Raw genomic sequence first — 121896 nt, 5'->3', positions numbered from 1 at the left:
TTTGTTGGGATTGAAGGTAGCATATGCTGTACAAGGACAGAAAAGGAAGACCAATCCCTGAAGGTCACTCTTGTAAAGTGAATTCCAAGTGCAGCAGATTCTTTGGGAAGATCTGGATGATGATGTAACAGACGTGGGGGCGGTTGTGTCGAACCGAAGGAGGAATCAGCTTGAAAACAGAGGGCAGGCATCTGAGAGCCGGCTTTTCCACTTGGGCAAGTCTCTCCATCTTTCTGGTTCTGTTTCTTCATCTGTAAACTGGGGTAATAATGTCACACTCTGTGAGCTGGGGTTTCCAAATAACAAACAAACACAACCATGCACACAGAAAAACAACCTCATAATAGTTCTACAAACATACATCACCATCAACAATTCATTATTCATTCACTCATTTATTATTCAGCAAATGCTTGTACAACCGAGGCACTGTGCCTTGTGCTGAGCACTGCAAAAAGGGTAAAACTGAATTAAGGATTTGAACTAGATGCAAAAATTCTAGTTCAAATCCTTAATAAACCATAGATGAAGTTGAACTGAAGCATGGAAATAAAGTAACTCTCTGGTGGTTCACAGAACCAACAGGCTGGGTTTTCACAGTGGATTTAGGAGACACTGTGTTATCAAGCATTTACAGTCTTAAGAGAGTGGGGAGGGGGAAGGAATGCGAAGACAAACTCACACAAGGACATGAAGCCTCAGACCCATCCAGCCCTTTGGCTGGGGTAGTGCTTTCTGCACTGTTGCTGCAATCTGAGGAAGACTTCTCATCTCTGGTGGCTGCTCTGGTCAGTAAAGTCAGTGGAGACCCTTTGCTCAATCACCATTGCTAGATTAAATTGCTAGATTGTCACCTAGCAGTGGAACCCTGGTACAGTGCATGGCCTACCAGCTGACCCTCAGATCAATGCACAGCAGTTCGCAGAAGCCTCCAGCCTGGGCCGGGCCCTCAGAGGAAAGACCTGATTAGAACTCTCTGTACCTAGTTACTCTCTATTTCTTTGTCTTTTTATCTCTTTCCTTCTTGTTCCCATCTTTATTATCTTTTGTCTCTCTTCCAGCTCTCTTTATTTTCCTTTTCCCTCTAATCCTTTAAAAATTTACTTGAATTGAACACACTATGGAATTACTTTCTCTTTTTGATATTTCACTGTTAGTGTAAAGAAAGACAGCACATTTCTATACACTTATCTTGCATCCCGCCATCTTGCTGAATTCATTTAGACACTATGGAATTAAATTATAAACATTAGATTGCTAAATAAAATGCTACACACACACACATACCCACAAAGTATTTTCTGTTTATTAAAACAGAATTTAAACAGCTCTATGGAATGTAAAAGTCTGGGGCAGATTATTTGTTTGGATTTGTGATTCTCAGTCTAGACTTTCCTCATGTCTAGGTTATTGTCTTTGGTCGACAGCAGAAGATAATATATATGGGAAACCCAGTGGATCTTTGAGTCTGTGAAGAGAACAGAGAATTGAATGGAAGTAGGTAGGAGATCCTCCTTTTATTCAGGTCCAGGGAACAGATTTCAGCTTCTGTTTAGTTACTGAGGATTTTAAAGGGCTCAAGATGAGGCTTTGTAGGTTGTGTTTCAGCCCCCCTCCAAAGACAGGGACTGCTGTGTCCTCCTCTTCACTGTGCATCTTCCCTCATCTACCTCTCAGCCCCCAGAGCACATGCTCCTCCATGTATGTAGAATGAAAGAATCCAGGAGCAGGTGTTGGGGCAGAAGTTGTAAGAGAATGGGTTGAATATATGCTGATTCCCCAAGTCATTTCTCTGTTTATAGTCTTATTCTCCTCTATCTGTGATGTTAGTTTTTTTCCTTGTTATGTGTCTCTTTCTAACAGGGATGGCCAAAAATCCATGTTCCAGTTGTTAGAGTTGTCAGAGAACTTCAGTAAAGGAACCATCGCTTCTCTGCCCATCAACAAAGTGGGTGGGCAGCCAGGTCTCAGCTGGAAGGTAGTCCAAGAAGAGTTCGTGATGTCTTAGACTTGAGAGCTTCCTTTTCCACAAGGATGTAAGCACACTCTCAGCTCACCAACCTTCTGGCTAGGAAGACAGCTGAACGGTTGCACCACTTGAAACCACGCACTCTTGACTGGAGAGCCCATTTCTTTCTTTTTTTCCCCAGCATGAAATATTGGTGTTTTGGGAAATGCACCTTCCACCTTAATCCCTCAACATTTTTATGTTCCATTATGGTGTCAGGCACTATGAATTGAGGGAAAATATGGCAAACTGAACTTGGTCCTCAGACCTGTGGGTGAGATACTGTAGTCAGAAATAGTTCCTTCACTTTGTGCCTAGTTCTCCATCTTTCAGATTGAGAGATTTGTCCTGCCTTTACATGTCAAATAAGTAAAGAAGACCAGAGGGACTGTGATATATTTCTGCAATTTGGGAGAAATTAAGGTTTCAGACTAAACTTAAAAAAGCTTCCCAGTAGAATCACTGCAGGGAGATTGTCCACTGAGCTCAGCCTTGGAATCCAAGGTTATTATTACCTATTACAACATAATATATTGGTAATTATTGTTATAATTATCAGCGTATTATAATTTATAATTATGAATTATCATAATTATTAAACCATTACTGTAAAATAATATTAATTATTACCTGCTACTAATTAAGGAGAAGAAGAGATCATAGGTGGATCACATACTCTGTGACTTGCCCTGTACTAAGTGGATTCTATATAAATTTCACTTGATACTGGGACAGAGGTTTTATTTCTATATTCCATTATAGACAAAGCACTTAGAACCTAGAGTGGGTAAATGAGTTTGGAAGTGATGAGTTCCCGTGTCATAGCTTATTAACCTCTGGCTTCCCAGTCACAGGGCTGGAGCAATGGAGAGATTTATGAGGACACCCTTGGAGTCAGGCAAATCCCAGGTTGGCTAATGTTTGGGCAGTGGGGTGAAGGTCTGTCTCTCCCCAGAGCTCCAACATATGTGCTGTTGCCCCTTCTGTGTGGTTTTATGGAGCTCTCTAGACACCCCACCCTCTGTCCCACTGCTCTGTGTGGAATTTCTGCTAACTCGTTTCTACACTAGGCTGGGAGCTCTTTGAGACTGAGAGCTCTGTCTTGTTCACTCTGTTATCTATGGAACGCAGTACGAGGCCAGGTATCGAAGATGCTCATCACAGTGTGTGGAAAGAATGAAGGTGGGTATCCACGTATCCCATCATACAAGCAGACATTTCCTATAGCAGTTAGGGTTGCTTGGTATAGAAGGGCAAACAACTAACCCTCTGAGTTGGGTAAGGGCTAATGCATGGCTGAATGGATGAGTGGATGGCTAGAGGCATGGATGGAAAGGGGAGATAGTAGCAGAGAAGGATTCTGACCTGAGTGCTAGGAAATGTACTGAAATATGTTCTAAAATGTTGCTATGACTCCTCTCTATCCCTCCCAGCCATCTATCTCTGAGATGCCCAAACTATTTCACATGAATTGTATCTTGCTGCTCTCAAATACTTCCTGGACCTCCATGGGCCTTATGAGGAACCTGATTGCTCGCAACTTCTTTCTCATGTGCAGTGTCTTTGGGTTCTCTTATCACATCAGACCACTTGGAGGGTGCTTGACCATCAAGGTCATTGAGTTTTTCAAGTGGGAGAATTCTAAGACTGGAGATGGGGCAGTGAATTTAGATAGAACAGTATTAAACAAGGCCAGGGTCCATGTTACTTCCATCTCTGGGCTGGACACTGACCTGGCCAGGTGCTGTGAGGTCCAGGTGCAGGGGGCCATGGAAACTACTGCAAGGGTGTGGAGAGCACCACCCAGCCTGCCAAAAGGGGATGGGGGTGAAACTAGCAGATGTGCTCAAGGTTCTGTTTTCAGTTCCCCAAAAGGTCTGCTTCTTGACCAAAGCAGTGTGACCGTTGCTATGACAGTTGCTATCTTGGTCCTCGGGGTAGTCCCCTGTAAGATGTCATTGCTTTTTTGATCTTCTCAGGCCAGTCATCATGAAACTTGGTAATAACCAGTCTGGGGCTGGGGTGATTGGGGCATGGTTGAGGCCTGAGCACTGTGATGGTGGAAGACATTGGGGTGCTAAGAGGGGCATTTGGTTAGTGAGTTATTTTTCCAAATTAAACCAACACTCTTAGTTGTCTTAGATTTGTCTTTGGTTTTTGCTGAGGGTTGTGAATTCCTTCCCTGAGAGGTCTGTAATTAGCTCATTGCTACATCTTGTAGAAACAAAACAGGTAGAAAGAACACTAGCCTTGAATCTCAATTCTGTCTTTAAGTGACCAGGCCATGCCCCGCTATTTAGTCTCCTCATCTATTACTGAGAGATTTGATATCTAAACTCATTCTATTGTAGGATTCAATGAGTCTTTGCCCCTGAAAGTGCAACTGTGAATAGTAGTTATTAAGGGACTGTGTTTTTAGAGTTTAGGCTCTTGATCAGGCTGCCTGAGTCTGAAAACTGATTTTGGCATTAACTCTGGGATCTTGGACAAAGTATTTATTCTAAGTCTTAGTTTCCTTATAATTCAAACTACCCATGAATTTTTGGAGGATTCAGTGACATGATCTCTGTCAGGGTTGAGACATTACTATCCATTCCTCTATCAAAGAATAAAAAGCTTTTACAACCTGGCCTGTGTTGGGCCACCCACAATATTATGGAGGGTCTTTACTGTGTATGTTTTGTTTCTTGCCTTCACTGATCATAAACATTTTGTTACGGTGTCATAGGTTGGAGGCTGTTTCTCATTTGCTCTTCAAGCCTATGATAAAATAAAAAGTTATGTATCTTCTTGAGAAAGATTCATAGAGAAAGAAGACCATTTTTCACTGACCAGTCTCACACTTTTGTTAGTATTAGAGGAGGTGATGGAGGCCTAATAGGTACTGTTACAAACCAATAATATTGAAAACCTACACAGTACCTGCCACGTGCCAGACTAGGAGAAAACATGGTGGTTTGGGGTTGGTTACTGTGATTTTAGTCATGGATCTACCTCTCTGCAATCCTTACCTTTCTTTTGCAGTCTTTCTTAGCCTCGGTTTCCTCATCCATGAGGCAAGATGTCCACGGACACCCGCTTCTCTTCTGTGAACTGTCTGTCTTCCTAGCTGAGGGCAACACCTCCACCTGTGTCCCCCCTTTCCCATCTCACCTACTCAGTGACATCTCTCCAGCGATTTTCTCTTCTATCTCCCGCAGCACCAGATCATTTTCCTCTACTGGGTGATTCTCATTTAGCATTTGTCAGGGTGGAAGAAATTTTCCTTCACTCTTCTAGGTTCTTTGGGCTGGTCTAAGAATGAAATGGGTATGAATGAGAGAGATAAACAGGAGAAAATCAAACACAGTCGAATAATGTGGATCAGGAGGAAAGACCCAGAACAACTGAGGAACTCGCCAAAGTGGCTGAAACTATCACCTTCAATACCATCTTCAGCTAAAGACAGAAGAAGATTTTGGGGGTGGTGGTTTGGGGCTTCAGAGGGGAAGAAGGCCATTCGCATGGAGATGGAAACGTCAATGCTTGGTACATAAACGTCCCTCTGATCTCTGAGGGTTTCCCCACCACACCTAGCCCTTAGCCTCTGTAGACAAGTCTGGCAATAGCTCTATTCTGGGAACAGGCCCTCAATCTAAATTTTTTAGGCTGTTGGGGGAAGGTCCACATTTCTTCTTGTGTTTTTTGGGCCTTAATTGTTTTCAGCTCAAAATAATCCACATGCCTGAGAGACATTTCGGGGTGGCAAGTTTTGCTTCCTGGCACATTAAAAAATGCTGTCATTACTCAGGATTTCCCATTTTGGCTCAGTGGTAATGAACCTGACTAGTATCCATAAGGATATGGGTTTGATCTCTGGCCTCACTCAGTGGGTTAAGGATCCGGCGTTGCTGTGAGCTGTGGTGTAGGTCATGTAGATCTGGCATTGCTATGGCTGTGGTGTAGGCTGGCAGCTATAGCTCTGATTAGACCCCTAACCTGGGAACCTCCTTATGTTGCAGGGGAAGCCCTAAAAAGCAAAAATAAATAAATAAAATAAAATAAAAAATTTTTAAAAATGCTGTCATTTCTCTCATGTTGTCGTGGCCTCATTTTCCTCCTTCCCTTTTCCACCTCTCTCCTTGAAAGGACTGGTCATGCACACTGTCTCAATTTTTTCTTCCCGTTTTCTTTAGAACCCATGCCGATCAGATGAGAATTTTGCCCCTGCCATTCTATAGAAGCTGCTCTTATCTATTCACCCATGACCCACTACATTCCCTCTGTCCAATGGTCCATTTTCATCCCAATTGACGCAGTTGACAACTGATCAGTTTCTCCTCTTTGGAACATCTCTTCCCTTGGATTTCAGGACAGCACCATTTTCCTGATTTTCCTTCTTCTCTGATCAATCTTCTCAGTCCTTCATCTCACTAATCTCTTAATGTAGGAGCACCTCCCAGCTCAGTGCTTGGGTTTCTCTATCCATGCTCTCTAGCTTGGTACCCTCTCACAGTCTGTTGCAGTCTGATGGCTTTTAACACCATCCGCATGGTGATGGCACTACATGTATGTCTCTAGGACTGACCTTTCTCGTCTGAATTCCAGGCTCTCATATCTAGCTCTCTAAGGGCCGTGTTTGCTTGGTTGGCTAATAGGCATCTCAGATTTACCATGTCCAAAACAGACATGGTAACAGAGGCTTTAATCATCAAGGCAGTGTCTACTGGTGTAAAGATGAACAAATAGGTCATGGAATGGAATCAAGAGCTTAGAAATAGACCCAATTTTATGCTCAGTTGATCTTCAGTGAAGGTGCCAAAACAATCCAATAGGGGAAAGGAAAGTCTTTTAAAATAAATGATGCTGGGACAGTTGGATAGCTACATGGAAAAAAAAAAAACAAATAATGTTAACCCACATACCTCATACTTTATGCCAAAATTAATTCCAGATGGATCAAAACTGAGCTGCTGGTCTTTCTCCCCAGAGCGCTGCATCTTCTATAAGCTTTAACTTTATCTTTCTAATTCCTCAGGCAGAAAACCCTAGATGCACCTTCGTCTCCTCTATCTTTTTCTACATCCACACTGTCAGCAGGTCTTGTTAGTCCTGCTTTCAATGCAGCACCACCTCTCACTTGGATTATTGTCGTGGGCTCCTAGCCAAGGCTCCTATTGCCATATCTCTCCCTATCCCACCCCTGACAGATTATTCTCATCAGAGCACCCAGGGAAATCCTGTTATATATAAACCAGGCAGAATTATTCTTCTGCTCAAAATCCACCAACCTTCATCTCAGTGGGAGTAAAACAATTCTTCCTGTGACCATAAGAGCCTGCAAGACCTACCCCTCCCCACACAACTCTGTGCAGTGAACAACTCTGTGCAGTGAACACCCACCTCAGTGCTTTCATCGCTGTTCCTGCTGCCTAGAATGGTCTTACCCACTTAGGCACACGGTCCATTTCCTTACTACTTCGGTCTTTACCTAAATGTTATCTTCTCAGCAACAGTGTTCCTGATGAACTATCTGAACTTATAATCCTACCCTAGCAATTCCTGTCCTCTTTCTCCCCTGTAATTTTCTCCTTAGTATATATTATTACCTAAGATGATGTATTTGTATGTGTTTATCTTGCCTATGATATCTCCCCAGCTAGACTATAAGCTTCATGAGGGCAGGGAATTTTATCTGTGCTGTTTCTCTGGCCTCTAAAGTGGTGCCAGGGGAGTTCCTGTTGTGTCTCAGCAGGTTAAGAACCCAACATATTGTCCATGAGGATGCGTGTTTGATCCTCGATTAGTGGGTTAAGGATCCAGCATTTCCTCAAGCTGTGTTGCTGTGGCTTGGTGTAGGCTGGCAACTGCAGCTCCAATTTGACGCCTGGCCTGGGAAATTCTGTATGCAAAAGGTACAGCTGTAAAAAGAAAAAATAAAGCAGTGAATTTACTCAATCCACACTGGATGCAAGGATGATAAAAGGAGGTCTGTTAAGGAAAACTTAGCAGGTCCTCCACCTGCAGTGGGGTGGGTACCTTTCTCCCAGGCAGAGATAGCATCTCAGCACACTTAGAGGCTTGCCTAGCCATCACTCCTGAGTGAAAAGAACTGAGCATCCACTATTTGGAACAAAAATACCTGACTTCTTAGAAGCAGCATATGGATTATATGTATAGACACAGTAAGAAAGTGAAAAGTTCCTCGTGGTTGGGAATGGGTTTAGATTAATAATAATCTTGTTAGTGTCACAAGATTGGGGCAGTCACACTGCTAACCCACAACCTCCACCACCCGCCACTCCTATGGTCACCCACCCCATCCCAAGCACCCTTGGGCATATCAGTTCCCTTCTGCGTCCTCTCTGTCTGATCTTAGGACAAAGGGCCAGATTGGAAACTTGGAGTCCTTTTCCAGATCTAATGTATGTCATAGAGGCTTCAAAAATGGACTGCAACTTTCTATCAATTTTTTTTAAAAAGAAGAATTTCTCACAATTAACCATGTATCTTAGATTTGATGCTAACACATTCCCGCAGATCCCTAAGCAAGCTGACATGTAAACATATCCTTTTGGATAAAAAGGGGAAGGGAGAAGAGAGGACAGACCAATGAATAATTGGAAAAAAAATCAGGAAAGGAAGATGAAGAGAAAGAAATTGGCAAAGGGAAAGAAGATAGAGGAGGTGGGGAAGCAGCAGCAAAGGCTTGTTGATAGAGGCTAAGAAATGAAAGAGAAAGAGGAAGTGGAGACAGAGGTTTGTTTATTTGTTTGTTACACTGTGCCTGGTGCAGCCACTGACACGTCCAAGACTGAACTCTTCCATTGTGTCCCCGGCGTAAAAAGTCCCATTGTTCTTTCTTGAGACCCTAGACTCTAGTGAACTGAAGTGTGTGCCAGGCCCTTTCGTCTTCCCACAGAAGGTGCCACAGGCCCACATACTATTTGTCTTTTCCCATTTCCCTAAACCATCCTCTTCTCTGAGGCTGTTGTTTCATGGGGGTGGTTCACTTTCCTTATGCATCACTTGACTGTCCTGCTTTTTATTTTATTTTATTTCATTTTATTTTATTATTGTTAGGGCTGCACCTGCAGCATATGGAAGTTCCCAAGCTAGGGGTCAAACCTGAGCTCTAACTGCCAGCCTATGCCACAGTCACAGCAATGCAGGATTTGAACCGCATCTGTGACCCACACCACAGCTCACAGAAACGCTGGATCCTTAACCCACTGAGTGAGGCCAGGGATCCAGCCTGTATCCTCATGGACACTAGTCAGGTTCATTAACCACTGAGCCACGATGGGAACTCCCGACTGTCCTGTTAGATTGTAGGAATATTCATAGTTTACTAAGGCTGACTTGTCAGTACAGATAGAATTTGTTGAGGACTGAACTCTTATCCTTGTCATCCCCATTATATTAAGTAGCTTGGGCTGGTAACAGAGTATCACAAGCTGGGGTGGGGGCTTAAAACAACAGGAAGTTAGTCTCTCTCAGTTCTGGAGGCCAGAAGCCTGAAATCAAGGTGGTTCCTCCTGAGGCTCTGAGGCAGAAGCCACGCCGAGCCTCTTTCCTGGCTCTGATGGCTCCCCAGCCATCCTTGATGTGCGTTAGATCATTGCAGGTGCATTACTCCAGGCTCTGCCTCCATTACCGCATGGCCTTCTCCCTGTGCATCCCTGCGTCCCTAATCTTCCTCTCCATGGCAGGACACCAGGCACTGGATTAGGGCCCGCCCTCGCCTAAAATGACCTCCTCTTTTTTTAAAAATTTGTTTTATTTTTATTTTTTGTAATTATTATTATTTTAATAATTATTTCCCTAATACATTTTTTTCTACTATACAGCGTGGTGACCCAGTTACACATAAATGTACACATTATATCTTCACACATTATCATGCTCCATCATAAGTGATTGGACATAGTTCCCAGTGCTACACAGCAGGATCTCACTGCTAATCCATTCCAAAGGCAATAATTTGTATCTGTTAACCCCAAGCTCCCCAACCACCCCACTCTCTCCCCCTCCCCCCCTTGGCATTTTGAGATAAATTATAGATTAATAGGAAGTTGCAAAGATAGAACAGAGAAGTCTGGTGTACCCTTCACCCCACCCCCCCATGGTTACTTCTTACATATGTACAGCACAATATCAAACCCAGCAATAGGACATTGGTACAATGTGTGTGGGTGTGTTATTTATGCCATTTTATCACATGCCTAGATGTATGTAACCACCACTTTAACCAAGAAACAGGGTTATTCTGGAGTTCCCTTTGTGGACCAGCAGGACCCAACCTTGTCTGTGTGAGGATACGGGTACGATCCCTGGCCTTGCTCAGTGGGTTAAGGATCTGGTGTTGTTGCAAGCCATGGAGTGGGTCATGGATGCCTGTGGCTGGGTCATGGGCCAGAGCTACAGCTCATAGTCAACCTCTGGCCTGGGAACTTACATAAGCCACAGGTGTGGCTGTAAAAAGAAAGAAAAGAAAATAAACAGGGCTATTCCATCACCACCAAGATCTCCCTTTTTAGTCACATCCACTCTTCTTTCTGGCCCCCCACCCCACACTTCTGCCTGGCGATCAGTAATATGTTCTCCACCTCTATAATTTTGTCATTTCAAGAATGTTATGTAAAAAGAATCATATACCACGTGACTTGCTAAAACTGTTTTTTTTTTCCACTAAGTATAGTGAACTTCAGAATCATCCAAATTGCTGCATTTATTGGCACCTTGTTTCTTTTTCTTGCTGCATTGTGTCCATCATTGAACTTGTTGAAAGACATGTTGAGGCATCTAGTGAGTTACCTGTTGAATCACCTGTTGAGGGACCTGTTGGCTGTTTCCAGTTTTTGGAAAGCTTTTCGTACAAGGCTGTTATGAATGATTATGTACACGTTTTTGTGCGGACATAATTTTTAATTTCTGGGGGATAAATAACCCAGAATGCAACTAAACTATTTTGTTTAGCTTTTCAAAAAACTGGCAAATTATTTTCTAGAGTGCCTGCAGCATTTTACATTTCCACCAGCAATGTATGAAAGATCCCGTTTCACTGCATCCTCACTAGCCTTTCTGTATAATCTCTTTTTAACGTGGCTACATCTGCAAGGACTCTCTTCCCAAAGGGGGTTGTATTTACGGGGACTGGGAGTTGGAAATTGAGCATATTGAATTGAAGGATACAGTTCAACCAGTAACACCTGTCTTTACTTCCTTGGGTCATGATGGATCTGGCTTCAGAGTTTTGCTTCATGAGAAGAGCCTTGCTTGGCACTAGAGATGCCATTGATTGTTGAGTTTTGCCCCCAGAGATGGGCAACAAAATTTATGTCATTTGAAGGGAGGAGTCCCTGGGAGGGTAGCATGTTTGACCCTCTGTTCTATGCAGTGTTGGAAACCCTAGAAGAGAGAATTGTACAGGTGTCAAGATAGGCAGGTAGGGCTTTGATCCTGGGCCTGCCACCTTAGCTTCTCTCTTATCTATAAATTGGGTGTAAGATATTTCTTTTCTTTTTTTTTCTTTTTAGGGCCTCACATGTGGCATATGGCAGTTCCCAGGCTAGGGGTCAAATTAGAGCTGCATGCAGCTACCAGCCTACACCATAGCCATAGAACACGGGATCTGAGCCCGTGATCTTGCAGCAACACTGGATCCTTAATCCACTGAGCGAGGCTGGGGACCAAACCCGCATCCTCCTGGATACCAGTCACGGTCTTAACCTGCTGAGCCACAACGGGAACTCCTTGATCAACATTGTAATGAATGCTTTTAACCTTGTAGTGAGTGTGGAAGGCATTCAGGATGGTCTTTGGCAGATAGGAAGCTCTCCATGTGTATTGTATTTAAAATGTAATGAAGGCATCCTATTCCCTTAAATTGAAGTGCCAGAATGGACTTCAACATTCCCTGTTGCCTGTTGACCTATGCTGTTATCATTATTTTGTTATTTTACATATATGTATATATATATTTTTTATACATATATATTTCTATGACTTGGTTTCTAGCCGTTCCCTTCTTTTGAGAGACTGGCTTTCGGTAAACTAGAGTCAATTAGATCACAGGATATGTGACTGTAAGAACTGTCACCCTCAAAATGGTTCTGAGGCCTTGCTGAAGAGGGGACATCAAAAGTCTCATACCACCGCCCAGGAGAGGGTGTAAAGAGAAGTGCTTATGGGTTTCACGGAGGCCTGTCTTACGGAGGACAGGAGGGGAGGGGAGAACTGAGAAGGGTGAATTTTATAAGTGATGGTGTAGTTTTTAGCAACTCAGTATGTAGTTCCTTAAAAGATTAACTATAATGGGGAAAACAACATTTAACAACCTTAAAATCAGACAGGAGAGAGAAATCACAGGTGCAAAGGTTCACTTTATTTATTCATTCCCTCCCCCCCCCCAGTATTAACACGGTTAAAGCCAAAGAGGGGGAGGGGCTGAGGAGGGAAGAGGGGCTGGGGGATTGCCAAGGATCTTCTGGGGTAAGGGCCTGAGGCCTGAGGTGGGGAGGGGGGCTGGGGCTGGGGGCAGGCCAGGGGCCTGTGGGCCTCTAAGCCTCACACTCGTTCCTGCTGAAGCTTTTGACCAGAGGGGAGGCCAGGGTCTTGTGGGTGACCTCACAGGAATATAAATTATGACTTAGGTACTGTGACGTGGGCAGCGAGAGGGTGCTGCTGAGGCTGTAGGTGCTGTCCTTGCTGTCCTGCTCTGTGACACTATCCAGGATGCCACTGCTTTGGACCACCCCATCCACTTTCCACTTGACATTGACTTCTCTGGGGAAGAAGCTATTGAGCAAGCACACCACAGAGACAGTTTGGGTCTCTAACTGCTCCTTCGATGGCGGGAAGATGAAGACGGATGGCTTGGCATCAGCCCCTGAGGAAGCAAGCACAGAGAATGGTGTTTAAGTAACAGGGAAGTTCTCCACTGGGTGCGTTGTTTGTGGGCGATCGACGAGCCGGTAAGGAACCAATGCAGAAGAACTAACTTCCCGCAGCCATCCTAAGGCCTTTTTTGCCTTGCATGCTTTGTTCAGTTCATCTTTTCTCTCCTTCCTCTGTGTTCCCCGCTTCTTGCAGGGAACACGATGCTTCAGGCCAAGAAACAAAACCACTTCATCTGACCCCCTCGGAGTTTAGAAGCAAGAACGGGTCTTGCACAGATCATTTTCCCGGTGCCTCTCCTAGCTCTGGGCAGTGATACCAAGCTGCCTTTCCTTCCTGGGCGTCCTTTGGGTGTGTTGGGCCCAGACCCACCTTGCAGAGTCTGCACCCCGGTTGAGGAGTCAGCCCCTTCCGCATCTGTGATCGGGCCAGCCACTCTCCCTCTCCTCCCAAAGGCTTCAGAGGGAGACCTGGGCCCTGGCCAGATGGCTGTCACCATATGGGGCAAGGTTCAGCCAGACCAGGAGGGGTCAACTGTAATTTTGGCCACCTGCCCAGGAGGAACTGGCTGGCTTCACTTCTGACGGTGAGCAGCTGCCAGATGGCCTCCTGGAAGTCCCCTTTGTGGGCATTCAGGCCCTTGGGTGGGAGAGTAAGAGTTAAAAAACAAATCAAGAATCTTTTGCTTGGAGAAATCAGCAGAAAAGGGAACAGATTTTTATAAAGATAGAAACCTTAATAAAATAAAAACCTTCACGTTAACCAAGCAGTTAGTAAAATACCGAATTCTTAATGTTCTGATATTTTCTTCTCTTTTAACCTTCATTACTATTTTTTTTCCAGAGACTTATATAAAATAGCCTTGGCAGCAAAATCATATGAATTCTAGAAAAAAAGGAGGGGAAATATGCTATGAAGATACTCCTGTTTGGGTCAAGCCTTGATCACTTTAATTTTATATCCTGCATTAATAGATTAAACTATTAGCATATTTGATAAGGAAGTTCTTGCCAGACACCTTAATAACTTTTAACGGAGTTTGAAATTCATGAAAAGATTTTTAAAAGGCCCTAAATGGTTTAGAACAGTTTAAAATACTTAGTTTGAAAAGAGTTTTAAAATGGCCCTAAAATAGTCCTGCCAGGTGGTTGCAAACCAAAAATAATCTTTCTCAAGTATCACTTTTGAAATTAGCTGGAGTAAACAGCGATGGCAAATAGCAAATTACCAAACTCTTTCAAAGGGTAGGTGATTAAAAGACCCAGATTAGAAAATTTCTGGTCACAGAATGAAGGAATTTAAAAATATATTTCTATTAAGTTTCCATTAATGGCATTTTTATCTGCTTAGATACTTTGTATACATGAAATATAATCCTACTGAAGCCATTAAATTTTTGAAACTTAAAAACGTGTCACACCTGTATCTTATTTTTTTATCAGCAATTATACCTTCATGATATTTACTTCAAACTCAGTAAAACTGATCAAAATCTGAGTGGCCAGATGGCTGGCTGCTGTGTTCAATTTTTGCTCTTGTAGCTTTTGCCTTGAAAGGGTTATGCGTCTATTTCTCTCATTTGGATTAAGCCTCTATTACTTAAATCCATTTGACAAGAGACTACTGAAAGAATTATACCCCACTTAAAAAAATAGCTTTAAATTCTTTATAATCTCCTAATAGAAATTTTTATTAAAAGGATATAATACTGTGAATTTTATCTCTAGAATCTCTAATAAAAATCAGGCTTCTCCCTCTTTTCCCCATATTAGCGTGTGCCCGTCATATTTCTATTCTCCTCTGTTAGCGACATTATCTGTATCACTGTGTCAGCACAGTTGAATGGGCGGTCGCGGGGTTGCCGTGGCCTTTAGCGGCAGCTTTTAGCGGCTTTTAGCGGCTGGTGCGCTGCCACCAGAGCCCTGGGGACCCACCGCCAAGATCATTCAATCGCGAAAAAAGGCCGCCATGGGGTCTACAGATCACACTGACGGGTGCCACGGCCTCCTTGGCGGTATAAAAACACCATCAAGTAATAACAGGAAAATAAAAGAATACACTTATTAAAATATTTCCTATTTTTCTACAAATTCATGGGCCTTTAAAAAATGCAGTTCTTTTATTTTCTTTCACTTAAACAGATTTCTTTAAATCTGAGCTTTTGGGGTCAGTCCATCTTTTCCCTCCATTATGAGGAAGATCATTTCAAATTTAGTCTACCATAGAAATTGGATTTTTGAAAAAGGAGATATCTGTCAAGATATAGAATCTCTGCAGAATTTAAGTATTGACAGTTTATCTCTCATTTTAGACTTTAAAAATAACATTGCTTCTGATTCTCAATTAAGTGGCAACTTTAACATAAACATATATTTTTCTAACTTCTTACTGATTTTTTAGCACATCCTATTAATTTTCATTTTTATCTCATATAATAATTTATCAGACAGAAGAGAGAAAACAGACTAAGAAATACATTTCTCTAACCTTTTTAAATTGTAAAGAACAAAAATCATTTACAAGATTTGGCAAAGTTCAAAGAAAATTAATTCGCTTTTGCTCTTTGGAGCTGTAAGAATTCCTTTTTCATCTACACTAATTTTTTTTTCCTTTGAATCATTCAATTTGGCTTAAATTAATCTTTTTGTCTACAAATTCATTTTTGGAGCTGAGTTTAACTTTTGAAACTGATAATAAATATGAAATGCTCTTGTTTACCCATTATTCACAAAACTGACACTTAAGCCTCTAAAAGTCAACACTGGCATTTAGACAAATTTCAGAAGGTAGTAGAGAAAAAATACTTACGTTCAATCTCCACGGATGTCCCTTCACCAAAGGTGATCCACAATATTAACAATTTTACTTTCCCCTCAATGGAAATCTCTTTTTGCTGCTACATCTCATTAGATTGTTGGTTACAGACAAAGTCTGGCCATTTGGATCCCAAGTCAACTGACTCATTTAGCTGCCTCATCAACTAACTAGGTCTTTGTTCTTCCATGAGACAAACTCTGTTCTGACCCTTACTCCTCAGATTTTTGGATGAGTCCCACTCTCTTCAGAACTGACCTCAACTCATACTCCAAACATGAAAAGTCCCCAATTTCACAACCGTATAAGAAAGAAAAAGGAGTAGAAAAGTGCACTTACGTTTGATTTCCAGCTTGGTCCCGCTACCGAACACAACCCACAGTTAAGGCTCTAGAACATTTCCCTCATCAAAAACCCCCTCTGAAGCCAGTCCCATGAGAAAGGCTAATTCAGAGAAAAAGCCAGCGATCTGTTCCCCTTTCTCCCTACAAACCCTACTCTCCTCACAAACTCAACAATTCGGTCTGTCTGCTCAGCTTAAAAGTTGGCTCTTTTCTACTTTTCGGTCTCATCCTTTTGGGTCCCTGGGAATGGCTCATTCAACCAAAATGTCAAAAACTTGCACAAATGACACAACAGGACAAAAATCTCACAAATAATTGAGGGAAAATGTACTCACTTTTGGGCTCCACTTTGGTCCCCGAGCCAAAAGTGAACCATAGCGATTTCCCCTTAACTTCCACTTCTATAAAAACCTACCCTCACAGGACAGCAAGCCCCCTTCCCCAGTTATTTTGGCTTGGAAACCTTAAAAATTAGCCACCCTCTGGTCTCCCATGCAGCAATGTCCCCTCCCTGGTACCTAATCTGGGAAGGCAATTTGTTTGGTCCCTGACAACTAATTCATGAAAACACTGAAAAATGGACAAAAAGCCAACCAATCAATTAGAAACAGCAAAGAATCAGTCGGAAAAAGCCACTTACGTTTGAGCTCCAGCTTGGTCCCCGCGCCGAAACCATACACACAGGGGTTCGTCTCAACTTCCCTCCTGTACAAAAACTGGTTCCCCTCCTGACCCTTGAGCAGAGCTCTGTTCAGAACATGGGCTTTGCTTCCCAGTAAGTTTCTGAAACTATCATTCTAACAAGTTTTTCCTCACCCAGTGCCTGACTCTTAGTTCTGCCCAGAAAATGTGCCCTCAGTTTTCCAGTTTGATGACAGGCTTTAGTTTTGCCCTGGAGAATGTCAGTCTGGTTTCAGAGAGTCAGGACATGAATCATTTCAGAGCCACAGAGACCGTAAGACACAGACAGCCAAGGAAGGAACGTTTGGATTGACTTACGTTTGAGTTCCAGCTTGGTTCCTTGGTCGAACGTCCACCACAGTGACAGCTGTCTGCTGTCTCAGTGAACAAAAACCCTTTTCCCTGAAGAGGAACAGAGCCTTGGGTCAGCTACTGAAGCCTAATTCCCTTTGCAAGCAGCTGTGGAGGCCCTGGGCTTCTCTGGCAGAGCATGTTTGTCTTCTTTGGTGTGTTTTAAAATACTAGAAGATGACATATTTCTGTCTAAGGCCTGATGGTCCCTTTCTTTAGAAATCAACCATGTCCATGATTTATTTGTTTATTTATTTATTCATTGGGAAGTAGGTTGAATATGAATTACAAAGAAAGACAAGCACATTTAAAAACTGCACTTTAGGAGTTTCCGTTGTGGCTCAGTAGTTAACGAATCTGACTAGGAACCATTAGGTTGTGGGTTCAATCCCTGGCCTTGCTCAGTGAGTTGAGGATCTGGGGTTGCCGTGAGCTGTGGTGTAGGTTGCAGACGGGGCTCAGATCCCGCGTTGCTGTGGCTCTGGCGTAGGCCCGCATCTACAGCTCCGATTCGACCCCTAGCCTGGGAACCTCCATATGCCATGGGAGCGGCCCTAGAAAAGGCAAAAAGACAAAACAAAAAACAAAAAACAAAAACCCTGCATTTAAAAAAAATTGTAGTTGATTTACAATGGTATGTTTATTATTTATTTATGTATTTATTTATTTATTGGGAAGTAGGATGAATATGAATTACAAAGAAAGACAAGCACATTACAAAAAACTGCACTTGGAGTTCCCATTGTAGCGCAGCAGAAATGAATCTGACTAGGAACCATGAGGTTGCGGGTACGATCCCTGGCCTTGCTCAGTGGGTTAAGGATCTGGTATTGCCATGAGCTGTGGTGTAGGTCGCAGGTGCGGCTCGGATCTGATGTTGCTGTGGCTGTGGTGCAGGCCGGCAGCTGTAGCTCTAATTAGACCCCTAGCCTGGGAACCCCCATATGTCTGGGTGTGGCCCTAAAAAGCAAAAAACAAAAACAAAAACAAAAATGAAAAAAAAAAAAAAAACACCAAAACCCTGCACTTAAAAAAAAAAACCTGTAGTTGATTTACAATGTTATGTTAGATTCAGGTTACAGCAAAGTGATTCAGTTACACACACACGCATACATATATTCTTTTTCACATTCTTTTCCATTATAGGTTATTGTAAGCTACTGCATATAGTTCCCTGTGCTATATAGTAGGTCCCTGTTGTTTATTTTGTGTACACTGGGGTGTATCTGCTAACCCCAGACTCCTTATTTATCCCTCCTACTCCCTTTCACCCTTGGTAACCATCTGTTCGTTTCCTATGTCTGTGAGTCTATTTCTGTTTTGTAAATAAGTTCATTTAAAAAATTGCACTTTTTTATAGTCTCCTGGGGGGGGGGGAGGCTTTTGCAAATGATGAACTTCATTCAGTGTCATTATGGGACTCTTTAGCTTTTCTCAGTTAATCATAATTAGAGAGTATTTTCCTGTTTGAACCTCTTCCTTGCCACCATATTGTCTCAAAAAAGATAGACTACATGTATATCAAACCAAGGCCCGCGTCTTACCTTGAACTCTATTTTGGCATGAAGCTATAGATGACGTGTGAAACAAAAGCAAGGATCAGCAGAGTAGAAAATCCAGACTTAACTTCGTTGGTTGTCAGTTGTCACAGAACAGGTAGAGCTAGAGGGGTACCCACCATGTCACATTGGGCTGAATCAGGTGCCTGCTGTTTTGGAAATCAAGGTGTGCCTTGGTGTTTCCATAGTAACCCCATCAAGGATGCTGAAGTCCTCACTTTGCTGTGAGTCCAGCTTCACTTACTATAGTTGTTTCCCTCTTAACCTTCCAGCCCCATCTCAGCGTATGTTGCTCCCACCATCCTAAACTCTTTAGAGTCTTTCTGTGACTTCCAGCTTTTTACCAAACTCTCCCTCTGCTTGGAAACACCTTCACTCACTGGCATTAGTTTGTGAACAACTAATGTCTTTCAGGACTCAACTCAAGAGAGACCTTCTCCCTCAGCAAGTGGCTCGACTGTGTAGAGCACAGAGGCAAGGTCACTGGACCTAGAACAATTAATCGCTCTTATCTGTTGCCAGATTCTTTCTACCCTACTGGATTGTTAGCTGTTTGATGTTTCATTGTCTTTTCCTTTCTTTCTTTTTTTTTGCTTTTTAAGGGCTGCACTCGGGGCGCATGGAGGTTCCCAGGCTAGCGGTGGAATCAGAGCTAGAGCTGCCAGCCTATGCCACAGCCACAGCAACGCAGGATCTGAGCCACTTCTGCAACCTACACCATAGCTCACGGTAATGCTGGATCCTTAACCCACTGAGCAAGGGCAGGGATCGAACCTGCAACCTCACATTTCCTAGTTGGATTCGTTTCTGCTGCACCATGATGGGAACTCCAAATGTTTCATTGTCTTATATTTGGAAGGCCCAGTACAGTATCTTCACTTGACAAATGCTCAGCAAACATTTGCAGAATGAACAGGGAAAAAAGGAAAAAACTCCAACAATAAATAGTTGAAAATCAGCAATAGATCAGAGCTGATAAGTTGTAAGGGACCAAGGAATAATACTAACCACTGAAATAGTAAGTTTTACAAGAGAACTTAAGATTGTAATTCTGAAGATTAGGGTAACTTTCTTTGATTTTGTCACTGAGCACTTTTCTAGTTGCCTTAAAGAGCAAAGTCAGCAGTGGATCTCACCAGAAGAGAGGAAAGAGAGTTGTCAAGTTGGAGATAGAAGAGGGTGGAAATTAAGTGTCCAAAATAGTTCACTGAGCACACAGTCAACTAAGATATTAAAGCGTATAGAAAGTGACTTTCTTTGCAGTAATGCAAGCAGTACCAATCATAATAGTTAACATTTCTTTATTTTTAATTTTATTTTATTTTTTGTCTTTTTAGGCATATGGAGGTTCCCAGGCTAGGGGCTGAATGAGAGCTGTAGTTGCTGGCCTACACCACAGCCACAGCAATGCCAGATCCGAGCTTCATCTGTAACCCATGCCACAGCTCACAGCAATGCCCACTGAGCAAGGTCAGGATCAGACCTGTGTCCTCATGGATGCTAATCAGATTCCCTTCCACTGAGCCATGATGGGAACTCCTTAATAGTTGAAATTTGTTGAGCATTTACAAAATGCCATACATTGTACATGGATCACTTTATTTAATTATCCCCCAAATCTAGAAACTAATGCTATCACCCCCTTTTTCTCTTTTTTGGTTGCCCTGAGGCATATGCAGTCCTTGGGCCAAGGATCAGATCTGAGGCACAATTGAAATCTATGTCTCAGCTGCAGCAATGCCAGATTCTTAACCCACTGTGCTGGGCCAGGGATGGAACCTGCGTCCTGGCACTGCAGAGATGCCACTGATCCCATTGGGCCACATTGGAAACTCCTATCCCTTTGAGTGGCAGAGTTGGGATTCAAATTCAGAGCTCATACACTTAGCTGCAGCATCCTGCAGATGAGATCCTGGAAGTGAAGTCACCCAGTGGAAGCAAACACACAGCAGAAAACATTGGGGTGGGGGGAGAAAAGTGAAACTTTAAAAAAGTGTCCTAGGGTTGGAAATGATTAGAAAAGTAGGCTCAGGAATTCCCATCATGGCTCAGTGGTTAACAAATCCAACTAGGAGCCATGAAGTTATGGGTTTGATCCCTGGCCTTGCTCAGTGGTTTAAGGATCCACCGTTGCTGTGAGCTGTGGTGTAAGTTGCAGACATGGCTCAGATCTTGCATTGCTGTGGATGTGGTGTAGGCCAGCAGCTATAGCTCTGATTAGACAGCTAGCCTGGGAACCTCCATATGCAGCCTTAGAAAAGACAAAAAGACCAAAAAAAAAAAAAAAAAAAAGAAAACCAAAAAAAGAAAGAAAAAGAAAAGTAGGCTCAAATGTGTATATAAGACTGTGCATTGAAATGTTGCTTGAAAGGTAGAAAATGGAAATCCTCATCATAACCTAATTATGATAGAGCTTTTTAATGGAGCACAAAGCAGCCAATAGGAGGATGAAGTAGGGTTTTTTTTTTTTTAGGTAGGTTTTTATGTAGTCACGTGGAAGATGATTGTAAAAATCCCTATAGGCTGTATGGTATGTATTGCGTGATATCATGATCTCATTTTAATTGAATATGTATGGCTATGAATACAGGCTAATTGCTGAAAGAAATACACTAAACCATGCTCAGTAGTTATTTCTTCAAATCAATTAAGGAGGCGTGTTGTCGTGGAAGAAAGAGGCAATGACGTTTTCTCTTTCTATTGTCCTGTATATCATAAATTATTTAACCTTTTAAAATTATGTGAATACATTCATTTTGTGGTTTTCAGAAACAATAAGGCTGTACCAATTTTGATAAAAAGCAAACTCGGGAGTTCCTGTTATGGCTCAGCGGATAATGAGCCTGACTAGTATCCATGAGGACATGGGTTCGATCCCTGGCCTCACTCATTGGGTTAAGGATCTGGCATTGCCATGAGCTGTAGTGTAGGTCACCGACATGGCTTGGATCCTGAGTTGCTGTGGCTGTGGCGTAGGCCAGCAGGTGTAGTTCTGATTTGACCCCTAGCCTGGGAAATTTCATATGCTGCACCTGCGGCACTAAAAAGCAAAAAAAGAAAAAAAAAAAGAAAAGAAAAGAAAGTGAAGCATGCAATTATTATAAAGCAGAACAACTATTATAAAACAATTTGCTGTTAATGAAAGATTTTTATCATAAGAACCATTGTGGCAAAAACTAATTTGTGGATCACTGAGATCCTTAGTATGTGTGCTGTTTATTCTTTGAAGGCAAAGGATGTCTCAGAAGCATCTGTGAGTCTCTGCCAGGACCTGTCATTCTACAAAGTGTCCATGATGGACGGAGATGAGATGGATTTATGGAGGAAAAGCAGTGTCAATAAACTAGTCTGAGAGGTTCTTGGATTTATGCTGGAAATAGAAAATTTAGTGAATCATTCCAACAAACTCTTCACTGAAGCTGATTCCCATGTAGCCCCCAGCAAACCTAGATTCTTAGAATAAATTCTAAACTGCTTGTCAGGTGCGGGGTGGAGAGACACTGACTAAGTGCACATCTATAAATCATTCTGAAAATTATTGGTAAGTTATCAATATTCCTTCCTCAGGTCTAACATTTCAAGAAACACCACTTTTGCTTTTTATTTGACATACTTACCCAGGCTATTTGAGCGCTTTGCCTCCCACAGTAACATATAGTAAATCACTCAGCAGGTTAAGAACCCAATGGCATGATTTTGCTCTTTGCAAGGCTTGAGGGTTTCCCTACCTGGCTCTGGAACTTTTGTCTCTGATGATCACCCTGAAGCTGTTGTTCAGGATATTTTCCAGGTCATCATTCACAGTAGAATCCAAGGCAGTGATCCTTTGACTTCAGCTTGATTCCTCTCTTCTTAGGATTATGTTGTTTGTCACTTGTACTTGACTTAAGCTGATATGCCACAAGGTGAGGAGAAAATTCCAGAGTCCACATTCAGGGGTGCTCAGAACCTGATCAAATTGCTTGTCTTCGGGCTGGGTGCCACAATGGACACCTGCCCTTAATCACCCAGGGGCAACATGGCTTCATTAGCCTGGGAGGAGGGAGTCAGAGGAGATCACTTGAGAACTTGCTGCTTCTTTGCTGCTTTGGAGTTGAGTCTTGTTTCCATGGATCTCTGCAGAAAGATGTGCTGGGAGAAGCAAAGTCCTTTGCCTACCATGTGCAAATGCACATGCCTTAGACATGACCCAAGATTCTGGTCCCACTTTGGAAAATGTAGACATTCCTTGTTTCTATGAATACATGAAGGCTGCAGATATTTTTGACTTTCTAGAGTGAAAGAGAAAACAGCAGCAATGTGCCAGAATTTATGAACCCTTGGAGAAGCTCGGCCAATGAGATTTGCATATTGAGTGTTGTGGTTTCTAGCTAGTTTTGGCTTGTTTTACACTAGTGATGAGCCCTTTGAGCTCTGCCCTGGGGTTTCCTGGCCCCCTGTCTCCTTGGCATCCAGCCCTGGGTCCTTGTTCATCCTGCGGTAGAGAAACCCATCATGAACAACTACTGTGAATGGGCCAGCTCTGCGTGCTTCTGTGGAGTCCATGAATTCGGGCTTTGTTCTTCATACTTTTTGTCTTTATTGCCCAAATCCGCAAGTCCTCATGGACATTCTTCTCTGCTCCCTGTTGGCTCAGAACCCATCACTGAGTGCTTCCCATGCCTCTGACCACTGGACTTCCCTACCTCCAGTCTTGTTCATCTTGGGCAAGGATCTGGGTGCTGGATCTTTCCTGCCCATCACTTGACATTGTCTCAGTCCCTTGATATGCATCCTGAACCCATCTCCAAAGGATTCCAGTCTCTCTCTTTTCTAGTTCCACCAGCTCTTCTGATTACCTCTGTGGGTCAGTTAAGCTGGTTGCCCCTCAACCTAATATTTTGTTGCATGTCAGGGACTTAATGGTACAATTTTGCTCTTTGCAAGTTTTGAAGGATGGGGGTACTTCTCTAACTGGTTCGGGAACATTTGTGTCTGATAATCCACCCTGAAATTTGTGCATCAGGATTTTTTTCCAGCTCATTATTCATAGTTGAGTCCAAGGCAGGTGATTCTTTGACTTTAGCTTGATTCCTCCCTCCTTAGGATCATATTGTCTGTCACTTGTATTTGACTTAAGCTGATATCCCACAAGGTGGGGAGAAAATTCTGGAGTCCACATTCAGGGGTGCTCAGAACCTGATTAATTGCCTGTCTTCCAGTACTTGACTCTACTCTGTTCTTCCTGTCCTTATGGGTTTTCTTTTCCTTCTTTCCTTCCTTCCTCCCTTCCTTCCTTCCTTCCTTCCTTCCTTCCTTCCTTCCTTCCTTCCTTCCTTCCTTCCTTCCTCTGTCTCTCTGTCTTTCTTTCTCTCTTTCTTTGCCATGGCATGCAGAGGTTCCCAGGCATAAACCCCCTGCCACAGCAGTGACAGCACTGGATCCTTAACACACTGAGCTGCCAGGGGACTCCACCTTGTGGGTTTATTTCTTTAAAATAATATTCTTAAAAAATCTTTTTTGCATTTTTGAGTTTGTTTTTGTTTAACAGGGAGGTGTTGTGAGTAAATGTGTGTTTAACCCATCAGCTTCACCTGTACCTTTATTAAATTGGCTCCTTTAGGTTCTATGTGGGGTTAAACAAGGCTGGTGCCTGACTCTTCCTCCCGTACTACTCATCATACACATTTAAGCTATTCTTTTGGCGCTGGGGAAAGAGGAACAGATCACTGTCTTCCCCTTAACCCCTCTGCCCCCTGAGCACTGTCCGCAAAGTACCCTGATCATCGTGGCTGAGGCTAGCCTCTCAAACCTAGGAGGGCAGGATAGGAAGAGGGCAGGCTTGCAGGAAAACGAACAGACAACAAAGTAAAATGAAAACCCAACAGATTGAAGCAAGAAATAATTTGGACTTCTTAAAATTTTATTTTGCTTTTTAGGGCCGCACTTGTGGCATACGGAGGTCCCCAGGCTAGGGGTCGAATCAGAGCTACAGCTGCCGGCCTACACCACAGCCACAGCAATGCAGGATCTGAGCCTAGTCTGCAACCTACACCGTAGCTCCAGGCAATGCTGGATCCTTAATCCATTGATCTAGGTCAAGGATTGAATGCATATCCTCATGGTTACTAGTCAGGTTTGTTACTGCTGAGCCACAATGGGAACTTCCTGGACTTTTAAACTGAATGTAAAGGACCGGTCCACCACTCTTTCAAAATCCTCTTTGCAATGACAGAAGAAATAGAAAAGTGAGAATAAATGTATTTCATGCTTGGAGACCCTTAAAGGGTCATATTAGGAGGAAAAAAATGTGGAAAACTGCAAAGATTTAAATTATGTGATTCAATTGATGGGGAAACTAGAATCTAGAATCTTTCATTACATTACAAAAACAGGAGGGGCCCTTGAAGCAGCCAATACTGGTTTTCCCCACAAAGTCCTAGATGCAGCACCTGCACCTCAGGGTTGTAGGGAGCAGGCATTGGGACTGGGATGAGGGGCACTGGAAGATGGGGTCATGGTTGAGATGCCTGGCACTCACCCTTCAGGCCGTGTGAAGGGTGATGGAAATAAAAAGGGACAGGCATTCCATAGCAGTGGGATAAAAATCCTTAAGACACCAGAAGAAAAAAAAAGTGTAAAAAACCCTCCTAAACTCATAGCAAAATTCAGAAAAGGAAATTTACAAATCAAGAGGAAAATATGATCAATAGAAATATAAAATAAGATGGGAGGACCAAGCCCCAACAGAACCAACATAATAAATGCTAAATTATCGAAAACTTGAAAATAGGCAAAAAGATGACTATTGAGAAAAATTCTTTCCTTGAACAAATTCTGCTCAGGCTCTTCTGAACTCTCTTCTCAAGTGGGTCCTGAATTTTAGCCTTCTGTGTGTATCCCCACATTTCCTAGTTTTAGCAAGAATCTGGCTAAGTCAGTTTAACCAGAGTTCCCCATCTTTTTTTTTTTTTTAAACTAATTATATTTTAAATTAATGTATAGTTCATTTACAATGTTGTACCCATTTTTGCTGTACAGCAAAGTGACTTAGTTATACATATATGTACATTCTCTTTTTTAAAATATTCTTTTCCATCATGCTCTATTCCAAGAGCTTGGTTATAATTTCCTGTGTTATAGAGTAGGACCTCATGGCTTATGCATCTAAATGTAATAGGTTGCATCTACCAACCTCAAACTCCCAGTCCATCCCCCTCCCTCACCCCTCCCCACTGGCAATAACATCTGTTCTCTATGTCTATGAGTCTGTCTCCGTTTTGTAGATGGGCTCATTTGTGCCATATTTTAAATTCCACACATGAATGATATTTGGTATTTGTCTTTCTCTTTCTGACTTCATTTCGTATGATAATCTCTAGTTGCATCCATATTTCTGCAAGTGCCATTATTTCATTCTTTTTCATGGCTGAGTAGTATTCCTCTGCATGTGGGTACCATGTCTTCTTAATCCATTTCTCTGTTGATGGACATTTAGGTTGTTTCCATGTCTTGGCTATTCTGAATAGTGCTGCTGTGAACAGGTCATGCATATATCTTTCTGAATTATAATTTTGTCTGGATATATGCCTGGGAGTGGGATTGCTGGATCATATGGTACAGAATTCCCCATCCTTGATTCTCCTTGATATCTAATTAAATTCCTTATACTCTGTCATCTTCCTGGGAATGTCTAAGGACCTTGGCCTGCCTTCAGCAAGACTTCACCAGGTCATTTTCAACAGAATCCCCCTTACCCTTGGTGTTTCCTCTTAGTGATTTCCTAGCTGCCCACTCCATCCTGTTCATTGGCTCTAAATTCCCTGTATTTGGAGTTGAGCTCAACCTCTCTCCTCTTCTGTATGATCCCTTTGCTGCATAGTGGTCCCTGCCCCAATAGTGATGGTCCTGAATAAAGTCTTCCTTACCATCTTTAACAACTGTCAAAGTAATTTTTTCTTCAACACTAGGTCCTTTCAGGGTCATTTGACCTTTATTTCAGAGAAATAAAGGTTGCTTGACTTCTATTTATTGCTGATTAAAAACTAGATTCCCCAAAGTTAGATGTTAACCTAGAAAAACTAATATTATGAAAATGATGCATGGTTTCTGTCTGAGAAGAAAACCCCTATGTTTACGGTTTTAGCTTTGTAGAACATTAATCAGTTTTGCATCTTGTTTAGCAATCTTATTCCAGGAATGATAGTTGTGTGTGCCTATGTGTGTGTTGTTATATAACCTCTTTGTAACCAGTTTTATCATCTAGTTCTGCCATTAATAAGTTAAATGAATCTTTGGCACTTGTTCACAATATTTATGCAAGATAACTTATTTTATTTTATTTAAAAAAATAACTCAGAGTTGAATCGGAGCTTCAGCTGCCAGTCTACACCAAAGCCACAGCAACATGGGATCTGAGCCACATTTGCGACCTACACCACAGCTCACAGCAATGCTGGATCCTTAACCCACTGAGCGAGGCAAGGGATTGAACCTGCATCCTCATGGATCCTAGTTAGTTTCATTTTTCACTGAGCTACAATGGTAACCACAAGATAACTTATTTTAATTTTGGGGAAAACATTTACCTTGACAATATTCAAGCGGAAAATTTCACAATTGAAAGACCAAGAATAGTGAATACGACACTCAAATCCAGCCGTGTGTTGTTTATAAGAGATGCATTAAAGGAGTTCCTGTCATGGCTCAGTGGTTAACGAATCTGACGAGGAACCATGAGATTTCTGGTTCGATCCCTGGCCTTGCTCAGTGGGTGAAGGATCTGGCGTTGCCGTGAGCTGTGGTGTAGGTTGCAGATGCGGCTCGGATCCCGCGTTGCTGTGGCTCTGGCATAGGCCAATGGCTTACAGCTCCTATTAGACCCCTAACCTGGGAACCTCCATATGCTGTAGGAGCAGCCCTAGAAAAGGCAAAAAGACCAAAAAAAAAATAGATGCATTAAAAACAAGTCTTTAAAATGATTTGGCCAACTAATGCAATGGATAGGGCTTGGTCAGGCAGCTGCTAATTGAAGGATGGACAATGTGTAATACTGGAAAAATAGAATTAGAGGGAAGAGAAACTTACAGGGATAAAATCAAATATAATAGATGTTATATAACAAGATGATTAATCATAAGACTGAAGAGCCCCGACTGGGAAATAAATTTATATCAGAGTGGTTTGTTTTTTGTGATTATCTTTTGGGAAATACGGGAGCAAGGCTGTTGGTATTGAGGCCACCAATCTTCCTGAGGTCGGGAGATGGGTGGGCCTTTGGGGCTCAGGAACCATTAGAGGCTGGGAGAGAGGCTGCTGGTGGTAGGGAAGAAGGTGGGGAAGGTCACACCTCACTTGTCATGGAAGGTCAGTGCCGGTCAGTGCCTCCAAGTCTCACATTTATGTTCACCCTCGCCTTCAACTGTTCTTATAACGGGAACAGTTTGGTCATATTGAGTGACTGGATGGAAGGCTGGGATTGAACCTGCAGCCTCATGGATACCAGTCAAATTGGTTTCTGCTGAGCCACAACAGGAACTCCCATTTTGGTAATATTTTCTTAACCACAATGCAATAAAACTAGAATGTAGCCATAAAGTAGTCAATTAACAAACCACTGACTTGAAAAAGAATATATATATGAGACTGGGTTGCTTTGCTGTACAGTAGAAAATGGACAGAACACTATAAACCAACCATAATGGAAAAAATAAAAATCATTAAAATAAAAAAAACAAATCATTGATTTGGAAATTTAAAAATTACCATTCTAAAAGTCTTAAAAAGGAAATCTATCAAATTACAGAGCATGGAATTATTGAAACATAAACAACAGTGAGAAAACTACATATCCAAATCCATGGAATAAAAGTGGCTTTCAAACAAAAATGTATTTCCTTTCCTGATTAAAGTGCCAAGAGGCCAAACATAATAAATTCAGCATTAAACTCAAGAAGAGAACAAGACACAGAACAAGATACACCAAAAGAAGGTAGAAGGAAGCAAATAGTAAAAATGAAAACAAGAACGTAAAAAATAAAAAAGTTATTTTGGTGACTAAAACCAAGAAATGTTTATTTGAAAAGAGACACATTTCTGGAGAGTTTGGCAAAGGAAAAAGAGAGAAACACACATGGACATTAGGAATGAGGAAGAGATTATAATGACATACAAAAAACCTTTTAAGAATTAAAGCACCTGCTGCTAGGATTTATCCCATTCGACCACCCTTTGGGGGCCACTTTCTTTATTATTATTTTTTCTTTTTCTTTTTCTGGTAGTGATCAGGGGTGAAAGTGCTATTGAGATATAATTTTCATGACATACAATCCACCTATTTTTCTTTTATTTTTCTTTTCTTTTTTTTTGTCTTTTCAGGGCCGCACCTGAGGCATAGGGATGTTCCCAGGCTAGAGGTCCAGTCAGAGCTGTAGCCACTGGCCTACACCGCAGCCACAGCAACTCGGGATCTGAGCAGAATCTGTGACCTACACCAGAGCTCACGGAAACACCGCATCCTTAACCCACTGAGCGAGGCCAGGGATCGAACCCAAAACCTCATGGTTCCTAGTGGGATTTGTTAACCACTGAGCCACAACAGGAACTCCCCAATCCACCTATTTGAAGAACATAGTTCAGGCATTCCTGCCACAGCACAGTGGGTTAAGAATCTGACTGCATTGACTTGGGTTGCTGCAGAAGCACAGGTTCAATCCCAAGCTTGGGGCAGTGGGTTAAAGGATCTGGCATTGCCACAACTGTGGTATAGGTCACAGCTGCAGCTTGGATTCAGTTCCTGGCCTGGGAACCTCCATATGCCATGGGTGTGGCCATTAAAAAAAATTTTATTCTTTTAAAAACTTTCATATATAATGCACAGCAGTGTTAATTACATTTATCACGTTGTACCCAACCTCCCTGGCACTTATTTATCTTATACTAGAAATTTACAACTTTTGACTACATTCATCCACATCCTTCTCTCCTCAAGGAGGTTGTTGCTTTTTTTAAAAAAAAATTTTGTTTTATTTATTTATTTTATTTTATTTTTTATTACTCGATGAATTTATTACATTTATAGTTGCACAATGATCACCACAATCTAATTTTATAGGATTTCCATCCCATACCCCCAACACATCCCCCAACTCCCTCAAACTGTCTCCTTTGGAAACCATAAGATTTTCAAAGTCTGTGAGTCAGTATCTGTTCTGCAAAGAAGTTCATTTTGTCCTTTATTCAGATTCCACTTGTCAGTGATGGCATTTAATGTTGGTGTCTCATTGTCTGACTGACTTCACTTAGCATGACAATTTCTAGGTCCATCCATGTTGCTGCAACTGCCGTTATTTCTTTCCTTTTAATGGCTGAGTAATATTCCATTGTGTATATGTACCCCATCTTCTTGATCCACTTCTCTGTCGATGGACATTAGGTTGTTTCCATGTCTTGTCTATTGAAAAGAGTGCTGCAATGAACATTGGAGTACATGTGTCTTTGCAAGTCATTGTTTTCTCTGGAGAGATGCCCAGGAGTGGGATTGCTGGATCAAGTGATAGTTCTATTTTTAGTTTTCTGAGGGATCTCCATATTGTTTTCCACAGTGAAGGAGGCTGTTGCTTTTTGAACATTTAAATGAAGTGTACAATTCCTTATCTCCCCAAATAAATGGAATAATTGGCTCCCAAAGAGATAGAAACTAATTTTAGAAGAAATTTAGGAGTTTGTCAAAGACTTACTTCCTCCAAAAGAACCTAATACAAGAAGATTTTCAAGCAGTTTCTTTATAATTTTTTGTAACTAGAAGTTCCTATGCCAAGAAGATGCACAGATACGGAATACTTTTGTATTTATTCTTTGCATTGGCATGACTGTGATACTGCAAGTGGACTACTAGTGGTCCCTGGAAGGAACCTAGGACCCCTTCAGATTAGAAGTGCTCACCTCTATTCCTTGAACTCTAACAAAGTCTTTTAAAGTGAGGTGAAGAGAAAGGGTAAATATTTAGTCAGTCTTGTAATTGCCTGGCTGGGAGTTCAGAGAAGATGAAGGGTAGCTGCCAAAGTTAATCACAGAAACCAGGAAGAGTCCACCCAAATGTAAGACATATACATGAGGACGCATCAACCTAGGGGAACTTCAGGATCGCACAAATAACCACACATAGCACATCGTTGATGCTAGTCTTTACCCAGGATATCGTATCTTCTAATTCCATGAAAAAGAATATGGTTCACATTCCTCATTATTTCTTGCATTTCACAGGGCATCTCACTCACCACTGCGCTCTCAGTGACTAACAAGTGTCTGGCATACAACTGATGTTCAATGTACCTTTACTGAATGAATGAGTGAATGAAATGAACAAGGATGGTTCAACAGTCACATGGTACTTGGCCGTCTTCTTGGTCTTCTCTTCTCTTGCTCTGGCGCCCTCTGGTGATCACTTTGGGTAGTTTCTGAAGCCCTGAAAACTGCTTCTGCTGGTGCTGCCTTAACCAAGATATATGGGCTGCAGCTGAGTGTGGGACCATGTCTGACAGAATAGAAAACAGGCTGAATGTGTCCTTAGAGGGTCTTTGTAGATTTATGGGCCGTTTGACTTGGAAGAACCAGATGTCTTGCCTCCTAGCGAAAGCACTTCCATCACCTTTCCTGAGACACTTGGCAAAATCTTCACTAACCAGGAAAATTCTTGGCACAGGTGCCATCTGTTCCCCCTAAGTCAGAGGGGATATTTTAATGCATTTTCCAAAATCCAGTGAAAGAATGAAATAATAAGCCTGTTCAGTGTGAAAATATATTTCTTCTGCGTGCCAGTTGCTCTGGAACTCAGAATAGGATACATCAAGTTTAATGTTGAAAAGGCCTTAACTATTTGACTTTACAACTAAGAAAATCAGGTCCCCTTAATGACACTGAGGATGTAGGCACATAATCAGGGTCTAAAAATTTGCCTTCCAAGAACCAACTCAGTGATTTCCAACTAAATGCTGCCATTTGGTACAGGAATAATGTTTATCCTGGTAAGTGTATAAATGAAGGACAATGAAAGTTACTCTAATAGATATGATCCAAAGCTTGAATGAGTTAATGCATTAGAAATTTATTTTTTGCTGTGTGAATTTCGGGTTGGCAGTGGAGCGTGGGGTCTCTGAGGTCCCATGCTATCTTTGATGGACACAGGTTGACAAGGGCCATCTTTAGCATAAAGCTCCTCTAATGAGTTTCAAGACTACTGAATATGAGAGAAAAATGGGTCAGAGTTACTACCATGCAGTGGGGCTGGGCTTCCAGATTAGAATGGAGGCTTCGGGGATGAGGAGCTTTATACATAATGAAGTTCTCCATTGATGCCTAAGAGATTTTGGCTATTTAAGGAGAAGGTGAACACTGAGTGACACAAACCTTCCAGGTAGGCCATGCCATCCCTTTGGTAATGTGGTATTTATCCTACTTCCCACATTCTGCCTTGCATCATGGAATTTTATAATCAGTTTGGAACAGCTTGGGGTGAGTGACCTCATCAGGGTACGTCTATATTCCCCATTGTGCCTTGATACTGAGTACTCAGTGATTGCTCTTCAGAATGAATTTGGTAGATATGTGTACTTGGGAATTATATCACATGGAAGCTACATGGATATATAAGTTCATTAGAAAAAATTAGAATTTTAATGACTCAATCAACAAATTCCCTTCCTTCCTCCCTCCTCCCTTCTTTCCTTCTTTCCTTTCTTCCTCTCTCTCTCCCTCCCTGGCTCCCTCCCTTTCTTCTCCACACTGGTATTTCTGGGGGCTCACTGCTGTGCAGACAGCAGAAACACAGTATCATGAGCACATGAGATATGACAAAAGATGTAAAGATCTCCGAGGAACATGGAGAACCGCATATCTTAGGAAATATTCTTTAGACTAATGCAGGGTCTCTCTGGCCTAGTGCCACCTGGGTTTCACCCCAAGGGGAGCAACATCCTGTTTATACCTCCCCGAGCAGTAAGCCAGTGCCTGAGGTGAGGAGACAGACTGAGATTTACATGGAATAATGTAAACAGGAAATGACAAGTACATAAAATTCCTATTTCTGGACCAGTCTTTCCTATTCCAGCCTTAGAAAAATTATGTGGATTATCTTGTCTCTTTACAGCACTTGACTCCTTCTCATAGTCTTGGCAACAGAATGGAAGATTGGAGTACAAGGTGGTGGGCTAACTGGTTTGGAGGTGCTGCTCTAAGCAAGCCAGGAGCTCCAGTTAGGTGATTTCTGCTCAAGCAGAGGGAGTAAAAGGTTGGAGGTTAAATATAAAGGACTGTCTCTAGGAACATAGCATCAGGCACTGGATAGCATAGAACAAAAATGAAAGTGCATATACTTCTTGTGTCAGCAATCATAGGGACTCAACAGAGAAAGGTTCAGAACCAGATGGCTCTGCTGGTAAATTCTACAAAACAATTAAAGAGTCAATATCTATTCTCAAATTGTTCCAAAAAGTAGATGAGTATAGAATACTTCCAAACTCAGTTTATGAAGACAGCATTACCTTGATACCAAAACCAGACAAAAATACTACAATAAAAGAAAAAAAATCACAGGTTAATATCCCCAATAAACATAGATGCAAATATCCCCAACTAAATATTAGTAAAATAAATCCAGTCATACATTAGAATCACCATATACCATGTCCAAGTGAGGTTTATTCCAGGGATAATTCAACATCTGCAAATCAATTAGTGGGATACACCAAATGGAGATGAAATCGTACAGTCATCTCAATAGGTGCAGAGAAAGCATATGACTAAATCCAACATCTTCTCATGATAAAAACTCTCCACAAACTGGGTATGAAAGGAACATACCTCAATATGATAAAAGCCAAAGACGACAAGCCCACAACTGACATCATATGCAATGGTGAAAAGCTGAAAGCTTTTATTCTGAGATCAGGAACAAGATAGGGACGCCCACTCTCACCACTTTTATTCAGTATAGTACTGGGAGTTCTAGCCAGAGCAATTAGGCAAGAAAAAAAAGTATTCTAATTGGGAACAAAGAAGTAAAATTATTTCCAAAATTATTTCCTCTATTTGCAGATGACACATGGAAAACTCTAAAGACTCCACGAAAAAAACTGTTAGAAAAATTCAGTAAAGCTTCAGGATACAAAATCAATATACAAAAATCAGTTGCTTTTTTATACTGATCTATCTGAAAGTGATATAAAGAAAGCAATCTCGCTTACAATTGCATCAAAAAGAATGAAATACTTAGGCATAAATTTAAGGAGGTGAAAGTTCTGTACACTGAAAAGCATAAGACCCTGATGAAAGAAATTGAAGAAGACACAAATAAATGGAAAGATATTCCTATTCCGTGTTTGTATGTTTGAAGAATTAATATTGTTAAAATGCCCCTAAAAATGATCTACAGATGCGATACAATTCCTACCAAAATCCCAGTGGTATTTTTCATTATAAATATAAAAAACAATCCTAAAATTTATATGGAAACACAAAAACTCCAAATAGACAACATCATCTTGAGGAAGAGAAGAAAACTGAAGGCATCACACTTACTGATTTCAAATTATATTGCAAATTTATTAGTCAAACAGTAGGGTACTGGCATAAAAGACACGCATGCATATTGTGCTGTGCGCACATACACACACACAGAAAAGAAACTACATAAAATGAGAAATAGATTGTTTTATAGTTTCTGTATTTTAACTCATTCAATTCTTCAATTTTAAACTTAGGACATTTAAGTTACTGGACACCTTCGTTTTTCTTTTCTTTTCTTTTTTTTTTTTTCTTTTGGCTTTTTGCTTTTTAGGACCACACCCGCGGCATATGGAGATTCCCAGGCTAGGGGTCAAATCAGAGCTGTATCCGCTGGCCTTCGCCACAGCCACAGCAATGCAGGATCTGAGCCATGTCTGTGACCTACACCACAGCTCACAGCAAGGATCTGGTGGCTGGATCCTTAACCCACTGAGCAAGGACAGGGGTCGAACTGGCAACCTCATGGTTACTAGTTGGATGTGATTCCACTGTGCCACAACAGGAACTCCTGGACACCTTGTTATTTTTTAATGTAGTCAGAAATGCTATTTAATTATGAAAACATTTTTTATTTTAGCAAACAATATTCAATTGTTAAGGAATTGATGATTCAGCTCCTAGAGCAGGAATCCTGTCCTGGGTGGATGGGCAAAGCTGCCCTCTCTACTTTGCCCTCCAATGACCTAGAAGCTCCAGTTCAGCTGCCAGGTCACCTATGACAGGGAATGAGGTTTTGCTTTCTCATCAAGAACAAAATAGGTGCTTAGTAAATATGGCTTTGATTTTTACTATGTGAGTAATTATGCATATAAAATTTTTAAAAGCCCTGAATGTTCAGTTGTTTTCACTATTTAACCAAACTTTGGATGTATACTTAGACCACCGACTTTTTCACCTAAAGCTACTCCTCGTTTCTCTTGTTATTGTTGCTGCTATGTTTGCGTTTTATTTTTGAAAGTTTAAAAAATATATACAAGGTGACTTCCACTTCCCCGTATCCCTCCCATTAAGGACACGTAGAAAATTGAGGTATCATGTTAAAAAAAAAAGAGAATAACTCTAAAAGGTGATGTTATGGGTTGGATTGTGTTCCCCCCAAAAGGATGTCGAAGTTTTAATCCTCGGTACCTCAGAATGTAACTTAATTTGGAAACAAGGTTGTTACAGATAGAATTAATTAAATTAAGATCCAGCCACATTTCAGTAGGGTCCCTAATCCAATATAACTGATGTCCTTATAAACAGAGGGAAATATAAGAAACCAAAATAGGAGAATGCCACCAGATGACAGAGGAAGAAAGCGAAGTGATGCACCTGCAAACACCAGGAGGCTGAAGATTGACAGCTACCACCAGAAGCCAGGAAGACACAAGGGAAGATGGTCTCTGACAGGTTTCAGAGGGCCCATGGCCCTACCTACACCCTATTTGGAGCTTTTAGCCTCCAGAATTGTGAGAGAATAAATTTATCTTAGAAAGTCCACCCAGGGAGTTCCCATTGTGGCTCAACAGGTGAAGAACCTGACATAGTGTCTGTGAGGATGTGGGTTCTATCCCTGGCCTCGCTCAGTGGGTTAAGGATCCGGCCACAAGCTGTGGTGTAGGTCACAGATGTGCCTCACATCCAGTATTGCTGAGGCTGGTGTGTAGGCCTGTGGCTGCAGCTCTGCTTTAACCCCTAGTCCATGAATTTCCATATGCTGCAGGTGTGGCTGTTAAAAAAAAAAAAAGCCACCCAGTTTTTGGCACTTTGTTTTGGCAACCCTGGGAAAATAACACAGGTAGAGAGAATAAGGTAGACCATATAGGGATCTTGGTACCTGAAAAATGACAGGAAAATGCCTGGACTTTCTTTTTGTGTCATATATCACAGACCAGGTCCTGGAGAAGTTAACACCCTGGGAGTATGAATGGGCTGTGATAATAAAGAGCCCTAACAAATGCCAGCTCTTTCTTGCCAAAGGACTAGGAAAGGGGCAATCTAGAAAGATAAAAACTTTGAGACAATAACCACAGAGACAGCCAAGTGGCACAGAGAAGACCGTGGCACCTCCCCCTACACCAGTAAAGTCCAAGTTGTTCTGTCTGGAACAGCAAAGAGCCTTCTTGCAATAATTAAAATGAAAGTCACACACCAGGGTGATGTTCCATCCTCAACCCTCCTGCTCCAGGCTCTGTGAGAAAAAAACCCTCCCTCCTGTCCTCAGGCTTCCCTGCTGAGATTCCAGCTATATGTGGCCAAGTGACATTCGGATAGGACTTTCAAATATTTCTTCTTAGAGTTTTCACTGAGGATTACATGTGATTTTGGGCTCTTTCTTCATGTCCAATCTTTGACTTTTGTTTCAAGATTATCCCAGCCCCATGACATGTTTCATATATATATATATATATTTTTTTTTTTGGTCTTTTTTTGTCTTTTTAGGGCCACACCTGAGGCATATGGAGGTTCCCAGGCTACGGGTCTAATCAGACCTGTAGGTGCCGGCCTGTGCCAGAGCCAAAGCAATGCGTGTCAATTTCGGTTGTACAGCAAAGTGACCCAGTTATACATATATAAAATTTTCTTTTCTCATACTATCATCCTCCATCGTGTTCTATCCCAAGAGATTGGATATAGTTCCCTCTGCTGTACAGTAGGACCTCATTGCTTATCCATTCTAAATGGAATAGTCTGCATCTACTAATGACAAATTCCCAGTCCATTCCACTCCCTCCCCACCCCCTGGGCAACCAAAGGGGGGTTCTCTGTGAGTCTGTTTCTGTTCTGTAGATAGGTTCATTTGCACCATATTTTAGATTCCACATGTTAATGATATCATATGGTATTTTGTCTTTCTCATTCTGACTTCCTTCACTTGGTCTGGTAATCTCTAGTTGCATCCATGTTGCTGCAAATGCCATGATTTCATTCTTTTTTATGGCTGAATAGTATTCCATCGTATATATGTACCACAGCTTAATCCATTCATCTGTTAATGGGGACATTTAGGTTGTTTCCATGTCTTGGTTATTATGAATAGTTGTAGCAACATATTTATTTAGGGACAATCAAGGAGGTGAATAGATAATGTGAGAAAATATAATGTATACATGTATGTGTAAGTGAGTCACCATGCTATACAGTAGAAAAAAAATTGTATTGGGAAAATAACAAAAAAATTTTTTTAATTAAAAAAATAAATAGAAACTGAATATTGGCTGTATTAGAGAATTACTCTTAATTCTGTATTATAGTAGCATGGTGGTTTTTTAGAAAAAAGTCCTCATCTGTTAACAGTGTACTGAAATTCCTTTTTTTTCTTCTTCTCTTTTCTTTTTAGGGCTGCACCCACAGCATATGGAGGTTCCCAGGATAGGAGTCCATTCGGAGCTGTAGCTGCCGGCCTATACCACAGCCACAGCAACACCAGATCCTCAACCCACTGAGCGAGGCCAGGGGTTGAACCCGCAACCTCATGGTTCCTAGTCAGATTTGTTTCACTGAGCCACCACGGGAACTCCTGTACTGAAATCTTAATGGATTGGCTTCAAAATACTCCAGTGTATGTGTTTTACATATCTTTGTATACGGTTAACCATTTCCATAAACATTACAAATGAAAATAATTAAAAAGAAACAGTGTCAGAGTTCCCCTCATGGCTCAGTGGTAATGGATCTGACAAATATCTATGTGGGTTCAATCCCTGGTCTTGCTCAGTGGGTTAAGGATACAGTGTTGCCAGGAGCTATGGCGTAGGTCTCAGCCGGGGTCCAATCTGGTGTGGCTGTGGCTGTGGCTGTGGCTGTGGCTGTGGCCGACAGGACCCCTAGCCAGGGAACTTCCATATGCCCATATGCCATGAGCGAGTGCGGCCCTAAAAAGATGGGGTGGGGGATGGGGTGTGGGGGTGTGTGTGTGGGGGGGTGTGAGGCAAGGGCATAACTGAGGTCAGGGTGCAGTTATGAACTTCTGTCAGTCGATGGCAATGCTATACAAGCCAACAAGACCATGAATTCCTATTTGGGTCTCTCAGAGATATGACTAGCTAACAAAAGCAATGACGGCAAGCCACATCTGACTTTATGGTTTTTAGTCAGAAAGTCATGGTAAGATTTGCAGAGCAAGAAAACAGACAGAGAGCAACTTAAATTATTTTAAAAAACCATAAAAGTTTTATAAAAGATTTATGGAGAATTTAGGTAGAAATGTAAAATAAAACAAAACCTCTTGTAAACATATTACCCCATGTAAACATTTGAATTTCTCTATGTGTGTCACTTTCTCTTCCTTTCTACTTCTACCTCTCTCTATCTTATCTCCCTATCTGTAGTTTAACATATGTATGTATATTTTAATTTAACATATAGGTATTGTATACATATTTGTGTACTTTTCACAATGATTTTGAACTTTGATTTAAAAGTTTGTATAATAATGACCAACACTTTTAGTTCAGACAGAGCTGCATATTTTAAGAGATTTTTCTGACTGTGATATAGGCTATATATCAAAGATGATTAAATATATTGTCAACTAATACAATTGTATTTCAACCTAGGTTACCTAAAATAGTTTTAAGGAGTGGCTGTGGAATATGACATATAGAAATAATATAGACCCCGTCACTAGGCAATGCTTTCTTGTGTAATTATGAACAAATGACTTACTGTTTTTGAGCCCCAAATTTATTATTAGAAAAATAATCCTGTAATATGAGAATCCTTATGAGGTAATGAAGTCTAAAATTAGATGAGTAATGTAAAAGAGCTAGATTCCATTCTTAGGATTTTTTTTTGATTTCATCACTAGCCTATTTTTTTTTAATAGCATGTTGTTTAGTCTTCATGTGATTTTTTCCCCCATTTTTCTTTCTGTGGGTAATTTCTAGTTTCATACCCTTGTGGTCAGAGAAGATGCTTGAAATAATTTCTATCCTCTTTAATTTGCTGAGGCATGTTTCGTGACATAGTACATGTGACCTTGTATTTTGTGATGGAGAGAATGTTCCATGCATGCTTGAAAATAAAGTGTGTTCTGTTTTTTTGTTTGTTTGTTTGTTTTTTGGATGTAATGTCCTGAAGCTATCAATTAAATCCACGTGGTCTGTTGGGTCATTTAGGACCTATGTTGCCTTGTTGATATTCTATCTAGAAGATCTGTCCTTATTGATATTCTATCTAGAAGATCTGATGTCAGTGGCATGTTAGTTTCCTACTGTTATTGTATTCCCAATTTCTCCCTTTATACCTGTTAGTATTTGTTTTATAGATTTAAGTGCTCCTATATTGGATGCATGTATGTTAACAAGTGTATGTATATCTTCTCCTTATATTTATCCCTTTAACTTTGTTTTATTTATTTATTTATTTATTTATTTTTGTCTTTTGTCTTTTTGTCTTTTCTTGTTGTTGTTGTTGTTGCTGCTATTTCTGGGCCGCTCCCGTGGCATATGGAGGTTCCCAGGCTAGGGGTTGAATCGGAGCTGTAGCCCCCAGCCTACGCCAGAGGCACAGCAACGCAGGATCCGAGCTGAGTCTGCAACCTACACCACAGTTCACGGCAATGCTGGATCGTCAACCCACTGAGCAAGGGCAGGGACCGAACCCGCAACCTCATGGTTCCTAGTCGGATTCGTTAACCACTGCGCCACGACGGGAACTCCTAACTTTGTTTTAAAGTCTATTTTGACTGGACTGAGCATTGCTACTTCTGCTTTCTTGTTATTTCCATCTGGATGAAATATCTTTTTCCATCCCCTCACTTTCAATCTGTGTGTGTCTTTTGTCCTGAAATGAGTCTCTTGTAGGCAGAATATTGTAGGTTCTTGTTTTTTGTAATTTATGTATTTATTTTATCCAATCTGCCACTCTGTGTCTTTTGATTAGAGCATTTAGTTCATTGACATTTATTTTATTTGATTCTATTTTTCAGTTGCACTGATATCATAAGGAATTCCTGGGCCAGGGAATGGATCCCATGCCACAGCCATAACCAGAGCCACTGCAGTGACAATACCAGATCCTTAACCCACTGAGCCACCAGGGAACTCCACTCCATTGACAGTCAAATTAGTTATGGATAGATACGTACTTATTTCCATTTTAAACCTTGTTTTCCAGTTGATTTTGTAGTTTTTCTTTATTTCTTCTTTTTGTTTTTCTCTTTATGGTTTGATGGTATTCTTTTGTATTATGCTTTCATTCCTTTCTTTTTAGGAACATTCCTAAAATGTTCCTTTGTTTTTGTGACTCTATTGTATGTTTTTGTTATTTTACTTCATATTTTTGTCTTTTTGAGGGCCGCACCCGCGACATATGGAGGTTCCCAGGCTAGGGTCTAATCCGGCTGTAGCCACTGGCCTACACCACAGCCACAGCAACACCAGATCCGAGCCACGTCCGTGACCTACACCACAGCTCACAGCAAGGATCTGGTGGCCGGATCCTCAACCCACTGAGCGGAGCTAGGGATTTAACCCACAACCTCATGGTTCCTAGTTGGATTTGTTTCCACTGTACCACGACAGGACCTCCTCTCATATGTTTTTGATTTGTGGTTAACCTGGTTTTCAAGTATGTTGACCCATAATTATAGCTATCTGATTTAGACTGATAGTCATACAAGCTCAAACACATTCTAAAAGACCTACATTTTTATACTCCTCTCCCCTATGCTTTGTGATTTTGATGTCCTTTTGCTGTTAATTTTAGCTATAATTGCTTCTACAAAAAGTATTGATTGTTTTTAATCTATTTGCTGGCTTACTTAAGTAGTCACCAATCCTTTTATATATTTGCCTTTCCTATTATGATTTTTCCTTCCATATAGAATCTTGCTTCATTTCTATTTAGAGAAGACCTTTCAAGATTTCTTTCAGGGTGGTTTTAGCATTGCTGTATTTTCTTCAGTTTTTGGTTGTCTGTGAAATTCTTTATCCCTCCTTCCATTCTAAATGATAGTCTTTCTGGGTAGAGTATCCTTGGTTGCAGGTTTTTCCCTTTCAGGACTTTGAGTGTATCAGGCTACTCCCTTCTGGCTTGCAAAGTTTCTGCAGAGAAACCAGCTGATAGCCTTCTGGGTGTTCCCTGGTAACTGACTCTTTAATTTTCTATTGCTGCTTTTAGAATCCTCTCTTTGGAGTTCCCGTCGTGGCGCAGTGGTTAACGAATCCGACTAGGAACCATAAGGTTGCGGGTTCGGTCCCTGCCCTTGCTCAGTGGGTTAACGATCCGGCGTTGCCGTGAGCTGTGGTGTAGGTCGCAGACGCGGCTCGGATCCTGCGTTGCTGTGGCTGTGGTGTAGGCTAGTAGCTACAGCTCCGATTGGACCCCTAGCCTGGGAATCTCCATATGCCGCGGGAGCGGCCCAAGAAATAGCAAAAAGACAAAAAAAAAAAAAAAAAAAAAAAAAAAAGAATCCTCTCTTTAACTTTGTCTAGATACTCATGTTGCAACAGAAGAAAGGGTGGGGGAAAAATGTGATTGTAATGTATACATGTAAGGATAACCTGACCCCCTTGCTGAACAGTGGGAAAAAAAAAAGAATCCTCTCTTTATTTTTTAACTTTTGCTATTTTAATTATGATATGTCTTCATGAGGCTCTGTTTGGTTTCTCTTGATTGGAACCCTCTGTTCTTTCTCTACCTGGATATCTGTTCCCTTCTTCAGGTTTTGGAAGTTTTTAGGCTTCTCTGGTTAGATTCCACCTACATGTGGCCAGGTGAAATTCTGATACAAATCTCTAATATAAGTTTTGTATTGAGGATTACACATGAGTTGGGCTCTTTCTTTATGTCCAGTCTTTGACTTTTGTTTCAAGTTCAAGAGAGGCTAGATGGTCTCTCTCATCAATGCACGGGAGGCTGGTTCCAGGTCTGCAGATTGAGACTAAGTGAGAGTCTAATTGAGATGCTCTCTAGTCTCAGAGCATGTAATTATGGAGTATGAGTAAGAGGAATCTGCACTCACAGACAGAGACTGGACCTCTAATGTTATACAGCTTGTTTAGAAAGAAAAATGAAACAGAAAAGCTCATCTCTGTAGCATGAGAGCTGGAGAATTAAATAATGTGGCATTTAGTGCATATCACAGCTCAAAAACACATTTCCAATGAAATGCAACTAATATTGGAGGAAGCATTCATTGTATTTCTGTGATTTTGAACAATTTCACTCACCTAGAACACAGAGCAGCAGAGGACATAGGACTTAGGGCATGGACATCATCTTCTTGACCAACTGTGTTGAGCTTGCTCCCCATCAAGATGCAATTAAAAGTCTCTGAGCTGGATGGCTGTGCCTGGAGACCTGGGTGGACATGCAAAGATTAAAGAAATGGACGGCCAATATCATTGATGAATATAGATGCAAAAATTCTCAAAAAAATCTTAGCCAACTGAATCCAACAACATACCAAAAAAATTATACACCATGACCAGGTTGGGTTCATCCCAGGTTCACAAGGATGGTTCAACAGACGCAAATCAATCAGCATCATACACCACATTAACAAAGAAAAAAGTCAAAAATCATATGATCATCTCAATAGACGCAGAAAAAGCATTTGACAAAGTTCAACATCCATTCGTGATCAAGACCCTCGCCAAAGTGGGTATAGAGGGAACATTCCTGAATATAATCAAAGCCATTTATGATAAACCCACAGCAAATATAATACTTAATGGGGAAAAACGGAAAGCCTTCTCACTCAAATCTGGAACAAGACAGGGATGCCCACTCTCACCACTGCTCTTCAACATCGTTTTGGAAGTCCTAGCCATAGCAATTAGACAAACAAAAGAAATAAAAGGCATCCATATAGGAAGAGAAGAGATAAAACTGTCACTGTATGCAGATGACATGATACTATACATAGAAAACCCTAAGGACTCAACCCCAAAACTCCTTGAACTGATTAATAAATTCAGAAAAGTAGCAGGATATAAGATTAACATTCAGAAGTCAGTTGCATTTCTGTATACCAGCAATGAAATATTAGAAAAGGAATACAAAAATATGATACCTTTTAAAATTGCACCTCACAAAATCAAATACCTCGGAATACACCTGACCAAGGAGGTAAAGGACCTATATGCCGAGAACTATAAAACTTTAATCAAAGAAATCAAAGCAGATGTAAAGAAATGGAAAGATATTCCATGTTCCTGGATTGGGAAAATCAATATTGTAAAAATGGCCACACTCCCCAAAGCAATCTCCAGATTCAATGCAATCCCTATCAAATTACCCAGGACATTTTCCACAGAACTAGAACAAACAATCCAAACATTTATATGGAACCACAAAAGACCCAGAATTGCCAAAGCAATCCTGAGAAACAAAAACCAAGCAGGAGGCATAACTCTCCCAGACTTCAAGAAATACTACAAAGCCACAGTCATCAAAACAGTGTGGTACTGGTACCAAAACAGACAGACAGACCAATGGAACAGAATAGAGAACCCAGAAATAAACCCTGACACCTATGGTCAATTAAGCTTTGACAAGGGAGGCAAGAACATAAAATGGGAAAAAGAAAGTCTATTCAGCAAGCATTGCTGGGAAACCTGCACAGCAACATGCAAAGCAATGAAACTAGAACACACCCTCACACCATGCACAAAAATAAACTCCAAATGGCTGAAAGACTTAAATATACGACAGGATACCATCAAACTCCTAGAAGAAGACATAGGCAAAACACTCTCTGACATCAACATCATGAATATTTTCTCAGGTCAGTCTCCCAAAGCAATAGAAATTAGAGCAAAAATAAACCCATGGGACCTCATCAAACTGAAAAGCTTTTGCACAGCAAAGGAAACCCAAAAGAAAACAAAAAGACAACTTACAGAATGGGAGAAAATAGTTTCAAATGATGCAACTGACAAGGGCTTAATCTCTAGAATATATAAACAACTTATACAACCCAACAGCAAAAAAACCAATCAATCAATGGAAAAATGGGCAAAAGACCTGAATAGACATTTCTCCAAAGAAGATATACAGATGGCCAGATATACAGATGAAAAAATGCTCAACATCGCTGACTATAAGAGAAATGCAAATCAAAACTACCATGAGATACCACCTCACACCAGTCAGAATGGCCATCATTAATAAATCCACAAATAACAAGTGCTGGAGGGGCTGTGGAGAAAAGGGAACCCTCCTGCACTGTTGGTGGGAATGTAAACTGGTACAGCCACTATGGAGAACAGTTTGGAGATACCTTAGAAATCTATACATAGAACTTCCATATGACCCCGCAATCCCACTCTTGGGCATCTCTCTGGACAAAACTCTACTTAAAAGAGACACATGCACCCGCATGTTCATTGCAGCACTATTCACAATAGCCAGGACATGGAAACAACCCAAATGTCCATCGACAGATGATTGGATTTGGATGATGTGGTGTATATACACAATGGAATACTACTCAGCCATAAAAAAGAACGACATAATGCCATTTGCAGCAACATGGATGGAACTAGAGAATCTCATCCTGAGTGAAATGAGCCAGAAAGACAAAGACAAATACCATATGATATCACTTATAACTGGAATCTAATATCCAGCACAAATGAACATCTCCTCAGAAGAGAAAATCATGGACTTGGAGAAGAGACTTGTGGCTGCCTGATGGGAGGGGGAGGGAGTGGGAGGGATCGGGAGCTTGGGCTTATCAGACACAACTTAGAATAGATTTACAAGGAGATCCTGCTGAATAGCATTGAGAACTATGTCTAGATACTCATGTTGCAACAGAAGAAAGGGTGGGGGAAAAACTGTAATTGTAATGTATACATGTAAGGATAACCTGACCCCCTTGCTGTACAGTGGGAAAATTAAAAAAAAAAAAAAGAAATGGAGAAGGTGATGCTTAAATGTCCAGAGGAGACTCAGAAGGAGACGTGGGGATGAGAGAGAGAGAGAACCTGTCTATCTGTGGGTTCTTCTCTACCTTTTTTTGGTCTAGTTGTGCCTATGTCTTTGAAGTTTCTTTTATGCAAAATACTTATACTTAAGACCACAGAGCGGAAGAAGGGGACAGAAGGCTCCAGGCAGTCTGTGCCCATGATACAGACTTGTTTTTCTCTTGTTTGTATTATTGCTTGGTTGTTTCTGTCAGAGGAGACCTCAGCAAGGATGGGGCAGCTAGGACCATAGGCTTGCCCTGGCGGGGAAGTTAATATCTGAGGCTCAACCACTGTGGGAAGACTCTTGAGGGTTTGAAGACAGAAATAGACTGCATAGTCCTCAGGCTCCAGGCTCTCGATGGTGAGAGTGAAGTCTGCCCCAGACCCACTGCCACTGAACCTGGCAGGCACTCCAATGACTCATGTGGAACCATGGTATATGAGGACCATAGGGGCCTGCCCAGGTTTGTGCTGATACCAGGATAAGTAGTGCTTCCTATCTTAGTAAAGCAGGCTCTGACTTGCTGTGTAGCTAATGGAGACTCTCTCCCAGAGAAGCAGGCAGGAACTTATCAGCCTGGGTGAGCACGATCTGCCCACTGGAACCTGCAATCAGAGGCACATAGGGACCGGTCCAGAAATGCTGTGACACTCTATTTTTAAAGCTGGAATGAACTTCCCACCATGAGGCCAGATGCTAACCAGGTCTGTCCTCTTTTTATTCTCTTTTTGGGGAGTATGAGGATCATCCCTGAGGGAACACTGCAGCTGGGGCTGTACTCTTACCTGGAAGACAGAGGAACATGAGCCCAAGGACCTGGAATAGTGGCACCATCTTGCTACCTCTCACCATCCTCAGGCTGTTCAGACCCTGTCCCAGAAAAGACCTGTTTATCAGCCTCTTACCACAGGGCTGGGCCAGTGATGAGTTTAGTGGGTTGGTTGATGCAAATGCCCATGGAGCATGAAAGTGGAGCTGGTGGAACTGAGGGTTGTGGTCACACCTGGTGATTCTGCCTGCCCTTGCCCAGTCCTACCCCTGAGGATGGGCCCTGGGGGTGTACAGATGGGCCAGTGTTTGTAGGTGATGCCCCCTTTATGAAAACAGATGTCTGGTACTGGGGGTTGTGGCTCATGTATTCATAATTTCTCTGATAGGGGTCTTAGGTTGCCTCTAAAGTACACTATAGAATCTCCTGTGAAAGATGAAAAACATTTTTCTGTGAGGTGGTAGATGGTGCTCTGCTGTCCTTGTCCATCTCCCCGATGGACCCTATAGTTCTGGTGTTGTTTTGCCTGTTTGTCAGTGGATGTTTCTTTGGGTGTTAAGCTATGACCCAGGAACACAGTTTCTGAGTCAGTGGCCGAGTCTTCTCTCTCAGCTAATCCCCAGGGTAAATTTAGCTCTTTTGTTGTTTAATTGTTCATTCAACAAGCTGGATCATCAGATTGAATTGACAAATGTATTGCCCTTTTTTTTGGTCTTTGTTGTTGTTGTTGTTGCTATTTCTTGGGCCGCTCCCGCGGCATATGGAGGTTCCCAGGCTAGGGGTTGAATCGGAGCTGTAGCCACCGGCCTACGCCAGAGCCACAGCAACGCGGGATCCGAGCCGCGTCTGCAACCTACACCACAGCTCACGGCAACACCGGATCGTTAACCCACTGAGCAAGGGCAGGGACCGAACCCGCAACCTCAAGGTTCCTAGTTGGATTCGCCAACCACTGCGCCACAACGGGAACTCCTGTATTGCCCTTTTTACCCATGGTGGCAATTTTCCATGAAGGAGCTGTTTTCCATCCTTTGAATAAAATCTCAGTCAAATCCCTCATCCTTTTTGGTAACTCTTAAGTAACAGCATCAAATGGACATTTTTTTGTTAAAGTTGATTCTTCCTTGGGTCTCAGCAAGGTAGTCCTCTGAAGGGGTATTTGCTTTGTGTTTGTTTCCAAGTCATAGGCTTGAGAGAAGAGAACATCTTTAAAGGAAGATTTTCAAGTTCTTAAATTTACCTTACTCTTGACTGAGAGCACAGAGTTGGCAAGGTGCTAAGCTGCTCTTATATCATCTTCTCTGGATACCAGGTAAGAGGGAAGCACAAAGAAAAACTAGAAAAACACTTGACAAAGATTCTTTGCTTCATCAAAAATGACTCATGTTCCTGAACTTTCTCTTTGGCCCATCTATGCACTTCTTTATAAAACCCAGTTTCAGGAAGAACTCTGCTAAGTCATTGTAACAAGAGTCCTTCATGTCTGATCACCCTTGATATCTCATTGGCTTACTCATCCTCCATCATCTTCCAGGTGACTTCTGATCACCCTGGCCTGTCTTCAGCAAAGACACTTTTAAGTCAGTTTAGCCATAACCTCCTTTACACCTGATGTTCTTCTTAGTAATTTTTCATTCTCAGACTCTCACCATTGGCTATCAATTCCCGTGTGCCCATAGTGTATTGGGAATTGAGCCTGGTCTGTATGGAGGCATCTTTTCCTCTGTTGCAATAGTTCTGAATAAAATCTGTCTTCATCACTTTAACTACTGCTAAACTCTGTTTTGTTGTTGTTGTTGTTGGTTTTTGATGTACCTCACCATCAACATTTCCTAACCTCTTGACAACTGGAATTATGTGTGTGTGTGTGTGTGCGCGCGTGTGCGCTCATTTGTGAGTGGCACACTTCTTTCCTAAGCTGCTGGTTTGTCAGAGAGAGAACCCTTCCCGGTGTGTGTTTTTCATAAGCCACGTGGCTTTTCCTAGGCACAATTTCATTTGCCCTAGATCCTTGTGTAGACTGCACTTTAGACACTAACTCAGATAATGGCCTTCCCTGTCTTCATTCTCATCATCTATCCACAAGGTGGAGCCACTAACACACATCTGCCAAGTCATAGATCTCTAGCAGTAGGTCCATAATCACTGTATGTAGCAACAAGAGAAACAAGTTCTTAAGCTCCTGATTCATTTGGCATCCAGTGTCTTTGGGATTTCTGTCATTTCTGTGAGAGGTGGTCTGAGACACATTTCATCCTCATAGTCAGACCCGGGGAGGGAGATGATGCTCAAATTCATTGTCATTTGCAGAGCATGAAAGCCTCTCTCGGGACTCTGGCCCCAGATAGCACATTTCTCTTTCCACTGTGGAGAAGGGAGTGGGCAGCCCAAGTCCTGTGGCTCCTCCCACACTTTCCACTCTGTTGCCATTTCAGCACCAGCTTTTACAGCAGAATGCTCTTCTGTAACAATGATGTCTTCATAGCAGCCCATTCTCAAGAACTGATTATTTAGTAATGTTCATAAGACAGTCCTTCATTTAGCTTCTCTTCTCTTTTCTTGTAAGAGTGACAAGGAAGGAGAAGGGGAAAAGGGAAAGATGATCCCATGGTGTCCCCACTGAAGCCTTTCAAAGAAGTCTGAAGTCATTGTAAAAGGAGCAAGACCATTTGAATTCTACAGAAGTTGCCTAGACCTCAGAGGTGGGTTTGGAGATGCCTTTCTTGTTCCGACAACCATAAAGAGTTTAGGTTCCAGGATGTCTAAGGTATATCTATATATTTCTGTTTGTGCAGCATGAGACTACTTACATACTCTTCTATGCTGTTTGATTGGAATAGATCTTTCCTGCTTCCCTGGGCTCTATCATGAAGATTTACCCAGTCTTATTGCACAGATCTCTACCCATTAATGAGTATGGAAAGTGGCTGGTATGCTTTTAGCATGTAGATGCTTTTCTTCTTCTCAAGTAACTTCACATTTTAGCTTTCCGCCTTTATCATTTTCTTGGAATTCAGGGCAAACTGATATAGTCCTGAATTCAACTGATGGATCCTGACTAAACAACATCAGTATGTGCAATTATTGTTATTGCAGCTGCTGCTGCTGTTGTTATGGGCTGCCCAATAGGACTGAAAGAAAGAATGCATAAATTGTATCCCTTACTTCAGGGAGAGGATAGTGTCCTTCTGCTGGTGGTGCAGAAAGTTGCCTGACCTGACTAACTTTGAAACCCACATTTTCTTTAACCTTCTGTTAATCATATATCATACGATTCTGTCAGAATTCTATGGGATACTTTGTGTTTGGTTCTCAATTATTAAGTTACCTGTGTAGGACAGTAGATTGTAGAAAAACTGGTGTCCTTGCTATTTTTGGATTATTAGAGATGGACTCACTAGCATCAACTGAGGTGTGAAATTACATGCCTCATTCTATCCTGGGGATCAAGGGCAACGGCTTCTCTCTGTGGCAAACAGCTGCAAGCTGAGGCATGTCACCTCCCTTGCATTTTACACAATTTTCGACAAGCTAGTATAGCTGCCTTCGGCTCAGGCAAAGGGAAGGACTGGCACGATAAAGCCTCTTTGCCCAGATGACCTGAGTTTGTGTTCAGGGTTGTGACTCTGCAGGGACCTGGGGACAGCTTTACAGGGCAGGAAAGTACAACATTGCAAGCCTCTTCATAGTTGATAAAGTATAGACATATGAGAACATCTGAACGTCTGCCCACAAACTGGGCTGGTTGGGTTGGAAGCTCATTTACAGGTGCTCTGAATCCAGTCCTGGCTGCTGTTGCTTCCATAGTGAGCAGACATTCTTCCGGTGTCCTTAGAGCTGGTGCTGATGACTTTCTTTAGAGATTTTGCCAAAGATTTGTCTTCTTTAGTAAAGATGAATCGTGTAGAATTTTTTAAAATGATTGAAGTATATATTAATAAATCCACGAATTACTCTTTGACATGTAACAAAAAGGCACTTTTTCAGCTACAGTACTGAAGCAATTCAGAAAAGGCCAATGTAAGTATTTGCACATGAAGATATTAAACAGATACATTAGTAGCCGATTCTCAGTTGCTTTCTTGGATCCCTTTAACCTCCAAGAAATATTTTTAGATATCAATCTTTCTAGTCACTCATGGTCTAAAATACATCTAATACCAATAATACATTCCCAGTATCTCTGGGACACTATATCTTGCTGTCAGAGAACATGGGGTTCCCAGCTCTAGCTTCTAGTGGCAAGAAAGGTGGGTGAATGGAAAGTTAGGGACTGGTCTTTCTTTACCTTGAATAAGGATGATGCCTCTCCCTCTGACGGCCTCAGGGGGATACAGCACTGCTTTTTTTTTTTAACATGATTTTTATTTTTTCCATCATATCTTGTTTACAGTGTTCTGTCAATTTTCTACTGTACAGCAAGGTGACCCAGTCACACACACACATATACATTCTTTTTCTCGCATTACCCTCCATCATGCTCCATCATAAGTGACTAGATACAGTTTCCAGTGCTGTACAGCACAGCACTGGTTTTCAGGACTAAGCAGATGGAGAGTCCCTATCTTTTTTACATGGAGGCAGTTCACTGATTAAATACTGAGCCTTCATTAAGTTTTGGTGCTTGCATTCCTAATTCATTTCAGTTCCTGACCCTGTTTCAGGACTTGGGTTAAAGGCCATTTACTCTGGGGGCCCATTTCTGTTCCCCAGCTGAACCAGGCCACCCTGTTTCACTCCACCATAACCCCACTCTTTTCATTTTCTGACAAAGGTCACAACTTGAAGTGTATTGTCATTTGTTCTTATACAAAATTTAAAATTTAGAGGTCAATGGTGTTCCTGAAACAACTTATGTCATTAAGACATGGCAGCCCAAGAACCATCCCCCATGTGGCATTAAAGACACACTAGAAGGCAAAGATGCAACAGACTCGTCACAGAATCCCTTGAGAAGTGCTTGAGCTTACACTTGGGTAATTTTGGTGACTCCACGTCCCACTGGGTGCAGTAAGAAGAGCAGGTGTTCCCTTTGAGCACCAGCCCAAGCTCTTCTGAGCTGATTTGCATGTTGTGCCACTAGGCAATACTCCAGGCTGCTCACTGCATCTTTAAAGTCCTCTCATCAGGACCTGAGGAGTAGCCTCTAGTCCAGCTCTCAGGGATGAGATCAGGGGCTCCCCTGTTGGGGATCCTGCTGCTTCTGGATTCCAGCTGAGATGGAAGGAATACAGAGAAATGTTGGACAAACTGATTGTGGTTGTCATTCATTCTGTGTCTCTGAGTTCTTAGTCTCTTGAATAAAAGCATTTCTTTTTAAGTTTTAAGTTACCTAGTTCTCTGGTTACCCATAGTGACTGTGATTACAAGCCCTCCAAGGCAGGGATCTACACTGGGACCATCTCAGTGCACATGCTAAGCTTACTGTTTATTGTTTACCATTCCAGGCTCCACTGGGGACATTGTGCTGACCCAGTCTCCAGCCTCCCAGATAGCATCTCCAGGGGAGCAGGTCACCATCTCCTGCAGGGCCAGGCAGAGTGTCTGTGGTACTTGGGGCATTATTAGCTGTGTTAATCGGTATCAGTAGAAACCAGGACAACCTCCTAAGCTCTTGGTCTAGGCAGCATCCAGCTGAGAGTCTGAAGTCTCAGCCAGGTTCAGTGGCAGTGAATCTGGGACTCATTTCACCCTCACAATTCATCCCATGGAGGCTGATGATGCTGCAAACTATTTCTGCCAGCAGAATCAGGAGAGTCCTCCCACAGTGCTCCAGGTCTCAAAAAACCTCCCCAGGCAGCTGCTAACTGAGCTCAGCCCTGTCAGATGCTCCTCTCCACCTACACACCTCGATCTGGTGTCTTTATTGATAAACGGGTCAAAATATGGAATAGAAAATCCTTATAAGGATTGTGTGTGTGTCTCGTATAACCTATTTTAAAATTTAATTACTTTCTTAGAGCTCACATAAAAGATCTCTATGATTCTTGAGAAACCTAAATTTGTGACGTGGTTATTTTTCCTTCTTTGGTTAAAAATTTTTTGGAAGACAGGTCCTCAGTTTTAGTTATTTTTACTTGTCCTTTTGTCTTCCTTCAATTTTCATGCCCATTTTCTAGAACACTGATCGTAGTAGACATGGCCAAGGTCTTCTCTCGTCTCCTCCCTTTTTCTTTTCTGATGTGTTCTGATATTACAGGTGGGATGGAGTCCAGAAGCCTGAGTGTGCACAGCGCAGTTAAGGAAGGCCAGTCACCACCTCCCTTTCCATCCACACGTTGGCCTCTTGGGGGCTTCTACATCCTCCCCAGAGGGAGCAAGAGAACAAAGCAGTCCCCTGTAACATGTCTATGGTCTCAGACTCCCCTTAGTTTCTAAATTTGTAGCCCTTTCTCATTACATAGGAAAGTTTATTGTTTTCCTAGTTTTCTATTGCATAACAACTTTCCACAAACAACACACCCTGATCATCACAGATTCTCAGAGTGAGGAGTCTGGGCAGCTTTAGCTGGGGCATCGCCTCGGGATCTCCCAGGCTGAAACCAAAGTGCCAACTGGGCTGTAATCTCATCTGGGGCATTGAAGTATCTGCTTCCAAGGCCATTCAGATTATTGGCAGAATTCTTTTCTTTGTGACTATCTTGACTAAGGGGCTTGACTTTGCTGGATACAGGCAGGAGGTCATTTAATGTTCCTGATATTCTGTTCCATGTTCCTTTATAACCAAGCTAGCAAAGGGGAAATCCATCAACAGGGAGGGCTCCGTTCCTTTTTAAAGCATTTTGTTATCCTGTTTTAATCAGGTTCACCAAGGATAATCTCCATTTTGATTAACTGAACATCAACCGATTTGGGACTTTAATGATATCTTCAAAATCCCTTCCCTCTCTGCAAAATGGCATGGGCTAGATCGAAGCAAGTCACAGGAGCTGCCCACACTGAACCGTGGTGGGGAGGCAGGGATAATATGGGGTATGAACACCATGGGGTAGGCATCACACATAGGACCAACCTCAGGTCCGTCTGCTATAGCTGTCATACTATATACCGTTTTGTTTGTTTTCATTTCCTTGCTCCCAAGTGGTCCCTCTGCCAAGGACATTAAGTATGGAAGCTTCCCCAAATCACGTCTGTGAACGGCATCAAACAGATCCCTCAAGGTGACGTTTTCATCCCAGCTCCTCATGTTTCTCCTGTTGCTTCTCAAGGGAGGAAATGATCAACGTTTTCCTCTGTCTAGTGCTCAATTTGCTATAAGTTGATAAACAGATAATATTAGAAATATAAGCCTAAAAATGCCTAAATTGGAAAAGAAAGAGGAAAGATCTCAAATCAATGACCTAAGCTTCTACCTTAAGAACTTAGAAAAAGAAGCACTAACAAAAGTCCAAGGATGTAGCAAGAAGGAATTTTAAATTTAATTTAGTAAAAATTAAAGTGGAAATCAATAAAATACACATTCTAGCTCCTGAAAGCCCAGGATCTTGTAATAGCAGCAGGGGGTCGAGTGTTCTATGCAAGTGGGGCTTACAAGCCAAGGCTGAGTGTCCTTGGTTTCACGGAGAAACGTTTACTTTGCTCTGCCTTACTGGTGGGTTCTTTTCTCTGGATGGAAACAGCGCCCACCCTGCTTAGAAATATCCCTGAGACTATCTATATTCTAGATTGCCTACAAGGGGGTAATTTCTCCAATGCTTTGGGAGTTCCTTGGCATTTATGGAGACCTGAGTGAATGTACAACGTCTCAGTGGAGGACCTGCCAGGGAAAGAGGAGGCAGAATTGTGGGCCTGGGATTTTCTTTCTTTCTTTTCTGTATTTTTCTTTTTTTGGGGGAGGGTCTCTTTAGGGCCGCACCCGCAGCATATGGAAGTTCCCAGGCTAGGGGTGAAATCGGAGCTACAGCTGCCAGCCTACACCACAGCCACAGCAACACGGGATCCAGGCGGCATCTGCAGCCTACACCACAGCTCGTGGCAATGCCAGATACTTAACCCACAGAGCGAAGCCAGGGATCGAACCCAGGTGCTCTTGGACTCTAGTCGGGTTCATTACTGCTGAGCCACAACAGGAACTCCCATGGCTGGTATATTCTGAAGGACATCACATGTAACACGTTCTCATCACAGAGTAAAGTCACTTCCCACACTGCCCTGTAGAGCGTTCCTTGTTAATGAGATTAAATTAAGCCTTTCTGGACAGGAACACAGAGGTGATGTCCTGGACCAGGTGTGTGCACTCCTTAGAAAAACACCAAGAGCCTCCCCTTCTTCTTATACAAGTAAATAGGACCACATGGACTTATAAATCAGGATCTCCTTACCCACATCCTGGCTGATTTGCACCTCTCTTCCTCTGAAACCACACAACTCTCAGGGTTTGTTTTTAAGGAGTGTTTTATAAGAAGCAGTGTGTTTAGCCTGTGACAGCCTCAGCCAACGTCATGGATTTTCAGGCTCAAATTCTCAGCATCCTGCTGCTCAGTGTCACAGGTAAGAAAGGGTGATAGCTCCAAACCCAGGATAATTTTTCCCATGGGAATTTAAGTCTAAGATAACCCTTCCTCTCTTTCTTTCTTCCTTCCTTCCTCCTTAACCTCTTTCTTTCTTTCTTAGCTTGAATCTTAGTAAATGAGCATGTTTCATGGTACTAAGACATTCTTATATCTCTATTTCTTTTCATCTCTCCTAAGTGATGATAGTATCCAGTGGAGAAATTGTGCTGACCCAGTCTGCAGCCCCCAAGGCTGTTTCCCAAGAGGAGAGTGTCATCATCACCTGCAACGGCAGCCCAGGTGTAAGCACCAACAAATTACACTGGTACCAACTGAAGACCGGAGCCCCTCCCAGGCTCCTTATTTATAGCACATCAAGCTTGGCCTTCTGGGTCCCAACCCGCTTCAGTGGCAGTGGATCTGGGACCTCTTACTCTCGCACCATCAGCAGCGTGGCAGCTCAAGATGCTGCAGACTATTACTGCCAGCAGTCTAGCAGCTTCCCACCCACAGTGGTACCGACAAGAACAAAAACCTCTTGTAGCAGTTTTTGCAGGGCCCAGCTACTTCATCCTCAGAGGCTGAGAGGTCTCTGCTTCCTATGTCTGGGAGGCTTCTGAGAGACCCTCTAGTGGCTCCTGTTGACTCTAGAACATGCTTGGCTATCAGAAGCAAGGACGAAAGAAAGTTTAGGGGACGGATAAATTCTCAGTGGGCTCCAGGTGGTGGCAGCCTGTGTAATAATAGAAAGGATGCAAAATAAAATCAGTCATCTAAATTACTACCTTAATGATGCAATTCCTCTAAATAGAGTGTTAAATCCTTAGGTAGATTATTTCTTTCTTTCTCTTCTTTTTTTTTTTTTTTTTTTTTGCCTTTTCTAGGGCCACTCTCTCGGCATATGGAGGTCCCCAGGCTAGGGGTCTAATCAGAGCTGTAGCCACTGGCCTACACCATAGCCACAGCAACACAGGATCTGAGCCGCATCTGCAACCTATACCACAGCTCACGGCAATGCCAGATCCTTAACCCACTGAGCAAGGCCAGGGATCGAACCCGCAACCTCATGGTTCCTAGTCAGATTCATTAACCACTGAGCCATGGCGGGAACTCCTATATCTTAAGATTTTAGTTTACAGACAGGATCAGGAAGGGGTAATTAGAAGTAGAACTTCCCTCACATTAAAAGAATATCATCTGGTGCAACCACGACATAGGCCCTGGATCCTCTGGGTTATCTGATGGAAAGGATGTGTTAACCTGTAAGAAAGTCTGCTACATGAAAACCAATGCCTCTTCTTCTTCTCTTATGAATGCTAATACTATTTTTGTAGCATATTACTTTACTCTTTTATAGCATGTGGAATGGTGACCAATGAGTGTTGATTTAGACACCACTAAGTACTTGCACTAATATCCTCTTGTACCATGAACTTTGAAGTAACCCCACACTCTTTCTCTGTTCTGAGTATTAAATAATGTGATTTCACTTTTTCTTTCTTCTGTGAGTCTCAGTTATGGTTTCATATTCAGACATTTCCCACAATGTATTGGAGGACAACATAAAAACAGAGAAACCAAGAGCTTGCTTATTGCCTATATATATTAAAAAGATAAGAGGATGTTTATCAATTAGATTCTTTACTTTGGTTCTTCGGTCTGCTCCTAAAAAGGGGAAATAAATCTCTGAAATCCTCAAACTTTTGCTTTTCATCCATCTGCCCTGGCTTCCAGGGTTCTAGCCCAGTTTGATGGCAGTGGATTTGGGAACGAATTTGCTTTCATTCAGTAGGTCATTCTGCTGTATATTATTCCTAGATATCATGTCCCTTGCTGGGCTTCAACACACAAGAACTATAAATGAAACAATCATGTCTATGATTCCATTATTCCCTTCCTTAAGAGTATTGTAGCCACTGCTTTCCTTGTTCAGTGTTTATGAACCTGATTGCTCAGTGAAAGTCTCAGAGTCAGATATGACTTTAGCCAGACCTTGAAATTTTTAATTTTTTAATTTTTTGACTTATTTTTTTAATTGTTATTTCCCCAATACAAATTTTTTCTACTGTACAGCATGGTGACCCAGTTACACATACATGTACACATTCTATTTTCACACATTATCATGCTCCATCATAAGTGACTAGACATACTTCCCAGTGCTACACAGCAGGATCTCATTGCTAATCCATTCCAAATGCAATAGTTTGCATCTATTAACCCTAAACTCCCAATCCACCCCACTCCTTCCCTCTCCCCCTCGGCAACCACAAGTCTATTCTCCAAGTCCGTGATATTCTTTTCTGTGGAAAGGTTCATTTGCGCTGTATATTAGATTCCAGATATAAGTGATATCATATGGTATTTGTCTTTCTTTTTCTGACTTACTTCACTCAGTATGAGTCTCTAGTTCCATCCATGTTGCTGCAAATGGCATTATTTCATTCTTTTTTATGACTGAGTAGTATTCCATTGTGTATATATACCACATCTTCCTAATCCAATCATCTGTCGATGGAGGCAGAAGAAACTATAGAAAGAAATAGAAAAAGGAAGTGAGTTTGCATTTGCATGATGAAAACTTATAAATCCCAGTTGGTCACCTAGTTCCACATATTGAATATTTTAAGTAGCAGCTGAGGTCACCCCACTTAGGGCATTTGGAAGTTTTTGTAGGAGAAGATATCACTGTGAGAGGTACATTATCATCTTGTTGACAGAAATAATATGTAGCATCTTCAGATATCATGTTTCCAATTGTCAGAGTAAAATCTGTTCCATACCCACTGCCACTGAACCGGGTTGGAACCCCAGTGATGTGAATGGAAGCATATTTAATAAGGAGCTTAGGGGCTTCTCCTGGCTTCTGTTGATAGCACATGATATCATCATCAATATCTTGGCTGGCTTTGCGGGTGATGTTAACTTTGTCTCCTGGGGTCGCTGACACAAATGCTGGAGATTGAGTGACTGTTGTTTCTGCACTGGTACTGGCTGAGGAAGGAAAACAGAAAAGATAAATCCAAAGCATCCTGTTTGGAGAGAAATAACAGAAATCAATTTCTTATAGAAATGTAATTTTGGGGGGGGTCAAGATTCAGAGGACTTTTTTTGGGGGGTCTTTTTGTCTCTTTTAGGGCCATACCCATGGCATATGGAGGTTCCCAGGCTAGGGATCCAATCAGAGCTGTAGCCACCGGCCTACACCACAGCCACAGCAATGTGGGATCCAAGCCACCACATCTGCAAGCTACACCACAACTCATGGCAATGCTGGATCCTTAACCCACTGAGCAAGGCCAGGGATTGAACCTGCATCCTCAAGGATACCAATCAGATTTGTTAACCACTGCACCACTACCGAAACTCCAAAGATTCAGAGGACTTTTGGGAAAAGAGCCAATATTTCTCTTACCAGAGATCCAGAGGAGCAGGAAGCAGAGAAGGTGAGGCTGGGAGCCCATAGTCTTGACCTGGCCTTTCTGGGTAGATGAGGTCTTCCCCCGTTGAAAAGCATGTGGCCTCAGAGATGTTGAGGGGCTTAGATACAGGAGACATATGCAAATTATGTGGTAGGTGGGGGTGGGGGTGGGGAGGAGGTGCTTAAATGACAGAGAGTGAAACTTCCTGCATGAGCAGCCATGGTGGTCACATGGTCATGACTTTGCTCACTCTCCAGTGGGCTGTGACTGAACTCCAGTCTCCTGGCAATATCACCTTTCCTTTCCTTTGCTTTTCTGCAACCAGACTTTTTGTTATTCTACAGGATTCAGCGTTCCAGCATCTGCCACTCTGATGCTAAATAAACTGGGCTGACCAGTACCATAGCAATAATCCTGACACCACCAACCACTGCCCCTCTTTGAGTTATGCCCTCAGGACCATAATTACTTCACTGGCAGTTGAGTACAGGATTTGGAGAAATGTCTCTTTAATGCTGTTTTCAACTGCACACTTGGGTCCATGAGGACTCAGCACTCTCTTCCAATATGTACACACGTATTAGTTCTACTAAACCGTCTTTTCTCACATTGGGTTTTTTTTTTAAACATTAAAATCTTTTATTTTCTCTTGACTCAAGTGAGTTAATGTCTACTCAATGGTACTGAGTAGAACCTACCATAAATTCCTTCATATACCTACCACACATCTATAATTAAGAACAACAACAAGCCGCATTTTGAAAGTGGAAAGATGAGATTTACAGCTAAACAGCAAGGCAAAAAAGATGATGGGTGAGGAGTTCTCATCATGCCTTAGCAGTAAGAAGCCCAACTAGTATCCATGAGGATGCGGGTTCGATCCCTGGCCTCACTCCGTGGTCTAAGGATATGGCATTGTCCTGAAAGTGGTGTAGATTGCAGATGTGGCTCAGATCTGGTCTTGCCATGACTGTGGCATAGGCTGGCAGCTGCAGCTCCTATTCAACCACTAGCCTGGGAACCTCCATATGCCCTGGGTACGGTCTTAAAAAGACACACATACACACAAGAAAAGAAAAAGATGAAGGGTGAGACGTTATACTGCTACTGTCAGTTCGAAAGGATAGTAAGATAACCCTCTTTCTTTTCCTTAATTGAATTCTGCTGGCCTGATTTCATTCCTCAAGGAAGGAATAAAATAATGGAGGTAGGGTATTCCTTGCTGATATAGCAGAGCTCAGTCATAATAATTTTTTTTTAGAATACATGTGAAATCGTTTGTTTTGTTCTTGTTGACTTTCTTTTAAAAGATTTTATTGTAGTATATTTGACTTACAATGTTGTGTTAGGTTCAGGTGTACAGCAAATTGATTCAGTTATACATATACACATCATATTCATTTTTTTTCTCAGATTCTTTCCCTATACAGGTTATTACAGACTATTGAGTAGATTTCCCTGTGCTGTACAATATGTTCTTACTGGTTATTTATTTTATATAGAGTAGTGTGCATTTTTTTTTTTTTTTTGTCTTTTCACCATTTCTTGGGCTGCTCCCACGGCATATGGAGGTTCTCAGGCCAGGGGTCGAATTGGAGCTGTAGCCGCCAGCCTACGCCAGAGCCACAGCAACACAGGATCCGAGCCTCGCCTGCAACCTACACCACAGCTCACGGCAATGCCAGATCCTTAACCCACTAAGCAAGGGCAGGGATCGAACCTGCAACCTCATGGTTCCTAGTCGGATTTGTTAACCAGTGAGCCACTATGGGAACTCCATGTATATGCTAATCCCAAACTCCTAATTTATCCCTCCCTTTCATGATTCTCCTTTGGTAACTATAGGTTTGATTTCAAAATCTGAGTCTTGTTTCTATTTAGTAAATAAGTTCTTTTGTATTACATATTATGTGATTCCACAAATAAATTCTATCACATAAAATTTGTCTTTCTCTGTCTGACTTATCTCACTTAATATGATAATTTCTAGGTATGTCCCATTCACAGGAAGTTTGGAAGCTTCAATCTGGCACATGTCTGTTATATATCCCAGGAGAACAGGGCCAGCTACATAATTTGCATGTCCCAGTGAAAAATAACATGCAGTACTTTGTCTCCTTGGAAATTAGGATACAAAAATCCATGCCTTCCGTCTTGAATACCTTTACTCTCTGTTTTTTGGGGGTCACTAGATCTGGGGCAAGCCAGTGGCCATGTGATGGGCTGCTCTCTGGTGAGGGAAGGACACCTGCCACGAACCATGTAAGTCAAATTGAGGTGGAGCTCTCCTGACTGGCACAGGCTGCAGATGAGATCCCGGAGTTTGAGCCAGAGTCCCCCAACTAATCTGTGTCAAGCTTCTTATAGAGTGACATAACAAAGTTTTGTTGTTTTAAACTCCAGGTTTTGGTCCCCTGGTCACACCGCAGTTGAAACCGGGTGCAGATGTTGGTAACTGGAGGTGGGCTGTTGGGACTGAGAGGGGCAGAGGCATTATAGAGTGAAGAGAGGATTTGGAGTCCAGACTTGTGGAGGGTGGAAGCAGCCTGAAAATACTTCTCAGCCGCCAATCCTTATTACTTTGTATAAAAAAGAAAAGTGACCTGGAGGGCAGAACTAAAAGCTGTGCCAGAACCCATGGTGAATTATTCCCAGGATTTGAGAGCTAATCAAGCAACTTCCAACATCTGTCCAGCTGGATTATGTTATCGATGTAGACCCAAGTCCTGTGTGCCAGCCCTCTGCCTTCTTTTTAAGCAGGAAGCAGGAATGACTATATTGCCTGTCTTACCACTGTATGTTGAGTGTATATAGGAAGGGATCTTGTGTCTTGTTTTTCACGTGTCTATAAACTGAGAAGAATTGAACTTGAGGACCTGTGCTTCAGGAAATACCAAGGAGCCTCGTCTGGACCTAGATCTAATTTAGATGACAAGATTCTGGCCTTTGAGCTGAGCTGTAATGGGAGGGTCTTTTGGGGTTCTTAGGAATGGGTGAGTGTATTTTTTATGCGAAAAGACATAAGTCAGTGGGAGGGGCTAGCTGCCGGAGTTATATTTGCTGCAGGTGAAATACTCACTAGCTTCAGAGTATGTATTATTTTAAAAAATATTTTCCAATGTTACTTTTGTAGCATATTAATTTACTCCTTTATAGCATGTAGAATGGCGACAAAAGAGTGTTGATTGAGACACCACTCAATACAGGCACTAATATCTGCTTATAACATGAACTTTGAAGTAACCCCACACTCCTCTGTTCTGGGCATTAAATAATGTGATTTCACTTTTTTTTTTCTTCTGGGAATCTCAGTTATGTTTAGTATTCAGACATTCCCCACAATGGAATGGAGGATAGCATAAAAACATAAAAATAGAAATATCATAAGCTTGCATACTGCCTATGTATATGAAAAAGCTAAGAGAATAATTTAAACTATTTTTGGCCTAAAATATCAAAACCGAGGGGGAAAAGGATCAGTTAAAACACACATACGTGCATGCAAAATTTACCAAACTAGACACAAGAAAAATGAAAAGTACCCACTGTCTATTAAAGAAAGACAGAGGGGCCTGAATTGCAGACTATACATTATATAGGATAGAAATATAGCAATGGGAGTCCACAGAGGCAAAAATGCATCAGAATTTCCTACCCTATACTATGCAGGCTAAGAAGTGATGCTCATAATTAATAACCAGCTTTTTATCAAAGATGCTATCTGACAGATAGTAGGCAAACTTAGAGAACTTATACACTGCTCAAAAAATGTGGATATTTTCTTTTCCCTAATTCACCATTGCCTGAGTCAATAACTCTGAGTTTTGTTAGGGAAGTATTGAAGTAAATATTCACCATACATCCTATAGGTACTTGGGTTTCATATGGATCCTTCTCATGCTCACTGATCTAAACAGTTCATGGCCTCATCAGAGGGTGAGAGATGTGCACACACATGTGGGCAAATAAACATGAAAGTCAGTGCTGCCCCCACAGTCCCCCCTTCCCTTTCAGATTTCCCCTCCATCCTCACCTGGGACCCAGAGCAGGAGGAGCCCCAGGAGCTGAGCAGGGAACCTCATGGTCAGCTGTGCCCGGATGAGCCCTGATCAGTCCAAGCCAGACTAGAGCTGCTCTTTTATGTCAGACTGGCCAGGGCAGGTCCTCCCCAGGGGACAGCATGCAAATGCAAATCCCCTGGTGGGGGCAGCAGAGGGGAAAGAACCTGGGTGGGGTTGAGGGGTGGGGGGGTGGAGGGACTCAGATTTGAGCAAAGAGATATAACGGTATTCTGTGTTTAGGATAAAATGGATACCTAAAATTCATAATTCTTGAGTTAGTGGGAAGAAGAATCTCACTGTGAAAGTCTGATGTAATTTTAAGCACCCGGTGCCCATGGCCGGCTGGAGTAAGAAAGCATCAGAGACCCTGGTGCAGACGTGCGTGTCCAGGGTCAGTACCAGGAGGGCATGGCCGTCTGCCTCAGAGCCTCCCCAGGTGGTCCAGATGGGAGGACCGCTCCCTCCCCATGAGTCCTGGTCACACTTGTTTTCTCCCAGTAACAGCACAGAGTTGAGCCAGTGCAAGAGCTGCCAGGTACCTGCTCGTCCCAGGTTAACTGTTTATGAACCTAGAGTCAGTCAGATTGGATTGTTTCCAGGTACCTTGTGAATTACATTTCAAAGAGCACTTAAGAAACAGGACTTGACTGAGGAAAAAAGATGTTATGTCTGCTGTGCAGAGAGCTCATTGTCCCATTTCAGACAGTAAGAAAAGGCATAAGAATGTTATGTCTCAGGCACTAAAATGAAATATCTGAACCTGTTTAAATCTGGTGCATATTATTTTATAATTCTGTTTCTCTCTGTCTCTGTCTCTCTCCGCCCTGTCTCTCCATCTATATATGGCGATCATGCCATGTACATGCCTACATATATGTATGCACAGACACATGTGTATATATATATTAACCTCCTCCTCTCACTGATGGGTATGTTTAGTCACAATCCTGAGTCTGTAATTCAAAAGGAAATGCTGTTTGCGAGGAGAATAATCACTGGATCCTTTATTTTCACGTAGCGGGATAGTCTGTGTCTATTATGGGCACGTTCTTGGGCTTTATTTTTGAACGGTCACTGTGGACCAGGGTTTCCAGCCAGCACTACTCAGGGATTCAGCCTGTCAGTCCCACCTTCATGAAATAGGAAAAGCACATGATTCCTCAAATGTTTCAGACTGAGGCAGGTCATGTTGACCTGAACAGCCCCTGAATAACAGTGACAATGTTAAATGGCTTTTATTCTGAAAATAAAGTCTTGGGGATTAGAAAAATTAGACTTTGCCCTCTTATTAAAGTCTGGATAATTTAACCCCAAGTTGAGACTTAATTGACCAAGACAAATTACCTAATACAAAATAGTATGGAGATTCCACAAGAAGCTTTTGTCTCAGTGTTCTCTGGGAAATGCTCAATAATAGGATGGTGAAACAAAGCTGAAAAGGTAACTGAGCAAAACTTATGTTCACCTATAATGTGAACACGACAGCAACAATCTCATTTTGCTGCCATTCTCAGGGCCTAGAGGTAAATGTACAATTACAAATGTGATACATTTCTCTGTCAAAATGTTGTTTTCCACTTCATTGTATCTATTTCTGGAAGCATTTGCTTTTTTGGCTTTGTTTGTGGTGCTAGCCAAATGATTCTGGGTGTTACTCCTAGCTTTGAAGTTACCAGGCAATGTCTGTGTTTCTACAACCAGATGCAGGGCTGCTTTCCTGAACAGTCCAGCCAGTGCAGGACACTCATGGCTTGGCAAGACTGTCTTGTTCATGTTTGAGTTTATGTTCATGCTGGCATTTTTCTGTAGGATGGAGACTGTGACACACTCTGGGAACCGTGTTTTGTAGACTTTGTTACCTCACAGAGTTCCCACCTGGGCTGCTTCAATCAAGATGAGAGACAGCAAGAACTGTTCCCTGTCTGGATCCAGATGGAGGTTCCTTGTGTTGAGATCAGGCCCCCAGCAGAGGGGGCCCCAGGGGCAGGTGGGCTGGACCAGATCCTGAGCCCTGAGCACCTGGGATTGGAGCTGGCTGCCTGTCAAACCAACAGCACACTGTCACTCACCAGAGGATCAAGTCCATGGCTTAAAGGGACATTGGGTTATGGAAAGCCCAGGGAAGGCTCTGCGAATGCTTTGACCTCTGACTCTATCAGTTATTTCAAAACATGGAGAAACAAATGTTTCCACACATGACTCTTCTGGATCCTCAAGAACTTCCTCTCCATCTGCCTAACAGGCATCTGTATTTAATGGTTGACTCGTTGTTATTTCTTTTCTCTTGGAACAAATTTAAAAATTCCTTAGACATAAAAAATGATCAATAGGAGAAGTGGGAAATCACGTGTTCATGACGAAGGCTTTTTGTCTAGAAACATTAAATGATGTGCTGAATCCTGCTCCCCGTGGAATAATTGCACCAAGGAAGACGGTCATTGCATTGTATCATCTGCCTGAGCTTCCTCTGCTCTGTAGGTTCTTCACCTGCTCCAGGAACTTCACTCTGAGCTCACCCTTAAAACCCAGTATTTGTACCTGAAATAACATCTCCTTCAAAGACATGGCTGTACAGGCTGCTTAGCAATCTTCTCCCTCGTGCACATGTGAGGTTCTCTTTGACCTTGTAAGCATGTCAGGTGACTTGAGATGTGGGCAGTGAGGGCACAGGGAGGTTCTGGGACCCGCAAGGCAGACCCTGCCTGTGGAGGAGGATTTGTATGGTGCCCTGGGTTCAGCAAGACAGGATTTTCTCAGAACGTCATAGATAAGGTCATGCACATAAAGCCAAATGGGGCCTCTCAGCTGAGAATTCTCAAGTTCAGTGCTTCTCTTTCATAGTCAGTGACTTCAGGAATCTAGCAATTCTTATGATTGTGAAAATGGGACACTGCAGACATTCTGGGAAGAAAACCAACATTAAATTAAAACACTTAAAATGATTTTTTTTTTTTTTTTCTGTTGAGCCCATAGCATTTGGAAGATCCAGGCTCGGGATTGGACCCAAGTCACTGCAGTGACATTCCTGGATTTTTAAGCCATGGCAACATAAGGGAACTCTTATTTGATTTCTTAAAGCTCAATAACAATGCCTGTACATCACCAGTTTAATGCAAAAGGGAAGATCATATCAGGAAAGACACAAGAGATGAGCGAGTTTTTTAGTGCTCACTCCTCACCTTATAATACAAATCTATTAACCACCTCAGTAGTGACAACAGTGAATTCTGCCTCAGGGACCCACTAGCCTCACAGAAGTGACTTCTCATCCACTCATTCACTTTTCACCAGAAGCAAAGGATAAGCCAGAGTTCAAATGCTCTTTGAAGCATTGTTTGCACTCACTTTTCAGTGCTTCCAGAAATGTGTAGGTGGACTCTTCTAAAGCAACTGCTAGGCCAAGTTCATAAAAAGGAGCAAAAATTTTAAAAAAAATAATGAAAGTAAAATAAAATGAGATACAATGTGTATTCCTGAAAGGAGGCAGGGAGGTCTTATAAAGTTTACTGAGAACTATAGGCCATAATAAATTCTTAGAAACTTCCATGTGGGAATCTTAAATCCCATATTCTTTTCCTGGGCAGTTGCGAGGCTCTTCCATCAAGAGATGGGCTCTTAATTCTGGGCCCTGACAGCCTCATGTGAAATCTAAAACCCATTATGAGACTGTCTATTAGTCTACAATTCTAGGTAAGCTTATTGCATCAAAATGATTTATTTAAGACAATAGCAAGAGGAGAATTCTTGGATTCTATGGAAACATGAAAGCAAAGAACTCCTGGTCACAGAAATGCAGGCAATCCTACTAACCAGACAGGTAAACACCTATTGTTTTGGGGCTTAGTGGTAATATTTAAAGTAAAACTCAGTAAAAATCATTCGTCTTCATTGCAACATAAACCCGTAGTGTTGGTTATAACTGGAATTGAACTGACCTAAGAATATGTATTAAAAAAAAGATAACAAAAAAACATGCTATAGCATTTATCTGAATGTAAATATTTGCCGAGAGGAAGCTTGAAGAGGGAGACAGAAGAGGCATTGTAATCCTCACTGTGGTAGGCAGATAAAGAAAAGCTTTGGACCAGAAGGACCAAAACTTGCAAGAGGATAGACATGTGAGGTAAGAATTGGACTTGACTGCCCCCTAGTGGGCTGTTGACATAAGCTCAGGGACAGTGTCATGACTTGAAAGGTGCAGGACACATATATTCAGATATATATTTAAAGCCTTTAAAAAATGAGACATTTCAGTTATTCATTTAATTTTATCTATACCTAGAAACTGTGAGTGAGATTTGTATTCACGAAATGAGTCACTTTATTTATGTTTGACATTTTTTCCTTTTTATGACAATATACCATCAAGCTTGTAATCTGCACAAAATTATTTAAGTTGCAAAAAGACAAGAAAATCCAGAGCAAGGGAGAATGTCAGAGGGTTTGGAAAATCAACATTGAAAAATCCACAAGAAATAGAAGGGTGAAAGAGATGTGATATTTTCATTGCATGAGAGAGCCATGAGATTACATTGGAAAATAGAATCACACAGGCTGAAATTGCAGCTAAAAAAATCCTTTTCTACTAGTGCCATTGTTTCTAACCTGATGTTATGCTCTCCTCTATGGTTATCAATACACACCAGGATAAAAGTTCTGATTGGCCCAGGCAGAAAACAAAGGCTGAACAAATGGACTTCAGCTAAGCTTTGGGTGACCTGCAGGCCAGCTCCTATCACTGGCCAGTTTCTAAGGGGGCATCTCACCAAAGCCAGGGAGCTGACAGGTCTGAACATGTGGTGTCCGAGGAGGAGCTGAGGCTCTGCTGGTCCACAGGCCTCAGCTGCACCCTCTGCCCCTGGTTCTCCCACCTCTTCCTCTTACACAGGCTCAGAGCATCTGCCCCTCTGCTCCCCCAGGCAACACACAGCCATGTGTGCAGCTGGGGCCCCAGGAGAGGGGTTTGTGTCAAGGGTTGTATCACTGTGGGAAGAGATTCTTTATTTTGCTGGCAGTAGTAAACGCCTGCATCCTCAGCCTCCACCCTGCTGATTTTCAGGGTGAAATCTGTGCCTGACCCACTGCCACTGAACCTGTCTGGGACCCCAGAGGCCCTGTTGGTAGCCTCATAGATCAGGAGCTGTGGAGACTGGCCTGGTTTCTGCTGGTACCAACTCAAAAAATTGTTTCCATATATCTCAAGGCTCTGACTGGACCTGCAGGAGATGGAGGCCGGCTCTCCAGGGCTGACTGACAGGGAGAGTGGAGTCTGGGTCAGCACGATGGCCCCACTGGATCCTGAAATAATGAGAGAAAAGAAGAGCATTCTGAGCCAGTATCATGAGTAATTTTCACAATTCTCTACTTGTTATTTACTTCATGCTAGATTCGTTTTTGATTGTGAGTTGTCCCCAAAATATTCACCTTGAGAAAACCCCAGGACTTACACCATCAAAGATCTCTAGAGGTCATGTGTCTACTTGCCCACACTTTCACCAGAGGATGGGTACTTATTTTGTCTGGTTTTATCCTCATTCTCTCTTTGCTAAACATCTGCCCTTGGCAGAGGGTGAGAGATGTGCACATACCTGTTTGCACATGCCCACAAAAAGCAGCCCTGCCCCCACAGCACCCCCTTCCCCTTCTCATCTCCCCTCCATCCTCACCTGGGACCCAGAGCAGGAGGAGCCCCAGGAGCTGAGCAGGGAACCTCATGGTCAGCTGTGCCCGGATGAGCCCTGATCAGTCCAAGCCAGACTAGAGCTGCCCTTTTATGTCAGGCTGGCCTGGGGAGGTCTTCCCTAGGGGATGGCATGCAAATCCCCTGGTGGGGGCAGTAGAGGGGAAAGAGCAGGTGGGTGGAGGCACTCACATTTGAACCAAGAGATATCACGGTCTCACCATTCTCATCATTTTCACCCGTTATCTTGACATTCATGGGAGCAGCTGTCACTTCTCTTTACTCCCTTACAGTCTCAGGAAGATCTCTCATTGCTCCCCTGCTTGTGCTCACAGGTCATCCTTTTGAATGTACTGAGTCTTTCTAGTCCTAGTTGAGTAAGTCATTTTAAAATTAAAAATAGCAATGAATGCTACTTAAAATTTATCAAACATTTAAATCAACAATCGATGTGATCAAAATGTTCTCTTCTGGAAATCATTTCTGTTCAGCTACGTTAATAAACCCGCTGGACTCACTGGACCTCATGAGGATCCCCGTCACCGTGATGACACATATGAGCCCCCAGAGCTGCTCTTCTTAGTAGAAATCTGGGGAGCTGCCCACGTGGGAAAAAGCTTGACTGTAAGACCTTCGACCCTGAGGTCCAGACCTAGTTTTGTTTGTTTGTTTGTTTGTTTGCTTTCGTCTTTTTGCCTTTTCTAGGGCTGCTGCCATGGCATGTGGAGGTTCCCGGGCTGGGGGTCTAATTGGAGTTGTAGCCACCAGCCTACACTACAGCCACAGCAATGTGGGATCCTTCACCCACTGAGCAAGGCCAGGGATCAAAACCACACCCTCATGGTTCCTAGTCGGATTCATTAACCACTGAGCCACGATGGGAACTCCCAGACGGAGTGATTTTATATTAGAGCCCTATAGTCATCAAACCTGCATATCTTGGAGTGTGTTCTCTCTTTTCTTCTTAGATGAAAGAGCCTGAAGCCTCATATCACATGCTTCCTCTCTCTAGTGGCAGGTCCAAGGGCTGCACCGTTGTTCCTCTTTCAGCCACTAGGAGGTGGCTGTCTTTCTCCCTGAGGTCCAGACACAGCTCTGAAGTGACTTCAGTCACACTAGAGAACTGGCATGTTGACACGGACCTATAGCCGTGAAACACTCATTTGTATTTTATTTTTATGATTTTTCCTTTTTAGGGCCACACCTGAGGCATAGGGAAGTTCCCAGGCTAGGTGTCAAATGGGACCTACAGCTGCCGGCCTACCCCACAGCCACAGCAATGCCAGGTGTTTAACCCACTGAGCAATGCCGAGTTCCTAGCCGGATTCTTTTCCAGTGTGCCATGACAGGAACTCCAAAACACTCATTTTTAAATACGAACTAATTTTTCATTTGTTAAGAAACAGGTTGGATTTCTGGCTGTTGGCTAGTGGGTTAAGTATCTGATGGCCGTGCCTTGGGTCGCTTTGGGGGTAAATGTTCCATCCCTGGCCCAGGAATTTCCATGTGCTGTTGCTGTGGCCATAAAAAAACATTTCAAAAGGAATATGTAACAAATCACAGAGTCTTAGTTCATTTATTAAACTCTTTGTTTTTGCTCCATGTAACTTGGATTTCATAGCAAAAACTTAATAGTGTGGTGAGGTGTAAATTAAGATATACAAAATGTGTACCTCTCATTTACAACATCAGTGTGAAAATATAGATATTTAAACTTTCTAGACAGTTAAAGCGTATCCTAGAGATTTTCGTTTAATGTTCCTCCGGGTCCAATAAAATAAAGAACCTCTAATTCAGTCATTGAAAAGCAGATCTAGTTTAAAACAGAATTTATACCAATTGATAAAGTACATGAACACACATGCCAATGAATTTTGTTGATTTTACGTTTCAAACTCAGACTTCATAGCTCTAATTCCGAATAGCATTTATACATCAAAATGTGACCACCTTCTTTGTGTAAATTCTTAAAGAACATTTTCATTTTTTTCTCTACTTCCCAACACACAGCGTGCTAGTTTCTAAGGGAAAATCGTAATGAGTAGAAAGAAAAAAATAACATAAAAGCATGCACATATGCTTTGTATGCTGCTGTCAAATCCAACTGACTTTTCTTGAACATTTAGTGTAGTATATTTTGGGAATATTTTATCTTTATAATCTAATGCTTTAAATGTCAAGGAGAGTGTATAGAAGTACAGCCGAAGGAGAGGTCCTGTCTGTTCCATGAGACTTTCTAGGAATGCTGCGCTGCCCACTCCTGCCGTCTGCATTATTCTTCATGGCACCTGATCTCACCTTACCTCCTGGATGTGAAGGACCCTGGCTCTCTTCCTCCCAACCATTCTTGCATCCTCTTCCCTCAGTCATTTCTATTCTCCTTGGGCACCTCCTCATTTTGTTGACACTTTCAGGGTGGCATTTTCCCTTTATTTATTCATTTTTTTTGAGTTTGTGTTGCTGCCATTCTCCACATGCTACTCTTCTTTGACCATGTCCATTCTGAAGATGCAGATTTTGTATTTTTGGTGTTATTTCATGTCTTCACTTACTTGGGTCATTATTCTGTATTCATTCTAAAGGAATGGTGGGACCGTTTCTTCTTTTTGGTAACATTTTAAAATTTCCCTTCTTCAGGCTCCTCAGTGGCATATGGAAGTTCCCAGTTTTATCCCACTGATAAAGTTGGAGCGAGAGCAACTCTGGATCCTTAACCCACTGCATCAGGCGGTCTATTGAACCATCAGCTTCTCAGAGACAAGCCTCATTATTAAGCCACTGAGCCACAATGGGAAATCCTCTATAGCTTTTTAAAAGTATGGCTGCCGAGGATTAAGATGGCGGAATAGGAGGACTGGAGCTCAACTTCTCTCCTAAAAACAACAAAATTCACAACCAGAAGCTGAGCAATCTCCACCCGAATGGACCAGAAACCTTAAAAAAGATACCCTACTCCAGAAGCAAAAGAGGAGGACACATCAAGAGGTAGGTGGGGTGACTTTGTGATATAAACAACCCCATACCTCCCAGGTGGGAAGCTCCACAGACTGAACACTAACTGGTTCACAGAGACTCACCTACAGGAGCGAGAGTTCTGAGCCCCACATCAAACTCTCAGGTGCTGGGATCTGGTACTGGGAGAAAGAGCCCCTGGAGCATCTGGCATTGAAGGCCAGTTGGGCTTGTGCGCAGGAACTCCATGGGACTGGGGGAAATGGAGACCCCATTCTTAAAAGGCCCACAGAGACTTTCACGTGCACTGGATCCCAGGGCAGAGCAAGGTCTCCATAGGAATCTGGGTCAAACCTGACTGCAGTTCTTGGAGGTCATCCTGGGAAAACAGGCATGAATGTGGCTTGTTGTGAGGGAGGGACATTGAAGGCAAAGCTCTGGGAAGATTCAGCAGTTGCCTTTCTCTGGAGGTGGCCTTTTTGGGGAAATCTGGCCCCACCCATCTGTCAGCACTGAGAAGCCCCAGGGCAAGCAACAATCCAGGTGGGATCACAGCCCCACCCCTCAGTAAACAGGCTGCCTAAAAACCCCTCAGGCACACAGCTGCCACTAATCCCATCCAGAGACTAAGCCCCACCCACCAGAGGGATTAGAATCAGCTCCACCTACCTGTGGGCAGGCATCAGCTCCTCCCATCAGGAAGCCTACAGCAAACCCCCATACTGACTTCAGCCACAAGGGGGGCAGATACCAGAGGTAAGAGAGGCTACAACCCTTGTATCTGTAAAAAGGTCACCACGCCAAACATCTATAAAAATGAAAAGACAGAGAACTATAACTCAGGTGAGGGAGAAAGGAAAAACCCCAGAAAATCAGCTAAGTGATCAGGAGATTGTCAGCCTCCAGGAAAAAGACTTTTAGACTGTTGATGCTAAAGATGATGCAAGACATTGGAAATAAACTGGAGGCAAAGATGGATAACTTACAGGAAACACTGAGCAACGAGATACAAGATGTAAAAGTTAAACAAGAAGAGATGCAAAATACAATAACGGAAATAAAAAAGGCACTAGAAGCAGCTAACAGCAGAATGCAGGAGGCAGAAGAACGAATAAGCAAGGTGGAGGACAGATTAGTGGAAATTATGGATGCGGGACAGAAAAGATAAAAAAGACTGAAAACAAATGAAGAGAGTCTCAGAGAACTCTGGGACCATGTTCAACGCACCAACATCCATATCATAGGGGTGCCAGAAGGAGAAGAGAGAGAGAAGGGGACAGGAAAAATATTTCAAGAGATAATAGCCGAAAACTTCCCTAACATGGGAAAGGAACCACTCACTCAAATCCAGGAAGCACAATGAGTACCATATAAAATAAACCTAAGGAGGAATATCAATCCAACTGACCAAAATTAAAGACAAAGAGAAAATCTTGAAAGCAGCTAGGGAAAAGAAACAAGTAACATACAAGGGAACCCCAATAAGGTTATCGGCAGGTTTTTCACCTGAAACTCGGCAGGCCAGAAGGGAGTGGCATGATATACTTCACGTGATGACAGGAAAAAGCCTCCAACCAAGATGACTTTACCCAGCAAGGCTCTCATTCAGATTTGAAGGAGAAATCAAAGCCTTCACAGGTAAGCAAAAGTTGAGAGAATTCAGCAACACTAAACCAGCCTTACAACAAATCCTAAAGGAACTTCTCTAGGCAGAAAAGAAAAGGCAGCAACAGGAAACAAAAATGCCACAAGTGACAAGGCTCACCAGTAGAGGTATATATACAGTAAAGACATGAAATCATCCATGCACAATTATACCACCAAAATCAGAAATCAGGAGAAGAGGTGAGTACAGATGCAGGATTCTGGAGATGAACTTGCAATTAAGAGAACAACAAAACAATCTCATATCCATGTAGACTCTTACATCAAACCAAAACTCTGCAACTGATACACAAACAAGGAATCTCTGGAGAAGAAACATATCTCATAGAAATCAGTGCATAATCCACCATGAAGGGGGTTATTTGACATCATTCTTGGAATGCTGACGTCTTCTTAGATCTGATTCTGGTTTCCTCTCCATCAAAGAATTTATGATGATTATAATTAAATAATGCAACTGTACAATTAAATAACACAGTTCTGCAAACGTGTTATTAATAACCGTTTCTCTCCATGGTATTATGTAAAGTCTATAATGTCTTGTTTATCACATCACCTAGAATGGTGTAATGCCTTTATTGAAGAATCAATAAGGTGTAACAAATTGCGAGGACATATTTATATAGTTACCCTGTATTTTAACCCATTTATGCATTTTATATTTTACTTATTTTCAGAGGGTGTATTATTTTTGTTATTCTTACCAGTTAAGGTATTCTTTTTACTATGCTATATAAAATATTTAATGGTATATAAGGCTTTCTTCTTTTTAAATTTTAGTTGCATAATAGACACAATTTTAATATAATGCCAGTTTTTAAAGAAAAATTGAAATGTAATACATAATACCAAATATTAAGAGGAAAGCCATACAAACTGGGATAAAGCCGAGAATAAATTTCCTATTTGTGTCAGCATATTTTCCATTCCACTTCTGCAGAGGGAGACACTTAATCTGTTTCTTAAGATCCATGATATAAGAATCTGTCTGAATGGAATTGTGTTTAAATATATGTATTTTATTCTGTTAAAAAAATGATGTTCTGTGATAATCCATGTGGGAAAAGAATGTGAAAGGGAATAGATATACGTACATGTATAACTGAATCTCTTTGATGTACAGCAGAAATTATCACAACTTTGTAAATCAAGTATACTTCAATAAATTTAAAAAAATAAAAAAATAAAAAAGAGATAGCACAAGAACAAACAAACAAAGAAAAAAAGGATTGCTGCCTCCCAAAGAATTTCGGTTTTCAACTTTCCTTTCTCCGTATTGGAGCCTACCCTTGAGAACCGTTTTCCCTCGATAATGTGTTGGAGTAGCTATTTCCTGATCCGCAAGACACGTTTCTTTAGGAGCAGGAGGAACTTTCTTTAGGTTGCTGAGGTGGTTTCTTTACACCAACACCTAGTCTGTATCCACTACAAGAAAGTGCATCCTTTAAACCCCTTGGTGCTGCGTCTTCTGACTCTTTGGTGCTCTGTGGTTGCCAGAGGATGCATATCTGGAGCTGATTTCCACAACTTCACTCTCCGGAGGCCCCTGTTTCCCCAGGCCAAGGCTGTCCTTTCTCTGGGGGACTGCAGGCAGGGTTTCATGTGTGTCCTTGGTGCTTCCCTCTGGGAAGTGACCATTGCCTCCTAGGGTGCAGCCTATTGCCCCCCCTCCTGGCTCCATAGCCTTCTCTGTCACTGCTGGGATGAACTCTCTTCCCATACTCCCCCAGGATGCTCACTTCCTCTGAGTCGGGCTGTCCACATTGTCAATCTGGGTTGTTCTTTTCTCCATTGACATAGAGCATGAGGTCAGAGTATGCTCTGCTTCTAGTGCTTCTGTAAGCCTGGGCTTTGAGGATTTTCCTTTGCCTTATTGTCCGTTTGTACTGTCTCCTGAGGCTCTTTTATGAACTCCCCTTTATCAAGCTGTTGTTCTCCTATGGGAAGTTAGGCCTGCGTGAACACGGTAAGTGTGAAAACGTATTTCCACCCATTCCCTTGAGGAGCATGAGGATTAGTGTGGGTTTTTCTACATCGTATATGAAGTTGTGCACTGCCTCTTACTCTGCTCTTTCCAAGTACTTTTATTACCAGTAGATACTGACTTATATGTGTACTTTTTAAAGTATCCATTGAGGTGCTCATTATTTATCTTTTAATCTTTTAATTTGGGAAATGACAAACTCTGGTTTCTCTTCAGATCGCATAAATCTTTCACCTTTCATTTGGGAAATTACATAAACAGTTTTTTGAAACCCAACTTGAGTTTTTTAATTAAAGCTGCTGATGCTCATAATGTCTTACTTCACTTGTATATTTCCAGTTTGGGTTTGCAGGTATTTTCTTTCAGATGTCTATACCTATGTTCAAAGGCAGATGGCAGCATCCTTTTCCCACTTTGCTCTGTCTTTGTCTGATTTTGCAATTGAGGTTCATGTAACAAATGAAGGATCATTTTCTGCCCTTGTATTTTCTCAAATTTGGCCTAATTCAGAAGAGGCATGAGTTTTCCTATAAGCTAGTGTTCATCTCTTAGAGTATCTGACTCTAGAATTTCCTTTGTGGAAATATTTGTAAGGACCCTGTCCAATTATTTTCTGATCACCCTGACAGGTAAGTTTCCCAATGTTTGTCTGTTTGGGGAAGTGATATATATTTCTTAGGATTTGCCTCTTAACAGCTTGCAAATTTTGAGGCATAATATTTATAGTTTTTCACAAAGTTCTCCTATGGCTTCAACTTATGCTGCACACACATGGTCCAAGTGTCTTATTATGTGGACTCTCCTGAATCTGGATAAAGCTCTAAGAAATACTCCAAGAATATTTCTGGCCAGCAAGTGAGGAAAAGGCAAATACAAGGAAGAATCACTCCCTTCCACCTCTTGGAACAGGTCACTGTCACCCACAGTCCCTCAGGGAGTCTGATCCACTGCTGTCTGATACAGTGCAAGGAGGCAAAGGCAGCCATTATTCTGGGAGAGTAGAGTGTGCAGAAGTGGATGCAGCCAGCACCTGCAGTCAGATGTGCTCCGGCTTTTGGGGGAGGGCAGAGAAGACCTCATTTCTAGCTTTAGCTTCCTGGATGAACTTACCCCCAGGTAGATTAAACACTTCTTTCCTGTAGTAAAACATGACTTGGCAAGAAACATCAAGAGAGAAACATCTCAAAATCCACATGGGATAATAGATGGATAATCCAGAACACACACGCAAAAATCAAAAACTTAAAAAATCTGAACAATATGGGAATAAACAACTGGTCTAAAATTGAGACAAAGACCATACAAGACAGTTCATCAAAGAGACAGACCGAAGACAAATAAGAATATGAGAAATTATTCCACCTTCTGTGTCATAGGAAGATGCAAATAATAGACACCACTGCGCACCTGTCAGGATGGCCTAAAGCCAAAACAGTGACAACACTCAACACTGGCAAGGATGTGGAGCAAGAGAAACACTTATTCATTGCTGGTGGGGATGCAACATGGTACAGCCATTGTGGGGACATGCCAGTGGTTGCATACAGAAAGAAAAGTCCTATCATGTTTTTCTCCCAAACTTGAAAACAATACCCGCTTGAATTCTGCACACAATATTCCCTGGCCCTTCTAGCAAAACCTTGCCATGACCTTCTAGTGTGGTCTGAGAAATGCTCTCAGCGGATGGAGGCACCAAGAGCAGCTGGGGTGGCCAGCCTCACACATCTGCTTCCCCGGGGGGTGTTTTGTGCTGGCCTGTAACACTGTGGGAGGTGCACTGTTAAGCTGCTGACAATAATAAGTTGCAACGTCTTCAGCCTGCAGGCCACTGATGGTGAGGGTGAAATCTGTGCCAGATACACTACCCTTGAACCGGGAAGGGACTCCACTTTGCAAAGCGGATGCCCAATAAATGAGGAGCTTAGGAGACTTCCCTGCTTGTTGTTGATACCAGGCTAAATTATTGCTAACGCTCTGACTGGCCCGGCAAGTGATGGAGACTGTGTCTCCTAGAGATGCAGCCAGGGAGGCTGGAGACTGGATCATCTGCATGGCACAGCTGGCACCTGAGAGGGGAAACAAAAACACATATTCCTGTTACCAGAGGACTTCCTTGAAGAGCCCAGAGGTACTGAGCACAGTGGCCGAGGGGATGCTCCCATGTCCCAGACACAGAGACACTCAGCTGTCCCACAGTGAGTAGGGTCAAGGGGCAGGTGTCAGCAGTGGGAGTCATTGTGAGGGTCTCCCTCCTCACCTGGGAGCCAGAGCAGCAAGAGGCTGAGGAGCTGCATGGGGGCCCTCATGTTCATGCTGGGTCCCGACTGCCACTGCCTCCTTCTCAGGGTGGGCCCAGAGTCTTAGTAAGTGTCCAGGGTGGGGGGTTGTGCTCTGGGAACATGCAAATCAGCAGGGGGAGGGGAGGGTTGGGCACAGCTGCAGGGCTGGCTAGTCCCACTGACAACCCAGGGGCTGTGCCCTGGGGACTCAGGTCAGAGCAGGGAGCACACATGTACTGCAGAGAACAGGTTTCTCCCTGGAGACCATAGGATGGACTCAGTGCACTGTCCTTTTGGGAGAGTATTTGTTTTCTTCCCCTCAATGTTCCCCATTTCTTGCTCCATCTCCATCTAAGAGCTGGAATATCAGGGATAAAATATTTCAAAATACTGCAGGGAATTTAATAATACCACCTCATTGTGTGACTGGAGCTATTCTTGAAGCTGGAGAATTTTCCTCTATGGTCTGATTCTCTGATGACTAGGATGAGGTACATGCTTTGATGCTCCTCAGACCAACCACTGACTGTGTTTCCCTGAACTAAATGTGTTGGTTCACCTGCATCTTCCTGCATCACCAGATCTCCTAAGAGATACCAGCTCTCAGGGGTTGGTGGAAGGGAGCTGGGGCTCAAGCAGGGGGAGGCATGGACCATTGAGAAAGGTGATGTTAGAAACCTGACACCTGGGCAGGAGCCCACAAGGTGTGGACAGGGCGCTGGCAGAGACAGGAGGGGAGCCTCGCCTGTGGTATGGCAGCCACAGGGGAGACAGGAGGGTGTCCCCTCAAGGGGGTGCTGCCAGTCCTGGCCCAGTGCCAGGTGTGGAGCTGGAGGGACATGAGGAAAGCATTCATGTGGCTGGCATGGCCAGTGCTGGTCATCTCCCCAACCACCTCTGCTTCTTGGTCCAGTTACAGAGGAGGGCCCTGGACTTGGAGCTCAGATATGGAGAAACTAATAACACCCCCAATCCAGTCTGATCTTTTCTCTCTGAAGCAGGGTGAGGACCAAGACCACAGCCTGTAATTTTGAACTTGAGCCCCAGCCCAGAAATTGTCTGAATTGAAAGGAAACCAGCTGAAACTGACCCAGGACCTCCCTCTATGCTGCCTGGTAACTTCCTGGTGGTTGTCGGCTGGCTGAAGTCCCTTAGATGGAGTGCCATCCACATTCTATTCCCAGGCACCCAACAGCTGGCAGCAATGACAAGGAAAATTTCCCCCAAAGGCAAGTGAGCTCTCAAGTGTGCCCCCCCCCAACACAGGTTGAGATTTCCATTCCCATCCAGAGTGTTGAATGTGTGTCTTTTCCTTAAAGAAAGAGATCAGCTGACAGCTTCTCTGATTCTGGAGACCACACACTCCACCAAGAGGAGGGCTGGTCTGGCTCAGGAACCAGGGGCCATGGAATCTGCCAGATGGGAGAGGGGCCAGAAAATCAAACTGCTCTCTGCAGCCTGCAGTGCCAGTAGCCCTGCCCCCTGGGTCTGTGAGGGCACAGGGGACTTGCTCAAAGACATTGGCCCTCTGGACCCAACTGACATGTAGTGACCACTGGGCTGAAGGATAATGAGCCTAGTGGCTGCTCCTGGGAGGCCCTGGCAGCCATTCCCTGGATGAGGTATGGGAGGAACCCCCTGTGTGGGGAGGTTGTCCTGGTGGGTCCATACCCCCTGTCTACACAGAAGGGGACCCAGGCTGGGACTGAGGCCTCCAGGCCTCTCCCTCCAGGCTCTCCAGACATTTCCCCAGAGCCCTGGTTGGAAGCTCTGCATCCTCTGGGCCCCAGAGCTGCTCCTGTGCCCTGAGGATGGAGCCCCCTTGGGAGGCCTGTGTTAGGACCTGTGACTCTGTGCAGGGTCCAGGGAGCGTCCTGCTCACAGGAGGATGTGCAGTGTCCCCAGGCTCCACACTGGGCATCAGAGCAGCAAGCCATTTGCATTTTGGATCAAATTGTGCCCACTATGATTATGTGTAGAAACACGCTCTGAAGACCTGTCATTCTTTGTGTGTGTTCATAAGCCGCTTTCTTTTTCTTCTTTGAACTTTCTAGTAAATCCAAGTTTATCTGCACTTGCTATGGAATCTCTTCTGCTGGATATGAAATAATCTCTCATTGGATTTATTGATCAAAAACTGGATTCTATCATCCTAGACATCTTAAATTATTTTCCTCTGATCATACCGTGTCATTGCATGCAACCAGCATGCCCATTTTTGTTCAGACGTATTTTTAGGGCATTTAAACAAATGGGATCTATTTGATGTGTCCATTTTCTAAAATTATAACTAGAAACTTAGTGTCTAATATAAACATGAAATAAACATGTCACATGAAAAGCCACATGTGTTCTTTTCTGATTGTTTTCTTTTTATGACAATATACTATCATGATTGTATCACAAATAATTTTTTTTAAGTTGCCAAAAGGCAATAACATTCATCTCGAGGTACAACATTAAAGGGTTTAGAAAGCCAACATTGCAACAAGTCCAAAAAATAAAAGGGTAAATTGGAGAAATTGTATTTTTATTAGATGAGAGTGTGATGGAAAATGGAATAATACAAACTAAAATGCCAACTACATGTATCCCTATCCAGTGGCACCAATTATTAGTATTTTTAACCAGATATTATGCTTTTCTATATCACTCCCAAGACTGCATCTGGAGAAAAGCTCAGAAGAGTTTCAAGCAGAAAACCTGAACTGAAAAAAGGGAATTCAGCTGAGCTGTGGTTGTCCCACAGGCCAACTTCTCTCACTGGCCTGTTTCTAAGGGGGCATCACACCAAGGCCGGGCAGCTCTCAGGCCTTAACATCGGGTGTCTGATGAGGAGCTAAGGCTCTGCTGGTCCACAGGCCTCAGCTGCACCCTCTGCCCCTGGTTCTCCCACTTCTTCCTCTTACACAGACTCGGAGCTTCTGCCCCTCTGCTCCCCAGACAACATGCACACCGATGTGTGCAGCTGGGCCCCCAGGAGAGGGGTTTGTGTCAAGGGCTGTATCACTGTGGGAGGAGATTGTAAAGCTTGAAAACAGTAATAAACTCCCACATCCTCAGCCTCCACCCTGCTGATTTTCAGGGTGAAATCTGTGCCTGATCCACTGCCAGTGAACCTGTCTGGGACCCCAGTATCCCTGTTGGTAGCATAATAGATCAGGAGCTGTGGAGACTGGCCTGGTTTCTGCAGGTACCAATTCAAATAATTCTTTCCATCAGTGTGTAGGAGGCTCTGACTGGACCTGCAGGAGATGGAGGCCGGCTCTCCAGGGCTGACTGACAGGGAGAGTGGAGTCTGGGTCAGCACAATGGCCCCATCGGATCCTAAAGGAAAGAGGAAAGTCAAAGATTCTCAACAATTGATAAGCCAATTCTCGAAGTTCCCTTTTCCTTATCTCAAGCTACATCATTTTTTGTTTCAACTGAGATCCTAAAGCATCAACTTCTAAAAGAACCCAGGATTTCTGAAGCACAAAGTGTGTCTGAAATCTGCCTACACTTCACCCCCATTCTGCATCACCACCTTCAGCAGAGGACAGGGACTTGGATTTCATGTGGATCGATCCTCCTCATGCTCACAGATCCAAACATCTCCTGCCCTTGGCAGAGGGTGAGAGATGTGAACGTCCATATGGGCCAATACACATGAAAAGCAGTGCTGCTCCCCACAGCCCCCCTTGCCCTTCCCATCTCCCCTCCATCCTCACCTGGGACCCAGAGCAGGAGGAGCCCCAGGAGCTGAGCAGGGAACCTCATGGTCAGCTGTGCCCGGATGAGCCCTGATCAGTCCAAGCCAGGCTAGAGCTGCCCTTTTATGTCAGACTGGCCAGGGAAGGTCCTCCTTAGGGGACAGCATGCAAATCCCCTGGTGGGGGCAGCAGAGGGGAAAGAGCCAGTGGGGAGGTTGGGTGGGACTCAGCTCTGAGCCAAGAAATCTCATGGGGCTCATTTTTCTCACCATTTTCACTCATTATCTTGACATTCATGAGAGCAGCTGTCACTTCTCTTTACTCCCTTACAGTCTCAGGAAGATCTTTCATTGCTCCCCGGCTTGTGTTCACAGGTCATCCTTTTTTAATGAGAAGCTCTATTACAACTTATTCACTGAATCTTTCTAGTCTTAATTAAGTAAGATTTTTAACATTAGAAATAGTAATGAATGCTGCTTAAATAATGTATCAAACATTTAAATCACCCGTCAATGTGATCAAAAAGGTTTTCTTTTGGAAATCATTTCTAATCAGCTACATTAATAAACCCTCTGGACTCACTGGACCTCATGAGGACCATTGTCAGCGTGATGACTCATATGAGCCCCCAGAGCTGCTCTTAGTAGAAATCTGGAGAGCTGCCCATGTGGGAAGCAGCTTGACTGTAAATTGCCATAAACCCTGAGGACCAGACCTAGTGATTTTTTTTAATTTAAGGCATAGAGTTATAATATCTTCCTATTTTGGAATGTGTCCTCTCTTTCTCTTCTTAGATAATAGAGCATAAGCCCTCATCTCACATGCCTCCTCTTCCTATTGGCAGGTCCAGAGGCTGCTCCGTTGTTCCTCTTTTAGCCACTAGGAGGTGTCTGTCTTTGTCCTTAAGGTCCAGACACAGCTCTTAAGGGAATCCAGTCATACCAGAGAACTGGCATTTTGATACAGACCTATAGCCATGAAACACTCATTTTAAAGTCATAACTCATTATTCATTAGATTAGGAATACGTAGGATTTCTGGCTGTGGGTTAGTGGGTTAAGAATCTGGCTGCACTGGGTCCCTGTGGAGCCATGGGTTCCATCCCTGGCCCAAGCATTTCCATGTGCTCCAGGTGGGGCCATAAACTATGAATAAAAAGAAATATGTAACACATATCAGAGTCTTATTTTCTTTATTAAACTCTTTTTTGTTTCTTTAACTTTTCATTTCAATAATGACAGCATAATAGCGTGGGGCTAAATTGAGGTATACAAAATATATACATAGGATTGAAAATATAGAGTTTTGAGTGTTCTAAAAACTTAGAAGATATACCAGATGTTTTTATTGAATTTTCATCTGGGTCCAATAAAAGACAGGACCTCTAATTTAGTGCTGGAAAAGCAGATTCAGTTTAAAACAAAATTAATACCAACTGAAAAAGTACATGAACAGACATGTCAATGAATATTCTTGGTTTTATGTGTCAAACTCAAATTATTAGCTATAACTGCTGAATAGGAGTTATACAACACAATGTTACCATTTTCTTTCCGTAACTTCTTAAGAATATTTTCCTTTGTTTTTCTCCTACTTCCTAACACTCAGAGTGCTAATGTCTAAAGGAAATTTTTAATGACTACAGGAAATATTAACATAAAAGCATGCACAGGCACTTTGTATGTTGTTGTCAAATCCAATAGACTTATCTTGAACATTTTGGGTAGTACATTTTGCTAGTATTTTATCTTTATAATCTAATACTTTTATTTGTGGTCTATTATGTTTCCATCATACGTCTCGAAGTTGACATTCTCTTTCTGTTTTCAAAGGAGTGTGATGGGCCTTTCAGTACATCCATTTAGGGAATTTTTAATGTCAAGGAGAGTGTCTAGAAGTACGGCCTAAGGAGCGGTCCTGTCTGTTCCATGAGACTTTCCAGGAATACTTCGCTGCCCACTCCTACCTTCTGCGTTAGTATTCATGGCACCTGATCTCACCTTACCTGTTGGATGTGAATGATCCTGGCTCTCTTCCTCCCAATCATTCTTGCATCCTCTTCCCTCAGTCATTTCTATACTCCTTGGGCAACTCCTCATTTTGTTTATATTTTCAGGGTGGTGGTTTCACATGAACTTTTGTTTCTTGAGTTTTGTGTTGCTGCCCTTTTACACTCTACACCTATTTGAACATGTCCTTTCTGAACATGTAGATTTTGGATTTCTGGGTGTTATTTTGTATCTGCATTTACTTGGTTAATTATACATTACTCATTCTAAAAGAATGGTGTGACAGTTTTTCTTTTCTGTAGATTTTTTTAAAATTTCCTTTGTTGGGGCTCCTCAGTGGCATACGGAATTTTCCAGGCCAGGGATGGAGTAGGAGCTGGAGCAATGCTGGATCTTTAACCCACTGCACCAGGCAGGGGATTAAACCAGCACCTCCACAGAGACAAGCCTGGTTATTAACCCACTGCACCACAGTGGGGAGTGCTCCATAGCTTTTTACAAGTATTCTGTGACCCAAAGAATTTCAGTACTCAACTTTCATTTTCTCCTTTATAGGAGCCTACCCTTGAGAATGAATGCATTTGTTCATTCAATGATGTGTTGGAGTGGATATTTCCTGATCAGCAGGAGGTGTTTCTTTAGGAGCAAGGAGGAATTTAGGTTGCTGAGGTGGTTTCTTTACACCAACACCTAGTCTGTATCCACTACAAGAAAGCGCATCAATCATAAAGCTTGGTGCTGTGTCTTCGCACTCATTGGTGCTATATTGTTTCCAGAGGATGCATATCTGGAGCTGATTTCCACAACTTCACTCCCTGGAGCCACTAGATTCCCCAGACCCCAGCTGTCCTTTCTCTGAGGGACTGCATGCTTTTCTACTGGTTTCACATTTGTCCTTGGTGCTTCCCTCTGGGAAGTGACTCTTGCCTCCTAGGGTGCAGCCTATTGCTTCCCCTCCTGGCTCCATAGCCTTCTCTGTCACTGCTGGGATGATCTCTCTTCCCATAATCCCCCAGGATCCTCACTTCCTCTGAGTCAGGCTGTTGATGTCATCAATATGGGTTGTTCTTTTCTCCATTGACGTAGAGCATGAGGTCAGAGTATCCTCTGCTTTTGGTGATTCTGTAACGTTGTGCTGTGAGTAATTTCCTTACTTTATTGTCTGTTTTTTATGGTGTACTGAGGATTTTTTTATGAATTCTGATTTACACAGCTAAGTTCTTCTATGGGAACTTATGCCTATATGACCAAGGCAAGCCTAAAAAAATTTTTTTCCATCCCTTGAGTGGCCTGATGGTTAGTGTATTATTTTCCAGATACTTTATTAAGGTATGCATTGCTTCTTATTCCTCCCTTTCTCAGTATTTTTATCACTAACAGATACTGAATTTTACTCTATAATTTTTTTTTTCTTTTTAGGTCTGCACCCACAGCATATGGAAGTTCCAAGGCTAGGGGTCAACCTGGAGATAGAGCGGATGACTTATACCACAACCATGGCAACTCAGGTTCTGAGCTGCATCTGTGACATCATGACAATACTCGATCCTTAACCACTGAGCTAGGCCAGGCATTGAACATGCATCCTCATGGAGAGCAGTCAGTTTTGTTTTCACTGAGCCATGATGGGAAGTCACTACTCTATACTTTGTAATGTGTCTATTGAGGGAATCATTTTTTTTTTTTTTGCCTTTCATCTTTCAATTGGGGAAATTACATAACCATTTTATAAAACTCAACTTGAGTTTTTAAATTAAAGTTGATTTTCATAATGTATTATCTCGCTTATATATTTCCAGTTTTGGTTTGCCTGTATTTTCTTTCAGATGTCTCCACCTAAGTTCAAAGGCAGATGGGAGCATACTTTTCCCACTTTGCTAGGTCTTTGTCTGATTTTGCAGTTGAGGTTCACAGAACAAATTAAGAAGCATGTGCTGCTCTTGTATTTTCTCACAGTGTGTATAATTCAGAAAAGGCATGAATTTTATATAAGCTAGTGTTCATCTATTAGACTGTCTGAGCCCGTTACTTCTTTTGTGGAAATATTTTTAAGGACTATGTCGAAGAATTTTCTGCTCATATCCTGATGTGCTAGTTTCCTAATGTTTGTCAGTTTCAGGAAGTGATAGATATTTCTTAGAATTTGTCTCTTAATGGGTTGCAAATTTTTAGCAATATTGTCTATTGTTTTTTACAAAGTTCTCCTATGGCCTCTACTTGTACTCCATGTGGGGGCCAAATGCTTTTATTATGTGGAATCTCCTGCATCTGGATAAAGCCCTAAGAAATACTCCAGAGATATTTCTGGCCAGCAAGTAAGGCAACTGCAAATACAGGGAACAGTCACTGCCTTCCTCAGGCTGGAACAGGTCATTGTCATCCACAGTCCCCCAGTGAGTCTGATCCACTGCTGTCTGCTACAGTAAAAGGAGGCAAAGGCAGCCATTATTCTGCGGGGCGGGGTAGAGTGCACAGAAGTGTAGGCAGCTGGCACCTGCAGTCAGATATGCTCTGGCTTCTTGGGGGAGTGCAGAGAAGGCCTCATTTCTAGGCTTGGCTTCCCAGATGAACTTACCCCCAGGTAGTTTAAAATTTTCTTCACTGTTTTAAAACAAGACCTGACAAGAAACACCAACAGAGACAAATCACAAAATACCCAAGGGATAAAAGACTGATAATCCAAAACACACAAACACACTCACAAAACAAACCTTGTAAAAACTGAAGAATAGGGGAATAAAGAACCTGCCCACAACTGAGCCAAAGAGCATACTGGACAGTTCACCCAAGAGACAGACAAGGGATAAGTAAGCACAGAAGAGATGTTCCACATCCTAGGTCATCAGGAAATGAATATTTTTAAAAAATAGATACCACTGCACACCTTTCAGCATGGCCTAAATCCAAAACAGTGACCACACTCAATGCTGGCAAGGATGTGGAACAACAGTTACTCTCATTCATTGCTCGTGGGGGTGCAACATGGTACAGCCCCTGTGGAGACAAGCTGGTGGTTTCTTACAGAAAACGGTCTTACAATGGAGGGTCTTGCCATGGTTTTCCCCCAAACTTGAAGACAGTATCCAGATGAAATCTGCACACACTGTATATTTGCTGAATTTTGTATGGAAACCAGGATTTCTCTCAAAATCGATATCTCTTAAGAAAATCCTTCTTGGACTCTCAAGAATATCTTCACCTGCTATGTGAACCAAGTCACCTTGAATCACAAGCAAGGTGACTCAAGGGTCATCATCTCTGAATGTATTTCCCAGGAGAGGCATTGTCACATCTGTGCTGTGAGGGCTGAGGTGGGGAGAGAAAGTTAGGGCATCAAGGAAGGGCCCTGGCCCTTCTACCAAAAGCTTGCAGTGAACTTCATAAGGTGGTCTGAGAAGTGCTCTCAGGAGATGGAGGAAGCAGAAGCAGATGGGGTGGCCCAGCCTCACACTTCTGCTTCCCTGGGAGGTTTTTGGGCTTGCCTATAACACTGTGGGAGGTGCACTATGATGCTGCTGACAGTAATAAGTTGCAACATCTTCAGCCTGCAGGCCACTGATGGTGAGGGTGAAATCAGTGCCAGATCCACTGCCCTTGAACCCGCATGGGACCCCACTTTGCAAAGTGGATGCTGAATAGATCAAGAGTTTAGGAGCTTTCCCTGGTTGTTGTTGATACCAGGCTAACCACTTGTTAATGCTCTGACTGGCCCGGCAAGTGATGGAGACTGTGTCTCCTAGAGATGCAGCCAGGGAGGCTGGAGACTGGGTCAGCTGGATGGCACACCTGGCACCTGAGAGGGGAAACTAAAACCACATATTCCTATTATCAGAGGACTTCCTTGAAGAGCCCAGAGGTACTGAGCACAGTGGCTCAGGGGATGCTCCCATGTCCCAGACACATAGGGACACTCAGGTGTCGCACAGTGAGCAGGGATGAGGGGTAGGTGTCAGCATTGGGAGTCATTTTGAGGTTCCCCCTCCTCCCCTGGGAGCCAGAGCAGCAGGAGGCCGAGGAGCTGCATGGGGGCCCTCATGTCCATGCTGGTTCCTGAGCACTACTGCCTCCTGCCCAGGGTGGGCGGAGACTCTTAGTAAGTGTCCAGGGTGGTGGGCTGTGCTCTGAGAGCAAGCAGATCAGCAGGGGGAGGGGAGGGCTAGGCACAGCTGCAGGGCTGGCTGGTCCCAGTGACAACCCAGGGGCTGTGCCCTGGGGACTCAGGTCAGAGCAGGCAGCACACATGTGCTGCAGAAAACAGGTTTCTCCCTGGAGACCATAGAATGGACTCAGTGCACCGTCCTGTTGGGAGAGTATTTGTTTTCCTCCATTCAATGTTCCCCATTTCTTGCTCCATCTCCATCAAAAAGCAGGAATGTTGGGGCTGACGCATTTCAAAATACTGCAGGGAATGTAATCAACTCCCTGAATTGTGTACCTGGAGATCTAATTGAGGCTCAAGACCATTCCTCTGCGATCTGATAACCTGATGTCCTTGGTGTGACACATTCTTTGCCCAAACACAGAACCAGGATATCTGCAGAATTTCCCTCCGGATTCCTGCTGGACTGAGCAGTGCACATGTGGGAAGAGCCTAGCAGGGTTGGGGAAGTGTCTGTCTGAATGTCTGACAGGAAAATTCACAGCATTCCGTGCTCACACAGACTAGGGTTATCTGGGGCTCCACCAGCCAAAGCAGACCCCGCATCATTTATGGGCACAGGCTGGGTGTTCTCAACGGCTTTGCCTCAGGAATGGAGCAAAGTAGCCCCACACTCAATGCTGTTTGCTCTTTTCACACAAAGTGTATACAAGCAGGACTCCATAGAGTTAAGAGCTTCAGATGAAGATCATAGATGGTGCTGGAGTTCTCTTGGGCAACAGAGGGGTAATGATCCAGTGTGGTCACTACAGTTTCTCAGGTCATTGCTGCACATTCAGTCCATGGTCTGGGAACTTCATTTGCCTCGGGTGCTGCCAAAAATTTAATTACTGCAGAAGTATAGTTTAATGTCACAGGTTAGAGAAAATTGGCAAAATCAAAAATGGTGATAAAAAAGATAAAAAAAAATGAACATTCAGAGTTCTGGCCATTGGTAATAGGTTAACAAATCTGACTAGCATCCATGAGGATGCAGCTTGGATCCCTGGCTTTGCTCAGTGGATTAAGGATTGGCATTGCTGTGAGCTGTCATGTAGGTTGCAGACACGGCTCAGATCTGATGTTGCTGTGGCTGTTGTGTAGGCTGGCAGCTACGGCTTTGATTAGACCCCTAATCTGGGGTCCTCCTTATGCCCTGAATGCAGCCTTTCAAAGAAAAGCAAAAAAATTAACATCCACTAATGAGCCGTGGAACGGCATCCAACATTATTTATAATTAGAGCCCTGAAGAGAAAAGGTGAGGAGAAAGTTACAGAACATTTTAAAATATATATTGCTTAACATTGTTCTTTTTTTTTTTTTTTTTTTGTCTTTTGTCTTTTTTGTTGTTGTTGTTGTTATTGTTGCTATTTCTTGGGCCGCTCCCGCGGCATATGGAGGTTCCCAGGCTAGGGGTTGAATCGGAGCTGTAGCCACCAGCCTATGCCAGAGCCACATCAACGCGGGATCCGAACCGCGTCTGCAACCTACACCACAGCTCACGGCAACGCCGGATCGTTAACCCACTGAGCAAGGGCAGGGATCGAACCCGCAACCTTATGGTTCCAAGTCGGATTCGTAAACCACTGCGCCACGACGGGGACTCCTTAACATAGTTCTTGATTTAAGAAGTCATTACTAAGACTTGCATAATTCAAATTCCAATTCCCCTTGAAACCTTGTGTTCAGTGGCTGAATATAGAGGCCCAAAATATCTCTTCTTAGCAATGGTTCCTAGCATCATGCTGGAAAATTATTCTGGAATTCATCTGATCTGAGGAATGATAAAATAATCCTCAAATTGAGGACATAATTTAACATAATTACAGCACATATTTCTACGCAGATTCAGAAGTCAATACATGCACATTTTAGAGTGGGTTATTCTGAATCATGTATTAACTGACCTGGAAGGAGTCCTTTTCAGCAAGAGTTCCAGAAGAGAAAAAGACTCTGCAGTGAGTCCACCTGCATTTGAACATATGTCCTAGGTGTAAAATGACCTTTCACGTTCCTGTCCCAGGTGGGGAAAGTGCATGGAGGCTACAGAAAGCCCCATGGAGACAGACCACCAGGGGTATTGGAGCAAGAACAGAGTAACTGCTCAGCAGAAGACACATAGGGCTCCCGGGTTGTCATTAACCCCTAGCAGAGACTACATGCTGTCTAGGCATCATGAGCTGGGCACGTGACCTGAGCTGCTGTTATGAGCTGAATGGCATGTGAGGCACCAGGACATAACCATATGTATGCACAGCAGCCTTCATCATCAGGTAGAAGGGGACACACAGGCTGGACCTTGATGAAGTTCCCAAGGCCCAGATGTCCTGAGGCACATACAGAGGCTACTCAGAATCACATGGAATCTAACCTTGCTGCAAGGCTGCCTTTTCCTGCTCCTCCATCTCTAGAGTCCTGTGGATGCTCCATAGCCTCGTGACCTGGAGAGAAAGTAATGAAACTTTAATTCATGTAGGATATGTTACCATCCCTTCAAAGTAGATGTTCAAGGCCTTAAATCCCATTTAAGAGTAGTGGATCTAGTACACCTGAGAGGAAAGTATTTTCGGTGGCAGGACATGAAGTCCTGTGTCCAACCCACTTTAACACACAGTGAGACAACCTGAGCCAGAGATCTTCACAGACTCAAGGGCAGTGGGTAACGGTTTGGTGAAAAACTCAGGAGACTGGATAAACCTGGGCGACTGGTGCTGAAGAATCCCAAGCTGATTGTATGGAGTGGATCTCCAGGACTGGGCTTAGTGTAAGGACCTCTGTGCTCTATGAACATGGTCAGTCACTGATGTCTCCTTGGCTGGAAGCGCTCAGTGATCAGAGAGCCAAGGTGACCAGCTCTGTGGATGTCAGTTTCCTGAACACCCCAGTGCTTGTTCAATGAGGTCATGCGTCACCTGGCCCAAGTGGCCAGGAAGGAGCTCCACAGCCTGGATGTGCCCTCACCTCAACCTGTATGGCTTTTCCCTCAGGGAATTGCTCCACAGGACAAAGGCAGGGACTCATCTGGTCCCTAAACTGTCACCCTGGCTTCAGAGCCTGGGGCACCATCTGGCCACCTGGTGGCAGCTTTAGGACATGCACTCCCTCCGTCAGGAAGGGAAGGTCATTTGTGGTCACTGCCCTGGGCTCCTTGTCTGGGTCCACTTGCCTCTCTTGTCTGCCATGTTCTGCCAGCACCCACACCTGTGCTCACAAAACCCCTATTCGGCATCATGGTATCTCAACAACAGGGATGGGAGAGAATTCATTGGTCCTTTTCTACAATCGGTGAACTGGAGATGGGCACTTGCCATCTGCCTCTCCATGGACTGAATCATGAGTCACTGCAGCTGCCGACCCTGAATTCCCCTGAACCGTGCTCTGAGTGGAGATCAGGAGTGAGCCACTCTGCACTCTGGGAAAACTACCAGAACAGGTCTTCGGATAGTTGGATATTTAGAGGAGAAATTTTTATGAGCCCGGTTTTTGCATCTCCTCATATCTAGAAAGGCACTTAAATCCTTCATGGTAACGTCCGCTCCTTGTGATTAGCAGACGCCTTCATGAGACCAGCAGCAACCTTCTCTAAACACGTGTGCACGGTTGCATGTTCCTCCCCCCATCACCAATATCACATGTCTACTGACATTTCCTCTCCATCCAGGAGTGCTTTTCCAGAGCTCCCTGAAATGCTGCCCCCAGGCTATAGGCATCCTCTTGCTCCAGAGAAGCCTTGGTTCTCTGCTTACGTTGTGCATAGAGTTTACCTCCACCAGATACAACCAGCCTGAACACTGGAATATCCTCTTAGAGAATTGGTTACAGTCAGAGTTGGTATTAACTGTTTTTTGGTACGGTTTTTATTATTACTGGAATACAAAGCTTCAAGAACCAAAATGCAGAAATAGGAGTGCCTCATATGAATGTCACCCTTGCAAAACCTTTCTTACTGTCCTTGAACTTGATCTCTCAGTTGCAAATGTCTTTGTTCTCCAAGAAGGCATGCTCAGGTTATGGGCACAGTCATGGTTCTATGGACCTGGGAGAGAAATCTTTTCCTTGGCTACTCAGGGCTGCTCATGTCACTAAACCAACAGCCCAAGAAGGGCATGAGCCATTTGGGTGTTTGTCCTGAAACTGGTAATGAGGACAAAGAGACTTGGCACTGAGGCGTCTCTGGGAGGTCCCTTAACATTCTAACGTCCAGTGTAAAAAGTAACAGATTACAGGAGCAAAGTACTGGAAAATTAACCAGAAGCTTCCTCCCACCCACAGGGGTGGCTCTGGTTTTGGGAAACCAGGGGTGGCCTTCTCTTCTGTCTCTCTTGCATTTGTGGTAACTGGTTTCCATGCCACCTGCACATCTGACCTCAGTGGAGTCACAGAAGAAGGGCAGACCAAGATTGCAAGGGTCTTACAGGGCAGGCATGGGTGGAGTGTGTCGTCAGGCCGCTCAAGGTGGCTGTTCTCTGCTCTCTGTCCATCCCCTGCCCCACCAACACCCTGTGCACATGACTGGCCTCCTAGGTACCTGCTCAGGTCCCCACTAGTGATGGATGATCCAAGGGACAGTGACGGGCCCGCTACTCACTGATTTCCCTGGTACCTAAGGAGCCAAAATACCTTACTCCCCCTGTAGCTTATAATCTCCTCTCTCCCCCTGGGAGGAAGAAGGCAGTCCAGTGGTGCCTGCACCCGCCGCATAAAAGGGGGTGTTGTGTGGTTTTCTTTCACTTCTGGTCTTCACTCCAGCTGATTCTGGACATACCAGGTTCCTGCTGTCAGATCCGGGATCTCTTCCTTAGCCCTTCATGCCCTTGTCTACTTACTGTAGGGTGGTAGCAGAACACAATTTAATGCCCCAACTGTATCTTAATTTGACCTTGTGTGTAGTTATTTTCTTTCCTAATTAGAATGAACAACACTCATACAACCATGTGCATTTAGCAGCAATTTTCACTATGTTCTCTTCAATTGCACAGAGATACATCAGTGCAGACAGCTGACAAAGGAAAGGTCCTTCACCCTGTGGAGTTTCAGTTCAATGAGAGGGAGTCAGACTAGAAGTGTGAACATCATGAAGCAGTATGTTTTCTCGTACATTGGAAGATGAGGACTCCCTGGAAAAAGAGTGTGGAGCAGAGTGTGCTATGAATGCAGGATGGCATGACCACAGAGCAGGTGCCAGAGCCCGTGTGCTTGGGTACCCCCAAAACTCATACACTGAATTTCTTTTTTTAATTTTGGTGTTGAAAGTCTTTACTGACAGATTAAGAATTATTTTTATTAAAGGATGTTTGGATTCCAATGTTGTGCCAATTCTGCCATACACTGAAATTCAACGACTCAAGGTAGAGATGTTATAGAGGGAGGTGCTTAGGTCATGGGAGTGGGGCCCTTAGCATTGGGATTCATGCTCTTAAAAAGACACCTCTAGGGGTCCCTGGTCCCTTCCTCCATATGAGGATAGGAACGGTGCCCCTCACCAACCACACTCACTGTCAGAATGATCCACAAACTACAGCCTCCAACAATCCTGAGAAGTAAATGACTGGAGTTTATCGACTGCCCAGTCTCTGGGTTTAGTTGAATAGACTGAAGGGACTGAACAGAGGACCTTGGAGCTGACTTGATGGGCTGAGAGTCACCCCACTGGGCATCTGCAGACAAGCTCTGCCTGCTGAGAGACAGACCATCAGGGGCAAAGCTGGGATGTCCAGATGGTGTGGCTCCTTCCAGGCAGAGCCAGGACACCAGGGAGGCTGGTGCCGAGCAGAGAGGTCAGGGCATGCCAGGGAGTGTCCAGATCAGGTGCAGTCCCATGGGCACTGAGAGGACGTGGGCTTTTGGTCTGGGTGAAGTGGAATCTAGTGCAAGTTTTGAGCAAAGGGGAAACATGACCCATTTTGAAACATCTCTCTGTTATGGATTGAGAACCGACTGCATGTTGGCAAGGGGGAAGCTGAAGGAATTGACATATCACACTTGTCAAGTTTAAGGTGCCAAACATTTCATTTGATAGAGTTATATGTCCCAATATGGTTGTCACTGTAGCATAACCAGACTCCTCTCTCCCATGACGTAGTTATCATTTCCGTTTTGTGGAGGAAACAATGAAGATCTGGTCTCTTGGCAGCTGTGAACCTCCTAAGCCAGTACTGTTGACTATGACCCCTCTGCTGGGCATTCCCTCCCCAGAATTTTGAGTCTACAAGGTCCAGGCTTTTGCCCTTAATCAACAGGACCCCATAGGCCCCAGCCCAGCTTCCAGTCCCCCCCATTCTCATCTGTTCTCAGGAGCTGGGCTGTTTTGGGTTCCACATAGAAGTGATATCTGGCAGTGTTTTCCTTGGCTGTCTGACATCACTCACTTCACATAGTGCCCTCAAGGGCCATCCTGCTGTCCCGAAGGGGAGGATTTTCTTCTCCTTCATGGAAGAACAACTGCGTGTTTGTATTTTTATTTACATACACATGTATTATACATCATATGCATGTTCACTGTTCTGTAGCTCCAATTGTCTTCACCAGGAGCTGATCTGCTGATGCTCCTGTACCTTTGGTTTATATCCTCCCACCCAACGAGGAAGCTCCAGGTCACTAGATAGTCACTCACTTGGGGCTCAGATGACCACGGCATCACTCAGTCCCCAGGCTTCCCACTTTCACTTGCCTTCTCCCAGGACCTTCCAGAAACTCTGCATTTCAACAAGGCATTAGTGTTAGCAAATAATTGAATAAGTGCCTTAGGTTTCACAATTTGAGGGCTCTGGTCTGCTTATTCCTATGGATATTTCTCTATACAATTTTAGACCTAATGGAATAGACACATTGAAGTGTTCATTTCATTTGCCATAAAATTTCTTTTCCTCATTTCTAAAGTATTTTATATTCTTAAGCAGAAAAAATAGATCAGGTGTTTCATCAATTCAGTGCTTCTTTTCCTGTCTGTAATGCTCTATCATGGCATGTAAATGACAGGGCACATTATTTGGTCAAATGTCACTTTGGAACAGTAGTATAACTGGGATATTTACAGAATTTATTCAATGCAGGAATTTATACGCTCTTTACATTTTCCACTAAAATATATTATTTCATTTATTTTCATTTAATGATCATTTTGTATTAAAATGCATTTATTTATTGTTTGAAACTTTTCCTTTTGACAACAGACCACCACATGTGTCAGACCTACAACCCTATTAGTTTAGATGGGTCCTCATTTGCTTCCCATCAGGGAGTTTTTACAAGTCTCCTATCATTCTAGATTATCCTGGGGTAAATGGAGTAATCTTTATTTTCCCCTTTATTCACGATTGTAGTTTATTTTTAAGGCCCATTTTAAAAACTGAAAGAAGCTCCCTTTTGCTACAAAACATGTAATTAAGGCAAATCATAGGCTCTGGCATTGAAACCTTGTATTTGTTGTACATTGTAAACAACCTATATTAATAAACAAAAGTTAAAGTCTCTAACAAATAATTCTCATGCCGAGTCACCCTGAGGGGAGCACGTGTGGAATACTTTCTCAAGTATGTTAAAGAAAGTGGACCTGTACAGATTAAGGAAGGAAGAAACTGATAGATGGGAAAAGTATCAATTCACCAATATTACCAAATGTTACATTGAGAATTATGTGCCACTCATGGTTCATTTGTAATATGGTTAAACTTTTCTTGCCTCACATTAGTGTCATTTATTGGTTATTACATTGGGTGCATTTAATTGTCCAATGTAGGAACAGGGAGGATTGGGCTTCCCCTTCCCTCAGCCTCCCTGTCACATCCCTGGTTGATACAGGACACAGGAACCACTAAGTATCCCTGCTGCTTCTGCCAGGACCAGGCTGTGCAGTTGATGGGGCCATAACAGAGGAGCCTGAGGTGCATCCCAGATGCTCATGGCCCAGAGCCCTCAGCTGCCATGTACCCCCTGAGCCCTCCCACAGCTGCCTTGCACATGGACTCAGAGCATCAGCTCCCAGTTCCCCAGAGAAGGTGCACCTTAGGCAGCTGGGCCCCCAGGCAGGGAGGTTTGTGTTCAGGGCAGTATCACTGTGGGAGGAGATTGTATATCTTGCAAACAGTAATAAACTCCAGCATCCTCGGCCTCCACCCTGATGATTTTCAGGGTGAAATCGGTCCCTGACCTACTGCCACTGAACCTGTCTGGGACCCCAGAGGCCCTGTTGGTAGCCCAATAGATCAAGAGCTTTGGAGACTGGCCTGGTTTCTGCTGGTACCAATTCAAATAATTCTTTCCATAACTACCTCGGAGGCTCTGAGTGGACCTGCAGGAGATGGAGGCCGGCTCTCCAGGGCTGACTGACAGCGAGAGTGGAGTCTGGGTCAGCACAATGGCCCCACTGGATCCTGAAAATATAGAAGAGTATATTGGCATAAACCCCATGAGTAATTATGAGAATTTTCTACTTGCTTTTTCTTCACACTGAACTCTTTTCTGCATGTTGATTATTATACAAAATTTCCAATTCCAACCATCCAAGTTTACAACATAACAAGAGGTCCCCAGATGTCCTGTCCACTTTTCTGCACTTCCCATGCCTCCATCTCTAGCCGAGGATGGGGACCTGCTTCTTCTGGATTTTTCCTAATTATCACTTTGCTAAACCTCTCCTGCCCCTTGGCAGAGGGTGAGAGATATGCACATATATGTGGGCAAATACACATGACAAGCAGTGCTGCCCCCACAGCCCCCTTCCCCTTCTCATCTCCCCTCCATCCTCCCCTGGGACCCAGAGCAGGGGGAGTCCCAGGAGCTGAGCAGGGAACCTCATGGTCAGCTGTGAAGAGATGAGCCCTGAATAGTCCAAGCCAGGCCTGAGCTGCCCTTTTACGTCAGACTGGCCAGGGCAGGTCCACCCTAGGGAACAACATGCAAATCCCCTGGTGGGGGCAGCAGAGGGGAAAGAGCCAGAGGTGGGGGAGTGGGCACAATTTTGACCTAAGGGAAATCAAGTTCTCCTGTGTTTAGAATGAAATGGATACATAGCATCTGTAGTTCTTGGAGTAGCAGGTGGCAGAATCTCACCATGAAAGTCTGAATCAATTGCAAGAACCAGGTGTCCATGGGGCAGCTGCTCTAAGAATGCATCAGAGACCCTGGGTGCAGACGTGTGGGTCCAGGGTCAGTACCAGGAGGGCATGGCTGTCTGCCTCAGAGCCTCCCCAGATGGTTCAGATGGGAGGACAGCTCCCTCCCCATTTGTCCTGATCACTCATGTTTTCTGCCAGTAACAGCACGGAGTTGAACTGGTGCAAGAGCTGCCATGTGCCAGCTCTTCCCGGGTTGACTGCTTATGGACCTTAGAGTCAGATGTTAGAGTCAGTTAGATTGGATCGTTTCCAGGTACCTTGTGAATTACATTTCAAAGAGCACTTAAGAAACAGGACTTGACTGAGGAAAAAAGATGTTATGTCTGCTGTGCAGAGAGCTCATAGTCCCATTTCAGGCAGTAAGAAAAGGCATAAGAATGTTATGTCTCAGGCACTAAAATGAAATATCTGAACCTGTTTAAATCTGGTGCATATTATTTCATAATTCTGTTTCTCTCTGTCTCTATCTCTCTCTGCCCTGTCTCTCCATCTATATATGGCGATCATGCCATGTACATGCCTACATATATGTATGCACAGACACATGTGTATATATGTATTATATACGTGACAGGCTAATCAAAGAATTTATGAAGAAAGCATTCACTTTTCATGAGGAAACATAATGAAAAAAGCATGATTTTATGTGATTTTTGAGAGTGTTCCTAAAATATTATTTCCCAGGTTGACTCTTTCTCCTCAAAGCGAGAGTTGCCTGGTTCTTGACTGTTTGGTGTAAGAACCTCCTCCTCTCACTGATGTATGTTTATTCAGATCCCTGAGTCAATAATTCCAAAGGAGATGCTGTTTGCGAGGAGAATAATGACTGGGTCCTTTATTTTCATGTCACGGGATAGTCTGTGTCTGTTACAGACACGTTCCTGGGCTTTATCTTTGAATGGTCACTGTGGACCAGGGTTTCCAGCCAGCACTACTCAGGGATTCAGCCTGTCAGCCCCACCTGTCATGACATAGGAAAACCACACGATTCCTCAAATGTTTCAGACTGATGCAGGTCATGTTGACCTGAACAGCCCCTGAATAACAGTGACAATGTTAAATGGCTTTTATTCTGAAAATAAAGTCTTGGGGATTAGAAAAATTAGACTTTGCCCTCTTATTAAAGTCTGGATAATTTAACCCCAAGTTGAGGCTTAATTGACCAAGACAAATTACCTAATACAATAGTATGGAAGATTCCACAAGAAGCTTTTGTCTGAATGATCCCTGGGAAATGCTCCATAATAGGATTTTGAAACAATGCTGAAACGGTAACTGAGCAAAACCTATGTTCACCTATAATGTGAACACGATGGCAACAATCTCATTTTGCTGCCATTCATCAGGGTCTAGAGGTAAAGGTACAATTACAAATGTGACATATTTATCGGGTCAAAATGTTGTTTTCCATTACATTGTATCTATTTCTGGAAGTGTTTGCTTTCTTGGCTTTGTTTGTGGTGCTAGCCAAATGATTCTGGGTGTTGCTCCTGGCTTTGAAGTTACCAGGCAATGTCTGTGTTTCTACAACCAGATGCAGGGCTGCTTTCCTGAACAGTCCAGCCAGTGCAGGACACTCATGGCTTGGCAAGACTGTCTTGTTCATGTTTGAGTTTATGTTCATGCTGGCATTTTTCTGTAGGATGGAGACTGTGACACACTCTGGGAACCGTGTTTTGTAGACTTTGTTACCCCACAGAGTTCCCACCTGGGCTGCTTCAATCAAGATGAGAGACAGCAAGAACTGTTCCCTGTCTGGATCCAGATGGAGGTTCCTTGTGTTGAGATCAGGCCCCCAGCAGAGGGGGCCCCAGGGGCAGGTGGGCTGGACCAGATCCTGAGCCCTGAGCACCTGGGATTGGAGCTGGCTGCCTGTCAAAACCAACAGCACACTGTCACTCACCAGAGGATCAAGTCCATGGCTTAAAGGGACGTTGGGTTATGGAAAGCCCAGGGAAGGCTCTGCGAATGCTTTGACCTCTGACTCTATCAGTTATTTCAAAACATGGAGAAACATATGTTTCCACACATGACTCTTCTGGATCCTCAAGAACTTCCTCTCCATCTGCCTAACAGGCATCTGTATTTAATGTTTGACACATTGTTATTTCTTTTCTCTTGGAACAAATTTAAAAATTCCTTAGACATAAAAAATGATCAATAGGATAAGTGGGAAATCATGTGTTCATGACGAAGGCTTTTTGTCTAGAAACATTAAATGATGTGCTGAATCCTGTTCCCCGTGGAGTAATTGCACCAAGGAAGATGGTCATTGCATTGTATCATCTGCCTGAGCTTCCTCTGCTCTGTAGGTTCTTCACCTGCTCCAGGAACTTCACTCTGAGCTCACCCTTAAAACCCAGTATTTGTACCTGAAATAAAATCTCCTTCAAAGCCATGGCTGTACAGGCTGCTTAGCAATCTTCTCCCTCGTGCACATGTGAGGTTCTCTTTGACCTTGTAAGCATGTCAGGTGACTTGAGATGTGAGGAGTGAGGGCACAGGGAGGTTCTGGGACCCACAAGGCAGACCCTGCCTGTGGAGGGAGATTTGGGTTGTGCCCTGGGTTCAGCAAGACCGGATTTTCTCAGAACGTCATAGATAAGGTCATGCACATAAAGCCAAATGGGGCCTCTCAGCTGAGAATTCTCAAGTTCAGTGCTTCTCTTTCATAGTCAGTGACTTCAGGAATCTAGCAATTCTTATGATTGTGAAAATGGGACACTGCAGACATTCTGGGGAAAAAACCAACATTAAATTAAAACTCTTAAAATGATTTTTTTTTTCTGTTGAGCCCATAGCATTTGGAAGATCCAGGCTCGGGATTGGTCCCAAGTCACTGCAGTGACATTCCTGGATTTTTAAGCCATGGCAACATAAGGGAACTCTTAATTGATTTCTTAAAGCTCAATAACAATGCCTGTACATCACCAGTTTAACGCAAAAGGGAAGATCATATCAGGAAAGACACAAGAGATGAGTGAGTTTTTTAGTGCTCACTCCTCACCTTATAATACAAATCTACTAACCACCTCAGTAGTGACAACAGTGAATTCTGCCTCAGGGACCCACTAGCCTCACAGAAGTGACTTCTCATCCACTCATTCACTTTTCACCAGAAGCAAAGATAAGCCAGAGTTCAAATGCTCTCTGAAGCATTGCTTGCACTCACTTTTCAGTGCTTCCAGAAATGTGTAGGTGGACTCTTCTAAAGCAATTGCTAGGCCAAGTTGATAAAAAGGAGCAAAAATTTAAAAAAAAATAATGAAAGTAAAATAAAATGAGATACAATGTGTATTCCTGAAAGGAAGCATGGAGGTCTTATAAAGTTTACTGAGAACTATAGGCCATAATAAATTCTTAGAAACTTCCATGTGGGAATCTTAAATCCCATATTCTTATCCTGGGCAGTTGGGAGGCTCTTCCATCAAGAGATGGGCTCTTAATTCTGGGCCCTGACAGCCTCATGTGAAATCTAAAACCCATTATGAGACTGTCTATTAGTCTACAATTCTAGGTAAGCTTATTGCATCAAAATGATTTATTTAAGACAATAGCAAGAGGAGAATTCTTGGATTCTATGGAAACATGAAAGCAAAGAACTCCTGGTCACAGAAATGCAGGCAATCCTACTAACCAGACAGGTAAACACCTATTGTTTTGGGGCTTAGTGGTAATATTTAAAGTAAAACTCAGTAAAAATCATTCATCTTCATTGCAACACAAAGCCGTAGTGTTGGTTATAAGTGGAATTGAACTAACCTAAGAATATGTATTAAAAAAAAGATAACAAAAAAAACATGCTATAGCATTTGTCTGAATGTAAATATTTGCCGAGAGGAGAAGTGAAGAGGGAGACAGAAGAGACGTTGTAATCCTCACTGTGGTAGGCAGATAAAGAAAAGCTTTGGACCAGAAGGACCAAAACTTGCAAGAGGATAGACATGTGCGGTAAGAATTGGACCTGACCGCCCCCTAGTGGGCTGTTGACATAAGCTCAGGGACAGTGTCATGACTTGAAAGGTGCAGGACACATATATTCAGATATATATTTAAAGCCTTTAAAAAATGAGACATTTCAGCTATTCATTTAATTATATCTATACCTAGAAACTGTGAGTGAGATTTGTATTCACGAAATGAGTCACTTTATTTATGTTTGACATTTTTTCCTTTTTATGACAATATACCATCAAGCTTGTAATCTGCACAAAATTATTTAAGTTGCAAAAAGACAAGAAAATCCAGAGCAAGGGAGAATGTCAGAGGGTTTGGAAAATCAACATTGAAAAATCCACAAGAAATAGAAGGGTGAAAGAGATGTGATATTTTCATTGCATGAGAGAGCCATGAGATTACATTGGAAAATAGAATCACACAGGCTGAAATTGCAGCTAAAAAAATCCTTTTCTAGTAGTGCCATTGTTTCTAACCTGATGTTATGCTCTCCTCTATGGTTATCAATACACACCAGGATAAAAGTTCTGATTGGCCCAGGCAGAAAACAAAGGCTGAACAAATGGACTTCAGCTAAGCTTTGGGTGACCTGCAGGCCAGCTCCTATCACTGGCCAGTTTCTAAGGGGGCATCTCACCAAAGCCAGGCAGCTGACAGGTCTGAACATGTGGTGTCCGAGGAGGAGCTGAGGCTCTGCTGGTCCACAGGCCTCAGCTGCACCCTCTGCCCCTGGTTCTCCCACCTCTTCCTCTTACACAGACTCAGAGCATCTGCCCCTCTGCTCCCCCAGACAACACACACCCATGTGTGCAGCTGGGGCCCCAGGAGAGGGGTTTGTGTCAAGGGCTGTATCACTGTGGGAAGAGATTCTTTATTTTGCTGGCAGTAATAAACGCCTGCATCCTCAGCCTCCACCCTGCTGATCTTCAAGGTGAAATCTGTGCCTGACCCACTGCCACTGAACCTGTCTGGGACACCAGAGGCCTTGTTTGTAGCAAAATAGATCAGGAGCCTTGGCGACTGGCCTGGTTTCTGCTGGTACCAACTCAAGAAATTGTAACTATAACTCTCAAGGCTCTGACTGGACCTGCAGGAGATGGAGGCCGGCTCTCCAGGGCTGACTGACAGGGAGAGTGGACTCTGGGTCAGCACGATGGCCCCACTGGATCCTGAAATAATGAGAGAGAAGAAGAGCATTCTGAGCCAGTATCATGAGTAATTTTCACAATTCTCTACTTGTTATTTACTTCATGCTAGATTCATTTTTGATTGAGAGTTCTCCCCAAAATATTCACCTTGAGAAAACCCCAGGACTTACACCATCAAAGATCTCTAGAGGTCATGTGTCCACTTGCCCACACTTTCACCCGAGGATGGGTACTTATTTCGTCTGGTTTTATCCTCATTCTCTCTTTGCTAAACATCTGCCCTTGGCAGCGGGTGAGAGATGTGCACATACCTGTTTGCACATGCCCACAAAAAGCAGCCCTGCCCCCACAGCACCCCCTTCCCCTTCTCATCTCCCCTCCATCCTCACCTGGGACCCAGAGCAGGAGGAGCCCCAGGAGCTGAGCAGGGAACCTCATGGTCAGCTGTGCCCGGATGAGCCCTGATCAGTCCAAGCCAGACTAGAGCTGCCCTTTTATGTCAGGCTGGCCTGGGCAGGTCCTCCCTAGGGGACAGCATGCAAATCCCCTGGTGGGGGCAGCAGAGGGGGAAGAGCAGGTGGGTGGAGGCACTCACATTTGAACCAAGAGATATCACGGTCTCACCATTCTCATCATTTTCACCCGTTATCTTGACATTCATGGGAGCAGCTGTCACTTCTCTTTACTCCCTTACAGTCTCAGGAAGATCTCTCATTGCTCCCCTGCTTGTGCTCACAGGTCATCCTTTTGAATGTACTGAGTCTTTCTAGTCCTAGTTGAGTAAGTCATTTTAAAATTAAAAATAGCAATGAATGCTACTTAAAATTTATCAAACATTTAAATCATCAATCGATGTGATCAAAATATTCTCTTCTGGAAAACATTCTTCTTCAGCTACGTTAATAAACCCTCTGGACTCACTGGACCTCATGAGGATCCCCGTCACCGTGATGACACATATGAGCCCCCAGAGCTGCTCTTCTTAGTAGAAATCTGGGGAGCTGCCCAGGTGGGAAAAAGCTTGACTGTAAGACCTTCGACCCTGAGGTCGAGACCTAGTTTTGTTTGTTTGTTTGCTTTTGTCTTTTTTCCTTTTCTAGGGCTGCTGCCATGGCATGTGGAGGTTCCCAGGCTAGGGGTCTAATCGGAGTTGCAGCCACCAGCCTACACTACAGCCACAGCAATGTGGGATCCTTCACCCACTGAGCAAGGCCAGGGATCGAAAGCACACCTTCATGGTTCCTAGTCGGATTCATTAACCACTGAGCCACGACGGGAACTCCCAGACGGAGTGATTTTATATTAGAGCCGTATAGCCATCAAACCTGCATATCTTGGAGTGTGTTCTCTCTTTTCTTCTTAGATGAAAGAGCCTGAAGCCTCATCTCACATGCCTCCTCTCTCTAGTGGCAGGTCCAAGGGCTGCACCATTGTTCCTCTTTCAGCCACTAGGAGGTGGCTGTCTTTCTCCCTGAGGTCCAGACACAGCTTTGAAGTGAATCCAGTCACACTAGAGAACTGGCATGTTGACACGGACCTATAGCCGTGAAACACTCATTTGTATTTTATTTTTATGATTTTTCCTTTTTAGGGCCACACCTGAGGCATAGGGAAGTTCCCAGGCTAGCGGTCAAAGGGGACCTACAGCTGCCAGCCTAACCCACAGCCACAGCAATGCCAGATGCTTAACCCACTGAGCGAGGCCGGGTTCCTAGTCGGATTTGTTTCCACTGTGCCATGACAGGAACTCCAAAACACTCATTTTTAAATACGAACTAATTTCTCATTTGTTAAGAAACAGGTTGGATTTCTGGCTGTTGGCCTGGGGTTAAGAATCCGACAGCCATGCCTTGGGTCGCTTTGGGGGTACATGTTCCATCCCCGGCCCAGGAATTTCCAAGTGCTGTTGCTGCGGCAATAAAAAAAACATTAAAAAACGAATATGTAACAAATCACAGAGTCTTAGTTCATTTATTAAACTCTTTATTTTTGCTCCATGTAACTTGCCTTTCATAGCAAAAACTTCATTATGTGGTGAGGTGTAAATTAAGATATACAAAATGTGTACCTCTCATTTACAACGTCAGTGTGAAAATATAGATATTTAAACTTTCTAGACAGTTAAAGCGTATCCTAGAGATTTTCGTTTAATGTTCCTCCGGGTCCAATAAAATAAAGAACCTCTAATTCAGTCGTTGAAAAGCAGATCTAGTTTAAAACAGAATTTATACCAATTGAAAAAGTCCATGAACACACAAGTCAATGAATTTTGTTGATTTTACGTTTCAAACTCAGACTTCATAGCTCTAATTCTGAATAGCATTTATACATCAAAATGTGACCACGTTCTTTGTGTACATTCTTAAAGAACATTTTCATTTTTTTTCTCTACTTCCCAACACACAGCGTGGTAGTTTCTAAGGGAAAATCGTAATGAGTAGAAAGAAAAAAATAACATAAAAGCATGCACATATGCTTTGTATGCTGCTGTCAAATCCAACTGACTTTTCTTGAACATTTAGTGTAGTATATTTTGGGAATATTTTATCCTTATAATCTAATGCTTTAAATGTCAAGGAGAGTGTATAGAAGTACAGCCGAAGGAGAGGTCCTGTCTGTTCCATGAGACTTTCTAGGAATGCTGCGCTGCCCACTCCTGCCGTCTGCATTATTCTTCATGGCACCTGATCTCACCTTACCTCCTGGATGTGAAGGACCCTGGCTCTCTTCCTCCCAACCATTCTTGCATCCTCTTCCCTCAGTCATTTCTATTCTCCTTGGGCACCTCCTCATTTTGTCCACACTTTCAGGGTGGCATTTTCCCTTTAGTTTTTTTTTTTTTTTTTTTTTTTTTTGCGTTACTGTTGCTGCCATTCTCTACATGCTACTCTTCTTTGACCATGTCCATTCTGAAGATGCAGATTTTGTATTTTTGGTGTTATTTCATGTCTTCACTTACTTGGGTCATTATTCTGTGTTCATTCTAAAGGAATGGTGGGACCTTTTTTTCTTTTTGGTAACATTTTAAAATTTCCCTTCTTCAGGCTCCTCAGTGGCATATGGAAGTTCCCAGTTTTATCCCACTGGTAAAGTCGGAGCGAGAGCAACTCTGGATCCTTAACCCACTGCATCAGGCAGGGGATTGAACCATCAGCTTCACAGAGACAAGGCTGATTATTAAGCCACTGAGCCACAATGCGATGTCCTCTGAAGCATTTAAAAGGTATTGCTGCCTCCCAAAGAATTTCGGTTTTCAACATTCCTATCTCCACATTGGAGACTACCATTGAGAACCGTGTTCCCTCGATGATGTGTTGGAGTAGCTATTTCCTGATCCGCAAGACACGTTTCTTTAGGAGCAGGAGGAACTTTCCTTAGGTTGCTGAGGTGGTTTCTTTACACCAACACCTAGTCTGTATCCACTACAAGAAAGTGCATCCTTTAAACCCCTTGGTGCTGTGTCTTCTGACTCTTTGGTGCTCTGTGGTTGCCAGAGGATGCATATCTGCAGCTGATTTCCACAACTTCACTCTCCGGAGGCCCCTGTTTCCCCAGGCCTTGGATGTCCTTTCTCTGGGGGACTGCAGGCAGGGTTTCGTGTGTGTCCTTGGTGCTTCCTTCTGGGAAGTGACCATTGCCTCCTAGGGTGCAGCCTATTGCCCCCCCTCCTGGCTCCATAGCCTTCTCTGTCACTGCTGGGATGAGCTCTCTTCCCATACTCCCCCAGGATGCTCACTTCCTCTGAGTCGGGCTGTCCACATTGTCAATCTGGGTTGTTCTTTTCTCCATTGACATAGAGCATGAGGTCAGAGTATGCTCTGCTTCTAGTGCTTCTGTAAGTCTGGGCTTTGAGGATTTTCCTTTACCTTATTGTCCGTTTGTACTGTCTCCTGAGGCTCTTTTATGAACTCCCCTTTATCAAGCTGTTGTTCTCCTATGGGAACTTAGGCCTGCGTGAACACGGTAAGTGTGAAAACGTATTTCCACCCATTCCCTTGAGGAGCATGAGGATTAGTGTGGGTTTTTCTACATCGTATATGAAGTTGTGCACTGCCTCTTACTCTGCTCTTTCCAAGTACTTTTATCACCAGTAGGTACTGTCTTCTACGTATACTTTTTAAAGTATCGATTGAGGCGCTCATTATTTATCTTTTAATCTTTTAATTTGGGAAATGACAAACTCTGGTTTCTCTTCAGATCACATAAATCTTTCACCTTTATTTGGGAAATGACATAATCAGGTTTTAAAACCCCACTTGAGCTTTTTCTTCAAAGCTGCGGATGCTCATAATGTCTTACTTCACTTGTGTATTTCCAGTTTGGGTTTGCCAGCATTTTCTTTCAGATGACTACACCTAAGTTCAAAGGCCGAAGGGAGCATCCTTTTCCCATTTTGCTCTGTCTTTGTCTGATTTTGCAGTTGAGGTTCATGCAACCAATGAAGGATCATTTTCTGCTCTTGTATTTTCTCAAATTTGGCCTAATTCGGAAGAGGCATGAGTTTTCCTAAAAGCTAGTGTTCATCTCTTAGACTGTCTGACTCCAGAATTTCCTTTGGGGGAATATTTGCAAGGATGCCATCCAATTATTTCCTGGTCATCCTGATGGGCAAGTTTCCTAATGTTTGTCAGTTTGGGGAAGTGATATATCTTTCTTAGAATTTGTCTCTTAACCGCTTGCAAATTTTGAGGCATAATGTTTATGTTTTTTCACAAAGTTCTCCTATGGCTCCAACTTGTGCTGCACGCATGGACCCAATGCTTTGTTATGTGGAATCTCCAAGAATATTTCTGGCCAGCAAGTAAGGAAAAGGCAAATACAAGAAACAATCAGTGCCTTCCACATGGTGGAACAGGTCGTTGTCATCCACAGTCCCCCAGGGAGTCTGATCCACTGGTGTCCGTTAGAGTGTAAGGAGGCAAAGGCAGCCATTATTCTGGGTGAGGAGAGTGGGCAGAAGTGGAGGCAGCCAGCACCTGCAGTCAGACGTGCTCTGGCTTTTGAGGGAGGGCAGAGAGGGCCTCCTTTCTAGCCTCTGCTTCCCGGATGAACTTACCCCCAGGTAGATTAAACACTTCTTCCCTGTATTAAAACAAGACCTGGCAAGAAACATTGAGAGAAGCAAATCTCAAAGTCCACATGGAAAAAAAGATGGATAATCCAGAACATGCACGCAAAAAAAGCAAGAACTTATAAAAACTGAGCGATATGGAAATCAACACGTGGTCCAAAATTGAGGCAAAGAACATACTAGACAGTTCATCGAAGAGACAGCCCATCGAAGAGACAGCCCGATGACAAGTAAGCATACGAAAAGTTATTCCACACTCTGTGTCATCGGAAGATGCAAATTAAAACAATAGACACCCTGCACACCTGTCAGGATGGCCTAAAGCCCAAACAGTGACGACACTCAATGCTGGCAAGGATGTGGAACAACAGAACCTCTTATTCATTGGTGGTGAGGATGCAACGTGGTACAGTCACTGTGCAGACAGGCTGGTGGTTTCTTACAGAAAACAGTCCTATCATGTTTTCCTCCCAAACTTGAAAACAATATCTGCATGAATTCAGCACACAATGCTCCCTGGCCCTTCTAGCAAAAACTTGCCATGACCTTCAACGTGTGGTCTGAGAAATGCTCTCAGCAGATGGAGGCACCAGCGGCAGCTGGGGCAGCCCAGCCTCACACATCTTCTTCTCGGGGGGTGGGGGTGGGGGTGGGGGTTAGGTGCTGGCCTGTCACACTCTGGGAGGTGCATTGTTAAGCTGCTGACAATAATAAGTTGCAACATCTTCAGCCTGCAGGCCACTGATGGTGAGGGTGAAATGGGTGCCAGATCCACTGCCCTTGAACCCGCATGGGACCCCACTTTGCAAAGTGCATGCATCACATAAAAGGAGTTTAGGAGGCTTCCCTGGTTGTTGTTGATACCAGGCTAAATAACTGCTAATGGTCTGATGGGCCCGGCAAGTGATGGACACTGTGTCTCCTAGAGATGCAGCCAGGGAGGCTGGAGACTGGGTCAGCTGGATGGCACTCCTGGCACCTGAGAGGGGAAACAAAAGCCACACATATTCCTGTTGTCAGAGGACTTCCTTGAAGAGCCCAGAGGTACTGAGCCCAGTGGCCGAGGGGATGCTCCCATGTCCCAGACACACAGAGACACTCAGGGGTCTGACAGGGAGCAGGGATGAGGGGCAGGTGTCAGCCGTGGGAGTCATTCAGGGGGTCTCCCTCCTCCCCTGGGAGCCAGAGCAGCAGGAGGCCGAGGAGCTGCATGGGTGCCCTCATGTCCACACTGGCTCCTGACCACCCCTGCCTCCTGCCCAGGGTGGGCCCAGACTCTTAGTAAGTGTCCAGGGTGGTGGGCTGTGCTCTGGGAACAAGCAGATCAGCCGGGGGAGGGGAGGGCTGGGCACAGCTGCAGGGCTGGCTGGTCTCAGTGACAGCCCAGGGGCTGTGCCCTGGGGACTCCGGTCAGAGCAGGCAGCACACCCTTGCTGCCAAAAACACCTTTCTCCCTGGAGACCCTAGGACGGACTCAGTGCACCGTCCTGTTGGGAGAGTGTTTGTTTTCCTCCATTCAAGGCTCCCCATTGGCTTTCTTGCTCCATCTCCACCTAAGAGCAGGAATATCAGGGATGAAGTATTTCGAAATACTGCAGGGAATTTCATAATACCACTTCATTGTGTACCTGGAGCTATTCTTGAAGCTGGAGAATTTCCCATCATGGTCTGATTTTCAGACGTCTTGGGTGAGATACATTCTTTGATCCTCCTCAGACCAACCACCCACTGTGTCTCCCTGAACTAACTGTGTTTCCTGCACCTGCATCGGATTCCTGCATCATCAGATCTCCCAAGAGATGCCAGTTCTCAGGGGTGGGTGGCAGGGAGCTGGGGCTCAAGCAGGGGGAGGTGCGGACCATGGAGGCAGGTGAGGTTAGGAGCCCGTACCTGGGCTGCAGCCCACACGGTGTGGACAGGGCACCAGCACAGACAGGAAGGGAGCCCAGCCTGTGGAATGGCAGCCACAGGAGAGACAGGAGGCTGTCCCCTCAAGGGGGTGCTGCCGCTGCTGGCCCAGTGCCGGGTGTGGAGCTGGAGGGAGATGAGGAAGGCATTGGTGTAGCCAGCGTGGCCAGTGCTGGTCATCTCCCCAACCACCACTGCTTCTTCGTCCAGTCACAGAGGAGGGCCCTGGACTTGGATAAAATAAAGCCAGCCCCAAGCCAGTCTGATCCTTTCTCTCTGAAGCAGGGTGAGGACCAAGACCACAGCCTGTGGAGTTGCTGTGAGCTGCAGAGAGGCCAGGGAGGAGGAGCCATGGGGCTGGAGAGAAAGCCACCCTGCTGTCAGTGTCACCAGGCCAGGGAGCCCCAGGCCTTCAGGGTGTGGCTGCAAAGGAGAGAAGCTGCATCCCCACACACAGTGGGAAAGCCTGTGTGCACCCAGGGGTCCCTGTGTCATCCTTGTCCATGAGGACTCCTGGAGCAGCGGTTATCTAGGCAAGTGCTAGCTGAGTCTTACTGCATGTGTGTGTGTGTGTGTGTGTGTGTGTGTGTGTGTGTGTGTGTGTGTGTGTGTTGTACAGTATTTTTAGAATTTTTTCTTTTGTTTTACTTTTTCGGCCTCCACCCATGGCATATGGAGGTTCTCAGGCTAGGGGTCAAATGGGACCTACAGCTGCCTGCCTACACCACTGCTCACAGCAACGCCAGATCCTTAACCCACTGAGCAAGGCCAGGGATCAAGCCGGCAAGCTCCTGGTTCCTAGTCAGCTTCATTTCCACTGTGCCACAATGGGGACCTTTATTATCCTTTTCTGTTTCTTTTTAGGCCCATACCCACAGCCTATGGAAATTCCCAGGAGAGCAGTCAAATCAGAGTTGTAGCCAGGAGCCTACACAACAGTCACAGCAACACCAGATCCAAGCTGCATCTGCACCCTGCGCCATAGCTCATGGCAACACCGGATCCTTATCCCATTGATCGAGGCCAGGGATCAAACCTGTGACCTCATGGTTACTAGTCAGATTCGTTTCCACTGTGCTATAACAGAAATGCCTATTTTTAAAACATTTTTAGATGATTTTATTTTTTTCCGTTATAGTTGGTTTACAGTGTTCTGCCATGTTCTACTGAACAGCCAAGTGAGCCAGTCACACATGAATAGCCTTTCTGTTTCTCACGTTATCCTCCATCTCGCTCCATCACAAGTGATTAGATATAGTCCCCTGTGCTACTCAGCAGGATCTCACTGCATGTGTTTTCATATGTACTTTTCCTTGAAGTGTGCATGCGTGTGTAAGTGTGTTTACCTATGTGTGTTTTCTGATCACTTTCTTCTTCTGTCCCTATTCCCGATCAAGATCAAGTTCTATCTCAAGCTCATTACAAACGTTTTTAAGAAATTAAATTTATACCTCAGCATATGGCTTTTCAAAGCTTCAATTTAAAGATTTTTTTCCCACATGTTAGGAAATAATGCATGTTCAGGCGAGAACTGCACTGACATATACAATTTGAGGCCTACAAGTTTTAAGTTTACCCAAAAAATAAAATGAGAGTTTCCGTCATGGTGCCGTGGAGATGAATCTGACTAGGAAGCATGAGGTTGTGGGCTCAATCCCCGGCCTTGCTCAGTGCTTAAGGATGTGGCTTTGCCGAGAACTGTGGTGTAGGTCGCAGACACGGCTTGGGTCAGGCACTGCTGTGGCTGTGGTGTAGGCCAGTGGCTACAGCTCCGATTTCACACCTAGCCTGGGAACCTCCACATGTGGCGGGTGAGGCCCTAAAAAGACAAATGACAAAAATAAATAAAAATAAAAATAAATAAAAACAAAACCAAACAAAAAGTGAAATGGCTTAGGAAGAGATTTGTTCTAAACTGTGGCTCTTTTATATCTCCTGTAATTTGAAAGTTGAGGATGAAAAATAAACTGTTTCCAAATCCACCACCAATACAAGGTCATTCAAGGTTATAGAAGCTTTTGGTAAAGTTTAAGGTCAGATGACCAGAAACCTCAATTTACATTGCATTAAAGAGTGCCTAGAAATAGTCCCACTAAATCGCATTATCTCCCTGAGTAGAGGAAGAGTCCAGAGTGTGGGCTCAAGGAAACCTTTCACACCATCACCCACACACCAAGCACATGCAGGGCACAATGCACACCGGGGCAGAGCTGGGGTCTCGAACCCTGAGCAGAAGGGGAAGGCCTGCTGTGCCCATGGCTCAGAGATTCTTCCACATGTTGGATTTTGCTGTGCATGGACGTTAAGGTGGAGGGCAAGGAGAGTCCCCAGAGGGACCTTTGCAAGGTGGTGGTGACCTAAGAGGGCCTGAGGATGCCAATGACATCAGGTCTCTAATCTTTGAGCTGACGGTGTCAGCTTCAGCAGGTGGGGAAAGGTGGCCGCCTGAGATGGATCCTGCTCAGCAAGGGTAGAGATGGGCTGTGTGGACACAGCCATGTCAGAGAGAAGGGGGGCAGGCCAGGCTTCCAGCCCCAGAGCCCAGGACCCAGAGCGGGTTTCTCCACCACCCACCCTGACGGCAGCTCCTTCTCCAGTGTCCTCACCACACCTGAGACCTTAAATATTCGAAGGGGCTCCCTCTTGAAAATGGGACAGTCTCCCTCCTACTTCCCCAGAATTTCCAAGATCAGGCCTAGGACCTTTGTGGATGGTGGTGTTTGTCTGCCATCTAATGGCAGTTTGGTGACAAGGAAACTTATAGGCTGTTGGATGCTGTGGCCCAAGAGTCTAGACCTTGAGCTTTTCGTTGTCAGTCATGAATTCAACTGATAGGATTATATCCACCCCAGGTCATATTGTGTGGGGAACACAGCCTCACCGATACCTAAGGCAGGGCACGTATATAATACATACAGTGAGGTGAGGCTGGCCACATGTGTACATCAGGGAGTCAATCAACAATCAAAAGGATTTGACATTTCCTTTTCTTTCAGAGTACTATGCCTCACATTAAGGTCCTCCATCCACATTGAGTTTATTTTTTACATGGTGTGTGAAAATGTTCCATTTTCATTCTTTTACGTGTATCTCTCCAGGTTTTCCCATTTGTCAAGAGAAGTATTTCACCACTGTGTACACGACACCCTGACAGCAGTGTAATATATGATAGGGAGTCAGCCAGCTGCTTTGGATGTCAGCTACATCTGTGAAGACTCATGGAAGGAGAGGACTCTGCCTCAAGTTCAAGGAGCAAGAGGAGTGGCTCCTCTACTTGGGCCATGTGAGCAGCACAGCACACGGTGCTGGTTACAGCTGGATGAGATAGGATTCTGTGTGCACGCTCTGAAAAGCTCAGAAATAAAGGCACTTCCTAGATTTCTAGGCTTGTGGTGGAAAGCCACGCCTTTCTCAATAAACAAACAAAAACTATATGTTTTTTTTTAAAAAGCCATCTCCCCGAAGGTCAAGGACCGCTGCTAGATTTGTCTGTAGGACAATAAGCAGCTATGTGGCTGAACTGCCCAGTGGGATCTGTTCATTTTAAAGCCGGCAAGTTGTCAGTATGCCTGGGTCTCAGCGGCAGTGAGTCTTAGCAGAGCCGTGGCTCTTTGAGGACTGGGTCTAAGCAAATCCAGCAGGCAGACTCCATCTGCATGGGAAGGACCTCAGTCCCCACAGCAGTCACCCCCCTGGCCCTAACATCTCTTCATCAGCTTAGACATTGGCATCCGAGGGGCGCTCAAGCAGGTGACTTGGGAGAGAAGACTTCAGGTTTGTCCTGGGCACACCAGCATCATACGTTGGTGCGGTGTGAGTAAGAACGCAGCACTCCCGCCCTACAGCCCGGCTCTTGCTGGGCTCGGAAATGAACTGCTGAGTCAGCAGATGCTGGAGCAGCGCACATGCTCACCATCTTGGCCTTAGCAGGGACGTGACTAGAGACCAGGATGTTCAGAGATTTCTGGAGAGCTGGTTCCTCAAGGGCCTGGAAAGACATAATTAGGAGGTGAAAGGTTAGGAGTTCTGGGGAAAGGGCTCTGGGAATGCCTAAGATTTGTGTCCAAGGTGAGGAGAAAATGCTACAAGGCACAAGTTACAACTCAATTCTGTCACCTTTGAACTTGAGCCTCGGCCCAGAAATTGTTGGAATTGAAAAGAAACCAACGGCAAAGGACCCAGGACCTCCTTCTGGGCTGCCTGGTGACGCCCTGGTGGTTGTCAGGTGGCCGATGTCCCTTGGATGGAGTGCTGTCCACATTCTATTCCCAGGCACCCAACGGCTGGCAGCAACGGACCAAGAAAATGCTCCCCAAAGGTAAGGGAGCTCTCAAGTGTGCCCCCCACACAGGTTGAGATTTCCATTCCCATCCAGAGGGTTGAATGTGTCTCTTCCTTAAAGAAAGGGATCAGCTGACAGCTTCTCTGCCTTCTGGAGACCACACCTTCCACCAGCAGGAGGGAGGGTCTGGCTCAGGGATCAGGGGCTGTGGAACCTGCCAGACGTGAGAGGGGCCAGAAAGGCAAGGGGCCTGTGTTAGGGGCTGTGACTCTGTGTCGGGTCCAGGGAGCGTCCTGCTCACAGGAGGACAAGCAGCATCCCCTGGCTCCACACTGGGCATCAGAGCAACCCGCCATGTGCATTTTGGATGAAACTGTGCCCACTGGGAATTTGTGTAGAAACACCCTCTGAAAACTTTTCTCTGGGCTCTAAACTTCTTAGTAGAAGCCGATATTTTTTTAAAATTTTTCTTTATGAACTTGTTAATCCAAGTTCGACTGCACACTTGCCATGCAAAATGTACTTTGAATCCCTTAATCACAACCAGGATTAAGGGTCATCCTAGTGATCTGAAATTATTTACTCTTTTCTTCTTTTTATGGCCACACCTGTGATATATGCAAGTTCCCAGGTCAGGGAAGTCCACCACAGCCCCTGCAAAGCCGGATCCATGCCACACCTGTGAGCTACGCAGCTTGTGGCAATGCCAGATCCTTATCCCACTTAGTGAGACCAGGGATCAAACCCTCCTCCTCATGGGTCCTAGTTGGGTGCATAACCCACTGAGCCACAACAGGAACTCCCTGAAAGCATTTCACCGTGAATCCATCGTGCCATAACATGAACCCAGCATGCCCATTATTTCTCCAGACGTATTTTAAAACCTTTTAAAAACTGGGGTCAGGGGTTCCTGTTGGGGCTCAGCGGGTTAGGAACCTGACTAGTATCCATGAGGATGTGGATTGGATCCCTGGCCTTGCTCCGTGGGTTAGGGAGGTGGTGCTGCCGTGAGCTGTGGTGTGGGTCGCAGACACAGCTCCGATGCCGCGATGCTGTGGCTGTGAAAAAGGCCAGTGGCTGCAGCTCCGTTTGACCCCTAGCCTGGGAAAGCCAAATGCTTCAGCTGAAGCCCTAAGAAAAGCAAAACAAACAAATAAGAATTTTGAAAAAGGGGATCTAGTCAATGTATCCATTTTCTACACTTAGATCTAGAAAATAGGATCCAGATTTATACTCATGACATGAGCATGTCATGTGAAACACTACGTTTGTTTATTGTCTGATTGTTTGGCTTTTAGGACAATTGGTGACCCAAGGTATAATCTCCAAAACATTACTTAAGTTGAAAACAGACAAGAATATCCATTTCACGGGATTGTGTTAGAGGGTTTGGAAAGCCAATGTTGCAAAAGAGAAAATAAAATAAAATAAAAGGGTAAATTGGAGACACTGTATTCTCATTGCTTTAGAGTTTAATGGAAACTATAATAATAGAGCCTAAAATTCTGTAATTAAAAGTCCATTTTTCGTTGTACTATCTTTTGTTTTCACCTGACAGTCAGCTATTCTTTATCACTTCCAAAGCTGCATCTGATAAAGTTCTCACTCGGTCCAGGCCGAAAACCTGAGGTGTAAAAAGGAAACTCAGGTGAGCTGTGGTTGTCCCGGAGGCCAACTTCTCTCACTGGCCTGTTTCTAAGGGGGCATCACGCCAAGGCCATGAAGCTGACGGGGCCTTGACATGTGGTGTCTGAGGAGGAGCTGAGGCTCTGCTGGTCCACAGGCCTCAGCTGCACCCTCTGCCCCTGGTTCCCCCTTCTTCCTCTTACACAGACTCAGAGCATCTGCCCCTCTGCTCCCCCAGACAACACACACCCATGTGTGCAGCTGGGCCCCCAGGAGAGGGGTTTGTGTCAAGGGCTGTATCACTGTGGGAGGAGATTCTTTATTTTGCTGGCAGTAATAAACGCCTGCATCCTCAGCCTCCACCCTGCTGATTTTCAGGGTGAAATCTGTGCCTGACCCACTGCCACTGAACCTGTCTGGGACCCCAGAGGCCCTGTTGGTAGCAAAATAGAATAAGAGCCTTGGCGACTGGCCTGGTTTCTGCAGGTACCAGTGCAATAGCGAGTCTCCATCACTGTCTACGAGGCTCTGACTGGACCTGCAGGAGATGGAGGCCGGCTCTCCAGGGCTGACTGACAGGGAGAGTGGAGTCTGGGTCAGCACGATGGCCCCACTGGATCCTGAAATAATGAGAGAGAAGAAGAGCATTCTGAGCCAGTATCATGAGTAATTTTCACAATTCTCTACTTGTTATTTACTTCATGCTAGGTTATTTTTTGATTCTGATTTATAGGCAAAATATTCAATTCCACAAGACCCCGAGATGTTCAATGTATAAGGAGCCCTCTAGAGGTCAAGTCCACTTCCTACACTTCCTATGCCTCCCTCTTCACCACAGGATGGATATTTTTTCTTCCCTATTTTTCCTTATTCCTATTTGGTGAAACATCACATTCCCTTAGCTGAGGCTAAGGTGTGAAGCTAACTTGTGGGCAATTACACATGAAAAGCAGTGCTGCTCCCCACAGCCCCCCTTGCCCTTCCCATCTCCCCTCCATCCTCACCTGGGACCCAGAGCAGGAGGAGCCCCAGGAGCTGAGCAGGGAACCTCATGGTCAGCTGTGAACGGAGGAGCCCTGATCAGTCCAAGCCAGACTAGAGCTGTCCTTTTATGTCAGGCTGGCCTGGGCAGGTCCTCCCCAGGGGACAGCATGCAAATCCCCTGGTGGGGGCAGCAGAGGGGGAAGAGCAGGTGGGTGGAGGCACTCACATTTGAACCAAGAGATATCACGGTCTCACCATTCTCATCATTTTCACCCGTTATCTTGACATTCATGGGAGCAGCTGTCACTTCTCTTTACTCCCTTACAGTCTCAGGAAGATCTCTCATTGCTCCCCTGCTTGTGCTCACACATAATCCTTTTGAATGAGAAGCTCTAGTACATCTTATGTACTGAATCTTTCTAGTCCTAGTTTAGCAAGACTTTTTAGAATTAAAAATAGTAACGAATGCTACTTAGAATTTATCAAACACTTAAACCATCAATCAATGTGATCAAAAAGGTTTTCTTCTGGAAATCATTTCTCTTCAGCTACGTTAATAAACCGGCTGGACTCACTGGACCTCCTGAGGATCCTCGTCACCATGATGACACACACGATCCCCCAGAGCTGCTCTTCTTGGAAGAAATGTGGAGAGGTGCCCACGTGGGAAGCAGCTTGACTGTAAGTCCTTCATCCCTGAGGAACAGACCTAGTGATTTTAATTTAATTTAATTTAATTTAATTTTGTTTTGTTTATTTAATTTTTTTGTCTTTTTGCCTTTTCTAGGGCTGCTCCCACAGCATATGGGGGTTCCCAGGCTAGGGGTCTAATCAGAGCTGTAGGCACCGGCCTACACTATAGCCACAGCAACGCGGGATCCGAGCCGCATCTGCAACCTACACCACAGCTCATGGCAGTGCCAGATCCTGCATCCACTGAGCAAGGCCAGGGATCAAAACCACACCCTCATGGTTCCTAGTCGGATTCATTAACCACTGAGCCACGACGGGAACTCCCAGACGGAGTGATTTTATATTAGAGCCTTATAGTGATAAAACCTGCATATCTTGGAGTGTGTTCTCTCTTTTCTTCTTCGATAAAAGAGCCTGAAGCCTCCTCTCTCTAGTGGCAGGTCCAAGGGCTGCACCATTGCTCCTCTTTCAGCCACTAGGAGGTGGCTGTCTTTCTCCCTGAGGTCCAGACACAGCTCTGAAGTGACTTCAGTTACACTAGAGAACTGGCATGTTGACATGGACCTATAACTGTGAAACACTCATTTGTATTTTATTTTTATGATTTTTCCTTTTGAGGGCCACACCTGAGGCATAGGGAAGTTCCCAGGCTAGGGGTCAAAGGGGACCTACCGCTTCCAGCCTACCCCACAGCCACAGCAATGCCAGGTGCTTAAACCACTGAGTGAGGCCGGGGATCGAATCCCCCACCTGATGGTTCCTAGTCAGATTCGTTTCCACTGTGCCATGATGGGAACTCCAAAACACTCATTTTTAAATAGGAACTAATTTCTCATTTGTTAAGAAACAGGTTGGATTTCTGGCTGTTGGCTAGGGGGTTAAGTATCTGATGGCCGTGCCTTGGGTCGCTTTGGGGGTAAATGTTCCATCCCTGGCCCAGGAATTTCCATGTGCTGTTGCTGTGGCCATAAAAAAACATTTCAAAAGGAATATGTAACAAATCACAGAGTCTTAGTTCATTTATTAAACTCTTTGTTTTTGCTCCATGTAACTTGCATTTCATAACAAAAACTTAATAGTGTGGTGAGGTAAATTAAGATATACAAAATGTGTACCTCTCATCTACAATATCAGTGTGAAAATATAGATATTTAAACTTTCTAGACAGTTAAAGCGTATCCTAGAGATTTTCGTTTAATGTTCCTCCGGGTCCAATAAAATAAAGAACCTCTAATTCAGTCATTGAAAAGCAGATCTAGTTTAAAACAGAATTTATACCAATTGAAAAAGTCCATGAACACACAAGTCAATGAATTTTGTTGATTTTACGTTTCAAACTCAGACTTCATAGCTCTAATTCTGAATAGCATTTATACATCAAAATGTGACCACCTTCTTTGTGTAAATTCTTAAAGAACATTTTCATTTTTTTCTCTACTTCCCAACACACAGCGTGCTAGTTTCTAAGGGAAAATCGTAATGAGTAGAAAGAAAAAAATAACATAAAAGCATGCACATATGCTTTGTATGCTGCTGTCAAATCCAACTGACTTTTCTTGAACATTTAGTGTAGTATATTTTGGGAATATTTTATCTTTATAATCTAATGCTTTAAATGTCAAGGAGAGTGTATAGAAGTACAGCCGAAGGAGAGGTCCTGTCTGTTCCATGAGACTTTCTAGGAATGCTGCGCTGCCCACTCCTGCCGTCTGCATTATTCTTCATGGCACCTGATCTCACCTTACCTCCTGGATGTGAAGGACCCTGGCTCTCTTCCTCCCAACCATTCTTGCATCCTCTTCCCTCAGTCATTTCTATTCTCCTTAGGCACCTCCTCATTTTGTCTACACTTTCAGGGTGGCATTTTCACTTTAGTTTTTTTTTTTTTTTTTTTTTTTTTTTGCGTTTGTGTTGCTGCCATTCTCTACATGCTACTCTTCTTTGACCATGTCCATTCTGAAGATGCAGATTTTGTATTTTTGGTGTTATTTCATGTCTTCACTACTTGGGTAATCATTCCGTATTCATTCTGAAGGAATGGTGGGACCTTTTCTTCTTTTTGGTAACATTTGAAAATTTCCCTTCTTCAGGCTCCTCAGTGGCATATGGAAGTTTCCAGTTTTATCCCACTGATAAAGTTGGAGCCAGATCAACTCAGGATTCTTAACCCACTGCATCAGGCAGGGGATTGAACCATCAGCTTCACAGAGACAAGGCTGATTATTAAGCCACTGAGCCACAATGGGAAGTCCTCTATAGCTTTTTAAAAGTATGGCTGCTGAGGATTAAGATGGCGGAATAGGAGGACTGGAGCTCAACTTCTCTCCTAAAAACAACAAAATTCACAACCAGAAGCTGAGTAATCTCCACCCGAATGGACCAGAAACCTTAAAAAAGATACCCTACTCCAGAAGCAAAAGAGGAGGACACATCAAGAGGTAGGAGAGGCGACTTTGTGATATAAACAACCCCATACCTCCCAGGTGGGAAGCTCCACAGACTGAACACTCACTGGTTCACAGAGACTCACCTACAGGAGCGAGAGTTCTGAGCCCCACATCAAACTCTCAGGTGCTGGGATCTGGTACTGGGAGAAAGAGCCCCTGGAGCATCTGGCATTGAAGGCCAGTGGGGCTTGTGCGCAGGAACTCCATGGGACTGGGGGAAACCGAGACCCCATTCTTAAAAGGCTTACACGGACTTTCACGTGCACTGGATCCCAGGGCAGAGCAAGGTCTCCATAGGAATCTGGGTCAAACCTGACTGCAGTTCTTGGAGGTCATCCTGGGAAAACAGGCATGAATGTGGATTGTTGTGAGGGAGGGACATTGAAGGCAAAGCTCTGGGAAGATTCAGCAGTTGCCTTTCTCTGGAGGTGGCCTTTATGGGGAAATCTGGCCCCACCCATCTGTCAGCACTGAGAAGCCCCAGGGCAAACAACAATCCAGGTGGGATCACAGCCCCACCGCTCAGTAAACAGGCTGCCTAAAGACCCCTCAGGCACACAGCTGCCACTAATCCCATCCAGAGACTAAACCCCACCCACCAGAGGCATTAGTGGGATTAGAATCAGCTCCACCTGCCAGGGGGCAGGCATCAGCCCCTCCCATCAGGAGGCCTACAGCAAGCCCCCCATACCGACTTCAGCCACAAGGGGGGCAGGCACCAGAGGTAAGAGAGGCTACAACCCTTGTATCTGTAAAAAGGTCACCACGCCAAACACCTATAAAAATGAAAAGACAGAGAACTATAACTCAGACGAGGGAGAAGGGAAAAACCCCAGAAAATCAGCTAAGTGATCAGGAGATTGTCAGCCTCCAGGAAAAAGACTTTTATACTGTTGATGCTAAAGATGATGCAAGACATTGGATATAAACTGGAGTCAAAGATGGATAACTTACAGGAAACCCTGAGCAACAAGATACAAGATATAAAACTTAAACAAGAAGAGATGCAAAATACAATAACGGAAATAAAAAAGGCACTAGAAGCAGCTAACAGCAGAATACAGGAGGCAGAAGAACAAATAAGCGAGGTGGAGGATAGATTAGTGGAAATTATGGATGCGGGACAGAAAAGATAAAAAAGACTGAAAACAAATGAAGAGAGTCTCAGAGAACTCTGGGACAATGTTCAACGCACCAACATCCGTATTATAGGAGTGCCAGAAGGAGAAGAGAGAGAGAAGGGGACAGAAAAAATATTTCGAGAGATAATAGCCGAAAACTTCCCTAACATGGGAAAGGAACCACTCACTGAAATCCAGGAAGCACAACGAGTACCATATAAAATAAACCCAAGGAGGACTATCAATCCAACTGACCAAAATTAAAGACAAAGAGAAAATCCTGAAAGCAGCTAGGGAAAAGAAACAAGTAACATACAAGGGAACCCCAATAAGGTTATCGGCAGGTTTTTCACCTGAAACTCGGCAGGCCAGAAGGGAGTGGCATGATATACTTCACGTGATGAAAGGAAAAAGCCTCCAACCAAGATGACTTTACCCAGCAAGGCTCTCATTCAGATTTGAAGGAGAAATCAAAGCCTTCACAGGTAAGCAAAAGTTGAGAGAATTCAGCAACACCAAACCAGCCTTACAACAAATCCTAAAGGAACTTCTCTAGGCAGAAAAGAAAAGGCAGCAACAGGAAACAAAAATGCCACAAGTGACAAGGCTCACCAGTAAAGGTATATATACAGTAAAGACATGAAATCATCCATGCACAATTATACCACCAAAATCAGAAATCAGGAGAAGAGGTGAGTACAGATGCAGGATTCTGGAGATGAACTTGCAATTAAGAGAACAACAAAACAATCTCATATCCATGTAGACTCTTACATCAAACCAAAACTCTGCAACTGATACACAAACAAGGAATCTCTGGAGAAGAAAGATATCTCATAGTAAATCAGTGCATAATCCACCATGAAGGGGGTTATTTGACATCATTCTTGGAATGCTGATGTCTTCTTAGATCTGATTCTGGTTTCCGCTCCATCAAAGAATTTATGATAATTATAATTAAATAATGCAACTGTACAATTAAATAACACAGTTCTGCAAACATGTTATTAATAACTGTTTCTCTCCATGGTATTATGTAAAGTCTATAATGTCTTGTTTATCACATCACCTAGAATGGTGTAATGCCTTTATTGAAGAATCAATAAGGTGTAACAAATTGTGAGGACATATTTATATAGTTATCCTGTATTTTAACCCATTTATGCATTTTATATTTTACTTATTTTCAGAGGGTGTATTATTTTTGTTATTCTTACCAGTTAAGGTATTCTTTTTACTATGCTATATAATATATTTAATGGTATATAAGGCTTTCTTCTTTATAAATTTTAGTTGCATAATAGACACAATTTTAATATAATGCCAGTTTTTAAAGAAAAATTGAAATGTAATACATAATACCAAATACTAAAGAGGAAAGCCATACAAACTGGGATAAAGCCGAGAATGAATTTCCTATTTGTCTCAGCATATTTTCCATTCCACTTCTGCAGAGGGAGACACTTAATCTGTTTCTTAAGATCCATGATATAAGAATCTGTCTGAATGGAATTGTGTTTAAATATATGTATTTTATTCTGTTAAAAAAATAATGTTCTGTGATAATCCATGTGGGAAAAGAATGCAAAAGGGAATAGATATATGTACATGTATAGCTGAATCTCTTTGATGTACAGCAGAAATTATCACACCTTTGTAAATCAACCCTACCTCAATAAATTAAAAAAAATTAAAAAATAAAAAAGACATAAAACAAAAACAAAGAAACAAACATACAAAAGGATTGCTGCCTCCCAAAGAATTTCGGTTTTCAACTTTCCTTTCTCCGTATTGGAGCCTACCCTTGACAACCGTGTTCCCTCGATGATGTGTTGGAGTACCTATTTCCTGATCTGCAAGACATGATTCTTTAGGAGCAGGAGGAACTTTCCTTAGGTTGCTGAGGTGGTTTCTTTACACCAACACCTAGTCTGTATCCACTACAAGAAAGTGCATCCTTTAAACCCCTTGGTGCTGTGTCTTCTGACTCTTTGGTGCTCTGTGGTTGCCAGAGGATGCATATCTGGAGCTGATTTCCACAACTTCACTCTCCGGAGGCCCCTGTTTCCCCAGGCCAAGGCTGTCCTTTCTCTGGGGGACTGCAGGCAGGGTTTTGTGTGTGTCCTTGGTGCTTCCCTCTGGGAAGTGACCATTGCCTCCTAGGGTGCAGCCTATTGCTCCCCCTCCTGGCTCCATAGCCTTCTCTGTCACTGCTGGGATGAACTCTCTTCCCATACTCCCCCAGGATGCTCACTTCCTCTGAGTCGGGCTGTCCACATTGTCAATCTGGGTTGTTCTTTTCTCCATTGACATAGAGCATGAGGTCAGAGTATGCTCTGCTTCTAGTGCTTCTGTAAGTCTGGGCTTTGAGGATTTTCCTTTGCCTTATTGTCCGTTTGTACTGTCTCCTGAGGCTCTTTTATGAACTCCCCTTTATCAAGCTGTTGTTCTCCTATGGGAACTTAGGCCTGCGTGAACACGGTAAGTGTGAAAACGTATTTCCACCCATTCCCTTGAGGAGCATGAGGATTAGTGTGGGTTTTTCTACATCGTATATGAAGTTGTGCACTGCCTCTTACTCTGCTCTTTCCAAGTACTTTTATCACCAGTAGGTACTGACTTCTACGTATACTTTTTAAAGTATCTATTGAGGCGCTCATTATTTATCTTTTAATCTTTTGATTTGGGAAATGACAAACTCTAGTTTCTCTTCAGATCGCATAAATCTTTCACCTTTCACTTGGGAAATGACATAAACAGTTTTTTGAAACCCAACTTGAGTTTTGTAATTAAAGCTGCTGATGCTCATAATGCCTTACTTCACTTGTATATTTCCAGTTTGGGTTTGCCAACATTTTCTTTCAGATGTCTATACCTAAGTTCACAGGCCGAAGGGAGCATCCTTTTCCCACTTTGCTCTGTCTTTGTCTGATTTTGCAATTGAGGTTCATGTAACAAATGAAGGATCATTTTCTGCTCTTGTATTTTCTCAAATTTGGCATAATTCAGAAGAGGCATGAGTTTTCACATAAGCTAGTGTTCATCTCTTAGAGTATCTGACTCTAGAATTTCCTTTGTGGAAATATTTGTAAGGACCCTGTCCAATTATTTTCTGATCACCCTGACAGGTAAGTTTCCCAATGTTTGTCTGTTTGGGGAAGTGATATATATTTCTTAGGATTTGCCTCTTAACAGCTTGCAAATTTTGAGGCATAGTATTTATAGTTTTTCACAAAGTTCTCCTATGGCTTCAACTTATGCTGCACACATGGTCCAAGTGTTTTATTATGTGGAATCTCCTGAATCTGGATAAAGCT

At 43.4% G+C, this 121896-nt stretch overlaps 3 long non-coding RNA genes and 1 gene segment (V, D, J or C); 1 reads left to right on the top strand and 3 right to left on the bottom strand.

Annotated features, from left to right (window-relative positions):
* The first annotated feature begins 1412 nt into the window (after positions 1-1412).
* On the top strand, positions 1413-6074 carry LOC146404689 (uncharacterized). Its single transcript, XR_014842599.1, has 2 exons — positions 1413-1501; positions 1864-6074. It is a non-coding gene; the product is annotated as an uncharacterized LOC146404689 (long non-coding RNA).
* A 6278-nt stretch (positions 6075-12352) lies between these two features.
* LOC110258179 (Ig kappa chain V-III region MOPC 63-like) lies at positions 12353-114416 on the bottom strand. The segment is given in 4 exon segments: positions 12353-12878; positions 16685-16722; positions 113645-113954; positions 114339-114416. Coding segments are annotated over 4 exon segments (726 nt in total).
* LOC110259984 (uncharacterized) lies at positions 29632-45982 on the bottom strand. The gene is made up of 3 exons (XR_002342537.2): positions 45869-45982; positions 42338-42467; positions 29632-31333 (listed from the first exon to the last, which is right to left on the bottom strand). It is a non-coding gene; the product is annotated as an uncharacterized LOC110259984 (long non-coding RNA).
* On the bottom strand, positions 56338-57886 carry LOC106509767 (uncharacterized). Its single transcript, XR_001307614.3, has 3 exons — positions 57760-57886; positions 57128-57338; positions 56338-56874 (listed from the first exon to the last, which is right to left on the bottom strand). It is a non-coding gene; the product is annotated as an uncharacterized LOC106509767 (long non-coding RNA).
* Positions 114417-121896: the final 7480 nt, after the last annotated feature.

This window comes from Sus scrofa, chromosome 3 (genome assembly GCF_054392235.1).
Source record: "Sus scrofa isolate SSC_HxYL_T2T_F1_AM1 chromosome 3, Sscrofa_HxYL_maternal_Yorkshire_Landrace_v2.0, whole genome shotgun sequence".
NCBI classification, from domain to species: domain Eukaryota; kingdom Metazoa; phylum Chordata; class Mammalia; order Artiodactyla; family Suidae; genus Sus; species Sus scrofa.
Note: the sequence above shows the minus strand (reverse complement) of the source record. Positions and strands in the feature narration are given on the sequence as shown.